The sequence below is a fragment of the Megalobrama amblycephala genome, linkage group LG20 (genome assembly GCF_018812025.1).
Source record: "Megalobrama amblycephala isolate DHTTF-2021 linkage group LG20, ASM1881202v1, whole genome shotgun sequence".
Classification (NCBI taxonomy): Eukaryota; Metazoa; Chordata; class Actinopteri; order Cypriniformes; family Xenocyprididae; genus Megalobrama; species Megalobrama amblycephala.
Genome location: NC_063063.1, coordinates 17911666 through 18055844, shown reverse-complemented (window position 1 = coordinate 18055844; position 144179 = coordinate 17911666). Strand labels below are relative to the sequence as shown.

Below are 144179 nucleotides of genomic sequence, written 5' to 3'. Positions count from 1 at the left end.
ATCGTCCATGATTCAATGATCCATTCATAAATACAGCTGCTAGCTTTGATACTGAAAGAATGACTCGATGATTCACTCATAAAAACAGTGACTTACCGCCACCTACTGGCGGTTTTAATGTAATATTTAAAAGTATCACTTCGTTTTTATCATCATTGTATTAATAGAATTTTTTTATTTTTTTATTTTTATTTTTTTTTTTATTTAAGGCATTATTTATTTTACAAAGGTATTTATAAAGGTGAAAATGTGTAACTGCAGTCTAAGTATAAAAGAGAGGGTACACAGAAGGATGTACGACACTCTAGAAGGTTTGAGAACCACTGAAAGAGAATATGTACAATTGCACAAGTGCTACTGAGTCCAATGTCAATACAGTCTCTTACCTTGATTCAAATTTTTCATTGAGAAAAATTATAATGACTATTTTGTCTAAAGACTACATATAAAATATATCAAAATTAATGTTGGTAACTGTAGTTTGACTAAAAGTAATGACTAAGACTGGACAAAAATGTGATTACTTTTTATCGACTAAAACTAGACTAAAATATGAAAGACTAAAATTACTAAAATGTGACTAAGACTAAGGAGCATTTTTGTCTGAAGATAAAGACTAAGCCTGCGTCTCAATGTGCATACTATCCATCCTAAATAGTATGTGACACTAGTAATATTCAATACTATTTAGGGCGGATAGGGTGGATAGTATGCACATTGGGATGCAGGGTAAGACTAAATCAAAAATGGCTGCCAAAATTAACACTGCTCCAGAGGAAACTGGAGGAACCCATTCTTTCACAAATGTTTGTAGAAGCAGTCTGCATGCCTAGGTGCTTGATTTTTTACACCTGTGGCCATGGAAGTGATTGGAACACCTAAATTCAATGATTTGGAGGGGTGTCCCAATACTTTTGGCAATATAGTGTAGGTTCCTTCTCCACATAGTTTCTAATCTGCTTAGAAATTATTCTAATACACTGTGTGCAGAATTATTAGGCAAGCTGATTTTCTGATCATATTTTTTTTCCAAGCACATTTTACCAATTCCAATCCACATCAATCTTAATAACTACTATTAATATTGTTTTTAATCATTTATAAGTGATATATAATTGTTCATGAAGGCTGGAAATGAAAAATGCCTTATATTCAGGTGTGCAGAATTATTAGGCAGGTTTGCTTTTACAGGCAAAATGAGCCAAAAAAAGAGATTTAACTCAGACTGAAAAGTCAAAAATTATTAAATACTCACGAGAAGGACGCAATACTAATGCAATACTAGAATTTGCAAAGTTAAAGCATGACCAAGGGAAAGCAAAATGCTCATGGGGTCAGCGGGGTCATACAAAATCAGGTGGAAAAGAAAAGACACATGTTAACTGCAAAAGATTGAAGAATTAAGGTGAAGAATTAAGTGTGAAACCATCAGGAACCCTTTAGTCTCCAGCGCCACCATTTTCCAGAACTGCAACCTACCTGGAGTCTCCAGAAGTGCAAGGTGTCAGGATCTCAGAGACTTAGGTTAGCTAAAGAATCCTAAAAAATGACCCGCTCTTAATAATAATCACAAGCTGAAATGTTGTGAAATACATGAAGACTGGGTTTTTATAGGCTTTATAGACAGACAGCTTGAGAGTGACTCCTGAAGGACCAGCACCACATCCTCTTGTACCACTGTTTGAAGAATTTATCTTCCAAAATCTGGCAGTAAGGTGTGGGAGTTTACTTTTAGTCCCTCTCTTATCCTGAAATGTCCGTCTTGCAGAGATGGACTAAAAATGATCTTCCAAAACTTACTGCCAGATTCTGGAAGATAAATTCTTCAAACAGTGGTAAAAGAGGATGTGGTGCTGGTCCTTCAGGAGTCACTCTCAATCTGTCTGTCTATAAGGCCTATAAAAACCCAGTCTTCATGTATTTTATAACACTTCAGCTTGTGATTCTTATTAAGAGCGGGTCATTTTTTAGGATTCTTTAGCTAACCTAACTAAGTCTATGAGACACCTTGCACTTCTGGAGACTCCAGGTAGGTTGCAGTTCTGGAAAATGGTGGCGCTGGAGTCTAAAAGGTTCCTGATGGTTTCACACTTAACTCTTCACCTTAATTCTTAACTCTTTTGCAGTTAACATGTGTCTTTTCTTTTCCACCTGTTTTTGTATGACCCCGCTGACCTAATGAGCATTTTGCTGTCCATTGGTCATGCTTTAACTTTGCAATTTCTAGTATTGCATTAATAATGCGTCCTTCTCGTGAGTATTTAATCATTTTTGACTTTTCAGTCTAAGTTAAATCTCTTTTTTGGCTCATTTTGCCTGTAAAAGCAAACCTGCCTAATAATTCTGCACACCTGAATATAAGGCATTTTTCATTTCCAGCCTTCATGAACAATTATATATCACTTATAAATGATTAAAAACATTATTAATAGTAGTTATTAAGATTGATGTAGATTGAAATTGGTAAAATGTGTTTGGAAAAAAAATATGATCAGAAAGTTAGCTTGCCTAATAATTCTGCACACAGTGTAGTAGTTGAACATAGACCTACATAAAATATGTTCAGTCATATTTTACTTCCATGCTAATGGTCAAAAGGAGGAGATGAGGTGTGTGTTTTCTTCCTGCTGTTCCTTCTAGTGCACTGTCCAGATCACTGATGACCAGGTCCTTGATCTGCATAAGGAGGGGGAATGTAGTGATCAGCAGGCAGACATGAGGGCAGACTCCCTTCATCACATCAGTAGTCCCCTTTCATCTGCCATGATGAAAAGCACAGGACTCCAAAACTCATACCACCAAAAGAAGTTCCACAAACAAGGAACTAGGCGGAGTAGGACATAAGCCTGCAAAGACAATTGCCTTACCATTTGTGCAAGGGAAGAATGATGACATTAGCATGTCATTGAACAGACTAATCCTATCACCATTTTCCTCATTGTTCACCCCAGTCCCTCAGTCCTGAGACCTGAGGTGTGAATGGCCACTGACTCCACTCACCAGACAGGTTTTGCCATGTGGCTTGAAGCCACAAAAATATATTGTTTATATAAATATGGAAAACAATGGACAAAATGGAGCAAATCTTGTATCTTAAATCTTGGGAAGTTTGAAAACCGCAACTGAGACAACGACAACAAGCTTAGCCCCCATCTTCAAAATATCTTCTGCACCAACTTCAAAATCCTCTCATCAGATCCTCCGGATCTGCGTGTTCCAGACTGTCCGAATCTGCACTGACTTCAGTATCTAAAGATCCGATCCTTCTGTCTGCATGTCCCGAGAATAAGAATCATCTGCACAGACATCAGAACCTTCAAATTCAAGGCTTCCTCATCTGTGTGTTCCAGGAAAAAGACCTTCTCTGTGGTTCAAGAGTTCAATGTTCAAGTACTTTGTGAAGTCTGTGAAATGGATTCCAAATCTTTTCTTCCCACTGGAATGCTGTCAGCACAACAAGTGGGAGACGTCGCCCTCGGATTCAGCACAACCAGGCAGACGTAAATATCACTTACTCTTTCCGACGTGGCATTAGTGTATATTGTCAGTATATGATTATCTTATTTGCATTAGATTTTGCATAGCTGATATCAGTTAATAACAAATAATCTCTTGATTTATTTGTTAAATTCAGAATAAGGTTTACGTTATTTCTTCTAGAGAAACTACAGTTTATCTTTACACGAGATTAACTTGTAACTGCCATAGTAACATCCAACTCATTCACTTGCATTTATCTCTCTTTTTGCACTTTATCCATTCAGTAGTTGTTAGTTACTCTTGTCTATCCTTTTGTTAATAAAATCCTCGGTAACGCTTTAGATTACAGCCCGGAAAGTACTGCGTAATTACAATGAATTTACAGCATAACTTTCAATAATTATAGTGTAACTATACAGTAAGTATGTGTAAGTATAGGGGAACCATATGTAAAGTATTGGGAATAAAGGGGTAACAACCAGGAAAATAACAAATTATTTATACTGTAAATATTTTATAACTAAGGGGTACTTATGACATATAACTAAGGGGTAAATATGACATTACGGGCCGTAAATTAAAGTGGAGCTTGTTACCCTCTTATTTCATGTAGTTACAGGGTAAGTATAACATTACGGGCCGTAAATTGAAGTGGAGCTTGTTACACTCTTGTTTCATGTAGTTACAGGGTAAGTAATTAATAAAATGCAAACAATCTGATATCACTGACTCTGAAACCTTTATTTGAAAAACAACTTTATTAAAAACAGGTCTACAACACTTATTATTCATTTTTTTAAATCAACTTTTCATTTCAAACTCTAAAGTCCTGACAGAAAGTAACAAGTTTTGTCCATTTTTTGGTTGTTGTTGTTTCTCGCTTGGCTTCCTCCTGCTCTTGTTTCTCAGCTGATGAATCTTAAGAAGGAATCCCGTTGCTATTCTGTATTATAAGAAAATACAGTACACCCAGAAATTCATGGTTTAGGCTATTCATCTTTTCGCTTCCGACCAGCTGTCACCAGCGCCTGCATGAGAGTCGACTTCGCGTTCGATGAAGCACATTGAAATGAGCAACGTGAAGCTTTCATGATGTTCTCGCGCGAGAACTGCCGTCTCTGTTATTCTGTCTTGTTTGTTTCTCATTCTCATTATCTGTTATTCTGTGTATTTTGTTGTGAGCAAAAAAATAAAATTAAAAACTAAAAAACTAAAAAAATAATAATAATAAAAAATAAAAAAACTGACGGCATCCAACATCTGCGTGAGTTTACGCTATGTCACGCTTCAAGTTACGTCAAGCATGAACTCTCAACCCTCGCATGCACGCGCAGAAGACAGCTGGTCGAAAGTTTAAAAAATATTAAAATATATGGTATTTTTCTTACAAATACGTATCGTTTCACTTCAGAAGACATCGATTCATCCATTGGGGTCGTATGGATTACTGTAGTTATTGCTGTTTGTGCTGTTTGATGCTTCGACTTTTAGGAACACGTGAGCTTGCATTATAAAGCGTTCCCAGATGATTTTTTTTTTTTTTTCCTAAAATCCTTTTTGTGTTCATCTTAAGAAGGAAAGTCGTATACATCTCAGATGGCATGAGGGTAAATGATGAGTACATTTCCGGGTGGACTGTATTTTTTAAATACAGAATAGCAAATGGGATTCCCTCTTAAGATTCATCAGTGGAAAGAAAGAAAAAGAGGAACAAGAGGAGGAGGAAGCCAAGCAAGAGAAACGAATAAGAAGTGTTGTAACTTTAAATCTGTTTTGAAATAAGTTGTTTTTCAAATAAAGTTTTCCAAGTGATATGACTGTTTGCGTTTTTATTTATTTATTTATTTTTTATTAATTACTTACCCTGTAACTACATGAAACAAGAGTGTAACAAGCTCCACTTTAATTTACGGCCCGTAATGTCGTACTTACCCTGTAACTACATGAAATAAGAGGGTAACAAGCTCCACTTTAATTTACGGCCCGTAATGTCGTACTTACCCTGTAACTACATGAAACAAGAGGGTAACAAGCTCCACTTTAATTTACGGCCCGTAATGTCGTACTTACCCTGTAACTACATGAAATAAGAGGGTAACAAGCTCCACTTTAATTTACGGCCCGTAATGTCGTACTTACCCTGTAACTACATGAAACAAGAGTGTAACAAGCTCCACTTTAATTTACGGCCCGTAATGTCGTACTTACCCTGTAACTACATGAAACAAGAGGGTAACAAGCTCCACTTTAATTTACGGCCCGTAATGTCATATTTACCCCTTAGTTATATGTCATAAGTACTCCTTAGTTATAAAATATTTACAGTATAAAATAATTTGTTATTTTCCTGGTTGTTACCCCTTTATTCCCAATACTTCACATATTGTTCCCCTATACTTACACATACTTACTGTATAGTTACACTATAATTATTGAAAGTTACGCTGTAAATTTGTTGTAATTACGCAGTACTTTCCGGGCTGTAATCTAAAGTGTTACCAAATCCTCTTATTATACACGTGTCTTCCTTTGTGTTGTTAAAACAGTACGAGGCTCTACAAGTTAACAATATCTCAAAAATCATTCAGATTGGTCAGATGATGAACTTCCTCCAATTTATATAATTCTAATTCAGTCCACAATCTTCCATGAGTATTCTTTATTGTCAAGGTGAAAGTCCTTGAGAGGTGCCCCGTAATATTGGAAGGAATCATCTGACACGCTCACACTCACCTTAGGTGATGTGTGACCAAAAATTCAATATTAATATTAATACTAAATATTAATAACTGAGACCATAAATCACAACATTTGTGCTGCTCTCGTGGGAGACTAATCCAAAATCACTACAATTGCATCAGAATTATTGCACTTAAGTACAAATCAAGAGAATGTCACCTTGTACGCATGGTTTATTTTACCCCATCTAGTTTTCTGATTTAATATAGGTTAACTTAATGCTCACTAAATCCACACTATCTCTAATAATGCTTTGAAGCGATCTTTGTGGCTTAGCGTATACCGCCATTCATCACTTTCAGGAACTTACCATACCCCAATTTTGCATCATGTCTAGGAAAAGTTACATTAATTAGATTGGTGCAGTGACTGCAAAATGAAGCACTCATGCAGTGATTGAGTGTGTCCCATTGAGTAAACAAAAAATCTTAAAACACTTGCGGTCTTCACTCCCACTTGAACACTGGCCAAACTCCAGAAATATGTCATGTAAATTGACAAGTGGTCAGTTGCAAAAACCAGGCCCCATGTGTACTTGCAGTCTTGTGGACTTACAATGGCCACGGCATGTGTGTTTCTATGAAGTCAACAAGGCTGTAGGACAGGGTTGCCCAATCCTGTTCCATCCTTTTAAGAACCCCTTTTTCATAAAGGAATAGTTCACCTCAAAATGACATTTCTTAAGATCCATGCAACATTTAAAATGTCTTATTAACAGAACTAAGGTGAAAGGCTTAAATGTTTGACCATTTTATAATCGCAAATCATTTTAAATTAAATGTTTAAAGGTGGTCTCATGACTGAATCAGGTGTGCATTACCATTGGGTCAAAGAAGCTTGGTACATAAAAGATTGACAGCAGGAGTTGTAAATGCTATTGGTTTGTGTGCTTCCTTGTGAAAAGTTAAGGCCATCCCTTTATCACAGATTGTGTATATATATATATATATATATATATATATATCTTTGCATGCTGCTTGCTGTACCCACCAGGTCTATTTGTCTGTGTCAGTCATGGCACGACTGTATGCAGCTCTTCTCACATTTTGGCCTCTACTGTGTATTTGCATGCAGAGTCAGTCTAATAGGAAAGATAAGTGCATCTATCAGGGAGATGAGGATACTTACAGCTTTTACCAGGGAGGAGATGTGGTTTTGGGAGGGATTTTTCCTTTACATTCCAGCACAATACCATTGATTCCTTCTTTCACGACCAAACCTAAGATAATCAAATATAAATTGTGCGTCATGGTTTCTTCTTCTGAAAGATGAGCATAATAGAACTGTTTAGAAACCATATTAACTGAACTATTTGGCCTCATTTTAAATAGGTTTTCTTTGTTTTATTGCAGTTATCTAATGCATTTAATACAGTTATGTGTGAAATCTGTTGCAGCTTTACCCCTCGAGCACTGAGGTGGATGCAGACAATGATATTTGCTGTGAGAGAAATAAACCAGCGGCAAGACCTTTTGCCAAATCTTTCTTTGGGCTACCACATCAGGGACAGCGGTGATGACATACCTGTGTCTGTAAAGAGGTCTCTTCTCCTGGTCAATGGACAGCCAGAGAGGGGCAGTGGACAAAGCTGTGAAGACACACAAAAACAGCCGAGCCCTGTAATTGTGGGAGAGGCATCATCAGGAGTCTCCATGGCTGTTCTGAGAACTCTAGGCTCATTCAAAATACCTTTAGTAAAACAAAATCATTTAACATTATTTTATGTTTTATCACTTTGTCTTGGTAATGCATTTCGTGAACTTGATGCATGTTGTCACTTGCATGGTCAGATATATATATATATATATATATATATATATATATATATATATATATATATATATATATATATATATTGACAGTTTTATTGATAGTTAATATTAATTGTTAATTTTACTAAAATGTTGTGTTTTTCCATATTTTAGGTGAGCTACTTTGCATCCTGTTCCTGTCTCAGTAACAAGAGAGAGTTTCCAGCATTCATGCGGACAATGCCAAGTGATCTATTTCAAATTAAAGCTTTGGTAAAACTTCTTCATTATTTCCAATGGACATGGGTCGGGGTGATCGGTGTGGATACAGACTATGCTCGATTTGCCATCCAGCTCTTCCTGAAAGAGTCAGAAAGATTTAATATTTGTCCTGCTTATGTTCGCATTTATCCTGTTGCATTGACGCAAGATGCAGCGGAGGAAACTGTGAACATTTTAAAAACTTCTTCTGCCACAGTCATAATTAACTTCTCTGTGGACTCGTATCTGCATGGTATCCTGAAAGAGTGCAGACGGCAAAATCTCACACATCTTCAGTGGATTGCCAGTGAGGCCTGGGCCACATCAAAAGTCCTCTGGGAGGATTTTGATGATCTGTTAAAGGGAACATTGGGGTTTGCCATACGGAGAGCTGATATCCCACATCTTGGCAGTTACCTCAGAAGAGTAAATGTTTCTGTTGCGCAAATGTCTAATTTTCTCTCTGAGTTTTGGGAAGAGACTTTTCATTGTCGGCTGAATGGGTCCTTAAACACCCATGTACATGGAGAAGGTGTACAGAACTGGCCACCCTGCAATGGCAGTGAGAGTTTGGATGATGTGTACACTCTTTATTCTGATGTGTCACAACTAAGAGTGTCCTACAATGTTTATAAGGCTGTGTATCTAATTGCACATGCATTACATGACATGAGCTCTTGTGTCCCAGGAAAGGGTCCCTTTCAGAATGGGACATGTGGGAGTCTGTATCAAATTCTGCCATGGCAGGTGTATGTCTACTTTACATTATCTGCCTATATATAATTATGTATTTAATGTGTGTGATTTACTTTGCATGATTCTGTCTTCCAATCTTCATCTAAGCTCCTGCACTACATGAAACAAACAAATTTCACGACACTGGGGGAAGAGGTCAGATTCGATGACAATGGTGATCCAATTGCATCATACGATCTGATGAACTGGCAAAGAGGGTCTGATGGCTCCCTTCAACTAGTGAGGGTGGGATTCTATGATGCCTCCCTTGAAGATAACAAGGACCTATTAATAGATGAGCCAGCAATTATGTGGCACAGAGGTGAGAAGGTGTGTGCCATCCCACTCATCACCAGATATTGTTTACTTTTTCTCCAACTCTACTTAATGTTTATGGCTGAACTAAGAAGAATCCAGTTTTGTAATTTAAAATGGAAATGCACTGTTGATTTTATTTATTTATTTATTTTTTAAATGTATACCCATTTGAATATATTATACATATGCTTTTTTTTTTTTTTTTTTGGCTTTTTTATATAGATGATCCAGCAACATTTTAGGTTTTTACATTAGTCAGTTAGATGAGTGATTATCTGTCTATTTCTCTGTGCAAGGAAAGTACTTAATGATACGCACTCTTACAGAGTTCAGACTATGTAGTGTTTTTCTATTGCTTGTTCTGTTGTGGTCATTAGGCACCAGGATCGTTGTGCAGTCAAAGCTGTCTGCCAGGCTCCAGGAAGGCCAGGCAAAAAGGAAAGCCAGTCTGCTGCTTTGACTGCATACCATGTGCCGAAGGAGAGATCAGTAATCAAACAGGTGTGAATTTCCTCACAGCTCCACAATTAATGATATTTCAAGAAGAAAGAATGCTGGTGTTTTATGCTCCCTTATTCCCCCAATATTTCCACAGACTCGATTGATTGTCTGACATGTTCAAAGGAAACATGGCCAAACCAAGCCCAAGACCAGTGCCTTCCCAAAACATTAGAGTTTTTGTCCTTTCAGGAGCCCTTGGGAATAATCCTATGGGCATTTTCAGCATTCGGGGCCTGTGCAGCATTAGCAGTGCTTGGTGTGTTTATAATGTACAGGAAAACACCAGTCATACGAGGAAACAATATGGAGTTAAGTTTCCTTCTCCTCCTGTTCCTCTGCACATGCTTTCTGATTGGCCTGACATTTATAGGCAAGCCCACTGACTGGTTATGCCAGATTCGCTATCCAGCCTTTGGAATCAGCTGTACTCTCTGTATTTCATGCATTTTGGCAAAAACTGTAGTAGTTTTAATGGCTTTTAGGGCCACCATCCCTGGCAGTAATGTCATGAAGTGGTTTGGCCCTGCTAAACAAAGATCAAGTGTAATCTTGTGCACTAGTGTGCAAGCACTTATTTGCATCATATGGTTAACAACTAAGCCTCCTGTTGCTATATATAACACCAAGTTCATGAGTGCAACAATAACTGTTGAATGTGCTGTAGGATCTGAAATTGGATTTTGGTGTGTGCTAGGATATATCGGTTTCCTATCTTCTTTGTGTTTCTTATTGGCATTTTTGGCCAGAAAACTACCAGATAACTTTAATGAGGCTAAATTCATCACATTTAGCATGCTTATATTTTTTGCTGTGTGGATAACCTTCATTCCAGTTTATGTGAGCTCTCGTGGAAAGTATATGGTTGCTGTCCATGTCTTTGCTATTCTAGCCTCTGCCTTCGGTCTCTTGCTGTGTATATTTGCTCCTAAATGTTATATTGTACTTCTAAAACCAGAGAGAAATGACAAAAAGCGTATGATGAAATAGTACTCAAATAAAATCAGTTAGGCCAACATATCATAAAAAAAGATACAATAAAAAGATTTCATGACTTGGATAAGGTTGGCTGGTTATTAAACCTTTTTAAATGTATTTTGTTGTTGCTATTGTTGTTATTACAAACCACAGATTTCACACTACTTTTCCAGAAAAATTTAAATCTAGGAAATGTACACAATATTATGTTTTTTTTTCGTTTTTTTTTTTCCCCCCTCACTTATTATTAGTGGTAGAAGAAAATTATTAATTATTATTAATTTTTTACAGTTCACCTAAATGTGTTCTTGAATACTTTGTATTTAGGATTAAGGGAGAAAGATGTTTAAATGCTTAGAAACAAAATGACTTCAACACAAGATATGGTAGTTGATGTGCAAGCTAACATTTCAAACTCAGTCATGTTAAAACCAGGCTATACTAAAACATATAACTTTTTACTATGACTTGTATGTTTCTATTGGCATGATCATCATGTACAGTAGACTACAACAGCAGTTTGAGATGCAGATAATATAACATTTTTAATACAAACCCCATTTCCAGAAAAGTTAAATCAAGATTATGTGATTTGTTAATTCTCTATTTAACTGACAAAAGTACAAAGAAAAGATTTCCAGTGTTTCACTGAACAACGTTATTGTATTTTGTAAGTATAAACAAATTTTGATGGCTGCAACACACTCCAAATAAGTTGGGACAGAGCCATGTTTACCAATGTGTCACATCACCTTTCCTTTTAATTAAAATTCATTCATTTGGGAATTGAGGATACTACTTGTTGCAGTTTTGCAAGTGGAATTTTTACCCAATTTCGCCTAATACAAGACATCTGCACAACAGTCTGTGGTCATCATTGTCTGATTTTCCTTTTCATGATGGGCCATACATTTTCAAGAGTAAGATCTGGACTGCAGTCAGGCACTCAGGCACATCCACTCTGCGATGTAGAGTGTCTAGAAACCACTCTGATGTATCACATGCAGAATGAGGCTTGGCATTGTCTTGCTACCCAGGAAAGATGTCATCTTGATGGCAGTTTATGTCTCACCTTCACACAAATGCAAGTCACCCATGCCGTTTGCACTGATGCACTCCCATACCATGACAGATGTTTTCTTTTGCACCTGTCGCTGATGAATGTCCATTTTTTTTTCCAAAAACAAGCTGAAACATTGACTCATCTGACCACAGCATACATTTCCACTGTCTTTTAGACCATCTGAGATAAGCTCGGGCCCAGAGAACTCAACAGCATCTCTGCATAGAATCACTGTATAGCTTTCTCCTTGAGTAACAGAGATTGGAGTTGCATTTCTTGATGCAGCATCAGACTGTTAAGTGACAACTGTTTTCCAAAGTACTCCAGAGTCCATGTGGCTATATTTAACCCTTAAATGCATGAATGTTTCGCCAATCATTGTTACATATTCGGGTCTTTAGCAACCCATATCTATATCTAACACAGATGGATCTCTAACCATTACAGAAGAATAAAATAAAGCATATTTTATTACCTTTTGGAGCTTGGAAGGGTTAATTTTGAGCAGATATTTTATGCCATCATCACTGTCCTCGTTAGAGTTCATTTCCCAGTACATTCAGCAAATGATAGTTTTGATAATATGTTGGAGATCATGAATATGAGCCCATTTGCGATCTCAAACATATTCTCAAAACTATCATTTTCAACATCTTCAAAATCAATATTTTGATCACCGATAGCTTCAACAGATCCTCCATTAAGTGACAGTGACAGTCATATTTGATTGTGTTCAGTACTTGCTCTGCAGTAAATCGCTGAGCCATTTCATGTTTTGCCTATTCTTTCGTTTTCCGTCAAAATCAAACGTCACTTCATCATTGTGTTTTAGACATTGCCACCTTGTGGAATAAAGGTGAATTGCGCTTATTCCCGTATATTAATATACGTACAATGATACACACCTATACAATGTTTACAAAAAATGAATAGGAAAATAGGCATTCTTTTATAATTTTATGATTTTTTTTTTCTTGTTATATTCTTTATAATGAATTGATCGAGAAATCCTTAGAAGATTGATGTCTAACTTTAAAAAATGAATGAGGAGGGGGGTAGTGAATGACGTCCCGGGTCGATAAAGATCCGTATGCATTTAAGGGTTAACACAGTAGCATAACTAATACAATGCCATCTGAGGGCTCAAAGGTCATTCACAACTGAGGTGTTCTACCTTGCCCTATATAGACTATATAGAGATTTCTCTGGATTCCCTGAATCTTTTTACAATGTTTTGTATTGTAGATGGAGAAAGACATAAATTCTTTGCAATCTTTTATTGAGAAATGTGATTTTTGAATTGTTTGACATTTCTCGTGTCATTTGGCACAAAGTGGTGAGCCATAACCCATCTTTTGTTGCAAAGACTGAGAAGCTCTTTTACACCCAAACACGATACCCTCAAATATTACCAATTCACCTGCTAATTATCAATTCACCTGCTAATTGCAATTATGTTAGTCAGTGAAAATATTGAAATTTTTTCCCAACTTTTCTGGAAATGGGGTTTGTAAATAATAAAAACACACTTTTTGTAATGTTTGTTTATTTCCCAGTTATGCTGTTAAATGACAACATAGGGCAGTACACTACACATCCATCACCCACTGACAACAAAATAAAATAATATTGGTTAGTTTGCTAATACTTGTTGAGGTCTGGGCACTAAATAGCATTTATGATTAAATCACATGCATCGATATACTGAGGCATTTTATTTAGATTGCATTAATAACTGCCCTTTTTCCCTCTCTTCTTGTCAATGCACAAATACATGGGCAGGTATTGGCAAATAATGACAACATTAATATCCAACTGTTTTGGTTTTTACATTATGTAGCTACCTCAAAGACTAGCCTTTTGAAATTTCCCCATCAGGTGTTTTTTAGTGTTTTTCTCTGGTTTTATGAGAATAATGTAAGATTTCGGCACAAATATACACAGCAATAGGCCAAAAGCAGATGACAAAATTGCAAAAATCTCTACTGCAACTGTGTACTTGCCAGGTGAACTAATATAAGCAGGTATAAATGTTACCCAGACAACACAAAATATAAGCATACTGAATGAAATGAATTTGGCCTCATTAAAATTGTCTGGTAGTTTTCTAGCTAAAAATGCCAAAATCAAACAGATTGCTGAAAGAAGACCAATATATCCTAAAACTGCATAAAATGCAACATCTGAACCTGTGTTGCATTCTAAAATTATCTTTTTATTGTAATACTTAAGAGCTTTTTCTGGAAATGGTGGGTTTATTATAAGCCATAGTACGCAGATGACTATTTGAACTGCAGTGCATGAGAACACAATAACTCTTTGTTGTACTGGCCCAAACCTTCCAGCCAATTTATTTCCTGGTAAAGTGGCTCTAAAAGCAGTAACAACTACTATGGTTTTCCCCAAAACACAAGAAATGCAGAGAGCAAAAATAACTCCAAATGCTGTATGACGTAGCATACATGACCACATTGTTGGCTCACCAATGAATGTAAGAGGACAAAGAAAGCAAAAGAACAGTGAAACAAGTAATAGTGAGCTCAGCTCTGAATTGTTAGCTTTCACTATAGGTGTTTCTCTAAAGTGTATGAAGACAGTCATAATCGCTACAGTAAGACTGGCTCCAAAGAGTGACAGAGCAGTCAGAATAATCCCCATTGTCTCTGTATATGATAGAAACTCTATAATTTTCATGACACACTTGTCTCGTCTCTCATTTGACCAGTATTCTTCAGGACAAAGAGTGCAGTCTGCTGATCCTATAAAATACATAACAAATATTATACTGAAGCATTTAATAATATTTAAAATATGTAAATGTAGTGCAGATGACTGGGTAACTGTACCTGTTGTATTTGATATTGAACCATCAGCACATGGGATGCAGTCAAAGCAGCAAACAGGCCGTCCTTTTATTTGTGCTTTTCTTGTGCCATTTGGGCAGGTGTCTGAGCACACTGCTTTGGGAATCTGCCAAATGAATATATATTAACCAAATATATGTATATATCTTCACTGATTTCAGATTCCATCAATAAGAGCATAAGAACAGAGAGAGAATGTTGAATTAGCAGAGCAATAGCACAGCTGTACATAAAATACCCACAACATTTTGGGAGACATATCAGAGCTCAAAATAGGACAAACTGTTGTTGTGTGTCTTGCTAGCGCATCAGTGACCAGGACAGCAAGTCTTTTTGGTCTTTAGCTGCCCAACCCACTGCAGAATTAAATATGCAAGTTGACTCTCCTGTTTCCACCAAAATTGTTCCTCAGGAGCTCCACAGGGTCAACATACATGGTCACTCGTGCCAATGCCAAACGTCGGTTTCAATGGTGCCAGCATTGGAAATCTTGGGCTGAGGACAATGTGAAACATATATTGTTCTCTGATGAGTCCACCTTCACTGTCTTTCCTACATGTGGCAGAGTTACGGTGTGGAGAAGCCCCAAAGAAATGTACTACCCAGTCTGTTGTGTGCCCAGGGTAAGGCACAGGGGTGGATCAGTGATGGCTTGGGCTGCAATATCACCAACTACTTATGCTAAATAATCACGGCACTGCCAAGGACTACCAAACCATTCTTGAGGACCATGTGCACCCTGAAAGTGGTGGTGTGTATTAAGATGATAATGCACAAATACACACAGCAAGACTAGTGGCAGAGGGGTTTGATGAACATGAAATTGAAGTTGAACATCTACCACGGTCTGCACAGTGACCACATATGAATATTATTGAGCTACTTTGGGGTGTTTTGGATGAGCAAGTTATGAAATGTTTTATGTACCGAATTTCCTGTGTTCCAGCGGATGTTGTCCTCTTTAACTGTAAGTTTATATGTTCCATCTGTAGATGTACTGAAATAGCCCACAGTAACATGTTGTACCTCCCCCTCTCTTAGCTGCCAGTTTATGACCTCGTAGGATGCAGGTGGGTCTCCGTTCTCATCAAAGAACACATTTTCTCCATATCCGTCTACAAAAGATACCCTCTGTAACTGATCGCTGACCTTGGAATGAAGTATAATATAGTTAAGTATAATACTCTGTAGTTAAACTGTTGAATTATGACTTTTAAATGTTAAAATAAATTAAACAATTTTCTCACCAGTTTAGGAGTTATCTGGGATACATTTAGGCACTGTCTCAAAAGACTATTTTCACCCTTTTGACAAAACAGCAATTTATGAATAGCATGTGCAATTGCATACACAGCTTGATACACCTTATATGTTACTCTTACTTGTGTTACATCAAAGAATTTGTCTGTGTAATTTAGTTTTTCTTCTCCTGTGCACACTTGGCTGTTGCGTGTAACATTTGCAGATGGCAGTGGCTCACAATTAAGACATGGCTTACAGCCAACCATTGTTTCCCAAAAGTCACTGACAAAAGAAGATTGTGAGGGAGAATAAGGACTGATGTTTTTCAGGTAAGGTCCTAGTTTGGGCATAGCCATCTTCCGTACCACAAATCCAACTGTGCCTCCAAAAGACTTGAATATTTCAGGGGTAGAAGGCCTTGCTGCAGTTACCCAGGCTTCACTTGCAATCCACTGGATTCCTGTGATGTTTTGTTTCACAATTTCTTTCATTAGGGGATAGAGATCTCCCTCTGGTACAAAAGCCAGGATCACTTTTACCGTAGATTGTTTTATCATTTCAACAACTTCAATGATTTTACTTTGGGGATATGTTCTTAAAACTGTGCCTACAAATGCAATGCAAACTCCCATTTTATCCACCTCCTTTATGAAAGCTGAAATCCCATTTCTTCCATAATCATTGTCAGACTGCAAAGCTCCAATCCAAGTCCATCCATATCGTTTTACAAGGGAGGCTAAGGCTTTTGCTTGGTAGTAGTCACTTGGAATTGTACGAAAAAAAGATGGATATTTTCTTCTGTCACTCAGACATGCACATGTTGAAAAGTAACTTACCTAGATTCAATTAAAACATAGTATAAATTATACAGTTAATTGACTATTACATGATCAGGAACACTTAAATGCAATTACTTTGCAGGATTGATTAATTTTAAAATTACCATTGGCACTTTGAATGGTCCAAGTGTTCCAGCAACAGCTAAGGACTGTGATGATCCTGATTCAGCTACAAGAGCTGTAAGAGGAAGGTGACACTGAGTTGTAGATTCCTCTTCCTTCTGCTCACTCACCAGTGTGAAAGACGCACGCAAAACATTAGTGGGAGAAGCACAAGAATCCATTATTTTATAGCCCAAAGAAATGTTAGGAAGCAAACCCTCATCTTGGTTTATTTCATCTATTGCAAACATCATGACTTGAGTCCAGCGAAAGGCACGTAGGTCAAATCTGTTCAATAAATTTGACAAGAAAAACAATGCATTGCCAATAATATCATATTTTAATCACAAACATGCTTTTGAACTTACCCTGTACAATTAATCCTTTGCATTTTTCTCTCAAAAGAGGCAATTACATTTTCTTGTTTATTAAAAATGGGAAAAATTCCTCCAATCATTATGTCCCCTGCTTTAAAAATACTAGGCATTTCAAATTTACCAAGCAGCTGGCATGCTGAGCCAGTGTACATGTATAGCAAAGAGAAAAATAGCAAAATATTAAAGATTTCCATTGCTGATCATGGTTCAGAGAGCGTAAGACTGAGTTATGTCTCTGTTATATACAGTAGCTCTTCTACCCATAGTGAATATTGGCCCATTATTACTTGAAGGTGTTCCCTGGTGAGATGGTAGAGCACAAGGGTGCACAGTTCTCATTTTGTAAATGTGCCCATAAAGTATTTTTTCTTTTTATAGTGGTTTATACTTAGTATGAATAAAGAATCGTAATATTAGTAATTGTAATAATTGTAAATCCTTTAAATTTGTATTTTATGCTATGTTTATGTACAGGTGGAAGCTTTATGTTTTTACATAGTCAACATATTTAGCTTGAACGTGTTCAATATATATAATCATTTCCATAATACATTTTAATTTTGCAACTTTTAAAGTGTTAAAATGTATGTTTAAATTATATGTTAAAAATAGGAAATAGCAAATGTAAATTATATTATTGAAAAATTTTGCTCCAAACGTTGCAAATATTGAATGGAAAATGTAAATTTAATTACAGAAATGCATTGCCATTTTGCATATTACATTTCAAATTGAATATTGCTACCCATACACTTCCATATTTATTGTCTTTTTTTTTTTCTTCTTTTTTTTTAAATTAACATTAGGTTATGTTTATGTTGGGATAGCTCACTACATTTTTCACAAATGAAAATTAATGAGAAATTTGCTCCATTCCATTCTTCTTCTTTCACCAAATTGAAGGATGCAATCTAGGCCTTAGATAAGGCTTCTGTACATTTTCTGTGAGCTATGAATCTGTCCCAAAATCAGGTTTACCAATGCAATATGCAAATCTTTCTATATATCCTAATCATTGTTAACATGTATTCATTACTTCAGTGAGCTCATTGTTTCGGCCTTAACCCTCTGGAGTCTGAGGCTGATTTGGGGCTTGGAGAAGTTTTGACATGCTCTGACATTTGTGCTTTTTTCAGTTGTTCATAAACATATTAATGGAAAAAGTGTCATTACACTGTATTCAGCACAAACTAGGCTACAATAATATGTGAGGAACATGTATGTACATGTTTGTGTTTTTGAAGGAATAATGTTTATGCGTGGTTATTGAAAAAACAAAAAACTTAAGTCACTGAAATAAGGCCAAAAAAAGTATATTAAATCTGTGTTCACAAGACTTCTGGTTATTGGGGGTTGTAGACTAGAGTTTTTGCTTAAGAATTATGTAAAAATTATGCTGACTACTCTTTAATATAAAACAATAGAGAGATTTAAATTTTGTAAGACACTTTTTGTCAAGAAACACAGTATGCGAGGAGGTGTGAATCTGCATAAATAATGGGCCATTTACACCTGAGAAGACAAAAGAATCACATAATAATGACCTGAAATGACTTGCATATTAATGAGGCCTTTCAGCCAGGTAGGCTGTGAAAAAAACCCTCTGTAATCATGTCTCAGCTCAATTTAAAATAATGGTATTCTATTATATTCTTTAAAATATCATGTATTTCTGTGATGCAAAGTGTCTGAACAATTATGTTACCTCTGTGGCATTTCATATAGGCTTTTAGCTTAAAGGCATGCACATTTGGAGAAATAATGATGGATTCTTATATATTTATGTCAAATTTCTATACTTAGAAGTAATATTTATTGTCATCACTATGAGTGCTGGATACTGTGTTTTTAATTCATACTTGAATAGCGCTCCCTCCGTGGGCGTGGCTGCATTAGCGGGTAATGAGCTGAATCACAGACTTCTGACATGGCTCTCTTTTCATACGGATTACATAAACACAGAATGTTTGTTTTCGATTTGACTTGCACGATTTAAAACCTAACATTTCAACGTTTCTTTAGACGTAAGTGTCATTTTTTTGTCATTAGTATTCATAAGTTACAGTTCATTTTCTGAGAACTATCAGATTGGACTTCGTTCAGAGGGAGACGAGAGATCACACATCATGTTAGTTTTCTTTATTTTACAAAAAGCACAAGATTGTGTTTTTACTCTGAGTGTACACAAATAAAAGAAGACATTCTATAGTTTCATTTGATATATTACTTATGTCTCTATGACAAGAAATGACAAGAAATGAAATAATTTAAGTCTGTTTTGCTGCAATGTGAAAAAAATCCTACAAAACGCGCCGATGCGTTTTCAGACCTCAGGGAGTTAAAGCTGCTGTCCGCAACTTTTTTTGTGTTCAAAATTTACAAAAATTATATAATGAGAATGTACAACATGAATCCATTTTCCAAACCGTTTTTTTGTCTTACCCTGAATCATTATGGTACACTTATAATAAGTGTTTATATTCGGACTATTTCAGACTGGACTGGTAGGACCCACCGCAGAGTATCACAGTAACTGCGTGACTCGCCATAGACATACACGGAGAAAAGTAGCTCCGGTTACAATGTTCTTCCGCAAGACGTGTGCAGTTCTGTTTATTAACCGCTAGAGGGCCAACAATTGCGGACTGCAGCTTTAAATTAATACATTGTTTAAATTAATAGATTGCTAGCTAACGGTGTGACTTTTCTGAAATTACATAAGTAAGTAAATTTTATTTATATAGCACATTTAAAAACAGCAAAGCTGACCAAAGTGCTGAACAGAGTACAGAATAACAATAATAATAATAAAATAAAATAATAAAATCAAATCAGAATAAAACAACATAGTAGACAATATACTACAATAACACAGAACTAAGACTAAATTAAAACTCCTGGGAGAAAAGATACGTTGGTCCCACTTTATATTAAGTGGCCTTAACTACTATGTACTTACATTTAAATTAATCAATTGATACAATGCACTTATTGTGTACATACCTGTTTTTACATTGTACTTATATTTTAAAAAACACCTGCATGTAATTACATCTGTAATTCATTTCTGTAATTACATTTATAACTACACTGTTGACCCATCCCTTACACCTTAACCCACCCTTAAACCTACCCATACCACCAAAGCTTTCCCTAACCTTACCCGTATCCCACCTCAATAGCAGCAAAAGTGTTTTGCAATTCAATATGAACCCAATAAGTACATTGTACTTATTTTTTGATGTAAGTACATAGTAATTAAGGCCACTTAATATAAAATGGGACCGATACGTTTTCAGCCTCTTCTTAAAAATGCTAATAGAAGGTGCAAGGCGAATATCCAGTGGCAACTGATTCCATAAGCGAGGGGCACCAATTGAAAAAGCTCTGTCGCCCTTGGTTTTCAAACGTGATCGAGGGACATATAAGAGATACTGATCTGCAGACCTTAAGGATCTACTAGATGAATGTGGAATAATAAGATCTTTTAAATAAGAGGGGGCTTGAAAAACAATACAACAGAATTTTGAACTGAAACCTTAAAAGGACTGGAAGCTAATGGAGCGATGCTAAGATTGGGGTGACATGGTCAAATTTCTTTGCTCTGGTTAACATCCTTGCAGCTGCATTTTGAACCATCTGGAGGTGAGCAATGGATGACTGAGGAAGGCCCAAATACAATGAGTTGCAATAATCTAAACGCGATGTGATAAAAGCATGAATGACCTTCTCCAAATCTTGAAAAGACAAGAATGATTTAAGTTTAGAAATAATCTGTAATTGATAAAAACTATTCTTAACAACTGAATTTATTTGCTTGGTTAAGCATAATTCACATAACTTACACCTCTGATAACAGATCACTCCAAATTGTAATGTTGACATGCATTTTCTGTAAAGCTGCTTTGAAACGATGTGTATTGTGAAAAGCGCTATACAAATAAATGTGAATTGAATTTTCCTTCATCATTATCACAGTTGTCACCCTGCCCACACTTCAAGAACTAATCACCTGCACCTGGTTTCAATTAGCACACAATCAAGGACTGCTCACCCTGCATACCATGCTCACTCATTCATTTACTGTCTGGTTAGGATGTCTGACACAATGTCAGATGTGCTAAGATTCAGTTATACGACAACGATGTACTAAAAACGGAAACGTTTTTTTCTTTGCCTTTTTCGCATATAGACGGCAATGTTGTCGAAATGATCCCCGTTCACACGGATCCACAAAAACAACTAAAAACGCTGTATTATCCATGCCAGGCCTGTAGTTGGTGATGTCACTTTGTAAAGAAACACTATGCGCCTATAGACTGAACATATGCATGATGTCACTGTTTTCACAAATGCGCTTTTTTGTAGTTTACATGGAAGCGATAACGGTATCGTTTTTAAAAAAAACACTTGCACTTTGAAAATTGTTCTTGAATGTTTGCATTTTCAGGCCCCCAAACCCAGTTGTCATGTAAATGAATGGCCAAAACGCATAAAAAGTTTTCAATTTTTAGTTGAAAAACATTAAAAAAAAAAAATGACTTTATTCAACAATATCTTCTCTTCTGTATGTATGTATGTATATATTTATTAATTTATTTATTACATTTGATAAGGGCATTTAAAGACAATCATCAGTATCCTCATTTTGGGAATGGATAGATAATTATTATTATTTTAATTATTATTATTATTATTTTAATAACATATTAAATCACCCCATCATGTAATAATTGGCATCGCCACATTCTCCATTATAAAATTAATTAATTATATATATATATATATATATATAAAACAACAACAACAACAGCAAAACGTGTTTTTAATACAACAGCTGAGGGAGTGACAGAAAATCGGAAAATATAAAAATGATTTTGCTATTGGAGTAAATGGAAATACAAAAATTATATTTACTTTTTTCTCCCTTACATCGCTATAGAAGTTTACCCAACTTTAATGAGTTACGTTTCTGAGAACCCTGGAAATGTGAAAAGGGTCTATCAAGCTCTTCAGGATCGCTTGAAAATACACAGGCAGGTGTATTGAAGCAGGTTGGAAATACACTTTGGGTCTCAAGTAGCAGGGTTGAAGACCACTGTTCTATATTATTTTTTTATTCATTTGATGAATTGGATTGTCTTTATTGTCTGACTTATGTTATTCCCTTATAAAACTGTGTATTGAATAGTACAAGAAACATATTACAGTTGTTAATATTAACTTACAGTAAATAATATGTCATATACACCTTGGGTCCAAGTTTGTAAAATGCAAAACTTTTTTTTTTCACCTGTGTAGTTCCAAAATGCATGGCAATGTACAAATATTCCTTCATTTTTAATAACACTCCAATGAAAAGCATGACATCAGTTTAGAATGGCTTCTTTGAACAATTGCACTTGACTTTGACACACAAATTTAAACATTTAAATCTCAGAAATGAGCAATTGTTCATTTTTATTTTCATGTAAGTATAAACTTTTGTCTTCATATACATTTGTATTTGCATTCAACCTTCAAACAGGCCAGCTTTACCTTAATAATGCTCTGAGCGATATTCTTGTTGTCAAACCCATAACAGCATGGATGTTCAACACTGAGTAACAGACAATAGTAAATGGCAGGTTACATACAAGAAAAGTCAGAATAAAGCTGAGCACCAAGTGATAAAAACTAAGACAGAAACCAACTGCAGAGGGTACATCACATTCTAGGATAATCTTTTCTTGGTAACAGTTCATACTCAGGTTAAATAAATATAAATGTATTGAAAACCAAAACACAAAGACAAGGATCTGTGTCATAGTAAATGCAGGAACACTGAGTCTATGTGGCAATCGCCCAAACCATTTCATAACATTACTGCCTGGAATTGTAGCCTTGAAGGCCATTAACACCACTATTGTTTTCCCCAGAGCACAGGAGATACAGAGGACAAACGTGACCCCAAATGCTGTGTGGTGAAGTTTGCAGGAACAAAGAGTTAATTGCCCATTAAGTGGACTCAAAGAGCACCATGAGATTGTGAAAAGCAGCACAAAATTTAGATTTGAGTTCCTGACTCTGTGGGTAAAAACATATCTTTGTGTATAGCTCATATATGTCACAACTGCAGTCTGACCAATTAAAAACAGAGAAACTGTGATTAGCAGAACTCTCACAATCCACTGGTGAAACAAGCCTCTGCTGAGCAGTTGAGTGCAGATCTGCCATTGTAGTGGGCTGATTTCTACAAGTACAAATGCAATAAAAAAAGCACATCAAGTTGGTTATAATGCTATACCAGATTAAATATGTGCTCTCTAAACAAAGTAACAGCTCATACACAAAGCAAAAAGACACAATTGGAGTTCACCTTTATGCTTCCACATGTCTGTGCAGGTGAGCAAATTTGATCTGAAACAGCTTTTAACCACTTGGTTAAACTCCCCCTGTTTCTCCATTATACATCTCCAAATGAACTGCCAATGAAGATAAAACAATATTGATTGAGAAGTGCAATTATTTCCTTATCTTTAATCTATATTCTTCTACTTATTATTGTTATTATTGTAGATTAAATGTAGGGACAACATTCATGGAACAGAAATCTGTACCTGGTATAGCTCAGCACAATGATTGTAAGTGCAGCTTTCACAATTTCCTCTCATGATGGAGATCATGTTCAAAGATCTGTGGAATGACACTACAAGCTCGCAATGCATTATAGTACGCACACAGATCAAGGCAGGCATGGTCCAGTGATTTGTCTGCCTCAGAAAGGCACCAATGAGAGCTTTCACTGCTGGCTCTGAGAGTTTCACATCAGGAAAGAACATACTGAGCCTCGGCACATGGGATTCATTCGATTCATTGAAGTTAGCTGACATAAACCAGGCCCCAGTTATAATGCACAGTTTATCTGTTATATCCACCTGGTCCTCTGCAGCCATAAAAATGTGAACTTTGAAGCACACACAGTTCATTTCTCTTGTGTGATTTTTGACATTCAGTTCACACATTATTTGAAGAGCAATTGTCCAGGCATTGCCATTTTTCAGATAAAAACTGTTCATAGAATGTAAAACCAGGATATACACATGGCTGTAGTTTAAACACGTGCTTGAAGATGGATTGAAAGCCTAGACAAAAAAGAAGAAAAATAAATAAATAGAAATAAATAAATAAAATTGCATGTACTTTTCTTTTTGCTTCATTTGTATTTACTAATCTGTGTTTACAATGCTCACCTTATGTAAGCCCAGGTTGATCTGTTTGGGCTCAAGTCTGCACTGCTCACCCAGGATCTGCTTATTCAGGATTTCACAAAGGCAGAGTATCGGGCGTCTTGAAATAATAATCTGCACTGTGAACGCCTCAGGTTTTTCCACAGAAAAGTTCAACAAGTGTGTAGACTGATATTTCTCTACAAGGCAGCTGAAATAAGAAAAATGGGAGATCTTAGACTTACTGTCTCCAAAAGCAAACACACATTTTATTTAATCAAGGCACAATGGAATAACATAATCACATTTTGTGTCATCTATTCTGTTCTATTCTATTATAAATCACTTCTTAACCTCGTCATCATACACATTTATACAGCAGTATTAAAATGTGTCTTTCTAATAATGAATGTACAAACCTAATACATTTTCGACAGTGACATAGCAAAAAAATGAGTTTTTAAATAAAAACATGCATTAATAAATTAACTTGAAATAAATCATACCCACCCTTCACATGTTATTGGTACATGTCTTGTATTAAATGTCAAGGCTCTGTTAACTTTGACAGCTCTGTCCTCTGAATGTTCACTTTTATCATTTTGTCTCTCATCATCTCCTAGGCTAAGTGATGTACAGCAAGGGTTCAGTGCTCTAGTCAGAAGAGCAAGTAGAACCACAGTGGCTCCTCTCATCTCAGAGGCTGGGCTGGTATAGAGTTCCTGTTCAGGGTAGGGTCCTAGCTTTATACACTCATAAGTGACAAAGGAGGAAGGTACCCTTGGTTCCACAAGGGCCAATACTCAGAGGTAAACATTGCAGTGCACAAACACTTTTTCAGAAAATATTTGGTTTTATTTAAGCAACAATAACTACTGAAAAATATGTGAAACCTTACATTTATTTTTGTTGCATCTTCAGATAGCACTACATGTAGCAATTTAATACATTTAATAATTGATTAATTAATATTATTCAAAATAAAATTACAAAATACGTTACACAAAAGGAAATGTCAAATTTTTTAATTTGAATTATGGAGTTTAAAGACCTTAACTGGTACATTTAATTTCAAACCACTGATGTATGTGGTAAGGGACATTTTATACAATGATGTTGATGTTTGACGGCCCACTTTAGACATTCTACTATCTTAAGTAACTTTGCAACTAACTCTCATTAGAGTATTTGTAGACTATAGTAGATTGTTAGGTTAGGGTTAGTATGTAGTTGGAAAGTGACTTATAGTCAGTAGAATGTCTTTTGTGGGACTAATACTCTAATGATAGTTATGTGACATGTAGTTGCAAAGTTACTTATGAGTAGAATGTTTAAAGTGGACCACTGAAATAAAGTGTTACCTCTGTTTCAAACAAACAAACAAACAAAACAAAAAAAAAACATTTGAAACAATGTCTTTGAGCTGGCAGGTAGCACACTTGCTCTGACATCGCACAGTGGTGCTTATGCCCAGGTAACCCAAGGTGAAATGTTGTTTAACTGATTCCATGATTTACCACTGGTCATTGAGTATTTGCTGTAATAAAAAAGAGAAAGGGAGAGAGAGCGATACTGCAGAGCAGAATGAGATCGACATGTTAATAGATATGGTGAGATAGGGGCAAATGTATTGGATGTTAACTGGACAAGCCTACTCATGCAAAAGGGGCAAAATGCAATAACTTATATCTGTCATGTCTTATTTTAATTAAAAAAGTGATTAGAAATGAAAATATTAATGGATTTTTCTCATGGTCTGATGAAGAGCTGCATGACTCAAAATATAATTTAAATTTATCTGGTTGAGCACCTACCTTTTTTTTTTTTTTTTTTTTCTCAGATGATGTGCATTCATTTTGTTTGTTGAACCCCTTCCCATATTTTGTCCCACCTCCCCAAACCTAAACTTGATTAAGAAATTTGAAAATAAGACTCTACACTCTTATATAATTAGCCTAAAGGCCTGTACACACTGGGACGAATATCGTGCGCGATTATCGTCGAACGTTTAACACCTCGTGACTAAACGGGCGCCAATGTGAGTGTGCACACGGAAGCGAAAAACGCGAGGAGTAAAAGCGTCATTTTTTAAAAAACGCCTTGGGTTCGTTTTTTTGGTTTGACGAGCCGCGTTAAAGACTGGCAGACCAATGAGAGTGGCGCTTTTGTTCCCGTGCCTGGAGCTGCTGAAGTTACAGTAAAACACGACTTGGTGGCGCTCAAGCACAAAACGGTCTTGCCGAGCACACAAGACGACGAATAGAAAGTAAGTAGACGAGGAAGACCTCTACAAACTATTCCTGCGTCTCAAACAGCTTCCTAGCTTCCTAGGTCGTGTATCAGTATACCATTTAAATGAATGTGGCCGACTCCCTGATCAGTGCCCTGACTAGTGAACTAGGGCTGATTGAGACGCACGCTATGGGTGCTCTGCCAGTTCTTGGCCATACCAAAAGATGTGTATTATTTCTGTATTTTTGCTGTTTTTTTTTTTTTTTCTTTTACATTCAAGAAATATAGAGAATGTCTATTTCATAAATGTTTATTTGCACTACTGTTTCTGACTACCATCTCTCATATATGCCATTTAATATCTGCATTTTTATCTTCTTTAACTTTACTAATATAATATGTTTATTTGCACTACTGTTTCTGACTACCCTCTCTCATATATATGCCATTTAATATCTGCATTTGTATCTTCTTTAACTTTATTAATATCATAAATATGTTTATTTGCACTACCGTTAAGCACAAGCGCCACATACTGTCAGGGAGTGAATTTGCACGTTCACTCTGCGCATCGCCAGTGAAAATCGGTTGGGTGTGAACACAAAAAACGTCTCGAAAAACGCTGGCGATAAACGCGTGCGATATTCGTCCCGGTGTGTACAGGCTTTAATTGTGACTTATTTGCACAACCTTTTCTGATTACCATCTCTCATATGTCATATATATATATATATATATATATATATATATATATGCCATTTTATATCTGCATTTTTATCTTCTTTAACTTTTTATTAATATAATAAATATGTTTATTTGCAATACCGTTAAGCACAAGCGCCACATACTGTCAGGGAGTGAATTTGCACGTTCACTCTGCGCATCGCCAGTGAAAATTGCTTGGGTATGAACACAAAAAACGTCTCGAAAAACGCTGGTGATAAACGCGTGCGATATTCGTCCCGGTGTGTACAGGCCTTAAAAAAAAAAAAAAAAAAAAAATGCTTGGAAACTGATTACTAATTATTTTATGGTCTTTTATGTACTTTGGGTCTTCAAGTGGAATGGAGGCATGCAGGAGGTGCATAGTTGGTATACATTTTACAAGAGTAGTAAGAAATATAAGCATTACTGAATTACAGTATACATTAATCGAGAAGCTGACATGACGTTGTTACCAGTTAAAACATTTACATTGGCAATGTGGTAATCATTGAATGCAAGTTTTTATTAGTAATAATAATAACACTACTCATACTATTCTCATATTCACCCACACACACATCCGATAAAGACATAGACTTAAAGTATGAGAAATAAGAGAGAATGAAGTTCATCAAGTCTTACATTAGTAGTCTTACACCCCTTTTTTCCACTAGAGGGAGACCATATGTGACATTTACTTGGATGACTGAAAGGGTTCAGGTCTTCACTGATCCATTTGATGTCTGATGTGAGTGACATTGGCAGTTTTTATATTTTTCATATATTCATCAATTATTGTAATTAAGCTAAATGTGCTCTGTCTTTATGATCAGGTTAATGTGACATTTTTCTTAATAAATGCTTTTTTTGTGTTTGCATCTGGTCTTAACAGGATGACATAACATTTTGGAATGAAAATACAGATCAGTAAACTATAACTGGAAGCTAAAATGGCAAATATCTCAACAGCTACAGTTAACTTTCCAGGTGTGCTCAGGTAAGCTGGAATAAAGGCAATCCAGACAGAACAGAAAATGAGCATACTGAATGTAATGAACTTGGCTTCATTGAAGTTATCAGGGAGCTTTCGAGCTAGAAAAGCCAAAATGAAGCACAAGACAGCCAGTAGGCCAATATATGCCAGAACAGCCCAGAAACCGACAGCTGAGCCTAATCTGCATTCTAGGATGATTTTTTCTCTGTAGTAGTTCATGTTCATATATGGGAAAGGTGGTGATAATGTTAACCAAAGTACGCAGATAAGGACCTGTACAAGAGTAAAGCTAACAACACTGATTCTTTGTTGAAGAGGCCCAAACCATTTCATAACATTACTTCCTGGAAGTGTAGCCCTGAAAGCCATTAATACCACTATTGTTTTGCCTAGAACACAGGAGATACAGAGTACAAAAGTGATGCCAAATGCTGTGTGACGCAACATACAGGACCACTCAGTGGGCCGACCAATGAAAGTAAGTGAACAGAGGAAACACAGAGTCAATGAGAAGAGCAGCAGGAAGCTCAGCTCTGAGTTGTTGGCTTTTACTATTGGTGTGTCTCTATGGTGAAAGAAAACTACAAATATGAACACAGTTAGAAATGCCCCAAGTAACCCAAACATCATTAAAATGATACCCATGATTTCGGTGAATGACAGGAATTCCACTGTCTTTATGATACACTCATCACCTCTGCTATTGGACCAGTATCCAAAAGGGCACTTCACACAGTCAGATGCATCTGGTGTGGATGAAAACGGAAGTGCAATAGTAATGAGCCTGCTATTTCAATGAAGTCTCTCCTAGCCTATATCTGATCATATATACTACTCCTTTAGAAATAGACTTGTTAGTGTTTTTTTTTTTTTTATTTATTTTTTTTATATAATGTTTTTATGGCAGTGTATATCATTTAGATCATAATCATTTAGATTAAAATAACTGTCAAACTTTTCCATTTGATCCTCTTTTGATGAACTGCAAGTGTTAAAAGAGCAGTTAAACAAGCATTACCTGTTGTGTTGCTAATCTCTCCTGAAGGGCATGGAATACAGTCAAAACAACAGATGGGTCTTCCTTGCTGCACCGCTTTCCTAGTTCCTAGGGGACAACTCTCAGTACACACAGATACAGGCACCTGCCACACATCAGGGAAAAGCTACTTGAACAACAATAGAAAAATAATATGCCATGTGACATGTTTGCACATGTTTACACATGTTTGATCTGAGCCGTTACAATGCATCACTGCATCTCCTGTGCACTTGGGTATTTAGTTAAGATTGGAAAATTAATTTGAAAAGAGACACTTACAGTCTTCAGACCTCCTCCCCAGATGATGTTGACATTGTTCATAGTAAACTCTTGCCCACGAGGCTGAGTTGCATCATAGTAGCCAATTGTGGCTACCTCCATGGTACCTTTTGTGACCTTTTGTAAGTTTACCAGTTCATATCTTGCAGGGGAGTTTCCTTCACTATCAAAAAACAGTGTTTCTCCCCCATTCATGCTAAAATTTACGGTTTGCAGATAATGTACAACCTGTAATGGCAGAATTTATTTATTTTTATTTTTTTGCAGTAATCTCATTTTGGATTCAGAATAACCTTTTAGCAATATGGAAACCTAAAATTGTAAAGTGTATCAGTTTAAAACTATATTTTAGTAACATCACATGGTGACTTTGTTGATTTAAAAATAAATAAATAATCAGTAACACTTTAGAATAAATAAATATTAATAAGTAACTATGTAGGAAGTAATGTAGGACTAATGAGTAGTACTACATTACCGCTTCAGCTATTACTATTAACTAATATAGAAACCAACTTAACTAAATCAGTAAGTAATATTAAATTTAGGAGTTTCTTATTAGGTAATCAATAATTACTTAATGAGATTAGCCTTATTAATAACTAACTTAACTGACTAATTATAAAGAATATCAGTCATAATTTTTACTCTGAATATAGTCATAAAATGCATCACTAATTACTCAAGTGTTACCTAGTCACAATGCAGTAACTACTAGTGATCTGGACCATTATTTTAAAGTGAAAAACATCTTTTTTTTTTTTCACTTTAAAATTCACTTTATATAGTAGTCCATTTTTCAAGGACTACTAGTGATCTGAACCATTATTGTAAAGTGAAAAATATGTTTTTCACTTGAAAATAATGGTCCAGATCACTAGTAGTTCATAGAGTAATTAGTAATGCATTTTATGCCAAAAAAAAGACAGTTGCTCACATCGCAGACGTTAATGTTATGATTAGTAATTAATTAGTAATCCTTTATAATTTGTCGTAGTTACATATTAGTTCTTGATGCCAGTCCCATTCAGTAATTATTGATTACCTAATAAGGATCTTAGTCCTAAATTTGATATTACTTACTGATTAGTTAAGCTTGTTTCTATATTAGTTAATAGAAATAGCTGAAGTGTTAATGTAGTACTACTCATTTGTCCTGCATTACTTCCTGTTACTTATTAATGACGGACCATTATTCTAAAGTGTTACCGATTATTTATTTATTTTTAAATCAACAAAGTCACCATATGATGTTACTAAAATATAGTTTTAAAATGATAAACTTTACAATTTCAGGTTTCCATATTGCTAAAAGGTTATTCTGAATCCTTGTGTTACCAAAAACTCTTGTTTAATAGTAAATTATGTTAATAGTAAATTATGTTAATTTGTCCTTTGTTTAAATCAACCAGTTTTCTTGGATCTTTACATATATTATAGTTAGATTTTAAGATTTCAACATTTTAGAAGATATTTCACCTGCCAGGGTTGTATTGTTGTTGATTGTGCACAGGTGCCATTAGTAAATTGGAGTTTTTGTTGCTTACATGACAGTAGATTGTGCAGTGCATGAGCAATTGCATACACAGCAGTGTAGACATTATTGATGAATCTCAGATCAGACACATCAGTAAAAGGATGTTTGACATATTTTAAGTGCTCTGAGCCATTGCATGCCTTCAGCTTTGAACTTGGGCTCAATGAACACTGAAAAACATTTTCCCAGAATTCTTTGAGAAACATGCTTTTAGGAAATTGGGAGGGGTTGATGTCCTGTAGAAAAGGGCCTAGTCCAGGTATTTGAGCATTGCGTACACTGAATCCTATAGATCCAATCAGCAAATTGTGGCCTTGGCTATCTGCAAGAGAGTCATCTGTGATCCAGGCATCACTTCCGATCCACTGCAGTCCTGTAACATTTTGCCTGTATAGCTCATCTACCAGTATCTTGATCTCTCTGTGTGACATGAAAGCCATTATTACCTTGGATGAGGAGGTTCTGATAATGTCTACTATATTTGTTAAAGATGTTTTTGATCCTGTGCTCTCAAAAGCCTCTGAGTATTCAATACAGACTCCCTCTTCTTGAGCAGCTTTAATAAATGTGGCAATTCCAGTTTTACCATAATCATTGTCATTGCTTAAGGCTCCCACCCATGTCCAGCCAAAATGTTTCACAAGCTGGGCCAGTGCTCTGCTCTGGTAGTAATCACTTGGAATAGTTCTGAAGAAAGAAGGGAACTCTTTTCTGTCGCTCAGGCAAGCACAGGTAGCAAAATGACTGATCTGCATGAAGACAAATGTGAAACAGCATGAATGAAACTGGGTGAATTTCATTCTTCATCCCCTTTTTTTTTTCACTGCATTTCAGCAGATTATTGGTTATGCAAATAAAAAATACTTCACTTCTATATATATATATATATATATATATATATATATATATATATATATATATATATATATATATACATATATATATATATATAAAATATATATATAAAAATATTTACACTGTATATAGTGGAATGACATCTTACCACGGGTATGTGGAATCGGCCAGTTATTCTGGCAAACCCAATGGTTGGAGTGGATCCTGAATGACCTATTATAGCCTGCACAGTATTGGCCTTGGTGCAGTTTATTTCATCAGTGATATCATCTTGTCCATTGGACAGTGAAAGTGCAGATTGAAGAATATTAGAGAATCCACAGGCATTAAAGATTTCATACCCCAGAGTGTGGTTTGGGAGTATATTTGGGTTTTTATTTATTTCTTCTATTGTGAAGATCATAGTGCATGCAAATTTAAATTCCCTGTAATTGATGCTAAAGACATATACATATTTTTAGTTAAAGAGAAAAAAAAAGTTGGACAGACAAGTAAGTACCACTTCTGCAAAGCAAAAACATAAAACAATATATTATGTAATTCCACAAATTACAATAAACTTAAGACAACAATGTGCATTTAAAACATACTTACTCCTTGCACTTTGGTTGTGGAGGTAATCGATTAAATTTTGGAATCACCCCAGTATAGCCTGTGTAAAATGTGAAGATTCCACCAATATTTAGTGCTCCATCTTTGACGAACTCAGGCAGCTGTGCTTTACCCTGTCGCTTACAAACTGTCTGTTCTGTCCTGATCAACACTGACTTGAGCAGTAGTAGCTCTAGAATCAACATTGTGTGTCTGATCCTTTCAAACATTCGGTGACCAAACACATTCACCCTTTTTATAGACCAAAGTTTTGTTTACACCCTTAACAGATGATGTATTATAATGCATCATGCATCATATTATTTGGATGTTTACATCAAATAAATAATTTTCTTTGAAAATTCATTGGGCATTATGTAATAATTTTGTTTTTAATTAAATTAATGCAATTTTTTTTCATGGTATGCAAAGAAATTTCGTTGAACACAATAAAACTTTTTCAGAGATAATATGAAATGTCTTTATTCATTTTAAAGCACTCATAAAGCATATTTTATATATTACTAAATCTATTTATACTATATAAAATCAAACATTATTTACAGTATGTTGAATGTACAGTATATTGGAGTAAATGATTCTCTTAAATTCTTAACATTATTTTTTGCATGGTACAGATTGGACATATATTTAATAAACAGTACATGACTTCATAATATTGGTGATTAGAAAGTTGGTGTCACATCAGGAATAAATTCTAAAATCAACACTTTTAGATGATTGTTTTGATGGGGTGACATTTGTAGTGAAGGTAAGCTAACATTTATAATTATTTTAGTTTAGCGTTTTCAATATATATTTCACTGTTTATTTATTCAGTAAAATATATAATATTCTGGATGAATAATACATATTTTTACAGATTTTCTTTTTTAAAGTAGAGGCTACAATCATAGTTCATAAAACATGTTTGTGGATTTTTTTTTTCTTTTTTTTTATGATTTTTCTTTTTTTTATGATTTACCCATCATGTGTTTCTTTGTGTTTTGTTCTGGCTTGAGTAAAATAATGTAACATTTTGGAGCAAATATGCAAAACAGCAAGCCAAAACTTGAAGCTAAAATAGCAAATATCTCCACAGCTACAGTAAATTTTCCAGGAGAACTGACATAAGCTGGGATAAATGTGAGCCAAACAGCACAGAATATGAGCATACTGAATGTGATGAATTTGGCTTCATTGAAGTTATCTGGCAACTTTCGAGCCAGAAAAGCCAGAATGAAGCACAAGACAGCCAGTAGGCCAATATAACCCAGAACAGCCCAGAAACCAAAATCTGAACCTAAATTGCATTCTAGAATTATTCTCTCTTGGTAATAATTCATGTTCATATATGGGAAAGGAGGGGATATTGTTAACCAAAGCACACAAATTATAATCTGTAATAGAGTGAATGTAATGACACTGAGTCTTTGCTGCAAGGGTCCAAACCATCTCATGACATTACTTCCTGGAATTGTAGCCCTGAAGGCCATTAACACCACTATTGTTTTGCCTAGAACACAGGAGATACAGAGAACAAAAGTGATCCCAAATGCTGTATGACGCAACATACAGGACCACTCGGTAGGCCGGCCAATGAAAGTAAGTGAGCAGAGGAAACAGAGAGTCAATGAAAAGAGCAGCAGGAAACTCAGCTCTGAGTTATTGGCTTTTACTATGGGGGTGTCTTTATGTACAAAGAAAACTACAGCAATACCTAATGTAAAAGAAACACCCAGTAAAGAAAACACTACTAGAATAATTCCCATCACATCTTCAAATGATAAGAATTCCACAAGTTTTGGGACACATTCATCTCTCCATTTGTTCGACCAAAATTCAGCAGGGCACTTGAGACACATCACTGAATCTGAGGAACAAGTTTGAATATAAAAAATTATTTAGTTTGTACACTTCTGCTTGTTGTTGTGCATTTGTAATGTTGTACCATACCTGTCTCATTACTTATTTCTCCTTCTGCACACTGAATACAGTCATAACAGCAGGCAGGTTTTCCTTTTTTCACAGCTTTCCTAGTGCCCATGGGACAGCTCTCACTGCACACAGACACGGGTACCTGTAAAACACGACAATGTGTACCACAACAAAACTTGCTTCTTGTATACAGCAATGCAAGATGTACTTCACAAATATAGGCCTGCTCACAAAAATTACCTGGTGTTGATTTTTGGCCCACACTATGCTCATGTTGTTAAATGAAAGCTGAAATCCTGGTTGTAAAGAGGCATCATAGAAACCCACTTTAACAAACTCTGTTCTCCCATCCTCCCCCTGCTGCCAGTTCAAGAGATCATACCTTGCTGCCGGATCTCCATTTTTATCAAAAAACACCTTTTCACCAGTTTCTGTGTAGAAGCTCACTTCTCTCAAGGCGTTAAGTACCTGTAAAAGAAAAAAAGAAAAAAACAAAAAACAAAAAAACTTTAAGTAAATAAATGAGTGCAACTGACATGACTGTTTCCATGCAACTCATGCTACCTGCCATGTATTGTTGACTTTCTCCAGGCATTTGCTTTGGTTTGTGTCTAATTTTGAACAACTGATTATGCTATTCATAGCATGAGCAACTGCATACACAGCTTTGTAAACATTATTAGCAATTTGTAATTCTGTAACATCTGTGTACTGGTTCTGCACATTGTCCAAACTTTCATTGCCTGTGCACATGCTTCTACTTCCCACAGTTTGTTGTGAGGGAAGTTTACATTCGAATACTGTTTCCCACAACTCTTTATACAGATCTATGCCAGAAGATGGGTTAAGTTTAGTCAAAAATTCCTTTAGGCCTCTTATTTCAGCTTTTGGGATGGCAAAGCCCATGGACCCTCTAAGGATGTGTTGCCATTTACCAGAAGCAATGTTCATATCAGAGATCCATGATTCACTACCAATCCACTGTAGACCAGTAATATTCTGTTGAGCTATTTCCCCTAGAAGAACTTCCATATCTGAGTAGGATACAAAGGCAACAATCACTTTAGAGCTTGATTTCTTTACAATGTCCACGATTCTCAAAATTTCCTCCCTGGGATCAGTCCTGAAGAATGCTTCTGAAAACTCCACACAGACTCCAAATTCTGTGGCTGCTTTGATAAAAGTGTTCATGCCATTGTTTCCATAATCATTATCACTGCGAAGAGCCCCTACCCAGGTCCAGCCAAAATACTTGACCAGTTTGGCCAGTGCTCGGCTTTGGTAATAATCACTGGGAATAGTCCTGAAGAAGGAGGGGTGTTTCTTTCTGTCACTAAGGCAAGCGCATGTTGCAAAATGACTAATCTGCAGGATTAGTGACAAATGAATTAGCTAGTTTTTTTTTTTTTTTTTTTTTTTTTTTTTTTTTTAATAAAATAGAATTTGTGATTTATTAATAGTATTTATTTATTTTTTAACATTATTACAGAAATTTTGTCACAAATGTTTTGTTAAATATTTAAACAACTTACCACAGGTAAATGTAAAGGTCCAACTGTGGAAGAGATGGCAATAGTTGGAGTAGAGGAGGTTTCTGCAATGATAGCTTGGACTGTGTTGGGTCTTTGACAGGACAACTTATAGGCATTTTCGCCATTTACTAATGACAGAGAGGCTCTGAGAGCCATTTCTATAGAACCACATGAATCATAGATTTTGTATCCCAAACTGACACCAGGAAGAATATCAGCTCTGTTGTTGATTTCCTCAATGGCAAATACCATTGTCTGTGCATTTTGAAATTCTCTGAGGCTCAAACTACAGAAAGAAAATAAATCAAATAATTAAATAAATGACAATGAAAATGCATGAGGTTAAGACAGGTATATGTATATAAATACCTGTACAAGCACACGGGTGTGGGTATATAAATACCAATACAAGCACACAAGACAGATCATTCATTCTTTCATTATTCTTTTTATAACATCTGTCAAATCCACTCACCTCTTGCATTTTGGCTGCTCTGGTTTTGATGTGAATGTGGGCATCATTTCCTCCCAGCTGTTATGAAAGGAAAATATGCCCCCAATTGTCACATCCCCATCTTTTCTAAGCTGTGGAATGTCAGGAGTCCCCCATAACTTGCATGGAGGGTCAGCTGCTCTCACTAGTGTGAACAGAAGCCATGTGTGTAAGAACCCCATTCTAAAGCCTTAACAGGCAGCTAAACATCTGGCTTTGTCTTATATAACAGCTGTTGGGTCTCCATCCACTGTATACCATGTTGTGGGTGTTGCTTAATGAATTGCATATTTTCTGGCTTTAACTTACTTTAGCCAATGAGAAAACAATAGCTTAAACATGTTAAAAGATTACAGTATATTTTCATACAAACAAATAAAATGGAGCTCATCTTCTCTACTGTAATGGCCTTAAATCTATTGTAAGAATTGTGATTTATTATTGTAAGAAGTGGTTTACAGTTTTGTAGTCATCATAAAATGTAGCCTTATCCTAATCATAAACAAAGTCATACTAATAAAATCACACTTAACAAACAGCAAACATCAGATTTATATGGGCATAAGTGTAATACAAAAATGTGTAAACCAATCAAATTTCTTAGTAGTAGTTCTTATTTTTTTAAGTTTTTGATCTGTTGTAAAATAATAATAATAATAATAATAATAATAACAACAACAACAATAAAGAAAAATAATAATCAGTTTATGGTATAAGATTTTTGCAAATTCAGTATTGCAAGAATAAAAAACTCAGTAGGCCTATACAATCTGCCTATACAGCTTAGCACAATGTGCTGTACTGTTTGCTGTTTACCATGACACAATGTGCTCAACCTGACTTACACTTACAGTGTAATGATCAGAATTGCATTGGAAATGGTATTGGCTGCAATATTTAACATTTCTTTCCTGATACATTATTTGATTGGAATGCCAAAACTATTGACAAGGTGGATTCAACATGAATTTAACACACAACATGGTAAACTCACGACACCAAGGTAGAATAATACAGTTTAAAATGCTTATCGGCACATAATGTGTTGTGTTTCCATAGCCTAATATTTACAATATAATAATAATAATAATAATAATAATAATAATAATAATAATAATAATCCAGCCTGCTTCACACTGTATCCAGGGTTGGATCAAATATTTTAGCAAATGGGCACATGCCTAATGGCACAATGTCCTTTGTGATTATAATGTGTTTTTAGTATATGTTGTTGGGTTGCCATATAAAATAAACTTTGTATTAAAGTATAATAGTAGTAGTAGTAGTAGTAACAGTAATTTGGGCAAATTGCCCAACAAGGCTGATCATGTGAGTGCAACATTGGCAGCCTCCATCAGGGGGCGACCTTCTCTATGTAAAATTAAAAGCTTGTTTCTCAAATGCAGGGATCTTCAACGTTTTTCATGGCAAGGATCCCTTAGGTGATAGAGACATGGAGCAGGGACCCCTGATACAAAATGTGTCAAACAGAGCTACAAATGAAGCATATAGATTTCAATATTAATAGAAACCAACCATAGTATGATGTTACATTAATAAAGTAGATTAGAAGTATTCATGTTATTGTTGTTACACATGCATCATTTTTTTTTTCATTGTTAAAATTGAGATATATGCATCATAATAAGCATACATGTTGCAAAAAAAAAAAAAAAAAAATCACAATTCATTAGTTGTTCACAACTGTTGTAAATTGTTTTAATGGATTTTCAGAGTCATACATTTTAATTTTGCTAGTCAGATAGAAAATTAAACATTTACTTTAACTTTAGCTTCAAGTTTTCTAAAACTTCACATTTTAATTTTACTGTGTGATGGACAATTAAGTATCAAATAACTGAAATTTGTGAGGGTTCTCTAGTACAGTGCAGATGTAATGTATAAGCAACAGCTCCACCATAACAAAAGTGGCCAGTGAGATTTCTAAGAATATTTACAAGTCATTACTTTTACAAATAATTAGAATGGAATATGTAACATTGATATCAATATTTTTCTATTAAAGACACAATGTAAGATTTTTCCAAAATATCCAAAAAGCACAGTGTTATTTTGTTGACCTGTGTACTTACATTATCCCAAATGTTTCCAACAATGTTTAAATACAGATAAATCAGCTATTTTAACCTATGCAACATCCCTCCTTATAACATTGCATGTCAATGACATCATATACGAATTACCAATGATTTCCAGTTTTACTAACATAGAAACCATGGACACCACAGATCCTTTAATATATTGTGTTTTATTAGACAGGTGAGCAACTTTGGATACCTTCATCGACAGAAAACATCTCTCATCCCCTCATTTGTTTCTCCACTAGAAGCAAGTAATGTATGCAAAATTCCATGCAGATAATTTGTAATTTAGGGTATGCTCAAAGAATGCATCTTTTTATCAACAGGTACTTGATATCTGATTGGTGATATTAGCGAAGGTTTCGTTCACTGATAAACTTTTGATTGTTTCTGATATCAGATGGCCACTTTGTGTAACCAGGATGAAGTATACTTGCTTGAAAGCAAGAAGGAGTCTTTTCACCAGTTTTCTGTGGGGGCAGCCGTGGCTTAATCGTTAGCGAGTTCGACGGGTAACCGAAAGGTTGCTGGTTCGATTTCTGGCAGGAAATAACTGAGGTGCCCTTGAACTTAGATGGGTTAAATACAGAGGACAAATTCCAACTATAGGTTACCATACTTGGACTTCACTTGTCACTTTCCCCTTCCCCGATATGTCAGACTGTCATCATGATCTAGATCAGATCGCAGTTTTGCAAAGATCAGTTCTTATCAGCAGCATTGTAATTTAACATTTTAAGACTAACAACACTGTTCTGTGTTCTCGTTTTTACCTAGTTTACTATTTACTAATGGTCTTGTATAATTGTTAATTACGTGCTGTTATGGTCGTTAAGACGGAATTTCAATTTTGTCAAGCACACCTTAAACATACTCCAATCTCAGCAAAATTTGGTTTGTTTCCATTTCTCATGAAGGAGAGTTGACTGGGTGGGTGAGAGCAGAAGATTTCAAAAGTCCAAAAATAAGGGCCACTCCAACTGTCAAATCACAGCAATCATATTGGCTGGCGACAACCTATGACATACTACTAGTGCCACCAGGAAGTATTGAAGGGGTGCCTAGAGAATATGTCATCCACTTATCACCTGAAGGGACTGTGCAGGCAGCCCGGAAGCATGGCAAGGAGACGCAGTGTCTCGTTCCCTGTTCTCAGGGAACCAGGGTTAGCGTCTTGCACTGCGTCCTGAGACACTACTGGGGAACAAAATACCCACGCCACCATGCTGAAGGGAGTGCATGCCAAGAAATGGCTGTGACTAAACACACATAATGGCAGTTTCAACAAAAATGCCAAAAACAAAAAACAAAAAACAAAACCACTCGCCCCTTCTGGTCACACACTAGGCTGTCAGTGACAGTGCTCCCTGTGGCCACTGCCTGAGCTGTCACGCCTCAATCAGTAGGTACTTTTGTAGTAACCAAAGGACTTGTCAAAAGGCAGCTGAAAGGCTTGGTACCAGCATCTTCACTGGGAAGGAGTTCCTTTAAGGGAGTATGGCCAAGGAGCCAAAAGGAGCCCTGGCCAGTCACTTTTTAGAGAGATATTGTGTCATCCCCTAGAGCCACCAGGGAGGCTGACCTGGTCTAACTTGTGAACTAGTCTTTCCAAACACTTACTCCGTTCAACCCTTGACCTACAGAATGCTTATTTTTCAAAGCACTATGGAGACTGGGTACTCCACATATGGTCCCTAATGAGAGGAGTACCTCCAGCTCCATCAGGAGCTGATCTACCAAGGGGGTTCACCAGAATCTCTCGACTTTTTAGACTAAGCTCAGGGAGTGAAGCTCTCTATAGGACGATCCTCTCAAAGAGTGAGTACCTAGAGCTCTAAAAAGCTGATCTACCAGGCAGGTCTCACAAGAGTCCTTCGACCTTCTGACCAGACTCAGGGAGTGAGGTGCTCTACAGAACAACCCTCCAACACAAGGGGAATACTACCTATCAACCAAGCTCCAGGGCCCCAGGATGCTCCTATATAATAACAGAGACCTGCACGGGTCCTATTTGATAAACCTGCACCCGCCCCGCACCCACAGTTATCAACAGCACACCCGACCCGATATCCAACAGAAACACTAATTTTAGCCTGCACCCGACCCGACCCGTTTGACATAAAAACTGCGACCCAACCCGCACCCACATTAAATCTCCTACACCAGGTAGACAAAAAATAAATAAAACCAAGCAATAAAACCAACATTAGCCATTATATGTCGCTGCATCTAATTAAACAATGCATTAAACAACAAATTTTTTAAGTAAAAAATAGAACAAATAATGTTTTAGTAGGGCTATTTAACTGTAAGCTTAAAGCTAGTAAATACTTTATCATATTCACTCAGTATTTAAACACGGTTGTCTCTTCTGAAACTAAGCAGTGTTTGGCCGCTATTCTACCCGTTACATAAAATTTGGCGGGTTACCCGTCGGGTACCTGCCCGTGTGCAGGACTCTGTATAATAATAATAATAATAATAGTAATAATATGAATATGAATAAACTATCCCTTTATTCCATTTCTACAGGGAGCTGAGGTCACTGCATTATAACGGCTCTCACCAGTGGAGAGGCAACCTGCAAAGCTCAACCTGTGACTTCACAGAGCAGAGGCCTTAATGTAAATTAGGCCTGCCATACTCTTACATCCTGAAAGGAGGCACTCACTACCAAGCATGACGCCAGACCCTCAGAAGGGTTCCAAATGATGGAACAAACTCATTGGCCCAGCCTCAGGCCTGATGTTATGAGCACCTGTGGGGGAAGAAGGGTACAGGGGGAAGGGACAAATAAGAGAAGAGGGTAAATGTGCAGACCCTCAGAGTACCTGGTTTGGATCACTTCCCTCAGATCCTGCTTCTTTTTCCTAGTGTCCCATGACCTACTCTTTGGAGGAGGAGAGGCCTGGGAGGCAATGCTAACCCCCTGGCTGCCTGGGTGCAGGCTAGGACCGGCATAGTATGCACGATTTAAATGCAGCCGAGCACGCCCTCGCTTCCCTGAACTTTCCAACCACCGTCTCTACAAAGGTGCCAATAAGTTGTTCTCTTCAGAAAGCCCTCCTCTTTTCCAATGTCCACCAAGTTCACCCACAGGTGCCTCTCCATTGCCACCATCGTCGCCATCGATCTGTCATCCGCAGCAGCAGTCTGTTTGTTGGCCCGGAGAGCCAGATCTGTGGTGCGGCGCAGCTCGAGTACTGCTTCAGGGGGAAGACCCTGGTCCTGTTCCAAGTCTTTCAGCAAATCAGCCTGGTATGATTGAAGCACTGCCATGGTGTGCATTGAAGCTCCAGCCTGACCTGCTGCCACATACAGTATGCCCTGTCAATCAAGCGTGAAGTGGTTTTAAGCAGCTTTGTATGCAGGGCTGGAGCTTTAAGGGTAGATGCCCCTCCACCTGATAGATAGTTCGCAAACATCTCGTAAATGGGAGGCATCACCACGTATCTGTTACAACAGAGACGGCTCGAAGGCAGATGTAAAAGCAAGTACAATGTTTTATTGATATCAGCAGAGATAACGGTGAGTATATGGCAATGATAGAAGCTTGGTATGTAGATAGAAGAATTGATACTGTCCTTTTGTTGATTGTAGGTGGAATATGGAGAAGCACGCTGGAGACTGGGAACACTCACACACAGTTGGAGAAGCACACGAGGAAGACTGGAGACACTGGAGACGTTGGAGGCAGGTAAGTAGCAGATTGGAGTCCTTAAGGTGAGTACACATGGAGATATGGTACGAACGAGACCGGACAGTGACTGTGTGTGAGTGTGCGGTTTTTAAGGTGGTGGTGATTGCTGAGTTGATGACGTGCAGGTGGCGGCGATTAGTACTCTGGTGATTGTGTGCGTGGGTATTGGAAGGAGGTGCAACCTGACGTGTCTGTGACAATATCCATGCTCGCGCATGCCCTCGACATTTGCATAATTTGCATGCCTATGTCAGTGAATGTGGGCTGAATATGGATTCTTCCATACCTTTGCGATCTCAGTATGGAGATCAGGAAGGAATGGAAGGTTCACGGGACCTGGAGGATTATGGCTGAAAAAAAAAAAAAAGTTTGTCTAATCTCCCACGAGCGGTTTCTTCCCAAACCTGCCTGAAGGACGTTCCATAATGCCTAACAGCTCATCATAAGCAGGGAAGGGTGGCCGCCTTCTTCACCCTCAACAGCCATCTCTTGCTTTTCCTGCCATGCTTCCAGTAGAGCAATGTCTGTTGAATCAGAGGATGAAAGAGAGACTGCATCCTCATCCAGCAGAACACTCTCGTCAACTGCCAAAGCGTGAGAGATTAACTCCCCTCTCAAACTGAAGAGTTCATTTGCATAAACTCATAAACTCTTAACATTTTTATTTTTATTTTTTTGGTAACACTTTTCAATAAGGTTCATTAGTGTATTAACTAAAATGAACTAACCATGAGCAATACATTTGTTACTGTATTTACTAATCTTCGTTAACGTTAGTTAATGAATACAGTTGTTCATTGTTAGTTCATGTTAGTTCACAGAACATTAACTAATTAACTAATGTTAACAAGATGGCTGTTTTGTTAATTAGTCATTTCATTCACCTGTGCCTTGTTAATTTATTCATTAGTTCCCTTTGTTTGCTCCATGCATGTTAGTTCTTGTTCTCTCTCAGTCTTAGTCTGTTCTCGTTAATGTATAGGTGTATTTCTCCTAAGTTTATCCTGTTTCCCAAGTATTGGTTATTAAAGCCTGTCTCCTGTAAGTATTCCTTGTTGTGCAATTTTCTAATAAACCACATTACTTGACAGAAGATTGAACACAAAAACAATATTTAGTTAGTGTCATTTCATGTTTCCCTTTTGTTTCTGTTTTTTCCCCATGGACCTACCAGCCATCCAGCTTTTCTTCTTGGAGTAGGGAAACTGTCCGCTGGACGAACACACACTGGATTTCATCCACCTGGCATGCCTCATGCATTACCCTTGAACAAGCGCTCAAAGACATGTCTTCCAGCGAATGGTCCAAGGGAAGATTTCAGTGCTTTGATAAGACAAGGGAGACGGGCCTGCCATGATCGATGAGCCTGATCCATCAGAGAGGACACAGAAGACATTGCCCCAAAGCCTGAGCCCCTAACTGTGTCTGACCAGGTGCGCAAGCCAGCAACAGTGCGGATCGCCAAGGAAGTGCTTGTGGTGTGCGGGGACTGGAAGGATAACCCATAGCCAATGGGGAAAAATGTCATGTTGAATATCTATACTGATATGGACTGGGTAATGTGTTTGGAATGAAAGGATGCAACATTGTTTGATGGAAATTAAAATTATCAACCTACAGAGGACTGAATTCAAAGACACCCCGGGAATCAAAGTGAAAAAAATGATGCAGAAGGCTAGTCCATTTTGCTGAAATTTCATTGCAGCAACTCAGAATGGTACTCAGTAGTTTGTATGGCCCCCACATGCTTGTATGCATGCCTGACAATGTCAGGGCATGCTCCTAATGAGACGACGGATGGTGTCCTGGGGTATTTCCTCCCAGATCTGGACCAGGGTATCACTGAGCTCCTGGACAGTCTGAGGTGCAACCTGGCGGCGTCGGATGAAACGAAACATAATGTCCCAGAGGTGTTCTATTGGATTTAGGTCAGGCGAGCGTGGGGGCCATTCAATGATATCAATTCCTTCATCCTCCAGGAACTGCCTGCATACTCTCGTCATATGAGGCCGGGCATTGTTGGGCACCAGGAGGAACTTAGGACCCACTGCACCAGTGTAGGGTCTGACAATGGGGCCAAGGATTTCATCCTGCTACCTAATGGCAGTCAGGGTGTCATTGTCTAACCTGTAGAGGTCTGTGCGTCCCACCATTGATATGCCTCCCCAGACCATCACTGACCCACCACCGGTCATGCTGAACAATGTACAGGCAGCATAACATTCTCTACGGCTTCTCCAGACCCTTTTGTTGCCCATCTAGTGCACCTGTTGTTAATTTCATTAACACCAAAGCAGCTGAAAGTGATTAACCCTCTAGAGTCTGAGGCTGATTTGGGGCCTGGAGACGTTTTGACATGCCCTGACATTTGTGCTTTTTTTAGTTGTTCATAAACATATTAATGGAAAAAGTGTCATTACACTGTATTCAGCACAAACTAGGCTACCATAATGTGTGAGAAACATGTATGTACACGTTTGTACTTTTGAAGAAATAATGTTTATGCATGGTTATTGAAAAAACAAAAAACTTAAGTCACTGAAATAAGGCCAAAAAAAAAAAAAAAAAAAAAAATTATATATGTGTTCACAAGACTTCTGGGTATTGGAGATTGTAGACTAGAGTTTTTGCTTCAAAATGATGTTAAAATTATCCTGCCTACTCATTCATATAAAACAATAGAGAGATTTAAATTTTGTAAGACACCTGAGATGACAAAATAATCGCATAATGAGCTGTAATGACCTGCATATTAATGATCTCTTTCAGTCAGGTAGGCTGTGAAAAAAACCCTCTGTGATCATGTCTCAAGCTCATCATGCTGTATATCAAACATACAGAAAAAACCGCAATACTGTAAAATATTATTACAATTTAAAATAATGGTATTCTATTATATACTTTAAAATATAATGTATTTCTGTGATGCATAGTGTCTGAACAATTATGTTACCTCTATGACATTTCATATAGGCTTTTAGTTTAAAAGCATGCACATTTGGAGAAATATTTATGGATTCTCATATGTTTATGTCAATTTTCTATATAGAGGAGTAATATTTATTCAGTATTTATTGTCATTACTATGAGCGCTGGATACTGTGTTTTCAATTCATACTTGCAGCCTGAGGGCGTTCTGTACACTTTTAGTCCACAAATGCCTCCTAAAGAAGAATAGGCCATGTGACAATCCAGGAACCAACCGAACTAACAGAGGCTTCCAGAGATCGCTAACTATGGCTATGCAAAACACTTTTGAAGACAATAAATAGACGATTGAGACGATGTATACATGTATTGCCTCAGAATTTGCGTCTGAATAGTGCTTCCTCCATGGGCGTGGTCACATTAGCGGATAATGAGCTGAATCACGGACTTCTGACATGGCTCTCTTTTCATACAGATTACATAAACAGAGAATATTTGTTTTCAATTTGACTTACACAATTTAAAACCTGACATCTCAACATTTCTTTAGACATAAGTCTAATTTTTTTGTGATTAGTATTCACAGTTACAGTTCATTTTCTGAGAACTATCAGATTGGACTTCATTCAGAGGGAGACGACAGATCACACACAAAAAGCACAACATTTTGTTTTTACTCTGAGTGTAAATAAAAGAAGATATTCCACAGATTAAAATGGTGTATAACTCTTAATTGTATGTGCAACATTGACAGAGTATTTTTAGTCTCTTTCACACTGGTAAGAAAAAAACTGAGGTGGTATCACCGGCGATACCTCAGACTCCAGAGTGTTAACAACCCCCTCTGCTACTTAACTGACCAGATCAATATCCCAGGAGTTTAGCTGACTTCATGCTATTCTCTGATTAAAAAGTGTTTCTTTAATTTTTTTGAGCAGTGTATTTTGACCAAGTAAAACGGTGCTGTGTTACCCCACAATTTTAATTCGTCAGGTAAAGTGACTTGTATGAGTAGCAATTCCGCACTTACAGCTGTTTTATTAGAATGAAATTGAATAGTGTGAATTTCAGTGATCAAACGTAACTGTAACAAAGTTAAAGTTCAGGGAGGAAGGAGACAGGAAGCGGCAAACGTTAAATGCAACTTTAATCGTAATGGACAACTGCGGCATAAAAGCTTAATTCAAACAGCAAAGTAAAAAGTTCAAGGCCTGATCATCTCTCACGATTCACTGTCGTCATTCCATGGGACTCGAGACTGGTGTATTGTACAGGTATCTCTCATTAGCATTCGCTTCACTGGCCTCATTCATCTCGCATGGCTCTCGTCCCCACCCTGCTTCATACAACAGTAACATTAATAAAACTTTAAAACATTAGCTTATCCGTGAACATTACTTCTGCCTGAGTCCTGTCGGATTGCTTTCCATCAGCTGCGGAGGTGAAGATGACAACTCTGACGATTCCACACTCATTCCCTGCATTAACAAGCTACCCCTTTGTTATTGTTTTGAATAAGCATCCTCTAGTAGTGAAACGTACATACTGTGCCTTTAATCTATTAGTCTGCATTTACGTTGCACGTGTCAATTTTGATATGCCACTTTTTTTTTTGTCCAGTGCTATAGTTACCACTGTCAACTGCAATTTTGATAGTGAATCCCACATTTATATGTAGATGTCACTTCCTAAATTTTCACTGTGCAATTGGCTGTCGGTCCTCTTAGCAGCATGAAAAACTTTTTTTCAATGGATAATATTTATAGCCTCGAAAGCACGCGAAAGCCCTTTACAATCATTAAAATGCTGTCAGTCACTCAGTTTGTTATCTTACAAATCAATACAAGTCAATAAAGTTGTCTACACTGCATAATGAATCTCTTACTTGCATTGTGTCTTTGTTTGTAATGAGAGGATTTGCTCAGCACTAAACAAAATCTCAGGTGTTTTGAGTGGTGAGTTGATTCTGACTAAATTAAACCACTCTTATTGGCTATTGTCAACAAACATGACTGTGCTACATTTCTCATCGCTGCAAAAACACGCTGTAAATAGAAACATTTGACGTTCTCCATAGTGTAAACACAAAAACGCACTGGAGAGTTTTCCAGTATGATATGATTACAGTATCAACTGAGGGTGCTTATATTTAAATTTGACTTTGTGATATTTTTACCCATGATTTAATTTGTTAACAAAACGACCAACCCCCAGTTGAAGATCCTTGCTTAGATTTATTTAATTTAAACCAATTCTTAATTCTGAATATTTCAGGGATTTTTCATGCTCTGTTAATTTTGTGCACTCCAATAACTATTAATGGATATCATTGGACATCTTTGCCATTACATGCTTTTTAGTGTTCATTTCAGGTTTTAGTAAAATTATATAGCACTTTGGCAAGAAAATACAGAACAGTAAACCAAAGCTAGAGACCAAAATGGCAAATATTTCCACAGCTACAATGAATTTTCCAGGAGAACTGACATAAGCTGGGATAAACGTGATCCACACAGCACAAAATATGAGCATACTGAATGTGATGAATTTAGCTTCATTGAACTTGTCAGGCAGTTTCCGTGCTAGAAAAGCTAAAATGAAGCAAAAGACAGCCAGGAGACCAATATAACCCAATACAGTCCAGAAACCAATAGCTGAACCTAAATGACATTCTAAAATGATCTTTTCTTGGTAATGATTCATGTTCATATATGGAAATGGTGGAGCTAATATTAACCAGAATGCACAAATAAGCACCTGTATAAGTGCAAAGAAAATTACACAGAGTTTTTGCTGCACGGGCCCAAACCATTTCATAACATTACTTCCTGGAAGTGTAGCCTTGAAGGCCATTAACACCACTATTGTTTTCCCCAGAACACAGGAGATACAGAGGACAAAAGTGATACCAAATGCTGTGTGACGCAACATACAGGACCACTCAGTGGGCCGACCAATGAAAGTAAGTGAACAGAGGAAACAGAGAGTCAATGAGAAGAGCAGCAGGAAGCTCAGCTCTGAGTTGTTGGCTCTTACTATAGGTGTGCTTCTGTAAATATAGAAAATAAGCATGATTGCTGTAGTGAAAAAGACCCCAACTAAAGAAAAAAATGCCAAAAAAATCCCCATTATTTCAGCATATGACAAGAATTCAATTTCTTTTGGGATGCAGGAATCTCCTCTTGTATTTGACCACTGTGCAATAGGGCATTTGAGGCAATCAACTGAATCTAGAAAAAAGAAAAAAAAAATCAAATGCAATAATTCTGTTAAATATTAATCAAACATTGGCTCCAATTTTGTGAAAAAAACACATCTTGAAAGATTTTTTGGTAACTATAAATTATGCATAAGTGCATGCAACTAACCCTAAACCCAATCCTAAACATAATCCTAACCTTATAATAAGAACATTTAGTTAATTAATATTACTCAGTAGTAGAATGTATACTTTCATTACATTCTTATGTACCTGTTGTGTTGCTAATCTCTCCTGGTGGGCATAGTATGCAGTCATAACAGCAGACAGGTCTTCCTTTCTGCACTGCTTTTCTAGTGCCTGGGGGACAGCTCTCACTACACACAGACACAGGCACCTGCAAAACACCAATACAAGGACACAAACATTATAATATTTACTTTCTCAGCTGCAATTTGTTTTTTTTTTTTTTTTTTTTTTTTTTTTTGGTGTGTGTGTGTGTGTGTTTAGAAATTTATGTTAAAAGCTCTACCTGATTTTTTCCTTCTCTCCAGATGACCTGAACATTATTCATGGAGAACCGTTGACTTTTAGGCAAAGAGGCATCATAGTAACCAATAGTTTCCACCTCTATTTTGCCTTTATTAACACTTTGTAGATTGATCAGCTCATATCTCGCTGGTGAATCTCCGTTTTTATCAAAAAAGACATTTTCACCCCCAGGTGTGGTGAAATTTATGGATTGCAAAGAGTTTAAGACCTTGAAATGAAAAGGAAAATATTACTGATTGTGTTTTTTATATATATATATATATATATATATATATATATATATATATAAATATAAAATTTATATATATAAATATATATAAAATCTGAAATAATTATCTGGTCTTACCTGCCAAGGCTTTACTTCAGTAAGTTTTAGACAAGTGGAATTAAGAATGAAGCTTTTGTTTTGCTCACATGAGAGAATATTATTAATTGCATGGGCTACTGCATAAACAGCTTTATATATATTGTTTGAGAACCTTAAATCAGTCAAGTCAGTGAAAGAGTTTTGCACATCTCTCAAGTTCTCAGAGCCATTACACCTCTTTTTTATTTCACTTGGAGACAAAGAACAGTCAAAAACATGTTCCCAAAAGTCTTTAAAAAATACGCTGTTAGGAAATTGAGAGGGGTTGACATCCTGTAGAAAAGGACCTAGTCCAGGTATCTGAGCATTGCGGACAGTGAATCCTATAGATCCAATCAGCAAAGTATGACCATGGATATCTGATAGAGAGTCATCTGTGATCCAGGCATCACTTCCGATCCACTGCAGTCCTGTAATGTTCTGTCTGTATAGCTCATCCACCAGAATCTTTATCTCTCTGTGTGACATGAAGGCCATAATTACCTTAGATGTGGAGATTCTGATAATATTCACGATTCTCAATATTTCGTGGTATGGGCTGGTACTTTCAAAGGCTTCTGAGTATTCAATGCACACTCCTTCCTCACTAGCAGCGCTAATAAAGGTGGTTATCCCGTTTATTCCATAATCATTTTTATTGCTTAACACCCCCACCCACATCCAGCCAAAATGTCTGACCAGCTGGGCCAGTGCTCTGCTTTGATAGTAATCACTGGGAATAGTTCTGAAAAAGGAGGGATACTCCTTTCTGTTGCTCAAACAAGCACATGTAGCAAAATGACTGATCTGTAAAGACAAAGAGAGTGAAAAAAGCAATTTATTTAACTTTTAATATACATCTGCTCAAATATTTGTTGAAAGATGGATGAAAATACATAAAAATGTGTTACAATAGTGCTTGTATTTAAAATTGTAACATGGAAATTTATAATTGACTATGCATTAAAACTAATAAAGAGAAAATATAGCTTACCACTGGTATATGAAATCTTCCAACAATCTTTGCAAAGCTCATAGTTGGTGTTGATCCAGAATGTCCAATAATGGCCTGGACTGTTTTATTGCAGTTTGATCCTGTTTTTGACTGCTCTAGACCATTTACTAATGTCATAGCAGCTCTTAGTATGTCTGTGGATCCACAGTCATTGTAGATTTTGTATCCCAGTTTAATTCCAGGGAGAATGTCCATGTCTCTGTTTATCTCATCTATTGCAAACATCATTGTGTGAGCAAACTTGAATTCCCTGAAACTGAAACTTAAGGGAATTTTCAGTCAGTAATACTGTATTTTTACTGAAGAAGATTTTTGCATAATAACAAATAACATGTTTTGTTTAGAGGGTTTAGGCATACACAAATTGATCACAATAAATCTTAGAAAAATTAAACCATGGTACAAACACAAACATACTCTTTGCATGGACGTATTTCCGGTATTTTTGTAAAATAATCTATGTAGCCATCTTGTCTAGTGCGGAAGGAGAATATACCCCCAATTATAAGGTCTCCAGCTTTCTCCAGTTCAGGCAGCACCCTGTGACCCTGTGGCGTGCAGTCAGGCTTTTCTGCCTGGGTTAACAGGACCATCAAAAGCAGTTTAAGTATCAGCATGGCAGTTCTGATTCCTGCCTGCTGTCTACCACAGCATTTATACAGTGTGAGAAGCCCAAACAACAGCATAATTATGCATAATAGCATAATTTGTCTCAGAGGACTGATGGTGCTAATCATAGTTTATCCCCCTCTAAGCAAGATTGTATTTTGCTTTTGCAGACACTTGTATTTCCTTATAAAAATTAAAATAAGAAGTTGTTTTCTATTATCTGATTATTTGCAATTGCTCACTTTATGATCACCAAATTTGCAATGCAGTGATAGAACTACAACCCCAATTTTTACATGTCTCAACTTTTCTGGGATTGGGGTTGTACCCAAGATATAATTGTAATTTGTAGGCACCGGAGGATGTGCGTCAGGCCTTAGCAGGAAAGATCTACCTGTGTGATGTTTGTAATGCATATAAAACTCTGAGAAGTTGTTGATTAACTGAGTTCCTAATATTAGGAATTAAACTGCAATCAAATATCAGAATGAGTACTGCAATGTAATCTAAGATAAGATCCTTTCAGTTGCAGACCATGAGGAAATTTTCCTGGGTTGCTGATGTGTGTCACATTTGATTTAAGTTTTATTTATTTAGTTCCTATTTCCTTTGTTCCCTTGGTTTCCATTGATAAACTTAAAAAAAAAAAAAAAAGTTCCTTTTTCAGGATACTGTTTTAAATATAATTTTGTAAAATCCAAATAAGCTTTACAGATCTTTATTGGAAAGCGTTTAAACAATGTTTGTAATGCTTTTTCAATAAATCATAAACAATTCATGCACCTGTGGAACAGTCCTTAAAGGGTTAGTTCACCAAAAAATGAAAATTCTGTCATTAATTACACACCCTCATGTTGTTCCAAACTCGTAAGACCTTTGTTCATCTTCAGAACAAAAATTAAGATATTTCTGATGAAATCCGAGAGATGACATCCATGACAGCAATATAACCACCACTTTCAAGGTCCAGAAAGGTAACAAAATCATCATTAAAACAGTTGGTGTGACTCAAGGTTCTAATCGTTAACGAAAACGAACGAAAAAACGTAAACTAGGTGGGAAAAAACATTGTCGTTAATTGAAAAAAATAAATTTAAATAAAATTATAGGTTAAATGTCCTTAGTTTTCGTCTTTATCAATGTCTTTCATAGAGCAAATAACGTGCATTTCCTTTCCCTCCGTCTCTTACATACACGCGCGCGCACACACACACAGCCACTCCCGTCAGTGCACACCGCGTCTCCATGAGAACGAGTGTTCGACTTTGAAAGCAAGTTCGCTAAAGGTTGGTATCTCGTGAACACCTTTACACAAACACACATTAAAAAGTGGTATAAAAATATTTTTAGTTCTGAATATAACTTTGTCAGCGTGTTAATGTCGACGCGAGAAGCGATTGCTACTGCAGCAAGTTAACTAGTCGCAAGTTTGAGGTAAAATGCACTTGGGTTGTCGATGTCAAAACACTATATAAGCTGTGATTCAAATATTAAATAATGTCATTTGTTTACAATTACACTGAATGTTTGCTGCTTCAATCCAAATGTGTTTGCATAGTTCACCCAAAATGAAAATTACTGTGAGAAAAAAATCAAGTTTACAGAGTTTTAGTGTCACTGAAGGTAAACCTGCGTTGCTCATGGTGGTTAATGTTACCTCTCTTAACGTGCTCTTGCTGAATGGCAAGGATTGCACTATGGACTATTGTACCTTTTGTATGTTTTCATTTTTTTTTTTTTTTTAACTGTATTATTTTTTATAACGAACAAGCTGCGATGTCACATTTCCGCTGCTTTGTTGTGTCTGCGTGAGGCGCGGGCGCGATCAAACAGCTGTCTTTGCAGGGGACTTGCCTCATCGTCATGGCAACGGTTCGTAGTCAGGTCAGATTACGTCAGAGTTGGTTGCCTTTTGTTGGATGCTCAGACTACCAAACTAACGCCGATTAAACATGTTCAGTCCGGTGAAAACCGACTCAGACCAACGGCCACAGGGGTATCACACCGATCCGATCAAACTCCAACAGACGAGTTTGTTGGCGTTTGTCGGTGCGGTGTAAATTGGCCTTTACACTGAATGTTTGCTGCTTTAATCCAGACGAGTAGGCTATTGTAAATTTAGTATAGGGTGTGAAAATTGTACAGCTGTGGTATTTGTATAGGGTGTGAATTCTGTATAGAAGATGTGTAGATTTTTGGTAGATTTTTTGGCAATTTTGTGAAGGTGTTTCACACACACTAAAAAAATTGAATAGCTGTATTTAAAGGTTTTTTTTTTTTTTTTTTTTTTTTGTTATTTGTCATGTTCTTTTCTCAGATTGAGCTCCCTGACAATCTGACAGAAATGTCTTGTTGTGGCTTAAAAATGGGTTGAATAGGCTACATGCGGTTCATGTATGTCTTCTTTAGTCTGTTGGCTCTTTAGGTTTTTTACTGGCACACGTCACATACACATTTTGCACTTACTGCGGAGTGTTGAGACTGTTTACATATTTGTGCCCATATGTACATTTTATGTACTGGTTTTATTTTTGAATTAATATTTTCTAAAATTGTATGATGTTTTTGTTGAGTTATTGTTACACAATACTTTTTCTGACCTTTTTGAATCTTGCCCCTGACAAATAACCCAAATTACAAAAGAAACTAACACTAAAACTAATAAAAACTAAACTAAAACTAAGCATTTTCAAAAAATAAAAACTAAACTAAACTAGCAAACCCACTTTAAAAACTAATTAAAACTAAACTGAATTTGAAAACAAAAAGTCAAAACGAAATAAAAATAAAAACTAAAGAAAAATGCAAAACTATAATAACCTTGATGTGACTATAGTGGCTCAACCTTAATGTTATGAAGTGATGTGAATACTTTTTGTGTGCAAAAACAAAACAAAAATAACCACTTTATTCAACAATATCCTCTATTCTGTGTCATTCTCATACATTGTTTACGTCCAGTGCTTCCAGGTTCTACATCCAAACTCCGACTATTGGCCGGCTCCTGCGTCAGCATCACACGCATGTTTTGTGCTGCTCACGTGACCAGGCTTCAACCAATACTGAGCCGGCGTTCTGACGCAGAACCTGGAAGCACTGAACGTAAACAGTGTAGGAGAATGACACAGAAAAGAAGATATTGTTGAGTCATTAATTTTGTTTTATTTTTGTGCACAAAAAGTATTCTCATCGCTTCATAAAATTAAGGTCAAACCACTGCAGTCACGTCCACTGTTTTAACAATGACTTTAGTACTTTTCTGGACCTTGAAAGTGGTGATTATATTGCTGTCTATGGAAGATTCATATGCCTCTCGGATTTCATCAAAAATATCTTAATTTGTGTTCCAAAGATGAATGAAGGTCTTACAAGTTTGGAACGACATGAGACTTGTAAATGCCTTGGTGGAAGAGTGGGGTAATATCTCACAGCAGGAACTGGCAAATCTGGTGCAGTCCACGAGGATTAGATGCACTGTAGTACCTACACACATTATTCCATTTCTGTTCATCAAATATCTGTAAAATTTGTTAACTTATTGTCTCAGTTGTTGAATTTTATGTTTATACAAATATTTATATATATTAAGAAATTTGTAGGAAATAAAAGCTGTTGAAAGTGAGGGAATGTTTCTTTTTTTTGTTCAGTTTGTTTCCATAGTCACTAAATTATCATCATCTGTGTCTTGTTGAATTCTTCATTTACCTATGTTTTTAATGCTCCCTGTTCCTTAGTTCATGGTTGAGTATTTCTTTTATGTTTGTGTGTAAAGCTGCTGTGTGTTTCTATGTTTTGTCTGGTAATAGTTTGAAAATATTTGTTAAATAAAGAAATAACCTGCATATACACCGCTGTGTCAGAATAGTTGACCTAGAAAAGATGGATGTAGCAGCCATCCATCTCCTCCTCATCACCTCAGGGTGATCACTCCCTCGAGGATCATACCAGTGATTTTTTTTTGTAACGAGCCCATCAGACCCACCCCTGTGGTCTATTTTTCCTTGCCCATCCCACCTGGCTCATTATACTCACTGGTTCCCACTAGTCCCCTGGCCCATCCTCCTCCGCTGGTTCCACCCAGCACTTCAAGCTCCTTCATCTCCACTGGTTCTGCTTAGCCTCCAAGCTCGTTCTTCTCCACTGGTTCTACCCAGCCTCCAAGATCCTTACTCTCTGCTGGTTCCATCCAGCCTCCAAGCTCCTTTGTCTCTGCTGGTTCCACCCAGCCTCCTAGCTCCTTCGTCTTCACTGCTTCTGACCAGCACCCTGACTCCACCTCCTTCGTAGGTTCCACCTGGCTTCCTGGCTCCGCCTTCTTCATCAGTTCCACCTCCTCCACTGGTTCTGCCCTGCTTCCTGGCTCCGCTCCCTCCACCTGCTCTGTCCAGTTCCCTGGCTCCACCCTCTTCATTGGCTCCTCCTCATCCTCCTATTTCACTGGCTCGACAATGGTCTCCTGGGGTCTCATTTATAAAACTGTGCGTAGGATCCCTACTAAAATTGTACGTACGCACAAAAGCTAGATTCTGCGTACACACACAAAAAAAAATCAGATTTATAAAACCATGCGTACGCCAGAACCTGCGCACAAATCCCTTTACAAATCCCAGTCAGCGGAAGATTGTGCGTACGTGCATCTCCACCCTGTCTCCTCCCCGAAATCACCATATATGGAGCTTACGACACCTAGTTTTACTATGCATAACCTCATCTGCATATCATTTCCATACATATTCCCATCCATGTGACACCACGGTTAACACCGTCAAAGGTACAAGACATTGGAAAATATTAGATATGGACTACAAATGCAATTTGTGCCACACATTATATTGATAAAGATCATCCAATATCCTCTTTATGTTTTAGAATAAATATATCAAAATATTCATAAAAACAAAATTGTATAAAATACTTCAGATAAAGGTTTTAGAATAGAGTTGATTCATTCATTTCCACTGGCCAGATAGTATTTTAATAGTTTTAAACAATTCAAATCAAATTTATGAAGTTTTGCTGATTAGGTGAACATATCTTTTAGGAAGTTTATAGGCTATTTTTAGTGGAAACAGATCAGCCTACTTATTTATTGCAGTGTAAATACAATTGTCTGACTCAACGCGTCACTGACAAAGTATTTTAAAAAGAAAACATGCAAATCTTACCGTTTTCCTCAAATTATATCCTTCAAATGGTAATTGTTTGAAGATCCTTCACACGACATCAACACCTCCTGCAGCTGTGGTTGTACAGTAAGATATTATTGGACCTATTCAAACTGGACAACGAACCGTTTGACCACCGAATCCAGCAGTGTCTTCCATAATATCGAAGTTAAGTGTGCATCACTGATCATCATTCTCGAAAAAATATTTTGTTATAACATCTGCAGTTTAGTTTAAAGAGGAATTATTGTGCTCCCAGCGCTCCTCGCTTTCATTAAAGCAGCATGTCACTGGAAAAGTGATCGAAAGTAGCATATCTACTATCTCAATTCATATCACTTTTGTCTCCAGAATGTGCGTACGCACGGCTCAAAGTTTGCTTAAAGTTGCGCACATTCTCCCGTCAAGTTTGTTTTTATAGATCACAACCTTTGTGTGGGAACTGGCGTACGCACGTTTCCAGCCCCGTTTTATGCGTACGCACGCTTTATAAATGAGACCCCAGGTCAGCCCATCCAAACATGTTCAAAGGACTCCCACCCTAGTAAAAACAAACAAACAAACAAACAAACAAAAAACCTACACCAAAATCTATTTAAAATACATTTATTTCATACTAAGTATACTTCAAAATCCATTAACACATTTATTGACATATCACTGTAGCGAAAATTAACTCAAAGGGGAAATATTAATAATTATTCATAACTCATTATGATTATTAATTATGATTAATTATGAATATGCAAATCCGTTAATCAGATTAACTGGACGTAGCTACATTAAAATTAACATTACAATCAGTTAACCTGTTCGTCCAGTGAACGCTCAGTGTTGATTGTTTATTAATTCTAAGAAATGTCAATTTCCAAGTTATGGAAAAATAATATTTCTTATTGTACTGTACTACTCACGTAGTCCGGATCTATCACTTAAGAGGCAATTCATTAGCAGACGGAGTCAGAACCAAACGTGTATTGTGCACAATCTTTATTAACTAACTCACAAACACATAACTAAACTAACAAACACATAACATAACATACATAAAGGGTCACACACACACACACACACGCAAGTCAGAATGAGTAATGATAGTGTTGAACCGGAAGAGATGCTGTTACTAGAGCTACATGAAATGTCAAAGGCAATCTGGAAAGGACTCATCAGTTTCTTTTAGCAATAGCAAAGGTAAAGTCTTTACAAATCAATACTAAATCGCTGTTTAGCATTAAAATGTACGATACTTGCAAGATGCCTTTAGGCTGAAGAGCGTCGGATCTGCAGGTTGAGGATAACTCTTAAAGTTATCATCTGAAGTTGTTGCCAGTCTGTTGGGTGATGAGCACATGGCTGGGTGTTGTAGGCCAGGGGCCTACCAGCCTTGCGGCCGGGCCTAGAGAGGCCGCCCGCAAGGAGATTTGTTCGGTCCAGAAGCAAGGAAGAAGAAGAGAGGGAGTGGCACTGTTCGCTGGTTTTTAACCTCTGGTCAAAGTCACACCTCTCAGTTGTTGACCGGACCAATGAAGATGTTGTAATTCTGGGTGGCAATACCCCTCCTGTCAGGGCTTTTACAACCCAGAAAGATTAACAAGCTGAGTTCTTGAATCAGAACTATTAAGTATTCTTTTAATACTGATGTGTTGCACAGGTATGGATGTACCGCATACACAAACATTTAAATCTTCCCGCTACGAACGTATAGACACTAAACATGGCATGATTGAAGTTACCGTGCAGGTCATAACATTTAACAATCATCAAACATGTAAATACAATGAGTACAATACAACATCAGTAATAATGGATACCATTTCCTGAGAAGGAATCATTTATAGCACAGTCTGTCTATACATTAATGCCATAGAGTCTGTGTTCTGTGTGGAAAATGCAGGGAAGATGCAGATTTTCTGTGTCTCTACTCTGTTCTCCATGCGGCAACCACATTCCTCAGCGCAATAAACTTGTAACTGAAAACTTCCCGGGGGATGGGGACAGACTCCAGAGTGAGCTTAAAACTATTGGTTAACTAACCAATAATTGTGTCTGATTTGCCTCAGTCATTACATCACTTACTGATATAAAAATATAATTTCCTGTGAAAAAAAAAAAAAAATATTCATGCCTTAATATAGCTTGAATGTAACTCCACACCCTTGCCTCATTTAAAATATGCAGAGCAATGAATATGCAAATTAGCCCTGCCTACACTCGCTCAGGCCAGCTCAGAGATCCAGCAGTCTGATGTTGCTATAGTACGGAGCCCCGCACATGACATGCAAGAAAAAAATAAATAAATCATGTGCACAGTTTACTAAGTTCCCTCAATTTACTAAATTGTGCGCACAATTTACTATTTAGTTCTACCAGAAAGACTCGGGAAGCAAAGAAACGTTTGAATACAATTTATTCAACAGTATGAATGTAAATATCAAAGAAATGATAAAGTTCTTTGGCGTAGGCCCCGTCCATAGTACAATCCGGAGGGTAGCAGACGTTTGCAGATCTTGCCTGAAGATGAAGGCAGGGGCGGAGCCTACCCCAAAAGAACTGGGAATGTGAATGAAATACGCACCAGATGGAGGATTCTTTGAATACATTCCTAAATATTACCAAAGAGAAAGAGATAATGAATGCACAGACATTAATGAATGTTTAATCATTAACAGAAAGAATCATTATGTCATAGCTTTAAGGATGTCAAGAACGCCGCATAGGCCATAACATTGCCTCATTAGGTCGAGCATGAAAGCCAAGTAGGCTGATAGGCCAGCGTTTAAACATGTCATGTAGATCATGTATGATGCCACGACAGGCCATAGTGAGGGGAAGACAGAGTGGATGAATGAGATACCCTGATATGCCGAATAAAGCAAGCCATATAGATGTAAATGGTAGGAACAGAAACTGATGCTGTAACAGGTAGTTTGTCTCAATAGGATACTTACCACAGAAGATTTAAATATAGGATTTTATGATAAGCTATAACCTTACCTAATGCTTGTTATAAACATAACCTTGGTAATCCTAGATTAACAAAAGAATACCAGTGACGTGAATAGTGATTTGATGCTATGGTCAGAAAGACAAGTTAGTCTGCGATACTAGAAGACTGCATATGAGGACCATGGTCCATAGAGATAGCGTTCACTTGACCCTGAGTGAGTATAGGGAAATCATAACGAGCGATATTAAATCGTATGAAAACACCACCACCAGTAGTTTGCATTAGTAACGTACTAGTATTAAATTATGACACATAAATGGCATACATAATGAATAATATTGACTAATAAGGATATGGAGTGAGGCTACGTTAATCTGATTTACGTGTAAAGACCGCAAAGGTCCTGTACCTTGAAAAGTCAATATAGGCTAATTCGAGAAGACCTTGGAGTTACGTAAAACAGACTACCTAGTGGCCATGACAGGTTTTAATTATATGAAGTGCTAAGACCTTTGTGTAGAACCACGATGTGCCATTTGATGCAAAAATGAAAACCATTTAATGTGAGGTAATAATCCATTTGATGTGATGGCAACTATATGCCCGATGGCCGATGGCAACGATATGCCCGATGCAAACAATTTGCCCGATGGCCACAATTTGCCCGATGGCCACAATTTGCCCGATGGCCGATGGCAACGATATGCCCGATGGCCACGATTTGCCCGATGGCAACGATATGCCGGATGACGACAACCTGTCATGATGGTCATTATTATTAAACCTTTAATGTTATAGCAACAATATTCCATGCAGCTAAAAGTTATGATTGCCATCAAATGTGAATGCAATGAGAGGCCATACAATGTAAAGCAATGATAGGCGATTTTATGAGATGTCAACAGTAAGCCTGATAACGATATACCTATAATGCCAAGGGTCAAAGCAATAATAGGCAATTTAGTATGATAGTGCGATATATTCTATGTAACGCAAAAGTCATGGGACCATTCCAAGCAAAGCAACAATGTGCTATGTTACACGAAACCATGATTAGCTGTTATAAGTAAAGGCCACGAAAGGCCCATAATGAATACTGATTAAATGTCACGATAAGCCAATGATATAAAAAGGTACACATTTGTGAAGACCGAAGCTGAAGATGGAGTAGAAAACAATGACACCACCGCTAGTAACTAGCAGCCAATAGTCGACGTAATTTGATTGCTATGAGTGAATGAGCATTTGAGTAATTTTAAGTAAATAATGAAAAGGTATACATATTCTATAGGAAAGACTCATTCAATATGCTTAGGCGTGACTCCTGCTCACGGCTAGATAGAACTAAGCAGAGAGAACTTTGTCTAACTGTCAGAACCTGCTAAGAGAACCCCCAAAGAATTTAACCAGTTTGACATGACATAAGTACAAGAATACTTAACGCATGGGGCAGATAAAGATTGAGAAACCTTGTTGTACGATGCCCTTGCAAAAGGGAAGCACTTTACTTGACAATGCTGAACCTGGCTGAAGCTAGCAAACCTTTGCAAAAGTATAACACCATGAGCATCGTTGTTCAATACCTAGTAAAGAGAAAAGAGGTATTCGGGAGTGCCCTGCACAGAAGGGGCACAATGAGCACAAGTGAAACGCTTATGACCAGGCGGGTGCGGAGTAGCCTACGGAGCACAGTAACTCTGATGTTTGATGTGTAGTAGGCAGGACAATATATCACTTTAGATATGTCACGATGTGCACAACCACAAGTCATGACGCAAGGATAGCATAGTTGCACATGTTTAGGTCCTGTTAGTTTACGCGCTATTCTGTGTGCGCACACGTTACAGACGAATTGCTTTCACTATGCATCTATTTTTGCCTGGATAGACACGTACATGCTGATTTATGTCAAAATGTCCTTGTACACACAGTGCATATGGCTTAGGTAACGTGAAGAAGAAAACTGATGTGTATCATTATAGGGGTTCCACGCATTCGATCTAAACTTACAGCAGGCTTGCTGCTGTCTGTATCATGCATGTTAACCAACAAAGTACAGAGAAATAACTTTGCAGCTTTAGAGATGATATGCAAGATAATTTCTGATATTTTTTTTTTTTTTTTTTTAAATAATATATAGAACACTTTATGTAAATTGTGTGCTTACATATCCTAAATGTTACTAAGATTTGTAAATTCAGAGAAAGTCACAAGTTTAAAATAATGCCCGTCAATGGCGTAATAACTGCAATACTGCATTATCCCTGGATTCTTATTGTACTGCGAAGTAATAAGTCCCTTTAAGACAGTAATTTCACTCGGTGGCCATCTTTGAAACGCCTCTCGGGCCGTTTCTCAATTCCAAGAACGCAGAGTTGCGGACTTGCGTTCTTGTGGAGTCCGGTCTTGCCAGCGACCTTGAAAGAACAAACTCGGAAGGACACAAGGACACAAAATGCATTGTTTAAGAATTGAGATATGCTGCAAACTTGTAGCTCAACTGACCGCCCCAGCATATTATAAGTGGCTAATGCACAATAAATTCAACATAACGTCACAAACAAATGTCATAACCTATTAAAAGATTTCTTTCAAATTATTATATTATATTCAAATCAAATTAAATTATATTTCCATATCATTTTATATCTTTTTATTTCACCGCGTGTATTTATGAAAATTAGTAGCCTGTGTTACATGCTTTGTCAATGTTAAGATTATTTTTTATATTCCAATAGAAATACTGCAGGCTTTCTTCAGGTTATCACTTTATTAAAATTAAGCAAAACGAACGGTTTACTTTCACGAGCCGTCACGTATTTGCGAGCTTGTAGCGGGAATCTCAAAAGTGAGAACGAGACTTTAAAGCTTACAGCTTCCGTATATCGACAGCCGCAGACCTAAATGCGCGTCTCTTGCCTCCTTTCTGAGGCGAGCGTTTGACCGTTTCTATAGAAACCGGTGCTTCTAAGAGGCGCTGCTGTGACGTGATAACTTTAGCAGTCAGCAATTGGACCTTATTTAGAAGGCGGGACATATTCCGCCATATTGCGCAATACACTTTCTCCCATTCAAAACAAAACGAGTGACACGACTTGTGTTATTCTATAGTCTTTGATAGTAACCGTGGAAACAGGTATTGACAGCTGCGTGATGTCTAGTGGCACGCCGTTTCATGCAACACTATGGAACATGGCAAGCAAACTTGGAATAAGAATTGGAGCGAGGATCAACCTCAGCATGGCGTTTACGAAATGCAGCAGTTTTGCGACTAACTCGACTCAACAGATGCCGCTCTAATAGACAGGTGAACAAAAGTACACGAGACGAATTAATGTTATGTAGCTCAACACGATGGAATGTTAGAATATCATAGCCTACTGTTGATCTTCATCAGACTAATAGAATAGCAGTCTACAACTTTAACACTCAAATGCAGTTTAATATGATAGTGTAACGTTAGACCAAGTTAAACAGCGACGCGTTACCTCAGTTTTAATTCATAAAATAAACTTGCCTGTATGAGTAGTATTTAAGCACTTGCAAGTAGGCCTACTTCAGTAGAATGAATTGACTCGTTCCTATTCCTGGAAATGCAGACTGGGACTCGCGTGTGGCACTGGAATCAGTCTCTCGTTGCAATCGCGCCCACGATTCCACGCCGAGATTGTGCCTTTAGCACAGGTAAATTAAATTAATTTAATACATATGCAGTGTCATTTTACATTAATCATTTCCTGGATCTGAATACTTACCTGAAATATGTCAAACACCCTTTATTTAATTATTTAATTTGTCATATCACGATATATGACGTCAGTCGCAGAAAGATAACTCAACTATGGAATGAAATCGACTGTCCGTTTTTTGCACAAAGAAAATCTGGTGCACGTGCATGAAGCTGATCACACGGGACATAGACGGAGACTTTAACTGCAGAAAGTAACACGTACAGGTGTATGTAAATGACATAGCCTTATTACCACGCAGGACATAAATAATGATGTTTCTGCCTCTAATGTTACAAGGGAAGTCACTCGACACTATGCACCATGCATACCCAAGTTACAAAGCGTGTCGTTCTTTCTGCTGTTAGACAACGAGTCCAACTCCGCTTTCATGCGGATCATTACGACATGCTATGAATGTAACAATGCGAACGAGCACCGTTCCCTCTCAAACAAATGCGTGCTACTGCACTGTACGCTCTGCTGATGTATGTAAAGAGGAAAAGAGTATGATTATACACCCAACGACATCAAAATGCATAAAAAGATGGAAATACTTATCACTGAGATGAAGTGGCTGTTGTAGTGATGACGAGAGAATATTGAAGATTGCTTTGATGATAGCTAGGCCCTTTGATGATACTGCTGAAACGAAATTCGAAAATAGAATCCGCGGGTGGACCTGCACACTTCTGAAATTTGAGACGGTGAATACGATCACTCTCCGCGACCGCTTCAATGAACGTTCAAAATGATAGCCTAACGTGAACTTAAATGACGCTGCAGCATTATATCCCATCTAAAATAAACGTTTTCACATTGTAGTACATTGGACTACCGCTAACATTGTCTGTGTGAATATTTAGATAATCACAATTATAGGCCTGCACATGCGTCGTGAGGAACGTCAACTACGAACTGAACGCCGGCGATGGTATCTGCGAACACGATAGTGGGTGGGAACAGAACTTATATACTCAGGTGACGTGTAATGATTGGTTAGATAATGAGCAATGACGTGCATTACCCAGCAAACATGCTTCTTTGGGGCCTGTGTGGGGCCATTGCGGGCAGCCCACTGTGGGCCCAGATACCGGCGTGAAATGCGGGGCACATGTGGGCCCCATACTATGGGGCCAGTGTGGGGCCCCAGTGGGACAGCCCAAAGTGTGGGCTGACTGTGACTATGCAGAGTGGGCCCCTGTTGGGGCCAGAGTGGGCCCACAGCAAGCCCCTTAGGCGCCCGTGTGGGGCCACTGCGGGCAGCCCACTGTGGGCCCAGATACCGGCGTGAAATGCAGGGCACGTGTGGGTCCCGCACTGGGCTGGCCCACACTAAGCAGAGTGGGCCCCTGTTGGGGCCATTTGTGGGCCCACAGCAAGCCCACACTGTGGGCAAAGTGTGGGTATACTGTGGGTACACTGGGAAAAGAGTGGGCATACTGTGAACAATGCACAAATGTGTAAGAACATACCTTTGGCTTTAACAAACAACAAGATTAATTTGGTTCTACTTTGCATTTGCCACAACACACACAAAAGAAGTTCACTTGTTAAAAGAATAAATTAGAAGTCATATGTTTCAAATAATTTCATTTATTCACATTCATGTAAAAAAAAAAAATACACAATACATTACCATTCAAAAGTTCAGTAATATTTTTAAAATGCTTTTGAAAGAAGTTCTTTCTGCTCATCAAGGCTGCATTTATTTGATAAAAAAACCAAAAACATTAAAAAGAGTAATATTCTGAAATAATATTAACTTAAAATAACTGCAGGGCTCGACAATAATGCTTGTCCAGGACAAGTGGATTTTTTGAAGGGGAAAGTGTAAGTTTTAAGTGGAGAAGTGTAAATGGTGACTGATAGTAAAAAATAATATAATATATAATGTACTAATGGTAACAAGGTTGCGCTGTTGAGACTCGCACAGCCTCTCAAGGAAAAATCGCAACAAATGTGCCCAGCTCACTCAAAGAAACTCAATTTTAGGGTTAGTTAACCCCAAAATTAAAATTACGTCATTTATTACTCACCCTCATGTCGTTCCACACCCGTAAGACCTTTGTTTATCTTCGGAACACAAGTTAAGATATTTTTGATAAAATCCAATGGCTCATGAGGCCTGCACTAAGAGCAAGTTAACTTAGACTTTCAAATGCCCAGAAAGGTAACTGTTACTAAAAACATATTTAAAACAGTTCATGTGACTACAATGGTTCAACCTTATAAAGTGTTATAAAGTGACAAGAATACTTTTTGTGCACCAAAAAGTAACAAGCATGTATCATACGATCTCAAACTGCCATAGTCATAAGTGTTTCAAGATTTCAAAGGTACAAGTGACTTTGGCAGTTTGATACACGCTCTGTCTGAACGACTGATTTGAAACAAAAGATTCATAAAGCTTCGAAGCTTCATGAAGCAGTGTTTAGTTCAGTGACGAGTGCTAGATATTGTTGTATAAAGTCGTTATATAGTTTTTTTGGCGCACAAGTATTCTCTTCGCTTCACAACATTAAGGTTGAACCATTGTAATCACATGAACTGGTTTAAACATGTTTTTAGTAACAGTTACCTTTCTGGGCATTTGAAGGAAAAATTAATTTGCTCTCAATGCAGGCCTCACGAGTCATTGGATTTTATCAAAAATATCTTAATTTGTGTTCTGAAGATGAACGAAGGTCTTACATGTGTGGAACGATATGAGGGTGAGTAATTAATAATTTTCATTTTTGGGTGAACTAACATGACCAAGAGTGCTGAATTACCATCACAATTGAAAATGTGACACTGATTTCATTTCATTGTTTGAATTAATGACTCAATGACTCACTCATTAAGACAGTTACCTGCCGCCACCTACTGGCAGTTTAGTTTCATGTTTAAAAGTATCATTCTTTCCGACATTTTTTTATTATCTAATCTCACAACATTTTTAAATGCAGTTGTAATTTTTCAGTGTAAATTATTTAATTTGACTGGTAACAGTGTCTTATTACACTAATTTAATTTATTGATCAAATTTAAGAATTTAAAATGAAAGATGAAGCATTTATTTAATAATGGGCAAAATGCCCTTGATAAAGGTAAAAATATCATAAATATGCAGATTTATACATGTCACAGCCGGCCTTAACACTGATGCTGCAGAATAAATTGTATTTACAACACAGAGTTTGTGAATGACCGATTTACTCGTCACAGGAAAAGGCTTAATGTCGAGCCCTGAACTGTTTTAATATATCTTACAAAGTAAAATTTTCCTGTGATATTAAAACTTAATATTCAGCAGCCTGCATCTAGTTGTCAGTGTCACATGATCATTCAGAAATCATTCATTTGTGGATGGAGATGAGTGATCAATACCCTCGGGTACCAGTAGATCTTTGCCTGATCTCCAGTCTTCTGGTTCTTCTGCTCCTTCCACCATCCCGGTCTCTTGCATTGTGGAGCCATGATTTAACAGGAGTTTCCACTTCGGAAGCTGTGGCTGGGCCGCTTTTTGTGTGCTTTTTTATCTAAAGTGAGAAAAAAACAACAATTGAAACATTAATTTAAAAACAAAAAACAAAACATGAGTTTTGTATACATTACATTTGTGTTTTCCCAAGGGTTAGGACATTTCCAACCCAGGGAACAATCTTTTGAGTACATCTAAATGCACTTTGACCGGAGAAACCTGAGAATAATTTGAGTTCCTGAAAAATAGTTCTAGGTGTTGTTTATTAATGTTAAAAACAATTTTAAACTGTTGTTGAGAGAGAAAGATACAGAGAGTGAACAAATGAGTGAAGGGCATGATGAACTGAGAGCATGAGAACAATTTACTAAAATTGTCAACGCAATGTAAAGAAAAAAATTGTTTGCTACTCAACCTTGTGTCATTCCAAACCTGTGAGATTTCTTCTGTGGAAGATGATATTTTGAAAACTGACCATGTTTTTGTCAATACAATAAAAAGTAAATGGGATCCAATGCAGTTTACATTGTATGGACAAAACAGATGAAACATTCTTCAAAATATCTTCTTTTGCATTCCACAGAAAAAAGTAAGTAATACAAGTTTGGAACAACATGAAGAACTATAATTCTCTTTAATTAAGAAATCATTGATGACTAACTTTCAGCATGAATATGTAATTTTTATTAAAATAAATGCAAATACTGAGAATGTGTCTGACAGTCAAAAATGTACTTACACAGCAAAAGATGCAGTGACCTGTGCCTGAGCGGCTCTCCTTAGGTTTATTTAGCTGTGGTTAACAAAATCACAAAGGAGAAAAAGAAAGAAATATGGATTAAATATATACAAATTCAAATGTACTTGTATTAATTTTTCATCAGTGATTATTGACTTATCAGCATGTCAGGAGTTCTCAGCTCTGGTCCTCGAAGTGCACTGTCTTGCACAGTTTATGTCCACACCTGATCAATCTCACCACATGTGACTTTCTAGTCACTAAACCAAAAGAGCTCGATTGGCTTGTTCAGGTGTGTTGGACCAGGGTTGGTGCTGAAGTCTGCAGGACAATGGTCCTCGAGGGCGAGAGCTGAGATCCCCTGCAATATGTTCTGAACATGACAATTCAGAGATCCAGAATGACTACTAGATCGATCACTTACGACAGTGGTGTCCAGTCCTGGTCATGGAGGACCAACGTCCTGCAGAGTGTAGCTCAAACCGTCCTGTAGTTCCTGGTCATCCTGATGACCTGTAGTCAGGAATCAGGACTAGATGGCAAAGAATACTGAAAAGAGAGAGGACAAACAACATTTCAATGGTATGAAGCCAGTTTAAATCTTTTATTCATGAATATGTACAATGACATCTGAGAATGTGACACATAGATAACAGATAACAAGCAAAATGTTTATGAAAGTACAGTTATTTGGTGCAATCAACAATACAAAAACTGAGATTGTGTCAGACAGTGAGTCGGATACTTACAGAGCAGAACCAATGATCTGATTACACACAATGAAAAGGAGAAAAAGAAACAAGAATTAATATTTCAGTTAAATATTGCTCTGTATGGATGAACGTGCTGATGAAATGTAGCCTATACATTCAAGAGAAATTATGCATTAATATTTAATGTGAATATAAAGGAAGTAAAAAATGTAGGCCATGAAATTATATCTTTTAATAATTAATTAATTACAGATGGTTGATTTCATGTGAAATACACAGGCCAATGACTTCTCTCTCTCTCTGTCTCTCCGTGCACGCGCCAACTTGCGCGTGAGACAAAGCGTTCAATTTGTTATTTTTAGGTCACCTTAACATGATAGCAATATAAAAATACAAAGCACATGTATATAAATAAATATGGTTTTCTGTCTTAACTGTCAGCGCACAGTGTTTATCGATGTATGAACGGTTATAAAATCATATGTAACGAGATTTAATGTAGGCCTCGTTTACGTCGCTATTTTAACTATAAAACGGACATGACTGACTCATTATGCCTAGCTCGGTCGTAGTTCGCTAAAATAGCAACAGGAGAACAATAATGAATCAAATTAACACCAAAATGGATGTAAAACAATTCAAGGCATTGAATTTATGCAGTTTTAAAGTACATATATAAATTATAGATTACCAGAAAATGGGCTAGTCGACCCTTATAACCATTAGTCATTTAAACGGCAGCATACGTTACAATCAGATTAAAACACTAAAAATTGGTGTAATTTAATTTTAGTCAATAAATTCATTAGCTTTTTCATCTGTTACACTAATTTTAACAGAAAACTCAGAAAATACCATTTAAAAAAAGGTTATAATTTAAAAAACTTACCTGTTTGAAGCAGAACTGGCAGTGCAGTCGAATCCGGAATGACGGCTCATTAGCGATGCAGTTCCAGCAGTCTCATTGGTTAGAATTAATCACGTGATGACGCCATCTTCTATCCCTCCGGCTCCACTTTGGTCATCACTACCACTTGCTCTGTCTCGGTCTTCTGAGCCCCTGACTCCACAACCTGCATATAGATCCACACCTCCTTTCCATGCCTGACTCCACCGTGACAATGTGTAAATTAATTTTTATCCAACTTGCTCAACATTAAATAATCATAGAATATTTACGCCTATTTCATTCATTCATTCATTCATTCATTCATTCAGTCATTTATAATAAATATATGCAAAATAAAAAGCTCAAGGAAGGAGGAGCCCATCTTCTTCATCCCAGGATATAAAGATATCTTTAAACATCCTCTGTGTTTCTGATACATTTTTTTTACATAGCTTTTCTTTTTTTCTTTTTTCTTTTTATTTTTTACTTATATCTTACAATATTTACAATGTCAGTCCTCCATTCTTCTAGCTCCGCCTTGGTCCTCCAAGCCTGTGGTGTCGCCCTGGTTCTCCATCCCTTTGTCTCCACCTTGGTATTCAGCCTTTTGACTCTGTATTCCATGTTTAGTTTCTGTTTTCTTTGTTACCTTGGTTTCCTTTGCTAGTTTATTTCCATAGTTACTGATATTATCAATATTATTATAATATTAACATTACTAATATTAACATTTCTATTTATTATATATTAGACATTTCATGTTGCATTTTGTTTACTTATATGCTACAAAATAGAAAGTTGCATTAAAGGGTGCTTTTATTAAATCAGTTCACAGATCATGTCAGTCAGTCAGTTTGATGCCATTTTGCCCATCATATGCTTTTTGGAATTCTTCTCTGGTTTGAATAAAATCAGATAGCATTTTGGTAGAAAAATGCAGAACAGTAAAGCAAAACTTGAAGCTAAAATAGCAAATATCTCTACTGCCACAGTAAATTTTCCAGGGGAGCTTACATAAGCTGGAATAAAAGCAATCCATACAGCACAGAATATGAGCATACTGAATGTGATGAATTTGGCTTCATTGAACTTATCAGGCAATTTACGGGCCAAAAAAGCCAAAATGAAACACAAAAGAGCAAGAAATCCTATATAACCTAGAACAGCCCAGAAACCTATAGATGAACCTACATCACACTCTAAAATGATCTTTTCCTTAAAATAATTTAGATTTTTAAAGGGAAATGGTGGAGATATTGTTAACCAAAGCACACAAACAAGTACTTGTATGAGTGTGAAACCAAGAACACTGAGCCGCTGTTGAGGAGGTCCAAACCATTTCATGACATTACTTCCTGGAAGTGTAGCCCTGAAAGCCATTAGCACCACTATTGTTTTCCCCAGAACACAAGAGATACAGAGGACAAAAGTGATCCCAAATGCTGTGTGACGCAGCATACAGGACCACTCAGTGGGCTGACCAATGAAAGTAAGTGAACAGAGAAAACACAGCATCAGTGCAAACAGGAGCAGGAAGCTCAATTCTGAGTTGTTGGCTTTCACAATTGGGGTATTTTTATATATGAAGAATATGAATGCAATTATCATTGTTATAAATGCACCAGCAATAGAAATTGTTGTAAGCAAGATTCCCATGATCTCCTCAAAAGACAAAAATTCTGTTTCCTTTTCAATACATCCATCCTTTTGCAGATTTGACCAGAAGTCTTGATGGCACCGCAGACATGTTATAGAATCTATATTAGGTGTGATAAATAAAATAAAATAAATAAATAACATTTAAAATAAATGTACCATAAATAAATATTAGATAGATTCAGCAAACTTCTTAAATTATTACATTAAACATATAGATAGCTTTGCTTAATTGAATTTATATTTACTTTGAGACTTTTTTTATTCATTTATATTTTACCTGTAGTGTTACTGATTTCTCCCTCTGTGCATGGTATGCAATCATAACAACATATAGGTTTTCCTTTCTTCACAGCTTTCCTAGTGCCAGGGGGACAACTCTGACTGCACACAGACTCCGGGACCTGTAACAGGGATTTCAACTTCACACACTTTTGCACATATTACTGTATGTAGAGAAATATAAGATTCATCATCACCACCACAAAGAATAAACTTAATTTTAATTTTAAATTTCACATTTTAACCTCACCTTTGTTACATTATTTGCCCATACTATTGAAGCCATATTTACTGCCAAACGATCTTTCATGGGAAGAGAGGCATCATAAAGGCCAACAGTGACAAATTCATCATGTTTTTTTTTACTTGGTTGCCAATTTATTACCTCATATTTTGCCACTGCCTCACCATTCTCATCAAAGTAAATTTCTTCACCATCTTTGGTTTTGAAACGCACCTTCCGTAGGTGCTTCAGAAACTAAAAAAAAAAAAAAAAGTATTCAAACATTTTTAACCAATTGTTGGCTGAAATGTTTAATTCAAGAAATAATTTGAGCTCCTTCTTAGTATATTCATTAAAATTATATAACAATCTATCAGATTTTATAAAGTTCTTCACAAAATATTTTTGTGCACATGCTTATATTAACTTAGTGTTAACCCACTGTTAAAGGATCAAGCTGTTTCTTTGAGGCACATTTTTCCTTGCAGCCCAGAAGGTCATGAAGTGTATGAGCAACAGCATATACTCCTTTGTACACATTGCTGAAGATGGGCATGAGTGACATGTCTGTGAAAGAGTTTTGCATCTGTGACAGTTCCTCCTTGCCTGTACATGCAGTTGTGAACACTGAATAATTTTTGGTGGAGTATTTACACTGAAACAGGGATTCCCAGAGCTCAGTAAAAATGGCACTTCCTGAAGACTGCAGTGGCTTAATGTCTAGAATAAATTCTTTTAGACCTGTCACCTGTGTTTTGGGTATTGCCAGACCAACGGCCCCTTGTAGAACATGATGCTTATCCATACTGGCAATGACAGAATCAGAGATCCATCCCTCTGTACCTACCCACTGGTATCCAGTAATATTGTATTCAACAAATTTATGCAGCAGGACTTCTAAGTCCCAGTGCACAAGAAATCCCAAAATTACTCTTGAAGTAGAGCTTTTAATCTGCTCAATTATCCTTATTACTTTATCTTCAGGATAGGTTCTAAAAAATGGGAGAGAATATTCCAAACAGATACCCATCTTTTCAGCCACCTTCGTGAAAGTGGCCATCCCAGTATTACCATAATCATCATCCGTTCTTATGGCTCCCACCCAGGTCCAACCAAAGTGTTTAACCAGTTCTGCCAGTGCTCTGCTCTGGTAGTAATCGCTTGTAATAGTTCGAAGAAATGAAGGATATTTGGTTTTGTCACTGAGACACTCACAGGTGGCGTAGTGACTGATCTAAGAAACAATTAAATAGTGTGACATGTTATTTAAAGCAATCGTAAGTGGCTTACATTTTCTGAATGAAAATATTTATTTTTTTATAATTGTACCTGCTATTATTATTATTATTATTAATTATTATTATTATTATTATTGGTGGTGGTGGTTGTTATATAAATCAACAATACTTTAATACTTTAGTAATGATTTGGGAAAAATGGATAATCCATAGTGGTTGAGACAGCTTTGTGGTTAAGAGATTTCTTTGATAAAAACAAAATTGAAACCACGTGGTGAAAGCAGTGGGTCTGAGTGAACCCGAGGTTGATGACCAAATTAACTGAGTGTGGACTGAGCTCTTCGTGGCTGATTGTAGGTGGAAAAAATCAGATCTATTGGAGACGTCCAACATATTATTTAGGCACCGAGAGAAAACCACAGAAAAAGACAGCCAATATGGGGAAGAGACAAATTAAAAATTACATAGAACAAATATTCTGACTGCTTTTTTGTTACTTTTATTTCCTATGCATTCCATTTTTATTCTTATGTATTTCTTTTATTCTTATGTTATTCCTTTTCATGTAAAGCACTTTGAATTACCATTGTGGATTAAATGTGCTATATAAATAAACTTTCCTTAATAAAATAACTTGACTGCCATATAAGAACTACTATATAAAAGAGGAATTAATACCATTGGAAGATTGAATGGTCCAATACTTTTTGCCATCGCCATGCATGCTGATGAGGTTGTGTCTCCTAGTATGGTTTGTACATATGCTTGCTTTGTGCAGGGTCCATCTGAGGTTGTGTTCTCATGTCCATTAGCAAGAGCCATAGTTACTCTAACAGCCATTGCCATCGAACCGCATGTGTCATAGATCTTGTAGCCTAATGAGACCCCAGGTAGCAAAGTGGAACTGTTATTGATTTCCTCCACAGCAAAAAGCATGGATTGCACATACTGGAAGTCTCTATAATTAAGACTTGGTTGGGGAAAAAAAAAAGAAAAAAAGACACTCATTACATTTGACTGAATCTTAATATTATATTTCAATATTCTACAGCAATAGTGAACCTTTTAGTCATGTCTAAATTGTGTTGCTTAGGTAAGAACATTTGTGTTCAAAATGAATCAAAGATTTTGAGATACACTGGTTTAGGTGTTGCCTACCTGACACACCTCAGCGGAGGTGGTGTAACAGAATATGTTAGTTGTCTGATCTCCCAGCTGCTATGAAAAGAGAAAACACCTCCAATTATGATGTCTCCATCTTTCCATAACTGAGGGTATACAGGCTGTCCTTGCAGAGTACAGGTAGTTTCATTAGCTCTGGTGAAAGTAATGATGGTCATTACTACTTGCATGAGTGCAAAGAATGGCTCCATCCACCCACTGAATATATGCAACTCAGAGACGTGGCAAGTATGATATTGCAATAGGTTGAACAAGAAGGATTTTGTGATATTTATAGCGATGAAAGATACTAACCCTCATTGGGAAAATGGTTGGACCTGTCAATGGCATGAAGGAGGTGCTCTAAGGATTGTTGAAATCCTTTCATGATTGTACTATACACATATATTTGCTAGAAAACAAACAAAACAAACAAACAAAAGGTAAATTAAATCCTAATTTAAATAAATAAACACAAAGTAAAATCTACATAGAATGTGTTGGTGTAGTTCTCTTAACATTAGCGGCCACATGTTCAAAACCTGCATATGCAACTTTTATTAAACCAAGCAAAATATTATATATAAATATCTGTAAATGTATAGCAGAAACTGGGGCACATTTAGATACATCTTATTATGTGACTTCTGATATAGGGGCATGATACTGCAGAAAACAGTGCCATACTAGGCAAATATGAGTGATAACTGGAGTGAAATGAAAAAAATTAGATGACGAAATAACTGCCTTTTGTTAATACTTTTTTCAGTCATTTTTTATGGCTCAACTAAACTTCATGCATATAATTTGCATGTAAACGTGTGGATTTAATCACTTTATTATAAACATTTTAGTTAAGTCAATTTCTTGTATGAAAAGAGAGGTGAAAAACCTCTACCCAGACAGAAGTGTTTTATTTTTCAACAACACTGATAAAGTTCAAAAAAAAAAAAAAAAAAAAAAAAAAAAACTTTTTGTCTTTTTCACATTTAATATAGAATGAGTATGATGCTTAATACATAGCATGCACTTAAGGAGCATACACTTATGCCCATCCCATGAATTATAATTCTAAACCAAAAAAAAAAATAAAAAATGGCTGCATAGTTTAGGAATGCAGAAAGCTGGAAAAATACTACATTTATTTTCTGTTTCTGTTAATCAAAGAATCCAATTTAATTGGACATCATTGGAGATTTGTAACTGAGCATCTGCTGTGCATAGCGCAGCCTGTGAGGAGCACTAATTTGTCAGACAGCCTTGAAAATGCTCTGCTATTGTGTAGCTGCCATTACTCATGATATGACATGTGAATCCACCAGTTTATTAGACAGAAGTGTATTTTTGTCAGTCTGTCAGTTCAGGCAGTAATAATGAACTTTTCACAATAATTATGAAAACCAACCTACTATGCTATTGATTGAAGGTTTACTTTTTACTGACTATTTATGAATTTATTTATTTACATATATGTTGCTTTATACTATTTTGTTCAGTAATTCATGGGTTTTAAAGTGCTTTAGCTGAAGATTTCCCCATCATTTGTTTCTTGGTGTTCTTCTCTGGTTTTAGCAAAATTATGTAACATTTTGGAGCAAATATGCAAAATAGTAAACCAAAACTTGAAGCTAAAATAGCAAATATCTCCACAGCTACTGTGAATTTTCCAGGAGAACTGATATAAGCTGGGATAAATGTGAGCCAGACAGCACAGAATATGAGCATACTGAATGTGATGAACTTGGCTTCATTGAAGTTATCAGGGAGCTTCCGAGCAAGAAAAGCTAAAACAAAACACAAGACTGATAGAAGACCAGTATAACCAAGAACAGCCCAGAAACCAAGAGCTGAACCTAAGTTACATTCGAGGATTATCTTTTCTCTGTAGTAGCTCAAATTCATATATGGGAAAGGAGGGGATATTGTTAACCAAAGCACACATATAATCACCTGTATTAATGTTAAGGAAACAACACTGAGTCGTTGTTGTGCAGGTCCAAACCATTTCATGACATTACTTCCTGGAAGTGTAGCCCTGAAAGCCATTAACACAACTATTGTTTTCCCCAGAACACAGGAGATGCAGAGGACAAATGTGATCCCAAATGCTGTGTGACGCAACATGCAGGACCACTCAGTGGGCCGACCAATGAAAGTAAGTGAACAGAGAAAACACAGTGAGAGTGAGAAGAGTAGCAGGAAGCTCAACTCTGAGTTGTTGGCTCTGACAATAGGTGTTTCTTTATGGAGATAAAACAGAAAAGATACTAGTGCTGTTAATAATACCCCAATGAAGGAGAACATACAAAGCAACATCCCCATGATTTCTGTATAAGAAAGGTATTCAACCACTTTTAAAACACATCTGTCTTTGCTTTCATTCGACCAGTACTCTAAATGACAAGGAAAGCAGTTACTAGAATCTGTAAAGAAAAAAAAGAAAAAAATACTTTAGTGAATGGCTCATTTTACTTTATCATACTTTAATAAGAGTTATCCAGTATGTACTATTTTACCTGTGCCATTACTGATTTCTCCCTCTGCACATGGAATACAGTCATAACAGCAGACAGGTCGTCCTTTTTTCATAGCCTTCCTAGTGCCAGGGGGGCAGCTCTCACTGCACACGGACACAGGCAACTATGAGAAAATAGGTAGCCATATAAAACACCAAATGATTATGATCTGAATAGTTAAATTTGATATATTTTCAGATAGATTTACTAATATGATTGTTCTGGACTGGCTGCCCTTTTCACAATTCAGATATTTCACATAAACTCAATAATTTGTTATATATTATTGATATACCTGTCCACTGTTTCCTGCCCATAAAACATGTTCCTGACTGACTTGAAGGCGTTGCTCTGAGGGCAGTGAACTGTCATAGAGGCCCACATGCTTAAACTGCAGGCCTCCATTCCCAGCAGGTTGCCAGTTCACCAGGTCATATCTTGCCACTGGATCACCACTTGCATCAAAGAAGATTTCTTCACCTGTTTTGACAGTGAATCTCACATTTCTCATATACTCCAACACCTGAGATGAGACATCAGGAAAATTATTGCTACTACTGTTTTATTTATTAATTTATTTTGTGCTCTTACATGGGCCTACCTTTTGCGGTGTGGGCCGTTCTCCTTTGCTGCTGTTGGTGGAGAATCTGAAATCTTTTAATACATTATGTAGGGTATGTGCGACAGCATACACTGCAGTGTACACTTTATTTGCTATCCGTAGCTCTGACACATCAGTATATTCGTTTTGCAGCTCAGACAGTCTCTCTGTGCCTGTACAGCCACCACTGCCAACTTTCCTGAAAGAGCACTGAAAAGCTGCTTCCCAAAATTCTTTTAAAAGTTCATTTTTTGGTTCTTGATCAGGGTGCACATTCACTAGGAACTCTCGCAGACCCACAAGTTTGGCATTTGCTATAGCAAAACCCACAGCTCCAGATAGGAAACTGTATTCCTTTGTTTCTGCAACAGTTCTGGAAGTGATCCAGGATTCACTGCCAACCCACTGCAGCCCTGTGATGTTGTGTTGCGCAATTACATTCACAAGGGGAAAAAAATCTCTTAATGCAACGAAAGCCAGCACCACTCTGGCGGTGCCTTTCTTTATAACTTCCAGCGTCTTTAGAAACTGCTCCTGAGGATCAGTTCTTAATATGGTCTCTGAGTATTCAATACAAATCCCTTCTTTTTTTGCAGCCTCCTCAAATGCTGCAATGCCATTATTACCATAGTCACTGCGACTCCTGACTGTCCCAACCCAAGTCCAGCCAAAGTGCTTGACAAGTTGAGCCAGCGCTCTGCTTTGGTAATAATCACTGGATATTGTTCTGAAGAAGGATCGATACCTTTTTCTGTTACTCAGGCATGCACATGTGGCAAAATGACTGATCTGCAAGGAAAAAAAAAAGGCAGAGTATTTTAACCACAGTGTTTCAGATTTTTAAAAATGTTCAGATTTTTTTTTTTTTTCTATTTTTAATCCAAATCTATAACTTTGTACTATACAAAAAGCATAATTGTTATGAAAGGGACCGCAAATATCTAAATAATTAAACACATTGTTTTCTAGAAGTTGTTTTATTGGGATAAGTATGACTTGAAACATATGTTGGTGCCTGTTCCAGTGGGTCATGATTCAACATGATAACAAGCAGCAGATAAGAAAGAGTTCTTACAACAGGTAAGCTGAATGGACCAGCTATAGATGCCAAGGCTATGGTGGGAGATGAGTTTGACTCTCCAATAATGGCATGAACAGCTGGTGGTCTAGAGCAGGATGTATCACTCAAAGTCTCTTCATAGCCATTCATCAAAGCCATGCCTGAGAAGATAGTCTGAGCTATTGAGCCACAGGAATCATATATCTTATAGCCCAAAGAAACGCCAGGCAACAGCTGTGTGCTGTTATTAATCTCCTCAATGGCAAAAATCAGTGTCTGGACAAATTTAAACTCACGCAAGCTCAAGCTGTAAAAGAAAGAAAGAAAGAAAGAAATTGTCAGCATTACATTATGCAAAGATTCATCAAAGAGTCATGTTCAACTATTGTTTTATATCATCATACAGACCTGACACATGTTGTTGGCTCTGGTTTGGTAGTAAAAGGATGCATCTTTAGCAGAGCACTAATGTGGATTGAGAATATTGCCCCAATGTTGATGTCTCTTTCTGCAGAAAGCAGAGGAATGGCAGGCTGACTAAACAGTGTGCAGACTTGTGCTGAAGCTGGCAGACAGACTCCATACACCACCAGCATGAGTAGTGGCAGTGACCATGCCATGCCAATATGTATGCAGGGCAGGAACATATGAGGCAGAATAAGGGTAGTGCTGCCTTTTATTGTGTCTTTAAATGTCCTTTGGGGTTGGCATTATAAATATTTCACTCTAGTTGGCCTTTTACACTCATGTTTCATTATGGAAGAAACAGCAGTAAAGTAAGATATTTAGCTGGAAAATTATTTCAGTCTATAAATTTTGAAATTTTTAGAAACAAACAAAAAATAAAACTAGTTTTTCTAACTCCTAGGCCATTTGTCTGACATTTGCCATGTATTATTCAAAAACACTCAAAGATAACAAGGCAATGGTTCCCAAACTTTTTAGAGTGGTGTACCCCCTGAAGCATTTACCATCCTTCTGTGTACCCCCTCTCTTTCACTTAGACTGCAGTCACACTTTTTCCATTAAGAGCATTGTTTTACCTTTATAAATACCTTAATAATATAAATAATACAAAAAAAATGTTCAATAGAGAAATGATGGTAATGCAATGAAGGTACACACGAAGTGATACTTTTAAATATTAAGCTAAAACTGCCAGTAGGGGGCATTAATGAGTGATTCTTCAAATCATTCATTCATTCAGTACTGAAGGAAGAGGCAGAAGCTGTGTCCCACTTCAGGGTTTGCATCCTTTGAAGGCTGCGGTAAAGAGAAATGGAGGCAGAAAAGTTGATTCCCTTTTGAATAGGAACTCACAATGCTTTGATGTGACAATGTCTGAAGTACGTGTAAAAACGTGACAATGTCATTGGCCTGCGACAGCACGTGACATCACTAGTGTCTCTTCAGGTGACCCTTTGTTTAAAGTGTTAAAGTTGTTTAAAGTTAATTTGTCTTGCAATGGAACGTGCATTCTGTTCTCGAGGAACAGAATGTGCAGTTTGCAAGAGCTTTTCGATGAAACAAGCTCTGCTCACGCATGTCCCTTTTCTCGAGGGAATTAAGACAGGCGTCTGTGCCTGGTCCAGCGGAGTCTGAGATCTTGGAGCTCACAGATCGAGCTGGCAGAGGATTTCGAGCAAGGTATGTCCCTTTCTTAGTCCTCTGCCATCAGCACGAGCGCTCTGCTGGATGAGGATTCTTTCACTTGGATCATCTGATCCAGCGGATAGCAATCTTTTGGCTACGAGCCAAGAAGTGCAGGATGTGACTGCTGAGGGTGAAGATGTTTTGATGGAGCCCTCTGAGCCTGCCTGCCCTGCATACAATGAACTGCTGGAGGTTATGCACGATGCAGAGATTAGATCTTCCTTGGAAGCGCGAAAAGCCACAGATCGCTTGTGGTAGATTAGAAGATCGTTTCTTGGCCGAACATAACCGCCCAGTTCTAGCAAGTCTTGCCTTTCTGACGGACCTCCATGCCAAGGTAGAGAGGTCCTGGTAGAAACCATATTTGGGCTCACACTTATCACTTTCACCATTCAAATTACGTGAATGTGTAGATATTATGCAAGCAGGGATATGCATTGTTGCCTCCCATTGAGGATACATTTGTGAACTATCTGTCAGTGTGAGATACATTGATGTTGAAGACTTTGACCCTGCCGTCTAAGCCATTAAAGATGACATCAATGCTGAACAGGCTCTGCCTTTGCAAGAAAAGATGGGTCATGTCTCATCACTTTGTGCCAAATGTCTTGAGAGAATTGTCAAACAATTCAAAAAACACATTTCTCAATGCAAGATTGCAAAGAATTTATGTCACCTCAGTTGAATGTGCATGACCTTTGAGCCCTTAGATGGCATTGCATTAGAAACTGTCATGCTACTGTGTTAAAGGGGTCATGCGTTTGTTTATTGTTTTATTGTTTCCTGGGATGCACTTATAATGTTATTATGCTTTTTACATCCAAAATTGTCATAATTCATGAATAAAAGGCATTTTTCCAGTTTTAAGGGGCGTGTCTGCTATGAGATTTCAGTGTAAACGGCCACTGCTGTGATTGGCTAACATATTTGCATATGAAAATATCCAAGTATTACTCGCTCTTTTAGCACGTTTTTACTATTACAGCTCTAAGGTTAATCATGAAAAGTGTTGCATTATATTTAGATCCTGCTTCCTCTACGCCGTGTGTTTCTCTGCACAGGGCTTGAGTACCCAGAACGCGTTCATCCCAGCCCTCGTTCACTCCGTCGCCGTCTCACCAGAGACCTTGGGTTCTTCAGCAGCGGAAGACGTGAGCCAGGCCTCAGACCAGGACCTCTCCTCCTCCGCCGCCGCCGGTCTTCAAGGTCTCGACGCGGAATCGCTTCTCCCCTCTTCGCGAGGCAGAACACGACGCCGTGGTCATCGGAGACTTCTGCACGCGGGGGTGAACGACACCAGGCTGCGGCAGACGGAGGTGCTGAATCAGGACTTCAGGAGCCTGATCGAGACGGTACAGATGATTTGCTTTGAATGAATGGTTAATGTCCTGGTGTAATGAACAGAATTATTTATAAATAATTGGAATCTTTTCTGGGAGCGAACTAGGCTCCCAGAAAGAGCCCAGCCCAGCAGAATCAGAGCTGATATTCTGTCAGAGAACATCTCCAAGACGCTTCGCACCATATGACTAGTAAGTCAAACCTCAAATCACAGTCTGTGTTCTGCCCACTTAATTGATAGAAATGTGAGTGTAGTACATTCTATAGAAACTGTGTCTATTCCCCGAATAGTGAGGTTTTACAATAAAAATAAAGGATCTAGAAAAAATCTGATCGTGATCAAACCAGAAATTCACAAAATTACTGAACAAAAACAATTTCTAAAGCTAGGGCTACTAAACATTAGATCGCTGACACCTAAGGCGGTTATTATAAATGAAATGATCACTGATAATAGTCTTGATGTAATTTGCCTTACTGAAACATGGCTTAAACCAAATGATTATTTCGGTCTTAATGAGTCTTGTCCACCTGGCTACTGTTATAAAAATAAATGCCGTCCGATTGGCAGTGGCGGTGGTGTAGCAACAATCTATAGAGATATTCTTAACGTTACTCAGAAAACAAACTACAAATTTAATTCATTTGAAATTCTTATATCTGAGAGTGTAACATTTAGCATAAGTAAAAAGTCACTACTATCTCTTGCTTTGGCTACCGTTTGTAGACCTCCAGGGCCTTATGCTGATTTCCTAAAAGAGTTTGCAGACTTTCTCTCAGACCTATTGGTCAACATCAATAAAGCGCTGATTGTTGGAGATTTTAACATTCATGTAGACAATACAAATGATGCGTTAGGGGCTGCGTTTACAGATTCACTAAACTCCTTTGGGGTCAAACAAAATGTCACTGGACCCACTCCCCGTTTTAAACATACTCTAGTTTTAATTATATCACATGGAATCAATCCTATCGATATAGAAATTTTACCGCAAAGTGATGATGTCTCTGATCACTACCTTGTAACTTGCGTACTGCATACTGATGATATTTGTCAAATTGTGCCGCAATATCAACTAGGCAGAACAATTCTCCCAACAACTATAGATAAATTCACAAATAAACTGCCTGATCTGTCTCAGCTGCTCATCGTACCTAAACACACAAATGATCTTGAGAAAATGACTAGCAGCATGTGCACCATTTTCACTAGTACATTAGATACTGTTGCACCGATAAGATTTAAAAAGGTTAGAGAGAAAAAATACTGTACCTTGGTACAACAGTATTACTCAGACTATTAAAAGAGAAACTCGTAATCTAGTTTGGAGGTCTTCAGAATCACGTGGAAAGACAGCTCGTCCTGTTATAGAAAGACTCTAAAAGCAAAGAAAATCGAAAGTATCAGAAATACAATTGTAAATGTACAACCTTTAAACAGAGTTTTATGATTCAGCCTCAATTATTACCCCTCAAGAACAGTTGCAGTGCTTTACAACTATAGGACAGGAAGAGCTAAATAAACTTATCACTGCTTATCATCTAAACCAACAACGTTTATTAGATCCAATACCCACTAAACTACTGAAAGAATTGTTACCTGTAGCAGAAGAGCCTCTTCTCAATATTATCAACTCGTCTTTATCTCTAGGTCATGTCCCAAGACCATTCAAGCTAGCAGTTATTAAGCCTCTCATTAAGAAACCACAGTTAGATCCAAATGTATTGGCAAATTACAGACCCATTTCAAATCTTCCATTTATGTCTAAAATACTAGAAATAGTGGTGTCGGTCCAATTGTGCTCCTTCTTGCAAAAAATGCTATCTATGAAAAATTTCAGTCAGGATTCAGATCTCATCATAGCACAGAAACTGCTCTCGTTAAAATTACAAACGACTTACTTCTAGCTTCTGACCACTGCTGTATCTCAATACTAGTATTACTTGCTCTCAGTGCTGCGTTCAACACTATAGATCAAAAAATACTCCTAGATCGACTACAAAATTATACTGGTATACAAGGCCAGGCATTACGGTGGTTAAGGTCATACCTATCAGAACGTCACAATTTTGTTTATTTAAACAGGGAAAAATCTAAGATAACGATAGTAAACTATGGAGTGCCACAAGGATCTGTGTTAGGCCCTCTGCTATTTTCAATATACATGCTGCCACTCTGCAATATTATAAGAAAACATGGAATTAGTTTCCACTGCTATGCCGATGATACTCAGTTATATATTTCAGCACAACCAGATGAAATCTCTAAATTATCCAATCTGACAGAGTGTGTTAAAGAAGTAAAATATTGGATGACTAGTAATTTTCTTCTATTAAATTTAGATAAGACTGAAATATTACTTATTGGGCCAAAAACTTAATACACAGAATATTTAAGACTACAGTCTGCATTTAGAAGGATGTACTATTACTCCATCTTCGACAGTTAAAGACCTGGGTGTTATATTAGACAGCAACTTGTCCTTTGAAAATCATATTTCACATGTTACAAAAACAGCCTTCTTCCACCTCAGAAACATTGCTAAGATACGGAATATGTTATCTATTTCTGATGCAGAAAAGTTAGTTCATGCTTTCATGACGTCTCGACTGTCAGGTTTCACTGAAATGAAGGACCCAAATGCAGTTAGAAATGCAACAAGAGTTTTATTCAGTGATAATCGAGCTGCTGAATCCCAGATCCACAATCCAAGAGCTCAATAGAAGAGATCAGAGTACCAAAACAGATCACATTCCAGGCGAGCGGTAATCAGAAACAGGTGATGGTCACCAAAGATGATTGCCCAGACAGATTCAGAGAAATCCACAAATCTAGATAGTAATCCAGAGCAAAAGTCCAAAAATCCAGATGAACAGACCACTGGCCAAGGAGCATAGGCAGTCCAGACAGCAGTTGGAATAGCTAGGCGGAAAAAGGAAAAACTGAAAGAAAAAAAAAAAACACAAAACAATAACTGATGAACCAAAACAAAAAACGTGTGAAAAGCGTTAACGACAAAACACACTGGCAAAGACAAAGAGAAAACATGAGATTTAAATAGGGAGAAAATAAATGAGAAAATAAAGCCGAGTTCAGACTGCACGATTTTAGACCCAATTTTGGCTCGCCGACAGGTTTTGAGAAATCGCCGACAAATGCCCAAAATCACAGGCAAATCGGTGCTCGTTCACGCGAGTGACAATCACGCAGTGTGAATGAGCAAAAACGTGATCTGAGAGAATCGCTGACAAGTCGCCGATGCCCGTGAGATATTTGGCATGCAATTCAAAATCCTGCTGTGTGAAAAGTGTTCTGACTGAAAACTACATCGGCGATGACTGACAGCCAATGAGAGAGCAAGATACAGAGCTACGGAGAGTTAGGGGAGGAGTTATAGACCACAATATCAGCAAGCATGGCTTCGTACACATAAACATTAAAATTCTATCAAACAGAACCAAAGCAAAAACATTTGCTTGACCATCAGCAACAGCAGCACATTGAAAAGTTATGCATTTAGCTCCAACTGTTGCAGAACACATAATCCTTGTTTCTCGCATCTCCCCAAACATTTTCTTCTCCATATTTTTCTTTTCTTCATGTTGTTTTCGCTGCAAATCAGCGCACAGGCAATTCGTATTTCAAGCTTCATGCAGGCTACTATTTTTAATAATAATCCCACCGTGTGTCTCAATCAGCTCCCTAGTTCATGACTGAGACGCAGGGCCAGTCTCACGTGAGAACTCTGGTCTTGCGCGCGTTGTTTCCTTGTCATGTCTCGCGTGTATTTGGTTGTGAAACGTAGTTTGCGTGCCAGACAGAGTTGTCGGCGATTCTTCCTATTGTAAAGTCATGCAGTGTGAAACCTTCTGTCGCCAATCCATCGTGCAGTTTGAACACAGCCGCGACTGAGTGCTGGCCAAGATAGTCATGCAGTGTGAAAAGAACAGTGACCCGACTACTTTGAAAATCATGCAGTCTGAACTCGGCATAACAAACAGCTGTGAACGCGTAGTCAACTGCGCTAATCGCAAAACACGATCAGCTGAGTGCGGCTGACACGCGCAAATGAAAACAAAACAACACGTGCACAACCACGCCGATCACGAAACGCAAACAGCTGATAGTGGCCGGCACGTGCAGACAGAAAACAAAAACAAAGGCTCATGCAGGAGAAACAGACAGATCAAACCTGAGCCCTGACAGTACCCCCCCTCCCAGGGACGCCACCCGGTGTACTCCTGGTCGAGGGAGACTGACGACGATGAAACTCCATGATGAGCGAGCGGTCCAGAATGTCCGAGCTGGGACCCAAGATCTCTCTTCCGGAACGTAGCCTTACCAATCCACTAAATATTGAAAGCCCCATCCACGGCGCCTGGAATCAAGAATCCGCCTGACAATATAGGCAGGAGCGCCCTCAATCATCGGGGGGGAGGGGGTGGGGGTAGAAACATGAGGAGAATGGGAAGAACATAGAACAGGTTTAACAGGGGAAACATGAAAGACAGGATGGACACGACAGAAAGGTTGAGGCAGCCGAAGCCACACCGCCGCCAGACTGACCACCTTGACAATGGGATAAGGACCTATAAATTTAGGTGCCAACTTACGGGCCAGAACCCAAAGCGGCAGATCTTTGGTAGAGAGCCACATCCTTTGCCCACAAACATACCTGGGTGCCGGAGACAGACGGCGGTCAGCAGCTCTTTTATTGCGTCCCTCAGACCGGACCAACGCTTCCCTGGCCCTCCTCCAGGTACGATAACAGCGCTGGATAAAAGCCTGGACTGAGGGAACTGCGGCCTCAACAGCCTGGGAAGGAAACAAAGGGGGTTGATAACCAAGGCAAGACATGAACGGTGAAAGCCCAGTCGAAGACACCGGCAAGGAGTTATGGGCATATTCAGCCCAAGTTAGCTGCTGACTCCAGGAGGAGGGGTTACGGGAAGCCATGCATCGCAGCACCTGCTCGAGATCCTGGTTTGCACGCTCAGTTTGGCCGTTGGTCTGTGGATGGAATCCTGAGGACAAACTGGCGGAGGCACCCAGTTGTCAAACGGAATTCCCTCCAAAACTGGGACATGAACTGGGGCCCCCTGTCAGAGACCACATCCTCCGGAAGACCATGAATCCAGAAGACGTGGTCAATGACCACCCGGGCCATCTCCCTAGCCGAAGGGAGTTTAGTAAGGGGAATGAAGTGAACTGCCTTGGAAAAGCGATCCACCACAGTAAGGATCACAGTATTGCCACTGGATGGAGGGAAACCAGTAACAAAATCCAGGGCAATATGTGACCAGGGACAGGAAGGAATAGGGAGGGGATGAAGCAGACCAACGGGAGGTTGATTGGAAGATTTATTTTGAACACCAACCTCACAAGCACCCACGAACCGACGGATGTCCTCAGCCATTGCCGGCCACCAAAAACGCTGATGGATGGCTGCCAGCGACCTCCTCACACCAGGATCACACGTGAGTTTGGAAGAGTGACCCCACTGCAAGACGGCGGTGCGGACTGTATCAGGCACAAATAACAGACCCACCAGACATCCCATGGGCACCTCAACATGGGCTAATGCTCGCCTGACCCGACCCTCGACACCCCAGGTGACGGCCCGCACCACACGGCCCAAAGGCAAAATGGTGTCAGGAGGAGACTCATCAACAGGCACGCCGAACTGCCGGGACAGAGCGTCGGGCTTACCATTCTTAGAACCCGGTCTGTAAGACAACACAAAGTTGAAGCGCCCAAAAAACAGTGCCCAACGAGCCTGTCTGGAGTTCAGCCGTTTGGCCGATTGAATATACTCCAGATTCCTATGATCAGTCCACACCAGAAATGGAATCATCGTCCCCTCCAACCAATGACGCCACTCTCCCAAAGCCAAGCGTATTGCCAGCAGCTCTCTGTTGCCGATGTCATAATTTTGTTCTGAGGGAGAAAGGCGATGAGAAAAATAAGCACAAGGATGCAACTTATTATCATGAGGGGATTTTTGGGAAAGAACTGCTCCGACACCCACCTCTGACGCGTCCACCTCCACCACAAACTGTCTGCTAGGGTCCGGCAAAATAAGAATAGGGGCAGTAGTGAACCTGGATTTCAAATCATCAAAAGCTGCCTGAGTAACACTAGACCAACAAAATTTGGATTTGGTGGAGGTTGACGCTGTCAGAGGGGCCGCCACCTGCCTGAAATTTTGAATAAAATGCCTATAGAAATTGGAAAAGCCCAAAAATTGTTGTAAGGCTTTTCTTGAGCCAGGTATCGGCCAGTCAGAGACAGCTCCAACCTTCGCAGGGTCCATGCGAATCCCGCCGAGATGATAGACCCCAAGAACGAAACCGACTGGGTATGAAAAGTACACTTCTCCGCCTTCACGAACAATTGATTCTCCAAAAACCGCTGAAGCACTCATCTGACGTGCTGGACGTGCACCTGGTTTAAACACGAAGGCAAAGTCGTTAATCATATCTTTCAGCACGTCATTGACGAGCGCTTGGAAGACGGTCAGGGCATTGGACAGACCAAAAGGTAAAACGAGATATTCAAAATGCTCAGTGGGTGTGTTAAAGGCCGTCTTCCATTCATCCCCCTCCCTAGGGATGTTGCGGTGACGGATTTTTTCCACCGGTTAATCGACGTGTAAAAAAAAACGGTAATCCCGGTGTCACCGGGGTTGCGTGTCGGGGATTTCGGGTGGCCGAAAATGCGGTCGTGCAGACGTGCACACGTCTCAATTTACTTTCACTTTAATTAGCGGCAATTCAGTAGCATTTGTTTGAATTAATCATTGGTGAAATAGTAACGCCCTGGCAGTTCATATTGGCTGTCGAGTGTGGTTATGAGGTCTCTGAAAGATTGCTTTTCAACAGTATTAAAAGACACCATTTCTTTGCATATGTATTTCGTCACTGCGTCAGTGCACGTGTTCCACCTCGCACTGTCCCTTTTATATTTTGTGCATCGCGCAAATGCACCACTTATCGAAGGCTGTGTTTGTGTGTCAGGCTTTTGTGGTCGATTTTTTGCCGCTGGACCCATCTTGGCCGCTTCATTTTTGTGGTGTGCTTGAAGATGTGCGTGTAAATTCGAAGTGTTACCTCCGGATGCTGCCACTTTCATCAGGCAAAGTTTACAGGTTGCCTCGTTAACATTTTCAGGTTCCCTGTTGGCATTTGGTTTGAATCCAAAATATTTCCAAATAGGTGCTTTTGCATTTCGCTTTGAAACCAGATCTTCCGCCATCCTTTGCCAGTTAGCTCGCCTTACTCTCCTCAAATGATAAATAAAATCGGACACCGGCTGCTGCTTTACTGCGGCGCTCGTTCCGCTTACGCTAAATTACGAAGGCACGTAGTCACTAACTGAATTAAGTGCTTTATTGCTATAGGCTAAAACTTCAACACGATGGGGACGGTGCCGGTGGTCAAGTGCTATGACAGGTGGGTTAAACAGGTGGTAGGTGGGTTAAACACCGTGTATCACCGGTAACACCAACTATCACAACAAGCCTACCCCTCCCTAATATGAACTAGATGATAAGCATTGCGTAGATCCAATTTCGTGAAGAACTTTGCACCCCGCAGGACCTCGAGGGCTGTAGACATAAGAGGCAGGGGGATGACAGTTATGTCATTCAGCCCACGATAGTCAATGCAGGGGCGCAAAGAGCCATCCTTCTTCACGAAAAAGAACCCCGCTCCTGCTGGAGAGGAAGAGGGACGAATCAAACCTGCTGCTAGAGAATCTGATAAATACTTCTCCATGGCCACCCGCTTGGGTGCAGACAAGGAGAAAAGACGTCCGCGGGGAGGAGAAGTGATGGGAAGAAAATCAATAGCACAATCATACAGTCGATGGGGAGGAAGAGAGGCAGCTCGGGACCGACTGAAGACCACACGCAGATCGTGGTACCATGCAAGGGATCAGAGAGAGATCCACCTCCTCCTCCTTCTGCAACACAGAACAAACAACAGAAGACGGAGCAGACACAAAACAAGAAGCATGACAATGAGAACTCCAAGAAAGAATTAAATGATCTGCCCAGTTAATATGTGGGTTATGGAGAGAAAGCCATGGATGACCTAATACAATAGAAACAGAAGGGGAGTTCAAGTTCCTCCCGGTGGTTACCAGAGGTAACCAAACTCACCGGACCAGTGATCTGAGTAACTGCCATGAGCTGCTGTCCATTAAGGGAGTGAACGGTGAGAGGAGAGGAAAGGGAATAAATGGGCAGGCCATAGTGATGAGCACATTCAATATCAACAAAATTCCCCTCCGCCCCCGAATCACTTAACACAGAGCATTTAATGACCGAGCCATTCAGTAACACTGAAGCAGAAATGAGAGTACGAGAGCCCCCTGATGGAGAAATTAAAGTACCGTCTGCCAGAATTCTCCTGTTTACTGGTGGGTGTTGGCTTTTAACGGACAGATGGCTGCAATGTGACCATGACCGCCACAATATAAACAAAGCCCCCCAAAAGTTGCCGTTGTTTCTCTTCGGCAATAAGATGCATTCTCCCCAGCTGCATAGGCTCAAGGTCAGACAATTCAGGAGCTCGGAAAGCAGAGGGGGAAACAGACGATTCTGGCCGCATCCAGCTGGTATTTCCTCAAACTTTACACCTCAATTCCATGCGGGAATCCAAACAAATAGCGAGATCAATAATATCGTCAAGCAGATCCGGAGGGTCACGTGCATAGATATTGTCCTTAACATCCGCCACTAATCCATCCAAAAAACGAGCCACCAGTGCCGCTGGGTTCCACTCACTTGTAGCTGCAAGAGTCTTAAATTCAATAGAATAATCAGCAACTGACCTCTTGCCTTGACGCTGCGAAGCCAATTGCCAGGAAGCCTCTTTGCCAAACACGGATCTGTCAAATACATCTCGGCTTTGAATGATTTAAAATCATCACAGCACAAAGAGCGCGAGTCCCATATGGCAGTGCCCCAGTCGCGGGCGCGTCCAGCCAGAAGAGAAATTACGTAAACCACTCTGGATCTGTCTGATGCGTAAGTCTGGGGTTGAAGTGAAAAAACTACTTCACACTGAATAAGAAATGGACGACAATTAGTTGGTTCACCAGCATAAATAGGAGGGTTATTAATACGTGGCTCATGACCAGTGGCCTGTTAGGGTGCTGGAGACGTAACATTGAGATCGACGGGCTGAAGATATCGTAACTTGTCCGAGAGCTCAGTAACTCGTGCAACCAGGGCATCCACGGTGTGACGAGCATGAGAAAGTTCGTCAGCCTGATGATTCAACATCGCTCCCTGATGTTCAACGGCAGCTCGGAGCTGAGCTTCTTCTGCTGGGTCCATGGTGGCCAGTGTGTTATGTCAGGCTTCACTGAAATGAAGGACCCAAATGCAGTTAGAAATGCAACAAGTATTTTATTCAGTGATAATCGAACTGCTGAATCCCCGATCCACAGTCCAAGAACTCGATAGAAGAGATCAGAGTCCAAACAGATCACATTCCAGGGGAGCGGTAATTAGAAACAGGCGATGGTCACCAAAGATGATTGGCCAGACAGATTCAGAGAAATCCACAAATCTACAGTGGGTATGGAAAGTATTCAGACCCCCTTAAATTTTCCGCTCTTTGTTATATTGCAGCCATTTGCTAAAATCATTTCAGTTCATTTTTTTCCTCATTAATGTACACACAGCACCCCATATTGACAGAAAAACACAGAATTGACATTTTTGCAGATTTATAAAAAAAAAAAATTGAAATATCACATGGTCCTAAGTATTCAGACCCTTTGCTCAGTATTTAGTAGAAGCACCCTTTTGATCTAATACAGCCATGAGTATTTTTGGGAAAGATGCAACAAGTTTTTCACACCTGGATTTGTAGATGCTCTGCCATTCCTCCTTGCAGATCCTCTCCAGTTCTGTCAGGTTGGATGGTAAACGTTGGTGGAGAGCCATTTCTAGGTCTCTCCAGAGATGCTCAATTGGGTTTAAGTCAGGGCTCTGGCTGGGCCATTCAAGAACAGCCACAGAGTTGTTGTGAAGCCACTCCTTCGTTATTTTAGCTGTGTGCTTAGGGTCATTGTCTTGTTGGAAGGTAAACCTTTGGCCCAGTCTGAGGTCCCGAGCACTCTGGAGAAGGTTTTCGTCCTGGATATCCCCTGTACTTGGCCACATTCATCTTTCCCTCGATTGCAACCAGTCGTCCTGTCCCTGCAGCTGAAAAACACCCCCACAGCATGATGCTGCCACCACCATGCTTCACTGTTGGGACTGTATTGGACAGGTGATGAGCAGTGCCTGGTTTTCTCCACACATACCGCTTAGAATTAAGGCCAAAAAGTTCTATCTTGGTCTCATCAGACCAGAGAATCTTATTTCTCACCATCTTGGAGTCCTTCATGTGTTTTTTAGCAAACTCCATGCAGGCTTTCATGTGTCTTGCACTGAGGAGAGGCTTCCGTCGGGCCACTCTGCCATAAAGCCCCGACTGGTGGAGGGCTGCAGTGATGGTTGACTTTCTACAACTTTCTCCCATCTCCCGACTGCATCTCTGGAGCTCAGCCACAGTGATCTTTGGGTTCCTCTTTACCTCTCTCACCAAGGCTCTTCTCCCCCGATAGCTCAGTTTGGCCAGACGGCCAGCTCTAGGAAGGGTTCTGGTCGTCCCAAACGTCTTCCATTTAAGGATTATGGATGCCACTGTGCTCTTAGGAACCTTAAGTGCAGCAGAAATTTTTTTTGTAACCTTGGCCAGATCTGTGCCTTGCCACAATTCTGTCTCTGAGCTCTTCAGGCAGTTCCTTTGACCTCATGATTCTCATTTGCTCTGACATGCACTGTGAGCTGTAAGGTCTTATATAGACAGGTGTGTGCTTTCCTAATCAAGTCCAATCAGTATAATAAAACACAGCTGGACTCAAATGAAGGTGTAGAACCATCTCAAGGATGATCAGAAGAAATGGACAGCACCTGAGTTAAATATATGAGTGTCACAGCAAAGGGTCTGAATACTTAGGACCATGTGATATTTCAGTTTTTTTGTTTTTCTGTCAATATAGGGTGCTGTGTGTACATTAATGAGGGAAAAAAATGAGCTTAAATGATTTTAGCAAATGGCTGTAATATAACAAAGAGCGAAAAATTTAAGGGGGGCTGAATACTTTCCGTACCCACTGTAGATAGTAATCCAGAGCAAAAGTCCAAAAATCCTGATGAACAGACCACTGGCCAAGGAGCATAGGCAGTCCAGACAGCAGTTGGAATAACTGGGAAGAAAAAGGAAAAACTGAAGGAAAAAAAAAAAAAAAAAAAAAAAAAAAAAATCACAAAACAATAACTGATGAACCAAAACAAGAAACACGTGAAAAGCGTTAACGACAAAACACACTGGCAAAGACAAAGAGAAAACATGAGATTTAAATAGGGAGAAAATAAATGAGAAAATAACAAACAGCTTTAAACGCGTAGTCAACTGCGCAAAACGCGATCAGCTGAGTGCGGCTGACGCGCAAATGAAAACAAAACAACACGTGCACAACCACGCCGATCACGAAACGCGAACAGCTGATAGTTGCCGGCATGTGCAGACAGAAAACAAAAACAAAGGCTCATGCAGGAGAAAGAGACAGATCAAACCTGAGCCCTTACATCGACTAGATTACTGTAATGCATTATTAGCTGGTTGTCCTGCTTCCTCAATAAATAAGCTACAATTAGTACAAAATGCAGCTGCTAGAGTTCCTACCAGGTCAAGAAAATATGATCATATATCACCAATTTTATCATCTCTACACTGGTTACCCATTAAGTTCCGTATCGATTATAAAGTATTGCTAATGACCTATAAGGCTCTAAATGGTTTAGCTCCTGTGTACTTAACCGATCTTCTATCGCCCTACAATCCTTCACGCTCTTTAAGATCACAAAACTCTGGACTTCTGGTTGTACCTAGGATAGCTAAGTCCACTAAAGGAGAGAGAGCATTTTCACATTTGGCTCCAAAACTCTGGAATAGCCTTCCTGATAATGTTCGGGTCTCAGACTTGTTCACCCAGTTTAAATCTAGATTAAAGACGCATCTCTTTAGCCAAGCATTCACATGATGCATCTCATATCAGATCAATTGCACACGACTATCTTTGCTTAATGTTATGAACAGCAGCTACGCTAATTATTCTCCATTTGCTTTTCTGTTTTCCGTCCCGAGGTGACTAGAGAGGACATCAGCTTCAGTTTGGATCCAGCCTCTTAAGAAGACCTCAGATGACCAACACATATGAAGAAACCAGCGCCAACTCCTGCAAGGACTTCAGAAGACGCAATCATCTGGATCAACATGCACATTCCCAAATTTCTATATCCTAATTATTGTTAATATGTAATTAATTTTTTCCAGGAGCTCATTGCTTCTACCTTCAGTTAAACTGCTAACAGTAATTGTAAATTAATTGCCTAAATGATTACATTATTTGCTAACTTCATTCTTTAAATTGTAATGTGTAAAGCTGCTTTGAAATGATATGTATCGTATGTATAAATGTGAATTGAATTGAATTAAATTGAACATTCAGGATGTTCTGGGAATGTTTAAGGGACTATTACTATAGGAAGTTCTGTTAACTTCCCAAATGTCCTCTTTGTAACGTTCTCGCGCGACCATAACTAACCAAAATAGAACGTCTCCCTATACTCATATCGGGAACGTTATTAAATGACCAATAGAGGACCACGTGGGAACGTTCTGTTAATGGCCCAAATGTCCTCTTTGTACTGTTCTTTTTTGACCATAAAATAACCAAAATGGAACGTCCCCCTAAAGTCATATATGGAACATTTAAAGGATTAGTTCACTTTCAAATAAAATTTTCCTGATAATTTACTCACCCTCATGTCATCCAAGATATTCATGTCTTTCTTTCTTCAGTCAAAAAGAAATTAAGGTTTTTGATGAAAACATTCCAGGATTATTCTCCTTATAGTGAACTTCAATGGCCTCCAGACGGTTGAAGGTCAAAATTACAGTTTCAGTACAGCTTCAAAGGGCTTTAAAAGATACCAGACGAGGACTAGGGGTCTTATCTAGTGAAACGATCTGTCATTTTCAACTGTATGTCCTACACCTTCCCTATTCAATTTACGTAACGAACGCAGTGCCAGTTCCATTTTTTCCGTAAGCAGAATAGGGAAGGCATAGGACATACAGCGTAAGCTTTTTGAAGAATACGAAAGTGCGGTTTTGGTGGAACCACTTGGAAGGCGATCATTTGTTTATATAAAGCATATACATTTACATTTTTTTTTTTCGAAAATGACCGATCGTTTTGCTAGATAAGACCTTATTCCTCATCTGGTATCGTTTAAAGCCCTCTGAAGCTGCACTGAAACTGTAATTTTGACCTTCAATTTCTTTTCGACTGAAGAAAGGACATGGACATCTTGGCTGACATGGGGGTGAGTAAATTATCAGGAAAATTTTTATTTGCGCAAGGTCGTGAGAATGTCGCCTTCTACGTGGGGACTGCACCTCTGCACTAAGTTGTCTTAAACCTGCACACTGTTATCATCACCACACCACTCAAACCTTTAGCTCCATCAAATAATCTATAACCAGTCTTTTAATCTCCTTCTTCAAAGCCTGCTTCCCAATAGTAATTTGATAATGATTTTCAAAGGCAGTCAGCTCTACGTTTATAGATTTCTTAATTTTTCCCAACTAGGGTTGAGAACAAACGATTGTAAATTAAACATAGTCTTGGTTATACTAAACTGCAGCATCAACATCCTACTCAGGCTACATGAGTCCTGAACCATAACAACCACATCTAGTAACAGGCTATTTTTTAGAAATATAATACTTAATAATATATACTTGATATTAATAATAACTTTTAAGACACCAAAACAGCACTTACCTGAAGCTAATTAAAGCTTATTTAGGCAAAGGAGATTGTTGTAAAATGAGAGCAGAGAAGGAAATAACTGAAATAACAGACATATTTGCATTTAAAAAGCTGCCAGTCAAAGGTTTAGAAATCAAACAGTAGTGTTGTTGAATAGGCTGGGATGTGGACTGCCACAGACCTGCCGCACTGATTACATGTGTTTTTTTTCAAGTATGAGCCAATGCTAACCATAAGTTAAAATATTCCATGGTGATCTGCAGTTGTGCATATACCACAATACATATAGTGAGCCAAAAGAAAACTCCATCCAAATCTAAAGCATGGTAAAACATATATGGCGAAACTTTATATGGCCCACATGTGCTCAGCCATGCCATATCTAGGCTAGATCTTGCTATCTGGTTTCTAGCAGGAGAACACCAATACCTAGAGATGTCAAGGGATGCATGTGTAGCTTCTCTCCAATAATGCAGCAATTTTATTTTGAGATCCTGAATGAGCCCCCACTAAATATTACAACCCCTGCTGGTATGAAATAAATGGGTATAAGGGAGTGACATTAAAACAGGGAAAAACAAATATGCATTGTCAGGGTCCTGCCCTGACAGCCTCGTCTGTTTGGTCTCTGTTTCATGTTTCTTTGTTTGTCTTGTGCCTGAGCACATGGTTTTGACTTTGTTTGTATTGGCTATGTGCTCCTCTCATCCTGCCTCTGTTTGCCATTGCCACACCCCCTTGTTTAGTCTTTAGGCTTGTTGGACTTCATGCACCATGTGACTAATGCTCACAAGTCTGTATTTCTATAACAGTAAAAGCCATTTTCATGTAGTCATGATGCTATGTTGTGTCATGTTTATCAAAATAAAACTGATAAAAACGAAGACCTCACTGTGGTATTTAAATAGTATATGCTTATGTTGAACTTCATTCTTATACAAACAAATGCTGAAAGCAGTACATAAAGTACTGAATAAAATGTCTGAAACATCTGTGTATTAGACAAATATTGCATTTATTTCACTTAAGCTGTGATAAGCTATGCAAACGCAGAGCGAGTCTCACTACGGGAAGCAGAAAATGTCCGACTGCACGCGTTTTCAGCTCCTCCCCAACTGCAAGCAGCAACTCTCACCGATCGGTTGCATCAAGCTGCAGCCGATGTCTAGCATAGCTAATATATTATATCTAAAAAGGAATGGTAAACACAAATTAAAAAAAATAATAATTATAGGGGAAAAGAGAATTGGAGAAGAAACACGGGCGGCATCCAAATCAAAGAAATAATCAAGCCCAAACTAACTTTACCCTCTAAACCAAGGTTGTCAATCTCAGCATAGGTCCAGTTGTATAGCTCCAACCCTAATTAAACACACCCAAACCAGCTAATCAAGGTCTTCAGGATTACTAGAAACCTCCAGGCATGTGTTTTGGAGGTGGTTGGAGTTAAACTCTATGGGACAGTGGCCCAGGAGTGGAGTTTGACACTCTAAACTATCAATGAGAAGAAAGAAAGAAATATGTCTCAGACATCCTACTTAAATACACTAACTATTCCAAAACAAAAATACAGCAGATGGAGCTCGCCCCTTGCCCTAGTGTTTCTAATACAACTCAAGTGAAATCCCTATGTGCGTACAATGTAAATCACGCGACTTGCTTACCTGTCCCTTCTCCAACCTCAGATATGACATTAGTAATGAGAGGGAAGACAAATAGGGAATGAGCACAGTGTTACACAAGTCAAAGTATATACAATTACACAGGGGATACACAAAACAAAGTCATTACAACAATCCAAAATTTAAATCAAAATCTCTGATTCTCTCAGGCCTCATGAGTGACATCTTTACTCCACTTTTATGTCACTGTGTAATGAGCCGATTGGAGACTAGATTGATGACATCACGGGAAGCACAGGGATCAGGTGACCTGCCGTGAACCAATGGCATGGCACTATGAAATTGAAAGAAAGTAGAAACAAGAATCTGGGAAAGAAGAAAAAACTTCAACATAACACAAGGACGTAACACTACATGATGATAGTGTTTGGTGTCCAAAGTGAAATTTCTGCTTTTTAGTCAAAATCTTCACACAACTCACCAAAGTGGGGCTAAGTGGGGCCTTGTTCTGAAAACAGATGATTTATTATTGTTATTATTATTATTATTATTATTATTACATAAGCTGTTAGAAAAACAGGTCATTAATTTAAATTTCCATTTCTTGTTAATTGCAAAAAGTCAATGTCATTTTTTATTAGGAAGTACACAGTGCAGGTCCAGAACATGGCTGTGATGGAGATGGTCAGTGAGAGTCCACTGTGTCTTGTGCTGACCCGGCCTACACTGCAGAGCCTGCCACAGCCTGTGGAGAGCAGAACTAATGGGTCAGACAGCCCTTTTTTCAGTTGAATTACTTAACTGTTGCTTTGTACAGCTTAGTTAAATGGCATGCTTATTTGTGGGTTTAATAGGCTTTAGATGAAGATTTCCCCATCATTTGTTTCTTTGTGTTCTTCTCTGGTTTTAGTAAAATGATGTAACATTTTGGAGCAAATATGCAAAATAGTAAACCAAAACTTGATGCTAAAATAGCAAATATCTCCACAGCTACTGTAAATTTTCCAGGAGAACTAATATAAGCTGGGATAAATGTGAGCCAGACGGCAAAGAATATAAGCATACTGAATGTGATGAACTTGGCTTCATTGAAGTTATCAGGGAGCTTCCGAGCCAGAAAAGCTAAAACAAAACACAAGACTGATAGCAGGCCAGTATATCCTAGAACAGCCCAAAAACCAAGAGCTGAACCCAAGTTACACTCTAAGACAATTTTTTCTCTGTAATAGCTCAAATTCCTATTTAGAAAAGGAGGGGATATTGTTAACCAAAGCACACATATAACCACCTGTATTAACGTTAAGAAAACAACACTGAGTCGTTGTTGTGCAGGTCCAAACCATTTCATGACATTGCCTCCTGGAAGTGTAGCCCTGAAAGCCATTAACACCACTATTGTTTTCCCAAGAACACAAGAGATACAGAGGACAAAAGTGATCCCAAATGCTGTATGACGCAACATACAGGACCACTCAGTGGGCCGACCAATGAAAGTAAGTGAACAGAGAAAACACAGAGTCAATGAAAAGAGCAGCAGGAAGCTCAGCTCTGAGTTGTTGGCTCTGACAATAGGTGTTTCTTTATGAAGATAAAACAGAAAAGATACCATTGCCGTTAAAAACACCCCAATAAAGGAGAAAATACAAAGCAAAATCCCCATGATTTCTGTATAGGAAAGGAATTCAACCACTTTTAATATACATCTGTCTTTGCTTTCATTCGACCAGTACTCCAAATCACAAGGAAAGCAGTCACTATAATCTGTGAAGGAATTTCAAGAAAAGATTATTGAATGGGAAATGCATCACAAAGTCATTTCACCAATGTTTACATTTAACTTTATCACACTTTCATGATATTTTACCTGTGCCATTACTGATTTCTCCCTCTGCACATGGAATACAGTCATAACAGCAGACAGGTCGTCCTTTTTGCACAGCCTTCCTAGTTCCAGGGGGGCAGCTCTCACTGCACACAGACACAGGTACCTATGAGAAGATAATGTGTTATATAAGACCCCAAATTATTATTTAAATCATTAAATCAGCAATCCATTTTTTTTTTTTTGGTAAAAAATTATCCAAAATCAGTTGCCTTAACCTGATTCACAGCAGTAAGCTTGTAATAATGTGTTTTAATTTGAGTGGTACTGGTAGGTTTCCGCAGAAAATTTGAGCATGCCTCCATTCGTCTTTGCGTCATTATGTCATGTCTGTTTACATAAAAAAGGAGTCCCAGCTAGTAGGCTATATCGCATGTGAGGATGCTGCAGGTGGCGGATCATTTATTGCCTTTTCTCACAGCAGCTGGAATAATAAACTTTAAACTTTAAACTTCAAATCATTTTGATGGCAGATTGTATGGTATGACAAATTAACATTAGAGATTAGACTGTACAGAAATTGAAATCTACAGGTAACACTAATACACACTAAATACACGTAGTCACACAATGCTGATGTTGTTAACGTTAACAATTCGAGAACAAAGTATAACAGTAATAATAATTTGCATGGTTTGATGTGATACGAGCTAAGCAATCATTAGATTTAATCACCATTGGTAGCTCGATTTATTGCAATGCTTTTTTTCCCCTCCAGTTGGTCAAAAGTGGCAGATTTGTTACTTACTTGTTCAGATGACATTTTCCAGTGAAAATTCTAATTTTGGTCATACTTCCAAGACTACAATCTGTTATTCTGAAGTACGGTATCCACCTGTGCGGTGACTGACAGCCGCACATTCTCCTCAAAACATTAGATTCACCCGAGCTGAGGAGCTGTGCCAATGCACAACCCACATAAAGATGATAATTCTGCTTAATTTTTAAACTGTAATTGCAGGTTTCAAACAGAGATGCTACAAAGGGGCAAAACTTATGGACTACAGCTTTAAATTCATTGTTTATCATCATGAAATCATTTTTATATGATTTCACTCTTTTTTACTTTTCATAATTCTAACAAATATTTCACATGCCCTCAATAATGTAATGTGAAGAATCAATGTACCTGTCCAGTGTTTCCTGCCCAAAGCACATGTTCCTGATTGACTTGAAGGCATTGCTCTGAGGGCAGTGAACTGTCATAGAGGCCCACATTCTTAAACTGCACACCTTCATTCCCAGCAGGTTGCCAGTTCACCAGGTCATATCTTGCCACTGGATCACCACTTGCATCAAAGAATATTTCTTCACCTGTTTTGACGTTGAATCTCACATTCCTCATATACTCCAAAATCTGAGAGGATTATTCCATTATTCCTATTTTAATTTGTTTCATTATGATTTTTCTATTGTTATTTCATGTGCTCAACATACCCTTTGTGGTGTGGGCCGTTCTCCTTTGCTGTTGTTGGTGAGGGATCTGAAATCTTTTAATACATTATGTAGGGTATGTGCAACAGCATACACTGCAGTGTACACTTTATTTGCTATCCGTAGCTCTGATACATCTGTATATTCATTTTGAAGATCTGCCAGTCTCTCTGAGCCTGTACAGCCACCATTGCTGCTGGTCATGAAAGAGCACCGTAAAGCTGTTTCCCAAAATTCTTTTAGCAATCCATTTTTTGGTTCTTGATCAGGGTGCACATTCACTAGGAACTCTCGCAGGCCCACAAGTTTGGCATTAGTTATAGCAAAACCCACAGCTCCAGAAAGGAAACTGAATTCCTTTGTTTCTGCAAGAGTTCGAGAAGTGATCCAGGATTCACTGCCAACCCACTGCAGCCCTGTGATGTTGTGTTGCGCAATTACTTTCAGGAAGGGAACAAAATCCCCTGATGCAGTAAATGCCAGCACCACTCTGGCGGTGCCCTTCTTAATCACATCCAGTGTCTTCAGGAACTGCTCTTGTGGATCAGTTTTAAATATGGTCTCGAAATATTCAATACAAATACCCTCTTGTTTTGCAGCCTCCTCAAATGCTGCAATGCCATTATTACCATAATCACTGCGACTCCTGACCGTCCCAACCCAAGTCCAGCCAAAGTGCTTGACAAGTTGAGCCAGTGCTCTGCTTTGGTAATAATCACTGGGTATTGTTCTGAAAAAGGATGGATACCTTTTTCTGTTACTCAGGCATGCACATGTGGCAAAATGACTGATCTGCAATAAAAATATGCAGAGTATATTAATCTCAATTTTCAGATACTTTTTTCCCCCATTCCTAATCCACTATACATTAATACTATACAAATAGTATAATTGTTATAAACACTGCTATAATCTAAACAATTGCTTTCTATATTTACAACAGTTGTTTTCAATTGGTTGAATATGGCTTGAAGCATTTATTTTGAATATTCCAGTGGTTCATCATACACTGATTAAACATAAAAAGCAGCAGATAAGTAAAGAGTTCTTACAACAGGTAAGCTGAATGGACCAACTACAGATGCCAATCCAATGGTGGGAGAGGAGTTTGACTCTCCAACAATGGCATGAACAGCTGGTGGTCTAGAGCAGGATGTGTCACTCAAAGTTTCTTCATAACCATTCATCAATGCCATGCCCGAAAGGATAGTCAGAGGTATAGAGCTACAGGAATCATATATCTTATAGCCCAAATAAATGCCAGGCAACAGTTGTGTGCTGTTATTAATCTCCTCAATGGCAAAAATCATTGTCTGAGCAAATTTAAACTCACGCAAGTTGAAGCTGTGAAAACAAAGCATCAATTTGTGTTACATTGTGTAAAGAATTATGTATCAACATAATTATTTCAGATTTCAAAGTAGTAATACAGACCTGACACATGTTGTTGGCTCTGGTTTTAAAGTGAAAGAATGCATCTTTAACAGAGTACTTGTATGTAATGAAAAAATTGCCCCAATGTTGATGTCTTTTTGCACAGAAAGTAGAGGGAGGGCAGGCTGACCAAGCAGTCTGCAGAGTTGTGCTGAAACAGGCAAACAGGCACCATGCAGCACCAGCAACTGTAGCAGCAGTGACACAGTCATCCTTGCCACGCCAATGTGTATGAAAGGCGAAAAACCTCTGAGGCAGAACAGGGATGGTCATGCCTTTTATTGTGTCTTCAAATGTCCCCCAGGTAAAAAAGGACACTTCAATAATTTACTTAAAGTGCTCTATTTTTGCGCACTAATTGTGTACTTAATATACTAAAGATTCTAATTTAGTACTTCTTAAGATAATCTTAAGAACATCTAAGTGTATTCAACCGTGCTTTTGAGATTTTTGAGATACCATGAATATGAACGAAAATGTGCTTTTATATACTATCTCTGTATTAAAAAAATGTATTTAGTTACCACTTGTAGTACACTTGACATACTCCACACAGCTTTATTAACCCCCATGGGTTAATAAAGGCCTTCTGAAGCGAAGCGATGCGTTTGTGTAAAAAAAATATCCATATTTAACATTTATGAAGTAAAATATCTAGCTTCCGCCAGACGGCCTTCCGTATTCAACTTAACAAAAAAACAAAAAAAAAAACGAACTGGCATCGCGTCAGTTGAGCTATTTCCGTAAGTTGAATAGGACGTAGCGTAAGCTTTTTGAACGGTGAGAGTTTTACACTTACTTCATAAGTTGAAGGAAGAAGGCATAATATTTTTCTTCATATCTTGTTAAATATGGATTTTTTTTTTTTTTTTTTTTTTTTTTTTTTACACAAATACATCGCTTCCCTTCAGAAGGCCTTTATTAACCCCCCCGGAGCCATGTGGAGTACGTTTATGATGGATGGATGTGGATGGAAGCACTTTCTTCAGCTTCGTACTCGTTGGTCTCAGATATTTATTAATATATCTCTGATTGAGAAAGAATCAGAAAAGAAGAATCAGAAAGAAGAAAGTCATATACACCTAGGATGGCTTGAGGATGAGTAAAGCTTGGGGTAATTTTCATTTTAAAGTGAACTAATCCTTTAAGTTTATCTTAAGTACTAAATAAGAATTTTTAGTATATTAAGTACAAAATTAGGTGCGAAAATAGAGCACTTTAAGTACATTATGGAATGTTCTTTTTTTTTCACCTGGGTTGGGTTTGACATGCTCAATCCTTAAAGGGTTAGTTCATCCAAAAATGAATTTTCTGTCATTAATTACGCACCCTCATGTCATTCCACACCTGTAAGACCTTTGTTCATCTTCAGAACACAAATTAAAGCTGCAATCCATAAGTTTTGCCTTTTTGTCACCATCTCTGTTTGAAAACCTGCATTTGCAGTTGTTTGCGGAATTATCATTTTTACATGGGTTGTGCCTCGGCACGACTCCTCAGCACGGATTAATCCAATGTTTGCTGTCAATCACCACATCGGTGTGGACACAGTACTTCGGAATCACAGATTGTAGTCTTGAAGTATGACCTTGAAGAATTTTCACCAGAAAATGTCATCTGAACAAGTAAATAACATGTCTGCCACTTTTGTTCTGACCAACTGAGGAAAAAAAAGCATTAAATAAATCGCGCTGCCAATGATGATTAAATAATGATTGCTTAGCTTGATATACTTTGTTCTCAAATTGTTATTGTGAGAAAAGGCTATAAATGATCTGCCTAACATGCGATGTAGCCTATTAGCTGGGACTCATTCTTTATGTATACAGATGTGACGCAATGACGCTAAGACAGGGTGTGACATGCTCGAATTTCCCGCGAAAACCCACCAGATAAAAATAAGCAACCCACTTTGCTTCATCAAAGTGTTGCAAAAATATAAGACAATGAATTTTTGGGGTGTTGCCTCTTTTTGTCCATGTGAAGTCAAAAAGTCAAATCCAAACTGAGGATCCATGCTAAATTGCATTAAATTCTGCATCAATTAAAAATCCCCGGCATATCTTCAATACCCATTAGATCAAAAGTTGGAATTTAGTGTATTTTCTGTTGTAGAAGTGCTTACAACATACACTGATTCATGAGTTTGTGTGGCCATATAATCTTAGCGTACATGGTAAACAGTTTTGCTGTCCACTATATAGAGAGGATCGGGACATACAGACAATAGCTGGCATATACAATACTACAGGAGAAAGAGAAGAGAGAAAAGAAGAAACAAAGCTAGCAGCATTATGATGTTATAACGTTCAGTTTTAGTTTTGTTTTCACTCTGTTCCCGTTCCCGAGTTTCTAATTACTTTTCATAGTCCCTAATTCCACACAGCTGTTCTGTTTCTCTTTTGCATTCTCTGTGTATATAAGCCCTAAGTTTCCCTAGTTATTTGTCTGTTATCGTCTATGTTGTATGTGGTTGAGTTCTAGTTTATCTCTAGTTTTCTGTGTGGATTACATTCAGCCACTCATGACAGATAATACCATACCTCAAAATATTACTTAAAGAATCATCAATAAAATCCAGACATGATGAAAAGCTTGAGTGACACATGTTAGAAACTCAAAAGGAATAATTTCTCTAATGATCCGGTGCCACCCTTGGGTGTTTGTCACTGATCCAGGTTAAAAATATATTGTTCCTGGCAGCAAAAGTCAGGATGTCAAATAAACAGCAAAATTGTTTGGCAAATGTCTGACTGAAGGACCTAGAATCAAAGTCAAGGAATCCAACTGTAATCCAACTGTAACTCTAATCTAACTCTATTCTACTTGACCTCCAGTTTGCCCCCCAAACTATTACAATAAAGGAGGAGTAGGGGAGGTGGTGGGAAGCCAAAATAACTGACACTGTTAAGAAGTAAGAGACTGCTTTTATATACTGATAATAAAGCAGGTTATAACCCTCACTGTAAATGCTGATGATGGTGACATTTGGCAGAAATGATAATTATGTTTTAGCTAATACAAACAAGAATAAAAATTATTTTTTTATTTCCCCAAAAGGCCCTGAATCAAATAATTATATTAAAGTTGCAGTATGAAACTTTATGTATGTATATATATATATATATATATATATATATATATATATGTTACAGTTCGATGTTGTAGAGATGAGGCATTTACAGTTTTCCACAATCAATGGGTATTTATTAGAGAAACAAGGAGACAACATCTAAACACTTCATATAACATTTAGGACAGACCAGGAGTGCAGGGAGTGAGTGCCATATAAAGGGAGTGATGATAATAGAGTCCAGGTGCAGGTGATGAGTGATGATGAGGAGCTGACGAGGGAAGTGAGTGCAGGTGAAGAAACAGGAGGATCATGGGAAATGGAGTCCTGGAGACGAGGGAACTGTGACAATATATATATATAATTTGAGCTGTCAGTCCAGCTGTCCAGATTTTGCAGGAAATGTCAGTTTGAGGTTATGTCGGGTGTACTGAAGATGCAGCTGTTTGGAAAATATATGGGTAATGCTTCAGATTACAGCCTGGAAAGTACTGCGTAATTAAAATTAATTTACAGCATACTTTTCGGTAATTATAGTGTACCTATAAAGTATGTACATGTGTCACATTTCAGTTTGTGTTTGGACTTTCTCTTTATATTTTTATTGGTTCCTTTGTTCAGTTTCTCGCTATTCTTTTGTTTCTATAGTTACCATCATGAGTTCATTTGTCCCAGCTGTGTCTGGTTAATTATCTTGTTAGCTCTCCTGTTTGCCTGTGTATTTAATCCCTGTGTTTTGTCATGTTCAGTTGTCTGTTGTTATTGTTGCCTTTTGGCCTGTTTTTTTTTTTTTTTTTTTTTTTTTTTTTTTTTTTTTTTCTGTTCTTGTTCTGAAGATTCCTGAGTTTTGAAGATTGCTGTGTATTTCTGTTCATTTGAGTTTATTATTAATAAAGACTGCTGCATTTGAATCCAGTCTTATCTCTACTGCAACCAGAGCTGTGACCATAAGTGTGACATCTGCAGACTATAAATTAAAGTTGTACTTCTTACTCTTTTGTTCCATGTAGTTACAGGGTAACAGTAAACAGTTCTTTCTGGTTCTTGAATCTGATTGCCTGATAGCCATGTGATATTTTATTGATGACAGCACTCCTACCTTTTCACCGATTGTATAACTCCGCTTGAAGCGACTGTCATGGCTGCCGAGCAATCCACCGTAATTTTTGCGAATACTACACTTGCTGTACCACAAACTGTAGCTTTAAGAGTTTTAGAAATATGTGACATGTTGAAATAAGAAACATATTTAATCATCGCACCTATTTTACAAATTTAGATGTTTTCGGAGATGTGGGCTCCAGGCCATCAAGACACGCCAAGAACAGCTTAATCTCGGCCAGTGTGAATGAGACATGAGAATTTGTTTTCAGTACAAACAACGGGCAATCTTTGTTCTAATAAATCTATTACTTGTTCTAGAGCAAATCAAATTGTGCTAAATGGGAAATATCAGATCAAAATCTTCTCTGCTCAAATATATAAAACTTTAGCCTTTCTAAACAGTTTTTCTTGAGCAAAGAAAATGCTGTTTTTTTTTTTTTTTATTTTGTTTTGTTTTGTTTTTTCCTTCAAACATCAGATCTTTTTTCATTGATCCTTGTAAATAATCATTGTAAAGATCTCCAAACTGCATGCAGCACTTCATTCACAGTAGAGGTGGGGCAGATTTATGAGGTTTGACTGACAGTTTGAGGATCCAATGGAGTTACTAAGTTTTGTCACAAGCTCGTTACAATCTTTTTCATTCTTTTAATATCTGTAAAACCCACATACAGGCATAAAGGGTGACCAATAGAAAAAAAAAAAAAAATGAAGAAATATATAGAGAGAAGAGGTTTCTGCCTGACACTGACTATATATTAACTTTGTAACTTTTTTTTTTTTTTTTGGTAATTATCCACGGCACACTTGACAACCTGTCACGCCACACTGGTTGGGAAACACTGCTGAAGAGCACTGCTTTCACATTTGACTGAATCGTCCAATTGTGTTTATTTCCTATTGTCATTTATAACGGCTATTGTTGTTAATTTGAATTAGTGCGTAATATGGATTGAGTGAAAATTACATTAATGCATATACATTAATTGTGCTAACATTGTTAACATATACATTAATATTATAATGGATATAATATTAAGGACATCGACCTAAAGAATGAATATTATATCAGACACAAGTAATGCTTGCAAGACAATAGTAGGAGTAAAATCTCAACCTGCCACTCAACCCGTCACCGCTAGGGGCAGCTGCCACTGGACCTGCCACCGTTATATGCACCTGCCTCGGGACCGGTCACAGATATATGCGCCTGCCACATGTCCCGCCACTGTTATATGTGCCTGCCTCGGGACCCGTCATGGATATACGCACCTGCCATGGTTCCCGTCACGGATAATTTACAGTCATAAAACCAACTGTAAAGTGTTCATCTAGGTGTCAACTATAATGCACACCTTTTAGATTTTTGACATTTATTAAAATAAACGGTCAAATCATATGTAAAATTGCTATTTTTTACTACTGTAAATGGGCTCATACACAAAATATGTCATACTTTAAAGCTTCATAGCATTTGAAGAGAATAGCAGATATAGCTTCTATGGAACTTTTAGATGTTCCAGGTGAAAAAAAAAAAGTACACTTCTATAATGTACTTAAAGTGCTATATTCCCATGCACTAATTTTGTACTTAAAATACTAAAAATGATTCTTTAGCACTTCTTAAAAGATACATCAGGACCTTTTTTGGATTTGAAAGTGTTACAGGATTTGGACTTGATTATGTTAAGGGGGAAACTGATATACATTTTTTTTTTTTTTTTTTTTTTTTTGTGAAAGTGTTTAACAAAACAATGTTAGCACGAGAGCTTATACAGTGTGGAGAAGTAAACTTGCAATAGATGAGGGAATAAAACCAGTATGGAGGGTGCTGTATAAACTACCATTGACAAAACGTGTTGGTGATTTACAGTGGAGAATTTTACATGGTGTTGTGGCAGTGAATGCTTTTATATCTGTTATTAATCCTAATGTTGATGATAAGTGTATTTTTGTGGCCACAGAGAGACTGTATTTCATTGCTTTTTGGATGCCATTGTTTGAATAATGCCATTGTTTGAATTATTAAGTAAGGCATTTTTAAAATGTGGAGAGGTACAGTATATAGACAAATCATTTTTTATTTGGGTGCTGGCTATAGACAGAATCAAATGATAAAATGGCAGTTAATTAACTTTTTGGTTGGTTGACCAAAACTTCCATTCTACACTGAGAAATACAATTAAGAATATGCATGTTTAAGAGCTTTTGCCTATTTTTAAAGCATTTCTAAAGTCAATAAAATTAGATTTTAGGTACTATAGAGCATGATGTTGAAATTTTTGTACAGCAATGGTGTTTTAATAATGATATTTGTTAAAAATCTCTCTCTCCCCCTCTCTCTATCTGTGCGCATGCACATATCAGCAGATAGAAGAGGAACACAGAGGTAAGTGATATAAACAACAGCAGGTTTATTGAACAGAGATGATCCACAACACAGCAGTAATAGCAGTCCAAGTAAGCAGGTTTGGAGAGGGAATATCTTAGTGAAGCTTATCTGTGAGTGATACAGTCTTTGTCTCTTCTCGTAGGAGATCCAGTGGTTGAAGAGCAAGGAGACAACAGAGAGCAGGAGCTGAGGGGAGCTAGGATGGCCAGAAGTAACAACAGGTAAGTGAAGCGCAGGTAAGTCGATCCGGGAACACAACAAGGTCAGGTTGAGACCAGACAGTGAGTGAACAGGATGAGTGTGGTTTTATAGAGCTGACCGTTGATTGCTGACAGGTGCAAGGAATCAGTAATCAGGTGATTGTGATCTGGTGAATGTGGTGAGTGGTGACGGTAGTGACTGGGTTGGTGACTGAGTTGACTCCCTAACAGCACAAATGTGGCAGAGTTTGTGGTGCGTTCCTGTGAGAGAGGCTGTGGTTTTTCCAACTTTCACAGTTAGTTTTTGTGTGGTTTTTTTTTAATGATTATTTTCACCAATTTGTTTAGAAAGTTTCGTTAGGGGTTAGGGGAGTGGGTTATCTTTGTTTGTGTAGCTGGCCATAATGGCCAGCGTGGAGGAGGGAGTGGGGTTTGAACAACGCACCTGACAGCATGGTATTAAGGTGCCAGTCGGCATTGAGTGTTCTGTAGAGGAATGTAGTCTTGCGATTGGACAGGTGATTGGGCATGAAAGCATAAAATCAGCTTCTTAGACTCTGTTGAACAAGGAGTTGTAGTAAAAAACGCACATACTCCCGTTTTTCCCCTTGTCAATCCAGCAAAGAAAATTACTATGTCAAATGTCCCACCATTTATCAAGGATGATGTTCTGGAACGTGATCTGTCACGATATGGTCAATTTGTTTCGGCGATAACAAATAGTGGCAGGATGTAAGTCGCCGCTTTTGAAGCACGTAGTGTTGTTTAGACGACAAGTGTTTGTGGTGTTGAAGCAAGGAATTGAAGAGTTGAATCATTCAAATTCACGATTGATGGTTGGACAATGTAATTTTTGTCACGACTGAAACAATGAAGTGTATTAATTGTGGCAAAGAAGGACACTTGGTTAGAGCTTGTCCTGAAAAAAGAGACCAGGATTCAGATATGAGAGAAATTCAAGGTAGTAATACAACTAAGGAAAATGAAGTAATAGAAAATGCTGTGAAAAATGTATGTGGAATCAAAATGAGTACTGTAGAATTAAAAAAAAAAAAAAAAAAAAAACTTTAATGCACAAGAAAATAAAGAGGAAGTAAGAGAGTAAATGGCAAAAGATGTTGCAGAATTTGTTTCTGGGCAAGATTTGATGGAAGCCATTGAACACAATTTCAAAGTACCAGTTAAGCAAGCGCAAAGCAACAAAGAATGCAGGTGAACAGAGCTCAAAGAGGGGTCATATTAAGAAGAAAGTAGAGAAAAAAATAAGTGAATAAGTCTGATGTCAGTAGTGAGATGGAGTACACATCATAAAATGATATCGAAAGAGAAACTTTCACTCAGATTATGATAAATGAAAGGAAAGAAGAGAAGTACAATTTAGAACAATTTCGTAGCTTCTTGACAGTAACAAAAGGAAAGAGAAATGTGGTTGTTGATAATTTTTTTCTCAGATTGAGTCAAGTTCACTGAATCTGCAAAAGTGATAGCAAATGTGGGAGGAGATTCCCTCACTAAATTTGAACTGTGCATGAGATGGTAAAAAAAAGAGTTTATTTTTATGTGTTGATGAAATTAAAAAATATTGACATTTCATTTGTACAAGAAACTCACTCATGTATTGATAATGGAGTTGATTGGCAGAGGGAATGGGATGGCACTGTCATAATGAGTCATAAAAGTTCAATGAGTACTGGAGTAGCCATTCTTTTTTCAAGGTCTTTTATACCTCTGTCATATGATGTAGAATAAGTAATAGCAGGAAGGCTTATTAAAGTCATTGTAAAGTATGAAAAAAAAAAAAAAAAACAATGATTTTGATTAATGCATATGCTCCTGTTAATGCAAAAGAAAGAATGCGTTTTTGGAAAAATTGTCTGAAACACTGGCCGGATGTCAGTGTCCTGATTTTCTTTTTTTAGCTGGAGATTTTAATTGTACAATCAATAACTTGGATCAAAATCATGTTGAGCTACACATGGCTTCAAGAAATAAGCTTGCAAGTGTTGTGGAAACTTTTGATTTAGTAGACGTATAGCATAAAAAGCATGGAGTTTTTAGACAATATTCTTGGGCACATTATCAAGAAAATTCTATTTCCATAGCAAGAACTGATAGAATATATTGTTAGAAACATAATTTACAGATATTTTAATCCTGTGCTATAACTCCAGTTACTTTTTCAGATCACAGTTTTCAGAGTTGTTTTTATTAATTCTATCAAAGTAAAGAGTGCTTATTGGCATTTCAATGCTTCATTGTTAAATGATACTCGTATTAATAAAGGTTTTATGTTTTTTTGGGGAACAATGGAAGACAAATTTACAGCAATTTGAATCAATTCAACAATGATGGGATGTGGGAAAGGTTCAGATTCAACAATTTTGTAAACAATACACTCTTAATACCTCCAGGAGTATTGCTGAATTAATTGAATTTATTGATCTTGAATCTGAAATAATTGAACTTCAGTTTTTAAGTGATTCCGCTCAAGATCATGTTCATCTATTAAAAAGAAAGAAAAAAAAGAGAACTTGGTGTTCATTCAGTTCAGAAAGTTGGACAAATCCTACAAAGTTTTCAAGATTCATTAACAGAAGAAGAAAAATTGTGGCTAAAAAATTGGACAAAATGGTGTGAAATACCTGGTCATGCTGATCTTTTTCCGAGCATGAGCGCAAGACCAAAAATGGATGAAGAGGACTTTCAAGTGTAATCTTGGATTTTTAAAAAATGATGTTCGCTTTACTGTTTTTAATTCTATTAGAGGAAAAAGTGCTTATACTTTTTGTGTTAAAATGTTGAATAAGGGTTGGAGATATTCAATGGAGAATATTGCATGGTATTATTGCTGTTAACGCTTTTGTGTCTATTTTTAATTCTGAAGTTACTGATAAATGTACTTTCTGTCCTTTTTGTCCTTTTTTCATTGTTTCCACAGATGTGAAATACTAGTTCCTTTGTTAATTTATTGCAAAGAATTGTTTGATTTTTGCCAAAACTCTCTCTCTCTCTCTCTCTCTCTCTCTCTCTCTCTCTCTCTCTCTCTCTCTCTCTCTAATACTGTAGAAAATACAATGAGTTTCAATTGAGGGACTCAACATTCTTTTGTTACTAGTTCCTAAGTGACGTTTTAAAATTAGTAACAGAGCCTTGGTCAAACTGTCAACTTGAGATTTGAATCCATGGCAAAAGGAAGTAATTCTGCACATAAGAGGGTTTTAAAGACACTCCATTGTTATTTCTTATTTATTTACACACTCGGCCTACAGCCTCATGCCTACAGTCGAATCACAGCTGTGCTGAAATACAGCCATATTGCACGACTACTTGTGTGATATTGCTCATATACAGTGTGTGTGTGTGTGTGTGTGTGTATATATATATATATATATATATATATATATATATATATATATATATATATATATATATATATGTGCAATAGTTTTAGTTTTAGTTTTGCTTGCCTTAAAAAATGGAAGGGCTATAATCTAAAGCGTTACCAAAAAAGCACTAGTCAGAGAAAAAACCTTGCAGGAACCTATTTTTTTATTATATCATCCTCAAACTTGAAACATAACTACTTAAGGGACTTTGGGACCAGTTTCTAGCTTTCACTGGCATCTTTATTATTAATATTACTATTATTTAATATCTTCCCTGTGGCTGTCCACAGGAGATGACGTAGGAGGTCTGGGGGGTGGAACGCTGAAATTAAGGGGAAATAGTATGAAAAAATAAAGAGGAGACCTGAGTTCTACACAAGGTGTCAGTGAACTTATCTACACACATCTACATGGTGTCAAAAGTTAGCCTATATTGACGATGGCAAAAGGACTTTGTAAGATTGACCTCCTCATTTTTGATGAGAATATTGCGGACAATTGAAAGTCTGAAAAAGGAAACAAAGAAATAAAAAAGAAGCAGGTACCAAAAAAATAAAAAAGGAAAGTGAAGTTTGTGCCGTGCAATATTCTACATGTTTGAACTGTTGTGGCCAGCATTCATCTGACCGCAGCAGCTCTCCAGCCTTCAACACGCGCTGCAACATGTGTGGAAAATGTCACCACTTCTCTAAATAGTGCAGATCAAACAAGACACACACCTACAGCAGACCAGGACAAGGTCCATCTCAGTCAAACAGAGCACCCCATACCATATGTAAAGAAGGACAGACACATAATAAGTGAACTTGATGCACAGATTGCATATGAACCAGCAGATCTATTTATCAGCCATCTATCAGCCATGTAGTCAACCTTGTGGCCTATGGCGGTCAGATCATAAGGACTTTAGGTGTCGTTAATGTAAACTTCACATGCGGCACACTACAGTTCCATGTTGTTGACAATGATGTAAATCCTCGATTGGGCCTCAGAGACAGCATCAGACTAGGCTTTGTGCATCTTGGCCGAATGTGCACACTTTCCAACAGGGGGCCCCTGAGCTTACAGAGTTTAAGATACGATAAAAGGCAGCACTACTCTTGTTCTGCCTCAGAGGTTCCTGCCCTGCATACATATTGGCATGGCAAAGAGGACTTTGTCACTGTTGCTACTGCTGCAGGTGTTGCATGGGTTCTGTGTACCAACTTCAGCACAAGTCTGCAGATTGCTTGGTCAGCCTGCCCTTCCTCTTCTTTCTGCAGAAAGAGACATCAACATCGGGGCGATTTTCTCCCTTCACAAAAGTGCTCTTTTGCAAAACCATCATTTCACTTCCAAACCAGAGCAAACAACATGTGGCAGGTCTGTATAATAAGGACCTTGAAATAAGAATTCTGAAAAAAATGACTGAACATGTCTTAGAGATGATTCATTGCAGACTGTAACATACTCCACTGTTGCTTTATTTTCACAGCTTGAACTTGCGTGAATTTAAATTTCTTCAGACACTGATTTTTGCCATTGAGGAGATTAATAACAGCACACAGCTGTTGCCTGGTGTTTCTTTGGGCTATAAGATATATGACTCCTGTGGCTCAATAGCTCAGGCTATCTTCTCAGGCATGGCTTTGATGAACGGTTATGAAGAGACTTTGAGTGATACGTCTTGTTCTAGACCACCAGCTGTTCATGCCATTGTTGGAGAGTCAAACTCCTCTCCACCGTTGGCTTGGCATCTGTAGTTGGTCCATTCAACTTACCTGTTGTAAGAACTCTTATCTGCTCCTTGATATCATGTTAAATCAGTGTATGAGATGAACATCAGTGTTCTACTGGAACATGCACTGTAAATATATGCTTCAAGTCATAATTATCCAATGAAAAAAAAAAGTTCTAAATATAGGAAACATTGTGAAAACATGTATCTGGTTTATATATATATATAATATAAAAAAAAAAAAATATATATATATATATATAATATATAAAAAAAATATATATATATATATATATATATATATATATATTTTGTGCCTGTGTGTGTGTGCCTGTGTATGTGTAGATCAGTCATTTTGCCACATGTGCATGCCTGAGTAACAGAAAAAGGTATCGATCCTTCTTCAGAACAATTCCCAGTGATTATTACCAAAGTAGAGCACTGGTTCAGCTTGTCAAGCACTTTGGCTGGACTTGGGTTGGGACAGTCAGGAGTCGCAGTGATTATGGTAATAATGGGATTGCAGCATTTGAGGAGGCTGCAAAAAGAGAAGGTATTTGTATTGAATATACAGAGGCCGTATTTAAAACTGACCCAGAAGAGCAGTTTCTGAAGACACTGGAAGTGATAAAGAAGGGCACAGCCAGAGTGGTGCTGGCTTTTATGGCATTTGGAGATTTTGTCATCCTCCTTAGAGTAATTGCACAACACAACATCACAGGTATACAGTGGATTGGCAGTGAATCCTGGATCACTTCTCGAAATCTTGCAGAAACAAAGGAATACAGTTTCCTTTCTGGAGCTATGGGTTTTGCTATAGCAAATGCCAAGATTATGGGCCTGCGTGAGTTCCTACTGAATGTGCATCCTGATCAAGAACCAAAAAATAAACTTTTAACCGAATTCTGGGAAACAGTTTTTCAGTGCTCTTTCAGGAGCAGTGGTAGTAGTGACTGTACTGGCTCAGAGAGACTGGCAGAACTGCAAAATGAATATACTGATGTATCAGAGCAACGAATAGAGCATAAAGTTTACACTGCAGTGTATGCTGTTGCACATACGCTACATAATGTGTTAAAAGACTTTGGATCCTCCACCAGCAGCAGCAAAGGAGAACATCCTACACCACAAAAGGTATGTAGGAGCACAGAAGTAAGGGATATATATATATATATATATATATATATATATATATATATATATATATATATATATTATTAATGTTTCTATGGTTTCCACTTAGGTGTTGGAATATATGAAAGATGTGAGCTTCACTGTTAAAACAGGTGAGAGAATTTTCTTTGATGCAAGTGGTGATCCAGTGGCGAGATATGACCTTGTGAACTGGCAGCCTGCTGAGGATGGACGTCTGCAGTTTAAGCATGTGGGTGTCTATGACAGCTCAATGCCTTTGGAGAAACGTCTTCAAGTCAATCAGGAACATGTGCTATGGGCAGGAAACAGTGGAGAGGTACATAACAAATTACTGAAAGCATGTCAAATAACTTGAATTATGAAAAGTACAACCATTGGAGAACAGTCATTTAGATGAAATGCCTGAAAATATATGAAAGTAGAGTTTAAGGCTGGAAAAATTATTCCACAATGTCAAGCAAATTATTTGAACAATTCAAATCATCATTTGGATCTTATATGAGAACTTTTTTTCTCATAGTTGCCTGTCTCCGTGTGTAGTGAGAGCTGTCCTGCAGGCACTAGGAAGGCTGTACAAAAAGGAAGACCTCTCTGCTGTTATGACTGTATTCCATGTGCAGAGGGAGAAATCAGTAATATCACAGGTAAAATAGTACATGCTGAATAACTCTCATGAAAATGTGATAAAGTAAAGTGTAATACTGTCCACTGGTCAAGTGACTTCATGAGGCAATTTCCTTTCAAATAATCTTTTCTTGACATTCCTTCACAGATTCTAGTGACTGCTTTCCTTGTGATTTGGAGTACTGGTCGAATGAAAGCAAAGACAGATGTATATTAAAAGTGGTTGAATTCCTTTCCTATACAGAAATCATGGGGATGGTGCTTTGTATTTTGTCCTTCCTTGGGGTGTTATTAACAGCAATTGTATTTGCTCTGTTTTATCTTCATAAAGAAACACCTATTGTCAGAGCCAACAATTCAGAGCTGAGCTTCCTGCTGCTCTTCTCACTCTCACTGTGTTTCCTCTGTTCACTTACTTTCATTGGTCGGCCCACTGAGTGGTCCTGTATGTTGCGTCACACATCATTTGGGATCACTTTTGTCCTCTGTATCTCCTGTGTTCTGGGGAAAACAATAGTTGTGTTAATGGCCTTTAGGGCTACACTTCCAGGAAGAAATGTCATGAAATGGTTTGGACCTGCACAACAACGACTTAGTGTTGTTTGCTTAACATTAATACAGGTGGTTATATGTGTGCTTTGGTTAACATTATCCCCTCCTTTTCCAAATATGAACTCGAGCTATTACAGAGAAAAGATCATCCTTGAATGTAGCTTAGGTTCAGCTCTTGGTTTCTGGGCTGTTCTGGGTTATACTGGCCTGCTATCAATCTTGTGTTTTGTTTTAGCTTTTCTGGCTCGGAAGCTCCCTGATAACTTCAATGAAGCCAAGTTCATCACATTTAGTATGCTCATATTCTGTGCTGTCTGGCTTACATTTATCCCAGCTTATGTCAGTTCTCCTGGGAAATTTACTGTAGCTGTTCAGATATTTGCTATTTTAGCTTCAAGTTTCGGTTTACTATTATGCATATTTGCCCCAAAATGTTACATAATTTTGCTAAAACCTGAGAAAAATACAAAGAAACAAATAATGGGGAAATCTTCATCTAAAGCTCTTTAAACCCGAAGATAATCATGTTATTTAGCAAAATAGATGATGCAATAAATACATTTCTGCGAGAAAATTCTGCACAATCAATCCAAGAGATAAATAACTTTAAAAAAAAGATAAGTATTTTGTGTCAGAAAAAAAAAAGACAATACCTAAACAGGAGGCTTACCATGACTTATAGTAAAGATAGCTACACAACAGCAGCACAACTTTCGCTGTCTGACCATTTAGTTCTGCTCTCCACAGGCTGTAGCAGGCTCTGCAGTGTAGGCCGGGTCAGCACTAGACACAGTGGACTCTCAGTGACCATCTTCATGACAGCCATGTTCTGGACCTGCATTATTTACTTCCTAATAAAAAATGACATTGACTTTTTGCAATTAACAAGAAATGGAAATTTAATTTAATGACAATTTTCCTTCAAGTTTTAGAAATAAATGTCATAAAATAATTCCTGCAGTAAGCTATTTTGTATTTTATTGGTTTTATAATTTAAATGTACACAATTTTATGCATCTTATATGTATTTTGTATGTTATATATGCTATATTAAATGCATATTGTAGACTTCAGCACACACATTCTGTATTTTGTATGTTATACCTCATATATACTGTATATGCCATATTAAATTCAAATTGTAGAATTGTACTTGATACAACAACAACACTAAATATAGCTGCGAGCAGCGATGGCGGGCCCAAGCCCGGTGGCACCGCCACCCCGGTGGCTTCAGGGCAACTGTGCACAGCGGGCAATAGGCACTTAAAACGGTTAAACATCAAAGGACTATGTCAAATTCACTCCACATTTACTGCACTACAAGGTGCCACTATAGAGCCCCTCCTCCCTGCCCATTTTCAAAGGATTACATGTGCCAAGTTTTAACATTATTCTGATGAATTTTGAAGCAAATCAGGTAAAAATAAGAGGGTGATCTCAATGTATGCTGAAAGTGACACATTTTCTGCTTCCAGTTGGTGGCGCTATGACTTTGAATCACAATAGTCACATCCATGTGATCAGCCTTGTACAACGAAGACTAAGCCGAAGTTTCATCAAAATCAATTAATGTATGCAGAAGTTATAACACTTTGTTTCCCTTTTCTTGCCATAAATTCGTTGCCTCGCCACGGCCAAACCGTTTGAGATATCCAAAATCCGTTTGCAATTAAACAACTTCAATGTGTTAGCAACAAGTTAAAAAAAGCTTGGTGTAAATTGGATAAACCCTGTAGGAGTAGTAGTATAAAATTCATAGCCTGTTTTTTCAAAAAATTAACATTCAAACCAAAATAGCTGACTTCCTGTTGGTCGGAGCTAATGAATGTAAATTAGAAAATTGTCCGGCTTGATGAGAACAATATGTGTACCGAGTTTGGTGACTGTAGGAAAAACTAACCCCCCCACTTTTGTCAAAAGGTGGCGCTATTGAGCCCCTCCACCACGCCCATTTCTATGGCTTTGTCCATGTCTACTGGTTGACAATATTGATGTGTGTGTCGAGTTTCATGCAATTTGAAGCATGTTAAGAGCCTCAAAAACACTCAAGAATATTATTACAGTTTGACCTGTTGCCATGGCAACAATATTTCAAATATCAAAAATCCTGTCATAGGTCTACATCTGCTGTGTATTGACATTACACTGATGAAGTTTGAAGCAAATCAGGTAAAAATAAGAGGGTGATCTCAAAGCATTTCAAAAAGTGATACACTTCCTGCTGCCAGTTGGTGGCGCTATAACTTTGACTCACAATAGTCACATCCATGTGATCAGACTACTACAACGAACACACTTCATGAAGTTTCATAAAGATCAATATATGTATGCAGACGTTATAACACATTTCCTGTTTCCTTTTTCTCGCCATAAATTCGTTGCCTCGCCACGGCCAAACCGTTCGAGATATCAAAAATCCCCTGGCAATTTTTAATCATCAGTGTCTTGACTTCATGCTGACCGAGTTTGGTGGCGATCGGATTAATCGTCTAGGAGGAGTATATCAAATTCCAGAGCATGCGTTTTTCAAACAACCCTTAATAGCTGACTTCCTGTTGGCGTGGCGTTTAACTTAGAGCACGAAAGTTGTTCGGCCCGATGAGGTCTATATGTGTACCGAGTTTCAGACTAATACGTGCAAGCGTGTTTAATATATGGACCAAATTTTCAGACCTTTTTCAAGGGGGCGCTGTTGAGCCCCCTGCCACGCCCGGGTACCAGCTCTGCGTCCCTGTTGGCCGCGGATTCCAATGTGTGTGCCAATTTTCAAGAGTTTTTGAGCATGTTAAGGCCCCCAAAAAGCCCCGGAAGACGGAAAAAAAAAAAAAAAAAAAAAAAAATAATAAATATAGCTGCGAGCAGCGATGGCGGGCCCAAGCCCGGTGGCACCGCCACCCCGGTGGCTTCAGGGCAACTGTGCACAGCGGGCAATAGGCACTTAAAACGGTTAAACATCAAAGGACTATGTCAAATTCACTCCACATTTACTGCACTACAAGGTGCCGCTATAGAGCCCCTCCTCCCTGCCCATTTTCAAAGGATTACATGTGCCAAGTTTTAACATTATTCTGATGAATTTTGAAGCAAATCAGGTAAAAATAAGAGGGTGATCTCAATGTATGCTGAAAGTGACACATTTTCTGCTTCCAGTTGGTGGCGCTATGACTTTGAATCACAATAGTCACATCCATGTGATCAGCCTTGTACAACGAAGACTAAGCCGAAGTTTCATCAAAATCAATTAATGTATGCAGAAGTTATAACACTTTGTTTCCCTTTTCTTGCCATAAATTCGTTGCCTCGCCACGGCCAAACCGTTTGAGATATCCAAAATCCGTTTGCAATTAAACAACTTCAATGTGTTAGCAACAAGTTAAAAAAAGCTTGGTGTAAATTGGATAAACCCTGTAGGAGTAGTAGTATAAAATTCATAGCCTGTTTTTTCAAAAAATTAACATTCAAACCAAAATAGCTGACTTCCTGTTGGTCGGAGCTAATGAATGTAAATTAGAAAATTGTCCGGCTTGATGAGAACAATATGTGTACCAAGTTTGGTGACTGTAGGAAAAACAAACCCCCCCACTTTTGTCAAAAGGTGGCGCTACTGAGCCCCTCCACCACGCCCATTTCTATGGCTTTGTCCATGTCTACTGGTTGACAATATTGATGTGTGTGTCGAGTTTCATGCAATTTGAAGCATGTTAAGAGCCTCAAAAACACTCAAGAATATTATTACAGTTTGACCTGTTGCCATGGCAACAATATTTCAAATATCAAAAATCCTGTCATAGGTCTACATCTGCTGTGTATTGACATTACACTGATGAAGTTTGAAGCAAATCAGGTAAAAATAAGAGGGTGATCTCAAAAACATTTCAAAAAGTGATACACTTCCTGCTGCCAGTTGGTGGCGCTATAACTTTGACTCACAATAGTCACATACATGTGATCAGACTCCTATAACGAACACACTTGTGAAGTTTCATAAAGATCAATATATGTATGCAGACGTTATAACACATTTCCTGTTTCCTTTTTCTCGCCATAAATTCGTTGCCTCGCCACGGACAAACCGTTCGAGATATCAAAAATCCCCTGGCAATTTTTAATCATCAGTGTCTTGACTTCATGCTGACCGAGTTTGGTGGCGATCGGATTAATCGTCTAGGAGGAGTATATCAAATTCCAGAGCATGCGTTTTTCAAACAACCCTTAATAGCTGACTTCCTGTTGGCGTGACGTTTAACTTAGAGCACGAAAGTTGTTTGGCCCGATGAGGTCTATATGTGTACCGAGTTTCAGACTAATACGTGCAAGCGTGTTTAATATATGGACCAAATTTTCAGACCTTTTTTCAAGGGGGCGCTGTTGAGCCCCCCTGCCACGCCCGGGTACCAGCTCTGCCCGGCCCTGTTGGCCGCGGATTCCAATGTGTGTGCCAATTTTCAAGAGTTTTTGAGCATGTTAAGGCCCCAAAAAGCCCCGGAAGACGGAAAAAAATAAAAAAAAAAATAATAAAAAAAAAAAATAAATAATAAATATAGCTGCGAGCAGCGATGGCGGGCCCAAGCCCGGTGGCACCGCCACCCCGGTGGCTTCAGGGCAACTGTGCACAGCGGGCAATAGGCACTTAAAACGGTTAAACATCAAAGGACTATGTCAAATTCACTCCACATTTACTGCACTACAAGGTGCCACTATAGAGCCCCTCCTCCCTGCCCATTTTCAAAGGATTACATGTGCCAAGTTTTAACATTATTCTGATGAATTTTGAAGCAAATCAGGTAAAAATAAGAGGGTGATCTCAATGTATGCTGAAAGTGACACATTTTCTGCTTCCAGTTGGTGGCGCTATTACTTTGAATCACAATAGTCACATCCATGTGATCAGCCTTGTACAACGAAGACTAAGCCGAAGTTTCATCAAAATCAATTAATGTATGCAGAAGTTATAACACTTTGTTTCCCTTTTCTTGCCATAAATTCGTTGCCTCGCCACGGCCAAACCGTTTGAGATATCCAAAATCCGTTTGCAATTAAACAACTTCAATGTGTTAGCAACAAGTTAAAAAAAGTTTGGTGTAAATTGGATAAACCCTGTAGGAGCAGTAGTATAAAATTCATAGCCTGTTTTTTCAAAAAATTAACATTCAAACCAAAATAGCTGACTTCCTGTTGGTCGGAGCTAATGAATGTAAATTAGAAAATTGTCCGGCTTGATGAGAACAATATGTGTACCGAGTTTGGTGATTGTAGGAAAAACTAACCCCCCCACTTTTGTCAAAAGGTGGCGCTACTGAGCCCCTCCACCACGCCCATTTCTATGGCTTTGTCCATGTCTACTGGTTGACAATATTGATGTGTGTGTCGAGTTTCATGCAATTTGAAGCATGTTAAGAGCCTCAAAAACACTCAAGAATATTATTACAGTTTGACCTGTTGCCATGGCAACAATATTTCAAATATCAAAAATCCTGTCATAGGTCTACATCTGCTGTGTATTGACATTACACTGATGAAGTTTGAAGCAAATCAGGTAAAAATAAGAGGGTGATCTCAAAACATTTCAAAAAGTGATACACTTCCTGCTGCCAGTTGGTGGCGCTATAACTTTGACTCACAATAGTCACATCCATGTGATCAGACTCCTATAACGAACACACTCGTGAAGTTTCATAAAGATCAATATATGTATGCAGACGTTATAACACATTTCCTGTTTCCTTTTTCTCGCCATAAATTCGTTGCCTCGCCACGGCCAAACCGTTCGAGATATCAAAAATCCCCTGGCAATTTTTAATCATCAGTGTCTTGACTTCATGCTGACCGAGTTTGGTGGCGATCGGATTAATCGTCTAGGAGGAGTATATCAAATTCCAGAGCATGCGTTTTTCAAACAACCCTTAATAGCTGACTTCCTGTTGGCGTGGTGTTTAACTTAGAGCACGAAAGTTGTTCGGCCCGATGAGGTCTATATGTGTACTGAGTTTCATACTAATACGTGCAAGCGTGTTTAATATATGGACCAAATTTTCAGACTTTTTTCAAGGGGGCGCTGTCGAGCCCCCCTGCCACGCCCGGGTACCAGCCTCTCCGGCGTCCTAATGGCCGCGGATTCCAATGTGTGTGCCAATTTTCAAGAGTTTTTGAGCATGTTAAGGCCCCAAAAAGCCCCGGAAGACGGAAAAAAAAAAAAAAAAAAAAAAAAAAAAAATAACGAGCAGCGATGGCGGGCCCAAGCCCGGTGGCACCGCCACCCCGGTGGCTTCAGGGCAACTGTGCACAGCGGGCAATAGGCACTTAAAACGGTTAAACATCAAAGGACTATGTCAAATTCACTCCACATTTACTGCACTACAAGGTGCCACTATAGAGCCCCTCCTCCCTGCCCATTTTCAAAGGATTACATGTGCCAAGTTTTAACATTATTCTGATGAATTTTGAAGCAAATCAGGTAAAAATAAGAGGGTGATCTCAATGTATGCTGAAAGTGACACATTTTCTGCTTCCAGTTGGTGGCGCTATTACTTTGAATCACAATAGTCACATCCATGTGATCAGCCTTGTACAACGAAGACTAAGCCGAAGTTTCATCAAAATCAATTAATGTATGCAGAAGTTATAACACTTTGTTTCCCTTTTCTTGCCATAAATTCGTTGCCTCGCCACGGCCAAACCGTTTGAGATATCCAAAATCCGTTTGCAATTAAACAACTTCAATGTGTTAGCAACAAGTTAAAAAAAGTTTGGTGTAAATTGGATAAACCCTGTAGGAGCAGTAGTATAAAATTCATAGCCTGTTTTTTTCAAAAAATTAACATTCAAACCAAAATAGCTGACTTCCTGTTGGTCGGAGCTAATGAATGTAAATTAGAAAATTGTCCGGCTTGATGAGAACAATATGTGTACCGAGTTTGGTGATTGTAGGAAAAACTAACCCCCCCACTTTTGTCAAAAGGTGGCGCTACTGAGCCCCTCCACCACGCCCATTTCTATGGCTTTGTCCATGTCTACTGGTTGACAATATTGATGTGTGTGTCGAGTTTCATGCAATTTGAAGCATGTTAAGAGCCTCAAAAACACTCAAGAATATTATTACAGTTTGACCTGTTGCCATGGCAACAATATTTCAAATATCAAAAATCCTGTCATAGGTCTACATCTGCTGTGTATTGACATTACACTGATGAAGTTTGAAGCAAATCAGGTAAAAATAAGAGGGTGATCTCAAAACATTTCAAAAAGTGATACACTTCCTGCTGCCAGTTGGTGGCGCTATAACTTTGACTCACAATAGTCACATCCATGTGATCAGACTCCTATAACGAACACACTCGTGAAGTTTCATAAAGATCAATATATGTATGCAGACGTTATAACACATTTCCTGTTTCCTTTTTCTCGCCATAAATTCGTTGCCTCGCCACGGCCAAACCGTTCGAGATATCAAAAATCCCCTGGCAATTTTTAATCATCAGTGTCTTGACTTCATGCTGACCGAGTTTGGTGGCGATCGGATTAATCGTCTAGGAGGAGTATATCAAATTCCAGAGCATGCGTTTTTCAAACAACCCTTAATAGCTGACTTCCTGTTGGCGTGGTGTTTAACTTAGAGCACGAAAGTTGTTCGGCCCGATGAGGTCTATATGTGTACTGAGTTTCATACTAATACGTGCAAGCGTGTTTAATATATGGACCAAATTTTCAGACTTTTTTCAAGGGGGCGCTGTCGAGCCCCCCTGCCACGCCCGGGTACCAGCCTCTCCGGCGTCCTAATGGCCGCGGATTCCAATGTGTGTGCCAATTTTCAAGAGTTTTTGAGCATGTTAAGGCCCCCAAAAAGCCCCGGAAGACGGAAAAAAAAAAAAAAAAATAAAAAAAAAAAAAAAAAAATATAGCTGCGAGCAGCGATGGCGGGCCCAAGCCCGGTGGCACCGCCACCCCGGTGGCTTCAGGGCAACTGTGCACAGCGGGCAATAGGCACTTAAAACGGTTAAACATCAAAGGACTATGTCAAATTCACTCCACATTTACTGCACTACAAGGTGCCACTATAGAGCCCTCCTCCCTGCCCATTTTCAAAGGATTACATGTGCCAAGTTTTAACATTATTCTGATGAATTTTGAAGCAAATCAGGTAAAAATAAGAGGGTGATCTCAATGTATGCTGAAAGTGACACATTTTCTGCTTCCAGTTGGTGGCGCTATTACTTTGAATCACAATAGTCACATCCATGTGATCAGCCTTGTACAACGAAGACTAAGCCGAAGTTTCATCAAAATCAATTAATGTATGCAGAAGTTATAACACTTTGTTTCCCTTTTCTTGCCATAAATTCGTTGCCTCGCCACGGCCAAACCGTTTGAGATATCCAAAATCCGTTTGCAATTAAACAACTTCAATGTGTTAGCAACAAGTTAAAAAAAGTTTGGTGTAAATTGGATAAACCCTGTAGGAGCAGTAGTATAAAATTCATAGCCTGTTTTTTCAAAAAATTAACATTCAAACCAAAATAGCTGACTTCCTGTTGGTCGGAGCTAATGAATGTAAATTAGAAAATTGTCCGGCTTGATGAGAACAATATGTGTACCGAGTTTGGTGATTGTAGGAAAACTAACCCCCCCACTTTTGTCAAAAGGTGGCGCTACTGAGCCCCTCCACCACGCCCATTTCTATGGCTTTGTCCATGTCTACTGGTTGACAATATTGATGTGTGTGTCGAGTTTCATGCAATTTGAAGCATGTTAAGAGCCTCAAAAACACTCAAGAATATTATTACAGTTTGACCTGTTGCCATGGCAACAATATTTCAAATATCAAAAATCCTGTCATAGGTCTACATCTGCTGTGTATTGACATTACACTGATGAAGTTTGAAGCAAATCAGGTAAAAATAAGAGGGTGATCTCAAAACATTTCAAAAAGTGATACACTTCCTGCTGCCAGTTGGTGGCGCTATAACTTTGACTCACAATAGTCACATCCATGTGATCAGACTCCTATAACGAACACACTCGTGAAGTTTCATAAAGATCAATATATGTATGCAGACGTTATAACACATTTCCTGTTTCCTTTTTCTCGCCATAAATTCGTTGCCTCGCCACGGCCAAACCGTTCGAGATATCAAAAATCCCCTGGCAATTTTTAATCATCAGTGTCTTGACTTCATGCTGACCGAGTTTGGTGGCGATCGGATTAATCGTCTAGGAGGAGTATATCAAATTCCAGAGCATGCGTTTTTCAAACAACCCTTAATAGCTGACTTCCTGTTGGCGTGGTGTTTAACTTAGAGCACGAAAGTTGTTCGGCCCGATGAGGTCTATATGTGTACTGAGTTTCATACTAATACGTGCAAGCGTGTTTAATATATGGACCAAATTTTCAGACTTTTTTCAAGGGGGCGCTGTCGAGCCCCCCTGCCACGCCCGGGTACCAGCCTCTCCGGCGTCCTAATGGCCGCGGATTCCAATGTGTGTGCCAATTTTCAAGAGTTTTTGAGCATGTTAAGGCCCCCAAAAAGCCCCGGAAGACGGAAAAAAAATAAAAAAAAAAAAAAAAAAAAATAATAATAATCCTTAGAAGAACAAGAGGGCCCTGCGCGAATTTTCGCTTGGGCCCTAAAAAAAATAATAATAATCCTTAGAAGAACAAGAGGGCCCTGCGCGAATTTTCGCTTGGGCCCTAATAATCCTTAGAAAAACAAGAGGGCCCTGCGCGAATTTTCGCTTGGGCCCTAATAATAATCCTTAGAAAAACAAGAGGGCCCTGCGCGAATTTTCGCTTGGGCCCTAATAATAATCCTTAGAAAAACAAGAGGGCCCTGCGCGAATTTTCGCTTGGGCCCTAATAATAATCCTTAGAAGAACAAGAGGGCCCTGCGCGAATTTTCGCTTGGGCCCTAATAATAATCCTTAGAAGAACAAGAGGGCCCTGCGCGCTAATTCGCTTGGGCCCTAATAATAAATATAGTTTCAAGCAGTGGTTCAGGGGCCAAGCACCGAAGGCACAGCAAGCATGGCAAGTAGAGTAAGCATGTCAAATGTCACAGGGAACAATCAGAGGGACTGCAACGTGCATCTCAAAGGCACAAAAAATGCATAAGGTTCGGATGTTTGCTGCTTCTCACAGTGTGCCACGTAGAGAAAACACATTTGATCCTGTGGATAGTTTCAGTGTGAGAATGTTCCCACAAAAGCATTAATTAATTACTAAGTTAACTTGGCTGTTAGCATAACTTATGATTAGCCTGATAGCTAAAGAGCCAAATTAGAAAGAATGGTAAATGGTTAGCATGCTAACTGATTAGCTAACACAGCATAATTAATCAAACACAGGCAGGGTACTGTTACAGTTATGTTCGTTTTAGTTTTCATGGACTTTTAGTTTGTTTTCATATGTCACATGTCTTCCTTAGTTCTGTTTTCCCGCCACCTTTTAGTTGTCATGGTAATTCATTCAATCATCACAGGTGTTAATTATTAGTTCCCTCATTTGCTATGTATTTAAGTTCCTGCCTTTGCACTCTTCAGTTGTATGGTATTGTTTGTCTTTGTGACACATTACGCTTTTGGATTAACTTTGAGTCTTCTAAATAAACCTTTAGGATTAGTTTTAAACAGGTTTAGGATTTTTGTTCTCTTTTTCATCTTCATTGGAGCTACTGTAACAGGTGCAAAGGTGTTTCTCAGAAACAATAGTGAATATCTGTTCAGTCATTTCTGTTTACCTAAAAAAATAGTGGACCAGCAAAATGTTGGAAAATGGCATGAGGTATTGTCAGAATCATCATATACCAAGCAATGTAATGACCACAAGTTAATTTCGGACAAAGTGTTCAAAAGTCATGTGTTTTTGTGAAAAAGACTTTTTTTTTTTTTTTTTTTTTTTTTTTTTATGACTGCTAGGTAGCGCTGTTTTCAAACTTCTTATGTACCTTCAGGGCATTCTGTCAATGATCCTTAACAAATTTTGTGGTAATATGTCAAAGCATATATATATATATATCGCACTTCATGACAAATTTAAAAAATGGCAAACAATCATTTTATCCAATCCTGGCAAAATCTGCATCTGTATACAGATTCGGCATGGCAAGGAATCTGCAGACACGGTTCATAATTCTCATCATTTCTGACAGACTTTTCAAAAGTTATCAGCAGCTATTTTTTTTGGATCTCATAACCCATAGATGGCACTGTTCCCAAACTGTATCCTCAGATCAAGAATTTTGTTTCTAGAACAAAGAGTTCAAAACATAAAAATAAATAAAAGTGAATTTTTGAACTGGAGGTGGTGCTACAGAGTTGGTCCTAGAGACCTCTAAGGTAGTCATATTATTATTCATTACCACTATAAGTGTAACGAGTCAGAAGTGTATGGATCCATTTGCAGTTTTTTGGAAACAATGGCAGAACAGAATACACAATCCAGTAAACAGGCAGTAAGTCAAGGCAGGCAGCAAGCAACATAAACAATACAAGGCAAAGGGTCGAGGCAGGCGGCAGGCAGGGATAAACAGTAAACAGGCAAGGGTCAAGGCAGGCAGCAAGAATCAGAGTCCAGATAAACAGTCTAAGACGACAACCAAACAGGAATACAGAAATAACGCTCAGAATTGACAACCGTGGCTAATCAAGACTTCGCAATGAGTGTGAGGATGAGAGCAGCTTATATAGTCCAGGTAATGAGTGGCAGCTGGGTGTGGTGATTAGTGATTGGTGAAGTGAGTGCAGGTGATTGCCAGGGAGGATTATGGGAAATGTAGTCTGGGAATGACTAGAACTGTGACAATAAGTGTGATCAGTTTCATTTTTCAGACATTCTTTGGTTTCTGGTTTCTGATACCCAGACACTTTTAGGACAAAAGACGAAAATCTGTACAATTACAGAGTTGCAGCAACTTTTCTTCTTGGACCCTTAAATACCATAGATGCATTGATGTTTCTTCCACAGTAAAACATGTAAATGTTAAATATAAATTTGCTCGATCACAGATTTTTTTTTTTTTTTTTTTTTTTATTTTTTTTTTTTCCCCCACTGAGGAGATTAATAACAGCACACAGCTTTTGCATGGTATTCTTTGGGCTATAAGATATATGTTTCCTGTAGCTCTATAACTCAGCCTATTCTCTTTGATGAATGTTTATGAAGAGACTATGAGTGATGTGTCCTGTTTTAGACCACCAGCTGTTTATGCCATTGTTGGAGAGTCAAACTTCTCTCCCTCCATTGGCTCCCTCCAATTTACAAGAACTTGCAAGAACTCTTACTTATCTGCTGCTTGTTATAATGTTGAATCAGTGTATGATGAACCACTTGAACATGCACCAAGGCAAGGCAAGGCACGGCAATTTTATTTGTATAGCACATTTCATATACAATGGTAATTCAAAGTGCTTTACATAAAGAAAAACCAAATACATAATAATAATGGAACACATAAGAAATAGATATAACAGTAAAAACAGAGAATTTCGCTATCTAGATGGAAGAGTCAGGGAGTTTTTTGTTGTCCGTCAGAGTGGATCTAAACGGATCTATCCATCAGAGCGGATCTAAATGAATCTTCCTCATGCAGAGGAATAACTAAAAATATTTGTCAGGTAGCTGTGCGTTTAAACATTACCCTTACAGACAAATCTTCCTGGACTAACTCTGCAGACAAATCTTCCTGGACTGACTCTATACAGAGCTGCATCCAGGGATAACTCTAAAAAAATAAAAAAAAAGATTGTCAGGCAGCTGTGCGTTTAAACAGTACCCTTACAGACAAATCTTCCTGGACTAACTCTATACAGAGCTGCATCCATGGATAACCATAAATAAATAAATAAATAAATATTTGTCACAGAGCTGCATCCAGGGATAACAAAAAAAAAAAAGGAAAAAAAAAGAAAAAACTTACTTCCTAATTCTCCCTGCTCTTTCAACCAGACAGAAAGATATAAAATGCATTAAAAGTGAGAAAATAAAAGAGATACATAAAACATATAAAATGCATTAAAAATGAAATAAATAAAAAACAAGAAAAAGAGTTGAAAGAATAAAAAGATAGTGTGTATAAAATAAAGTATAAACAGTTCAGACATAGCACAGTGCTCAATCAGCAAATGCATAGGTAAAAAGATGTGTTTTGAGTCTTGATTTGAATGTGGCTACTGTTGGAGCACAAACTCAGGTCTGACTCCAAAATCACACCAAGATTCCTGACTTGATTTTTAGTTGTTTGATCCCTAGAGCGAAGGTATGCGTTCACTTTGAGAACTTCATCTTTGTTTCCAAACGCAATGACTTCAGTTTTGTCTTTGTTTAACTGAAGGAAGTTTAGGCACATCCAATTTTTAATTTCATCAATGCATTGGCACAGGGAGTCAATGGGGCTGTAGTCGTTAGGTGATAGGGCTAGGTAAATCTGGGTGTCATCTGCATAGCTGTGATATGCAATTTTTTTTTTTTTTTTTTCTCATTATTTGGCTCAGTGGCAACATATATAGGTTGAACAGGAGGGGTGCAAGTATTGAACCTTGAGGGACTCCGCATGTCATGGATGTCCTCTCAGACTTATGGTCACCGATACTCATATAATAACCTATCCCTTCTAAGTATGACCTGAAACATTTAAGGACCATCCCAGAAAGCCCAACCCAGTTTTCCAGCGTGTCAAGAAGTATGTTGTGATCGACAGTGTCAAACGCAGCACTGAGATTGAGAAGAACCAGCACTGATAATTTACCTGAATCTGTGTTTAGGTGAATATCATTTATTATCTTTATGAGCGCTGTCTCTGTGCTGTGATGCGGTCAGAAACCAGATTGAAAGTTGTCAAAGTATCCATTCAAGCTTAAGAATTTGTTCAGCTGATTGAAAACAACTTTTTCAATGATCTTGCCTATGAAAGGAAGATTTGAGAATGGTCTGTAGTTGCTCAATATGGTGTTATCCAGATTGCTCTTTTTCAGGAGGGGCTTAACAACTGCAGTTTTCAGGGATTTTGGAAAAGTCCCGGAGAGAAGTGAGGCGTTTACCACTTCTAGGAGATCTGCTTCTAAACAGTTAAACACGCTTTTGAAAAAAAGATGTGGGAAGTGTGTCAAGGGTGCAGGTTGATGTTTTAAGATGCTGTACTGTTTCTTCCAAAATGTTACCATTAATTGCTTTGAAAACAGACATAATATCTACTTTCTGAGGTTGTGATCTGATCTGTTTTACCCCAGTGCAGCTCAAGGATGTGCTGATCGCCTTTCTGATATTATTAATTTTCTCAGAGAAGAAGGAAGCAAACTCACAGCATTTGCTGTCTGAGAGCATTTCACTGGGTATCTGACTTGGGGGTGTAAAGGAATGGGACTCAGGCAGGGATCCATTTGCAGTGCTTTATTAAAAGTGAGCGTGGTCGTCCAGGCAAGGTCAAAACAGGAACAAACAGGAACAGCAAGGGACAGGCAGAATCGTAGTCAGGATACCGGCAATGGTCAGGACAGGCAGTTGGTGATTGGTGATTGGTAGAGAGAGTGCAGGTGATTGCCAGAGAGGATTGTGGGAAATGTAGTTCGGGAATGACTGGGAACGTGACGGGGGGTTTGTTAGTCTCTCTACAGTAGCAAAAAGAGTGCGGGTGTTGTTTAAGTTTCTGTTTATAATATTTGAGAAGAAGGTCTGTCTAGCTTTGCCTAGTTCCATATTGAAAGCATGAAGGTTATCTTTATAGATGCTATAGTGGATTTCAAGTTTTGTCTTTCGCCACATGCGCTCAGCTTTTCTGCACTGTCTTTTCATATTTTGCACTGCTGTTGAGTTTCTCCACGGTGCCTCTGTCACTCTTCTTCCTGACTTTCACAGGAGCAATGTTATCAATAACATTCTGTACTTTTGAGTTAAAAGAATCAAGGAGAAAATCAACAGGGTCTGCAGATATGCTTGGTGTTAAAGATATAGCCTTCATAAACAGTACACTAGTATTCTCATTTAAGCATCACTTTTTGACCAAGATAGATCTAGCTTCAACATTAGTAGAGATCAGTATATCAAAGAAAATACAGAAATGATCAGATAGTGCTACATCCTTAATGACAATGGATGAAATGTTTAGACCCTTACTGATAATTAAATCTAGAGTGTGTCCACGATTGTGTGTGGGTCCATGTACATGCTGAGTCAGATCAAAAGTATTCAAAACTGTTAGGATTTATTTTGCCATATTGGATTCTGCATTTTCTGTGTGGATGTTAAAGTCCCCGGTAATAGCAAAACAGTCAAACTCTGAGGAAATTGCTGATAACAGTTCTGTAAAGTTCTCCAGAAAGGCTGGAGAGTATTTTGGAGGCCTGTAAATAACTATAAGTAGAATGCGAGGAGCACCTTTTAACACAATACCCAAATATTCGAATGACAGGTAATCACCAAATGACACTTGCTTGCATTGATAGACATCTTTAAATAGAGCAGCTACACCTCCACCTCTCCTAACAGCTCTGCAGACACTCATAAAAGTAAAGTTAGGAGGGGCTGTTTCATTCAAGATTGTTGAACTGCAACTGTCTTCAAGCCATGTTTCATTTAGAAGCATAAAATTTAGGTTGTTTGTGGTTAAGTCGTTGACTAGAAGTGATTTATTTTTAAGTGAGCGGATGTTTAAAAGTGCTAACTTTAGCAGTCTTACTTTCTGTCTCTGCAGTAATCTTAGTTTGACATGTAATAGGCATTAGACTAAATGGGTTTGCCAAACGGTTTAAGAAGGCCTTAGGCTTTCTATCATGTAATAAAACAGAAATAGAGAAGCAACAGGCACACTGGGTTCCCGCTTGCTCTGTAAACATTTGACAAAGTCACTATTATCATAGCGGGGACCCGCCACACATCACTGAGAGATGTTATTGGTTGTTTTTGGCCTGTGGGCCGAGCTGGGCCCACAGGCTTTGGTGGTTTCGGGGCTCGCTTTTTTGTTGATATCTGGGGGCTCGCAGCAAAAGAGTGGGAGAGTTTGGTTCCAGCATACACCAGTTCCTCCATTTTCTCTGAGAAGCACAGAAGAGGGGATGCTGGAGAGAGGGATAACGTGTCCGGTGAGAGGGGCTGTTGCTCTGGTGTTACAGGAGGCTGTAATATGTTGTCCTGGCTTCCCTGGCTGTTTTCCCGAAAGTCGTCTTTGGGTGCTGAATCTTGGAGCAGTTCCAACATGTCACTGTCTATCGGTGAGCTCTGTGGGCAGGGCTCAGTCAGGATTGTGTCCGTGAGCAGTGGTTGTTGTGGCTGCATGGTGTTATCATTGTCCTTGTGGGATGTGTCAACCGCATGTCCATTCAGGTGCTGAAATGAAGTCCTGTGGTCAGTTGTACTCTGTCCAGGTGTGTTTGTGCTATTCAGATTGAGTGAATTTGCACACACTGCTGAAGGATGATGGAGGGAAAAGTAGATATTGTCCTTTAGCACTCTTGAGCCCAATTTGTTTGGGTGCAGGCCATCATGTGTGAACATTTGTCTCTGACTCCAGAAAAGATTGAAGTTGTCGATGAAATTCAGTCCCTTTAAGTTGTAGGATTTTTGCAGCCATGTGTTAAGCACAAGCAACCGTGTAAATCGATTTGTTCCTCTTGCTGGGAGTGGTCCACTGATGAATGACTGAACTTTTAGTCTTTAGTTTTAGTCAAAAAGTTCATTGAAATCCCTTTCAAGGAGTTCTGACTGCTCCTTCTGAATATCATTCTTCCCCACATGAATGATTAGTCGATTTGCAGTCTTATATTTCATCAGAATGTTCTTAAGTTCCCTGTTTACATCAGAAACTGTTGCTTGTGGAAGGCAGCATGTAGTTGTATCCCTGCTGCTAATGTTTCTGATAATAGAGTAACCCACTATCAGAGTCCTGGGCTCGGCTGCTCTAAGAGCTGAGTGCCGCTGTCTGCTTGACCTTGAGTGGCAGTTAGCATCGGTGTTAGCTGCTGGCTTATTTGATCTGTGTCCGATCATGTTTGGGGATTCCTCACCCACATTCATTACGTCTGGAGATTCCTCACCCACATTCATTAACACTTCAAATCTGCTTTCCAGATGTATTGGCGGTGGTAGGGAACCAGTGTTTGGGGTAGAGGATGCTACTGCAATATGTGATACTTGTGATAGTCTGATGTCTCGAGTGCCTTTGGGTCTCACTCCCTGTTTGTGCCATCGATTAGTATGTTGATCAGTTACGGCACTCAGTATGGCCTGTTTAGGAGCATTAGATTCATGGGACACACCGGCTGTGTGCTGAGGACGTCCATGATGAAGCTTTGTTTCAAGAACTGCAATCCTTTGTAGAAGTCTGTGGCAGTTTGTGCAGCAGGTAGATTCTTCAACCACATTATTTCTAATCCTTTTGGATGTAGGCAGCTGTCTTTTCCTTTCTCCGGAATTCTCCCTTCCAGTTAAAAAGTTTGTTGGTGCCAAGATTTGTCTTTTGAGCACTGTGCTGATTTGCTGTAGTTAAAATTAGGAGATAAAATACAAAAGCAAAATATAAAAGCAATAGAGCAAAGCGCGGAACTGTAAGCAAGAGCGTTCGAACAGTAGCGAAGCAGGAAGTAGTCAAAAACTATATGCTTCAAATGTAACCAAATAAACAGTCTATTGATAACAAATAGGCTGTTTATTTAGTAGTGATATATAGTAAATTAAAACATGTCTGGAAAACTCTGTCGTTAATATACTGTTTTTTTGTTTGTTTGTTTGTTTGTTTTTTTTGTACATCAGTCCTTCATCAGTCCTGCCTGAGTTTTCAGTGCTCTTTCAGGAACAGTGGCAGGGGTGGCTCTACTGGCTCAGAGAAATGGTCTGCACTGCAAAATGAATATACTGTACTGATGAATCAGAGCTACGAATAGAAATAGAAGTGTACAATGCAGGGTATGCTGTTGCACGTTCACTATGTAATCTCTTAAAAGAATTCAAATCTTCCACCAATGGCAGAAAAGAAGAATGGGCCATACAACAAAATGTATGTAAAGGCACAAAAAAATAAGAGTAGAAAAATCATACCGGAATGAATTATGTTTCTGATGTTTCTGATGTTTCCTCTCAGGTGTTGCAGTATATGAGATATGTGAGCTAAACAGGTTTGAAGAAAATTTGAGTAGAGTATTTCTGCAATACTGGAAGCAAGATATTTTCTGCGTATGTCTTTCCTATTTTAGACTGATCGAGACACCAACTGCTGCGGAGTACCTATGTTACTCATCATAGACATAAGCAGAGAGAAGTATCTCTGGCTACAATGTTCTTCTAGATGACACATGCAGTTTTGTTTATTAACCACTAGAGCTCCAAAAGTTACATAGTGTTCCTTTAATCTTGATTCAAGTTTGTAGGGTAACTCCACAACATTGAAATATTCATTATACATGTCAACAGAATGCAGCAGCAAGCAAACAAGGTTGTCATGGCAACCAGATACACTGCACAAAAATTATTTAAGGGCTGCACTAAGCCTATTTTGCTGCTGTAGATCATTGTGATAAATTATCTGTTCAATACTATGTGATTTGTGTATTCTAATATGCTGCACCTCAAACATGTGGTACGTACGCCCCCTGGGGGCGCGAGAGCTAGGTTCATATGTGTTATGTGTCATATGTGTGACACAAGCTCTGTTAATAAATATCATCACATTCACATATGGCTGTCACTGTATAATTTATCAGACAAACAACATGGTGTCAGAAGAAGGCACAGACTGTTTGCCTGTGAGTTCAGTTTTGTTTTGTAGAAAACAGAGACTGAACTGCTCGTGAAAGTTTTCTCGAGACCGCGTAGTGAGTGGCTATGGTGGATTGCTTTCGAAGACCAGACCCGCTCACTTTTGAAGGAAATGTCACTGACAATTGACGAATCTTTGAGCAAGAGTAGGACATTTTCATCGCCGCAGTGCACTATGATAAGCCTGCCAATACAAGGGTGTATATCCTCCTCAATCTCGCAGTGCCGGAAGCCATAGAACGAGAGCATTCATTTGTCTATGCAGCGGAGGTGCATGCACCGGGCGAGAATGGCGCGATCTTGACTCCCGCTGAATCGAGAGAAGATCCAGAGTGCCTGAAGAGAAAATTTTGTGAAATATGCAACCCTCAACAAAATAAAACAATGGAGAGGCATAAGTTTCACTCTAGAAACCAAAACAAGGTGAGACTATTGAGGCATTCTTCAGAGATCTAAGGATTAAAGCTAAAAGTTGTCAATTAGGAGAACTGATTGACGAGCTGATTTGTGATAGGATAATATGTGACATGAACAGTGAAAGCTTAAGGAAATTACTGTTGAGAGACAGCGATCTAACTCTAACTAAATCGATCTCAATTTGTCACATACATGACATGACAACAACGTTTTGTTACACACAAGACATAAACAAAGAACAGAACAAGATGATTCACCAACCATAACCAATTGTAGAAACTGTGGAAGCAATCATGCAGCAAAGAAAGAGAAATGCCCAGCTTTCGGACAACAGTGTCATAACTGCAAGAAAATGAACCATTACAAGAAATGTTGCAAAGCACGCAGTCAGTTTAGTCAGCAGAAATTCAGTCATCGGAAAGTATAAAAGTAGACAAACCCCTTGACCATGATGACACTTTTTATGTTGATGGCATCGAATTTGACAAGCTTGTTAACACTGTTAACCCTGACATGCCAGGGTTGGAGGAGGGATTTTTCACTTTACACATAAACAAAACTCCAACTGAAGTGAAAGTTGACACTGGGGCAAAATGTAACGTAATGTCACAAATGACTTCCGAACAAATTGCCAACAACGAATGGCCAGTGAAGCAATCAAAGACACCTAACCTTGTAGCTTATGGTGGAAGTAAAATGGAAACAAAAGGCTTAGACACATTGCAATGTGGCCTAAATGGGCAAAATCATTCACTTCCATTCTTCTTGGTGAATCAAGATGTCCAACCGCTGCTAGGATTTTGTTCAGGCCTCGATCGTTACAATCAACCCAGATGTGCATCATGTCAGTATGGAGGGCAGCACTGAAGACATTCTCACTGAGTACAAAGACTTGTTCACAGATAAGTTTGGAGAACTCCCAATAACATATTTCTATGACAGCGGATCACAGCGTGCAGCCTGTAGTTAGCCCTGCTCATTGCATTCCTCTGGCAATGCAAAGCCGTGTCAAAGCAGAGCTGGACTGCATGGAGAGCCATGGCATCATAACAACGATCTCAGAGCCGACAGATTGGGTCTCATCCATGGTGGTTACACATAAAAAGGACAGACAAGAAATCAGGCTGTGTATCAATCCAAAAGATCTCAACACTGTCCTAGATGTCAGGAGCAACTGTATGTTCAGTGCTGGACGCGAAGAACTCTTTCTGGCAGATTCGCTTAGACCGCAAGTCCTCCATGATGACCACATTCAGCAACCCATTTGGGTGATATAGATTTCTTTGTATGCCTTTTGGCATAAACTCCACAGGCGAAGTGTTCCAGCGCTCGATGGAGCAGTTATTTTCAGGGTATCCCTGTGCAATTATTGTTGACGACATCATTGTCGGAGGACACAACGCTGCTGAACATGACATTAATTTGAAAAGAGTTTTGAACAGAGCACGTGAGGTCAAGCTTAAGCTAAACCCCGTTAAATGCAAATTTTGCCTGGATCAAGTCATCTATGTACACATCAAGTGAAGGCCTGAAAGCTGATCCTTCCAAGACAAAAGCAATCTCTGAGATGCCAGCCCCCAAATATGTCCCTGCACTACAGCACTTCCTTGGAATGGTAAATTATCTGGGGAAATTTATACCAAACTTCAGCGACATTGCCGCACCCCTCAGAAAGCTGACACACAAAGAGACTGCATGGTGCTGGTACCAGCAACACCAAAACATATTTGAAGTCATGTTTGTCCCACCTGTCTTAGCATACAATGAGAAGCCGGTTACACTAACCTGCGATGCCTCATGTTTCGGGCTTGGTGCTGCTTGCATGCTGGAGGGCAGGCCAGTTGAGTATGCGTCTTGCACACTCACAGACACAGCAACATGCTCAGATAGAAAAGGAGCTGCTAGCTGTTGTGTTTGCCTGTACTAAGTTCAGAGACTATGTGTACGGAAAACCCACACTCGTTGAAACAGACCACCAGCCCCTGGTGATCATTCTAAAGAAAAAAATCCACACAGCCCCTGCAAGACTACAGAGAATGTTGCTCAGGTAACAGTGCTACGACATCACTTTGGTGTACAAGAAGGGTGAGCACATGTATCTTGCAGACACCATATCTCGATCTCCAAACACAGAAGTCCCTCCAGATATTGAAAATGACACATTTGAGGTCATGTCTGTTACATCTCGACTGCCCGAATGGAGGAACTCATATGGCAGAGGAAAGCATATGGCAGAAGATGAGGTGCTACAGGCTCTCAGCACTGTGGTGCAACGTGGTTGGCCAACTAAAGAACATAGTGTATGCCCTGCTGTTCATCCATACTTTCCTTACAGAGATGAGATTGCTGTGGAAGACGGAATAGTGATGAAAGGCCACAAAACAGTCATTCCTCTCTCATTACAGAGAGAATACATCTGTATAATCCACAGAGGTCATCCTGGTCTGGATGCTACCAAGCACAGAGCTAGAGGTATAATTTTCGGGCCAACGATGATGGCTGATATCACAGCAGAACTCCTGACATGCTCAGTCTGTAACAGCACAAAGCCGCATCAACTGAAAGAACCATTAAAGCCATACCCTGTTCCAGACTTGCCTTGGTTTACTGCGGCAACAGATATGTTTGAGTGGCATGGCCAAAACTACCTGGTGCTTGTGGATTCATACTCGGGTTGGTATGAGATTCTTCACATCCTTCTCCGTGACATAACATAGTCAGCTGTAATAAAGAAATTGAAGAAACATTTCTCTGTGCATGGGACACCTCGCACACTAATTTCTGATAATGATAGACAGTACACAAGTCAGTGATTCAGAGACTTTGCCAAACAGTGGGACTTTATCCATGTCCCCAGTAGTCTAGATTTCCCGCATTTAAACGGCCTGGCAGAAAGAGCGGTTCACAGTGCCAAACAGCTGATGGAGAAATCTCATTGATTTCTCAATCTCCTAAATCTGAGAAACATTCCTCAAGACCCAACGTTGGGTTCCCCTGCACAACGCCTGCTGTCACGACAGACACAGTCAGCCATTCCTGTTAATTCTAGGCTATTAGAGCCAGTCCCCAAACATGCCCAGCAAGTCACCGCACAGCTCCGGAGGGTGGCCCAAAAAGCGGTACTACAATGCCTCAAGTTGTCCACTGCAACCATTGGCAGAGGGACAAGTTGTCAGAATGCAAACCCTGAATGGATATAACCACCTTGGCACAGTAAAGAAGGTGAATAAGGAGCCTCGGTCATACACTATCCAATGCAATGGGAGAACATACAGGAGGAACCAATGCCACATCCTTCCTGTTGCAGAACCCCCTCCATCATGGCTCAACCCCTCAAGCAGGGTTTAATTTAGTTATATATATATATATATATATATATATATATATATATATATATATATATATATATATATATATATATACATATGAAGTTCCCATTGACATGCATTATACGACTGACAGACCGCAAAGGTTGGAGTTAAAAATCATCATTTGTGTTCTACTGAAGAAACAAAGTCCCCTCATCTTGGATGCCCTTGGGGTAAGCAAATACATTTTTCATCAAATTTTCATTTTTGGGTGAACTATCCCTTTAACTGTAATATTACTGAAATATTATTAGTAATTAGCTACACTACTAGTTACAGTAATAATATTACTTTTTGCAGTAACAAGTTACTAATAACTACTTACTGCCTTACTAAATGGAATTAAATTCTACTGTAAAGCAGCTCTCAAAAAAAGAAAATAGTGTCATTGTTCAGCTGAAGTCAGCTGAGTATTAATTCAGTTCAGTTCAATGACAGTTCATAAATTATGAAATTCAATTAATCTATAGCTCTGGAGAAAACAGTGATGTCATCATCCAGCTAAGTTCAGTTTTCATCCAAGCCAAGTGCATTCAAGTCAATAATACTGCAGAATATTAAGTGTCCCCAACTAAGCAAGCCAAAAGGAGACAGTGGCAAGGAACCCAAACTCCATGGGTGACAAAAATGGAGAAAAAACAAAACAAAAAAACAGCCACAGGATAAGGCTCCTCTCGCCAGTTACATTAATATTTTGTGGTTTAATTCAAGTCAGATTGTGGATTGATATTCAGAATATTTAATCCAGTTGCTTCCGCATAAGGATCGGGATACTTTACGCCAGCATTTGGAGGGCAGTTGTAACTGGCCATAGGATCTGTGCTGAAGACTTATCTGATTCTCATGATCTTCACTGAGGGTCTGTGCCGATGGCTGTCTAGTCGACAAGGCCTTCACAGTCTCAAGGGCTCATTTAGTCATGGTTTCCACTGACATTCAGGGCTGTTGTGGTCATCTCTAGGTGCAGGTCCACCATCTGTTCTGGATACAGACTGGCTGACAATGGTAACCTCGGGATAGGAATGAGACAGGCAGACTAATATTAGCATAGATGCCATTCCTCTTATGATGTAACAAGTACACTGGATGTTATGGGAAGTGTTCCCAGTTCCAGGTTGAACTCATGTATGCAGCCTAACAATCCTTTAAGGGATTTGAATTATTGAAATGTGATAATGTGTTATTTGTATGCCTGGTTAAAGTGATGGGTCTTTAACATTTATTTAATATTAGGGATGCACCGATACCATTTTTTAAGGACCGAGTACAAGTACCGATACTTTTTTTCTAGTACTCACCGATACCGATACCAATACCTATACATTTATTAATCTCTCTCTCTCTCTCTCTCTCTCTCTCTCTTTTTTTTTTTTTTTTTTTGGTGATGTTTCAGTTTTCACAACACAGTGAGACTAGTGAATGTATGACAGCTTCTTTATTAGTATTCTAATGAAAAAAGTAATAATTTTTACGTGCTTGTCACAAACTTAAAACACAAAAATTTCACAGTGTCCAATAACCTTCAATGGGCATAATTACCAATATATATAATTGTTGTAATATAAAAAGAAATTTACAAACAATTTACAAACAATACAACAAATACTGTATAGATACAAATTAAATAAACTTGTTTTTTTCAGATTCGATAGGTTTATTTACCATGTATACATTATTTAACATATTTTGTTGTTTTATTTACATTAATGACAAATAGGCTACGGAGACTGAATCCATGGATACTGACCGTCTATGATACTGAGTGACACATATCCTGTTTTCACCCAAATGTTTACGTCCACTTAAGCCATAACCGACTGTATTTACGTGAGATACTCCACACGATGGACATTTTGACAATTATGTGTGCATGACCAATCAGGGGCGCGGAGAACCGATCGCGCGCAAGAAAGAGAGAGAGCGCGCTTCTGGTCTAGTCATTCAGCGCGATTCCGCCTATACCGCCTTCACTAGTCGATAACGAATTGTGATTGAAAGCATGCAGTTGTGTGTGTTGTCATCATTCATTTTGAAGTATTTCCCCACCTCTGAGGCTGACATGGTTTCTGCTGCTACCGCCGGTGTCTGTGTGCGCGGACAATTCTGTCAGTTACGTCACGTGAGGTATCGGTCTTTGGTATCAGGGGTATTTTGTAGTGCGTTTGTCTATTTGCATGTGTTTTCTTCATTTGCAGCACGTTGAGCTCTCTCGGCTACCGTAATAATGGCTATTTTTGTTCATTTAAATTAGTGCGTAATATGGATAGAGTGAAAATTACATTAATACGCCATTAGATGGTGGCAAAACTTTATGAGTGAATAAGATTCATTCAATAAGTCAGTCACAAGACTTTTAAATTGAAAGGAACTTTTATTAAAAAAAAAAAAAAAGGACGTTGTTTTAATGCTGTATGTTATGGAAAATTTCCTTAGCTCTAAAAAGGACAAATACATGAATACAAATACAAATATATTCAAACGGATTTTTATAATGGATATAAAATTAAGGACATCGACCTAAAGAATGAATATTATATCAGACACAGGTAATGCAAGGCAACAGTAGGAGTAAAATCGCGACCTGCCACTCGGCCCGTCACCGCTAGGGGCAGCTGCCACTGGACCTGCCACTGTTATATGTGCCTGCCTTGGGACCCGCCACTGTTATACGCACTTGTCTTGGGACCCGTCAAGGATGCGCCTGCCTCAGGATCCGCCACCGTTATATGCGCCTGCCACAGGTCCCGCCACCATTATATGCACCTGCCTCGGGACCCATCACGGATATATTACAGTCATAAAACCAACTGTAAAGTGTTTATCTAGGTGTCAACTATAATGCACACCTTTTAGATTTTTGACATTTATTAAAATAAATGGTCAAATCATATGTAAAATTTCTATTTTTTTACTGTAAATGGGCTCATACACAAAATATGTCATACTTTAAAGCTTCATAGCATTTGAAGAGAATAGCAGATATAGCTTCTACGGAACTGTTAGATATCCCAGGTGAAAAAAAGTACACTTCTTTAGTACTTCTTAAAAGATACATGAGGGATTTTTTGGATTTGAAAGGGTTAAAGGATTTGGACTTGACTATGTTAGGGGGGAAACTGATGTACAATTTTTTTGTGAAAGTGTATAACAAAACAATGTTAGACAAGAGAGCTTATACAGTGTGGAGAAGTAAACTTGCAATAGATGAGGAAATAAAACCAGTGTGGAGGGTGCTGTATAATCAGGGTATCTTCCGTTCATTCATGTTTTGATTTGATATTGAAATCAGAAAAATTAGAAAACCGCACCTTTTTTCGTTTTTCATTTTTAAAATGAACACGAAAAAACAAAAAAATGGCTTGATTTTTCTTTTTTCATTCTGGGGTTGGAAACAAATAAGCAGTTTGAATATTCGATCTCTACATGTGGGTGGGAATGAAACGCCTCTTTCCGCTGATTGGTCAACCAGACGTCAAACCGTGTTGTCATCAGTTTTTCATCAGCTCAGCTCAACAGAATAAAAGTCCCTCGCTCTTCAACTGTACGGATTCTTAACGCGTTTATTCTACATTTTATCTCTTTCTCATGAAATATTAATTTACTTTGCATCTGCACACAACTACCCCCATTCTACAACGTTGGCACAATGCCTTTTTTATTGAACTGACCAACTATAAAAATCTAGCGAAGCTGCTCAACGCACTGGGCAGCGAATGTATTGGCATATATTGAATTAAAAAGTGCAAATCAGTAGCCTATCGATGTAAATATGCACCATAACATAACTTTTAGACAACACCCTGAGTTTTGGACATGGGATGAATTTGAAATATGACAGATATGAAAATATATTACATGTTATTAGTTCATCAAAGCGGTGCTATAGAGAGATGGACTTAAAATGCGAATTCGATGATTTGATGACAGAGGTGAACTCGTTTATGCCAATTTGAAATAAATAAAGGGAAAAATGTTAAAACAGTGTTAAAAAATGACCCTCATTAAAAAATATCATTTTTTTATCATTAAAAATTGATATAGTGCTCTCTATATCAATTATACTTTATCAATATTAGGCTATGTATCAAAACCCTGAAATAACACTAACAATAATGAGATAAAGAGTATTCTTATAGCCTATTTATTGTCATCTGTCTGTGTCAGAAATTAACTGTAACTGATTTAATTGATTAATTGATTTTAGGATTTTTTCCTAATCTTATTAAATATGTATGCTTTCTTTAATGTTAAGTTCTTAAATGTAGTCAATTAATAATATGACACTATAGGTTGTTACCAATTAAATCAGTATCAACCAAAGGCTTGCAGAGGTGGCAATGAAGCATCACCTGAAGTTGCTTTTAGATTTATGAGTTGTTAGATTGCTCAGAGAGGGCAGTATATGTGTACGAATTACAATTGCATAATGTAATGCGATTAATGTTTTAAACATCATTTTGAATACAGAAAATTTTAAATGACAAAATGAAACGATAATTGGATTATGAAATTAATGTCGCCAGTAGGTGTCAGCAAGTCATTGTGTTAATGATTGAGTCATTTATTTAAGCGATTCGTTCAAAACACTGATTCATTCAAGAATATATCAGTTGGATCTCTATAATCTTTATCTCAGTCAACTGATTTGTTCAAAGACTCTGATTCATTCAGGAATGAAACACTGCTAACAGTCACACAACGGTTCTGATATGCATTGGAAGTTGAAAGAGAAATTAAAACACTGGTTTGTGTGACATTCATTAATACTCAATATTAATGAAATAAACTCAGAATATTGCCTTAAACAAAAGTTATAACTTTAAGAAAAGGAAAAAAAATAGTATGTTGCCTATTTTATACATATATGATACAGAAGGATAACTGAATATTTGACATTTGACATGTTCTACACTTCTGTATGAAAAAAAACAACAACCTCAAAATAGAACAGGCCTCATAGATATGCTGTGACTGTAAAATACACAAATATATATATATATATATATATATATATATATATATATATATATATATATATATATATATATATATTTTCATAGTCTATCTATCATTTCAAATCCATCCCATGTTGTCTAAAACAAAAGACATTTTTACACTCAATGTATCAAAGTTGTAGGCTGGGGGTAGTTGCGTGCAGCTGCAAAGTAAATTAATATTTATGAGATAAACTAATATTTCTCGTGATGAATTAATGTCTACACAGAACTAAGCCCCGACTCTGCATCAGAATGATTTGTGTCAAGCCATTCACTAGTCTGGCTATTTGATGAGAAAGAGATAAAATGTAGAATAAACGCGTTAAGAATCCGTACAGCTGTAGAACAAGGGACTTTTATTCTGTTGAGCTGAACCGATGAATAACTGATGACGACATGGTTTGACGTCTGGTTGACCAATCAGTGGAAAGAGGCGTTTCATTCCCGCCCATATGTAGAGATCAAATTTTCAAACTGCTCATTTGTTTCCAACCCCAGAACGAAAAAAGAAAAATCAAGCCAGTTTTTTGTTTTTTCGTTTTCATTTTAAAAAAGAAAAACGAAAAAAGGTGCGGTTTTCTCATTTTTCTGATTTTAATATCAGATTCTGTAATATCAGATTTAATATCAGATTCTGTTTAATATCATTCTGATTCTGTATAAACCACCATTGACAAAATGTGTTGGTGATTTACAGTGGAGAATTTTACATGGTGTTGTGGCAGTGAATGCTTTTATATCTGTTATTAATCCTAATGTTGATAAGTGTATTTTTTGTGGCCACAGAGAGACTGTATTTCATTGCTTTTTGGAATGTAGAAGATTAATGCCATTGTTTAAATTATTAAGCAAGGCTTTTTTTAAAATGTGGAGAGGTATATACACAATGAATTTTTAATTTGGGTGCTGGCTATAGACAGAATCAAAAGATAAAAATGGCAGTTAATTAACGTTTTGTTAGGTCGAGCAAAACTTCCATTCTACACAGAGAAATATAATTGACAATATGCATGTTTAAGAGCTTTTGCCCATTTTTAAAGCACTTGTAAAGTCAATAAAATTACTATAAGAGCAATAGAACTATAGAGCAATGAATGATGTTGAAATTTTTGTACAGCAGTGGTGTTTTAATAATGCCATTTGTTAAAAATCAAATCTCTCTCTCTCTCTCTCTCTCTCTCTCTGTGCGCATGCACGTCAGCAGATAGACAAGGAACACAGAGGTAAGTGATATAAACAACAGCAGGTTTATTGAACAGAGATGATCCTCAACACAGCAGTAATAGCAGTCCAAGTAAGCAGGTTGAGAGAGGGAATATTTTAGTGAAGCTTATCTGTGAGTGATACAGTCAATTCAATTCAATTCAAGCGTGCTTTATTGGCATGACAAAAACTATACATTTGTATTGCCAAAGCAATTGCAGCTGGGCTGCTTACAAATAGTGCATATATGTATTAACAGAAAAAAGAATAATAATAATAGTAATAGTAATATATACAAGTATTAAGCATGTAGTGCAAAATGAATTAACTTCAGTAAAGTTGGTTTTATATTCGCACATTCGGACTTCTGATAAATTCAGACTTTCCAATAAATGTGCAATAAATTAATGTTTGCGAATTTTAAGCAGCGACATGATATTGACAACCAACGATTGTCAACTTACAACATTTTTCACAGTCGATAAAAATAGGCAAGTATTG

General features: G+C 38.2%; 8 protein-coding genes, 3 long non-coding RNA genes and 2 pseudogenes across 13 annotated transcripts; 4 read left to right on the top strand and 9 right to left on the bottom strand.

The window, feature by feature from the left end:
- The first annotated feature begins 7218 nt into the window (after positions 1 to 7218).
- On the top strand, positions 7219 to 11260 carry LOC125255834 (extracellular calcium-sensing receptor-like). The gene is made up of 6 exons (XM_048171339.1): positions 7219 to 7460; positions 7616 to 7913; positions 8145 to 8978; positions 9075 to 9296; positions 9662 to 9785; positions 9880 to 11260. The coding sequence occupies exons 1-6, from the start codon at positions 7234 to 7236 to the stop codon at positions 10770 to 10772; spliced, it is 2598 nt and encodes an 865-aa protein (XP_048027296.1). The 5' UTR covers positions 7219 to 7233; the 3' UTR covers positions 10773 to 11260.
- Positions 11261 to 13013: 1753 nt separating this feature from the next.
- LOC125255808 (extracellular calcium-sensing receptor) lies at positions 13014 to 17468 on the bottom strand. Of its 2 annotated transcripts, XM_048171307.1 has the most exons (6): positions 17239 to 17468; positions 16873 to 17158; positions 15935 to 16765; positions 15615 to 15836; positions 14670 to 14793; positions 13014 to 14582 (listed from the first exon to the last, which is right to left on the bottom strand). In XM_048171307.1, exons 1-6 carry the CDS (start codon positions 17439 to 17441, stop codon positions 13669 to 13671), a joined length of 2580 nt encoding a protein of 859 aa, XP_048027264.1. In that variant the 5' UTR covers positions 17442 to 17468; the 3' UTR covers positions 13014 to 13668. The 2 variants fall into 2 exon arrangements, with proteins under 2 accessions (XP_048027264.1, XP_048027265.1); XM_048171308.1 differs by lacking the exon at positions 13014 to 14582 and having other exon boundaries at positions 14678 to 15836.
- Positions 17469 to 21881: 4413 nt separating this feature from the next.
- LOC125255825 lies at positions 21882 to 25668 on the bottom strand. 2 transcript variants are annotated; one of them, XM_048171325.1, is made up of 5 exons: positions 24966 to 25666; positions 24480 to 24666; positions 23847 to 24371; positions 23606 to 23711; positions 21885 to 23479 (listed from the first exon to the last, which is right to left on the bottom strand). In XM_048171325.1, exons 1-5 carry the CDS (start codon positions 25148 to 25150, stop codon positions 22782 to 22784), a joined length of 1701 nt encoding a protein of 566 aa, XP_048027282.1. In that variant the 5' UTR covers positions 25151 to 25666; the 3' UTR covers positions 21885 to 22781. The 2 variants fall into 2 exon arrangements, with proteins under 2 accessions (XP_048027283.1, XP_048027282.1); XM_048171326.1 differs by having other exon boundaries at positions 21882 to 23711; positions 24966 to 25668.
- Positions 25669 to 27657: 1989 nt separating this feature from the next.
- On the top strand, positions 27658 to 28884 carry LOC125255843. The gene is made up of 3 exons (XR_007182005.1): positions 27658 to 28140; positions 28285 to 28389; positions 28780 to 28884. It is a non-coding gene; the product is annotated as an uncharacterized LOC125255843 (long non-coding RNA).
- On the bottom strand, positions 28333 to 33064 carry LOC125255819 (annotated as a pseudogene).
- A 187-nt stretch (positions 33065 to 33251) lies between these two features.
- On the bottom strand, positions 33252 to 36835 carry LOC125255816 (extracellular calcium-sensing receptor). Its single transcript, XM_048171318.1, has 6 exons — positions 36633 to 36835; positions 36158 to 36443; positions 35190 to 35990; positions 34866 to 35093; positions 34644 to 34767; positions 33252 to 34560 (listed from the first exon to the last, which is right to left on the bottom strand). Exons 1-6 carry the CDS (start codon positions 36830 to 36832, stop codon positions 33662 to 33664), a joined length of 2538 nt encoding a protein of 845 aa, XP_048027275.1. The 5' UTR covers positions 36833 to 36835; the 3' UTR covers positions 33252 to 33661.
- Positions 36836 to 46510: 9675 nt separating this feature from the next.
- Positions 46511 to 51131, bottom strand: LOC125255799 (extracellular calcium-sensing receptor-like). The gene is made up of 6 exons (XM_048171299.1): positions 50910 to 51131; positions 50472 to 50754; positions 49478 to 50284; positions 49112 to 49339; positions 48853 to 48976; positions 46511 to 48610 (listed from the first exon to the last, which is right to left on the bottom strand). The coding sequence occupies exons 1-6, from the start codon at positions 51107 to 51109 to the stop codon at positions 47697 to 47699; spliced, it is 2556 nt and encodes an 851-aa protein (XP_048027256.1). The 5' UTR covers positions 51110 to 51131; the 3' UTR covers positions 46511 to 47696.
- A 10921-nt stretch (positions 51132 to 62052) lies between these two features.
- Positions 62053 to 70930, top strand: LOC125255840. The gene is made up of 4 exons (XR_007182002.1): positions 62053 to 62520; positions 69280 to 69343; positions 70153 to 70237; positions 70760 to 70930. It is a non-coding gene; the product is annotated as an uncharacterized LOC125255840 (long non-coding RNA).
- LOC125255839 lies at positions 65668 to 69332 on the bottom strand. Its single transcript, XR_007182001.1, has 4 exons — positions 67896 to 69332; positions 67571 to 67695; positions 67147 to 67200; positions 65668 to 66465 (listed from the first exon to the last, which is right to left on the bottom strand). It is a non-coding gene; the product is annotated as an uncharacterized LOC125255839 (long non-coding RNA).
- On the bottom strand, positions 69849 to 73617 carry LOC125255822 (extracellular calcium-sensing receptor). The gene is given in 7 exon segments (XM_048171323.1): positions 69849 to 70026; positions 70029 to 70505; positions 70685 to 70808; positions 70937 to 71164; positions 71352 to 72143; positions 72826 to 73117; positions 73306 to 73617. Coding segments are annotated over 7 exon segments (2172 nt in total). The 5' UTR covers positions 73521 to 73617; the 3' UTR covers positions 69849 to 69982.
- Positions 73618 to 74277: 660 nt separating this feature from the next.
- On the bottom strand, positions 74278 to 78237 carry LOC125255805 (extracellular calcium-sensing receptor). The gene is made up of 6 exons (XM_048171305.1): positions 77894 to 78237; positions 77501 to 77792; positions 76426 to 77214; positions 76120 to 76347; positions 75825 to 75948; positions 74278 to 75731 (listed from the first exon to the last, which is right to left on the bottom strand). The coding sequence occupies exons 1-6, from the start codon at positions 78130 to 78132 to the stop codon at positions 74818 to 74820; spliced, it is 2586 nt and encodes an 861-aa protein (XP_048027262.1). The 5' UTR covers positions 78133 to 78237; the 3' UTR covers positions 74278 to 74817.
- A 17054-nt stretch (positions 78238 to 95291) lies between these two features.
- On the bottom strand, positions 95292 to 100990 carry LOC125255813 (extracellular calcium-sensing receptor-like). Its single transcript, XM_048171314.1, has 6 exons — positions 100755 to 100990; positions 100373 to 100664; positions 99324 to 100112; positions 99016 to 99243; positions 97869 to 97992; positions 95292 to 97765 (listed from the first exon to the last, which is right to left on the bottom strand). Exons 1-6 carry the CDS (start codon positions 100964 to 100966, stop codon positions 96852 to 96854), a joined length of 2559 nt encoding a protein of 852 aa, XP_048027271.1. The 5' UTR covers positions 100967 to 100990; the 3' UTR covers positions 95292 to 96851.
- Positions 100991 to 111971: 10981 nt separating this feature from the next.
- On the top strand, positions 111972 to 116026 carry LOC125255823 (annotated as a pseudogene).
- Positions 116027 to 144179: the final 28153 nt, after the last annotated feature.

Bases quoted from the DNA above. Each gene is read 5' to 3' on its own strand.
- LOC125255816 (XM_048171318.1), bottom strand. From the start codon at position 36,832: ATGGGGTTCTTACACACATGGCTTCTGTTCACACTAGTGAGAGCAGCT. The intron at 36,444-36,632 runs GTGAGTGGATTT...TTCTTTCTGTAG, and splicing joins GAGCAGCCAAAATGCAAGAG to TTTGAGCCTCAGAGAATTTC. The intron at 35,991-36,157 runs GTAAGTTGTTTA...CTAATCCTGCAG, and splicing joins GACCTTTACATTTACCTGTG to ATTAGTCATTTTGCAACATG.
- LOC125255813 (XM_048171314.1), bottom strand. From the start codon at position 100,966: ATGACTGTGTCACTGCTGCTACAGTTGCTGGTGCTGCATGGTGCCTGT. The intron at 100,113-100,372 runs GTAAGAACTCTT...TTTTTATTGCAG, and splicing joins GTCCATTCAGCTTACCTGTT to ATCAGTCATTTTGCCACATG. The intron at 97,993-99,015 runs GTACATTGATTC...ATCTTCTCATAG, and splicing joins GGGCAGGAAACACTGGACAG to GTACCTGTGTCTGTGTGCAG.
- LOC125255834 (XM_048171339.1), top strand. From the start codon at position 7,234: ATGGCACGACTGTATGCAGCTCTTCTCACATTTTGGCCTCTACTGTGT. The intron at 8,979-9,074 runs GTGTATGTCTAC...TCTTCATCTAAG, and splicing joins ATCAAATTCTGCCATGGCAG to CTCCTGCACTACATGAAACA. The intron at 9,297-9,661 runs GTGTGTGCCATC...TGTGGTCATTAG, and splicing joins TGTGGCACAGAGGTGAGAAG to GCACCAGGATCGTTGTGCAG.
- LOC125255799 (XM_048171299.1), bottom strand. From the start codon at position 51,109: ATGCTGATACTTAAACTGCTTTTGATGGTCCTGTTAACCCAGGCAGAA. The intron at 48,977-49,111 runs GTAGAGCTTTTA...GGTGTTTTGCAG, and splicing joins GGAGAGAAGGAAAAAATCAG to GTGCCTGTGTCTGTGTGTAG. The intron at 48,611-48,852 runs GTACATAAGAAT...TCTTTTTTCTAG, and splicing joins AGAGATTAGCAACACAACAG to ATTCAGTTGATTGCCTCAAA.
- LOC125255825 (XM_048171325.1), bottom strand. From the start codon at position 25,150: ATGAGAGGAGCCACTGTGGTTCTACTTGCTCTTCTGACTAGAGCACTG. The intron at 24,372-24,479 runs GTGAGCATTGTA...TTTTTTGTCTAG, and splicing joins TCAACCTGGGCTTACATAAG to GCTTTCAATCCATCTTCAAG. The intron at 23,480-23,605 runs GTGAACTCCAAT...TTGTACTTGTAG, and splicing joins AGACATGTGGAAGCATAAAG to AAATCAGCCCACTACAATGG.
- LOC125255808 (XM_048171307.1), bottom strand. From the start codon at position 17,441: ATGGAAATCTTTAATATTTTGCTATTTTTCTCTTTGCTATACATGTAC. The intron at 15,837-15,934 runs GTGAGAAAATTG...CTTCATTCCAAG, and splicing joins CCCAGATAACTCCTAAACTG to GTCAGCGATCAGTTACAGAG. The intron at 14,583-14,669 runs GTACAGTTACCC...TGTATTTTATAG, and splicing joins TTCAATATCAAATACAACAG to GATCAGCAGACTGCACTCTT.
- LOC125255805 (XM_048171305.1), bottom strand. From the start codon at position 78,132: ATGTTCCTGCCCTGCATACATATTGGCATGGCATGGTCACTGCCACTA. The intron at 77,215-77,500 runs GTAAGAACTCTT...TTTTCCTTGCAG, and splicing joins GTCCATTCAGCTTACCTGTT to ATCAGTCATTTTGCCACATG. The intron at 75,949-76,119 runs GTATATCAATAA...ATTTTCTCATAG, and splicing joins GGGCAGGAAACAGTGGACAG to TTGCCTGTGTCCGTGTGCAG.